General features: G+C 38.3%; 4 protein-coding genes across 6 annotated transcripts; 1 reads left to right on the top strand and 3 right to left on the bottom strand.

Annotated features, from left to right (window-relative positions):
• Nucleotides 1-2,113: 2,113 nt before the first annotated feature.
• On the bottom strand, nucleotides 2,114-3,954 carry LOC6030976 (xyloside xylosyltransferase 1). The gene is made up of 2 exons (XM_001841778.2): nucleotides 3,043-3,954; nucleotides 2,114-2,981 (listed from the first exon to the last, which is right to left on the bottom strand). The coding sequence occupies exons 1-2, from the start codon at nucleotides 3,614-3,616 to the stop codon at nucleotides 2,317-2,319; spliced, it is 1,239 nt and encodes a 412-aa protein (XP_001841830.1). The 5' UTR covers nucleotides 3,617-3,954; the 3' UTR covers nucleotides 2,114-2,316.
• A 3,461-nt stretch (nucleotides 3,955-7,415) lies between these two features.
• LOC6030977 lies at nucleotides 7,416-8,371 on the top strand. 2 transcript variants are annotated; one of them, XM_001841779.2, is made up of 2 exons: nucleotides 7,416-7,777; nucleotides 7,832-8,371. In XM_001841779.2, the coding sequence occupies exons 1-2, from the start codon at nucleotides 7,514-7,516 to the stop codon at nucleotides 8,267-8,269; spliced, it is 702 nt and encodes a 233-aa protein (XP_001841831.2). In that variant the 5' UTR covers nucleotides 7,416-7,513; the 3' UTR covers nucleotides 8,270-8,371. The 2 variants fall into 2 exon arrangements, with proteins under 2 accessions (XP_001841831.2, XP_038120616.1); XM_038264688.1 differs by having other exon boundaries at nucleotides 7,461-7,739.
• On the bottom strand, nucleotides 8,359-10,197 carry LOC6030978 (innexin inx4). The gene is made up of 3 exons (XM_001841780.2): nucleotides 9,806-10,197; nucleotides 9,381-9,572; nucleotides 8,359-9,328 (listed from the first exon to the last, which is right to left on the bottom strand). Exons 1-3 carry the CDS (start codon nucleotides 10,056-10,058, stop codon nucleotides 8,556-8,558), a joined length of 1,218 nt encoding a protein of 405 aa, XP_001841832.1. The 5' UTR covers nucleotides 10,059-10,197; the 3' UTR covers nucleotides 8,359-8,555.
• Nucleotides 10,198-13,097: 2,900 nt separating this feature from the next.
• Nucleotides 13,098-119,038, bottom strand: LOC6030979 (breast cancer anti-estrogen resistance protein 1). 2 transcript variants are annotated; one of them, XM_038261442.1, is made up of 6 exons: nucleotides 118,805-119,038; nucleotides 60,112-60,255; nucleotides 37,030-37,290; nucleotides 15,556-16,289; nucleotides 15,332-15,492; nucleotides 13,098-15,271 (listed from the first exon to the last, which is right to left on the bottom strand). In XM_038261442.1, the coding sequence occupies exons 1-6, from the start codon at nucleotides 119,036-119,038 to the stop codon at nucleotides 14,364-14,366; spliced, it is 2,442 nt and encodes an 813-aa protein (XP_038117370.1). In that variant the 3' UTR covers nucleotides 13,098-14,363. The 2 variants fall into 2 exon arrangements, with proteins under 2 accessions (XP_038117370.1, XP_038117372.1); XM_038261444.1 differs by lacking the exon at nucleotides 118,805-119,038 and adding an exon at nucleotides 78,016-79,227.
• Nucleotides 119,039-121,896: the final 2,858 nt, after the last annotated feature.

Here is a 121,896-nt window from a genome sequence, read left to right as displayed (position 1 = left end):
TAGAGATATCAGAGAATGTTTGCGATGTTATGGTTCGGGCAGTTTTGGCGATGGCGACGATTTTTAAAATTTGTTGTTGTTCTTAGGAGCCAATTAAAACTGGTAAATGATCACCTAATTTTCTTACAGTGCAACTTGTTCCAAAGGCAATTAATAGTTTCAAGTTGAAATTCAGAAGTTTCAAATAATATTTTCGAACATTCTGATTATTGCAAACTTCATATTTCAACCGTTTTTATTAAATATTTTGATCGATTGTTAATCTTAATGTTTATTACACGAAAAAAACTGGTAAAGAATTTTTTAGATAAATATGCTGCATTTTTTATAGTAGCATAATTGCATAGCATTTTATAACTTTTTGATTATAAGTTTTGCAAATTATGCTTGAAATTCGGAAAAAATGTTATTCCTTATTTTAATATTTTCTTAATCAAAATGTTTGAATTTATTTTTAAATTCCAAAATTTAAATTTTCGCAGGCATTTTAGAAAACCATCATCGCTTTTTTTAAGAGTTATTACTATTGCTTTAAAATTAAAAAAAAAAGAAAATAACAAAAATTAGCAAATTTAAAAAAAAAATAGAAAATTCTGCAAGTTTTTGATTTAAGAATATTTGAATAATTTAGTAACTTTTTGATTCAGAATTGATTCGAATAATGCTTGAAATTGAAAAAGAATACTATATTGGAATTTCTAGATTGTTTAAAAAAACATTAATAAAAAAAAAACCGGAGACAAAAAAATAAATTTTACAATTTGAAATTTCAAAAAAAAAAAATCAATTCCTATTCCTGTTGTTTTAAAACAAAAAATCCATAATAACAAAAAATCAGAAGCTAAAAACAACCATCATCTTCAATTAAAGGTTATATACCTATCTTCAATTTGAAAAAAAAAATTAAAAGCATGCTGTTAAAATAAGAAGGCATTTAGATAATTTTAAAAATCGAAACTACAAAATTAGGAATTCAGTCAAATGTTTGATTTTTTGAAAACTTTACTTCAATTTTCAATTACCAATTTGTCTGCAGACTTTTTTAAATCATAATTTTTAAAGTTTATATTAATTCAAAAATCTAACAAGTGAGAAATGTCAGAATTGAATGTAAACTTTTTCTTCTAAATTTAAAAATTGTAATTTTAGAAATGTAAAAAATATAATTGTTCTAAAAAATAATTTAAATTCAATACAAGCAATTTAAAAACATTTTTTTTAAGACAATTTTAATTTTAAAAATTGTGAATTATAATATTAAAACTTAATACGGTATGTCCACGCATCCTTCTTCTCCTGGAGATTCTTAAAAATGTGATCCGTTCCCAGAAAGCACTCTGCGGTAAACACAACGCTGTACGGCTGGCCAGTTTAATTTATGTTTTGTGATACATTTTGTCGGATGCAATTCAAGGCTTTAAATGCATAATTTCTTTTATAAAATCCAAAATTTTTAAAACAATCTGGAAAAAGTCCGATCTACTATTTTCGAAATTCTTAGATTTTTTCAATATGATTTTTCGAATTAATTTTTAATTATAAAAAATCAACTTTATTATAGAATTTTACTATTGAAGCTTTTTTTTTTGTTGAATTCATACTTGTTTTTTTAATCTAAATAAAAAAATAGCGGTGAATGATATTAATTTTACAAAAAAAATACCAATACTATAAACTTCAAATTTCAAAGTTTTGAAAATAAATCATATGTTTTGAATTTTTTTAAGACATTACTTTAATTTTCAATAACAAGATACTAAAATTTGAGGGTATTTTTAATATTTTAATTATTTCAATCATTTTTAAATTAACACAAAAAATTTAAAACCTATGAAATTTTATTATATTTTTTGTTTAAAATTCCAAAAAATTTAAATTAAAAAAATAGCGTGATCTTCACTTTTTACTAAAAATAAATAAAGCAATTTTAAAGTTATGAATAAAAGAACTCACGGTAATTCATGGTATGTGGTACGGTAAATCCAAGCATCCTTTAGCCCCTACACATTCTTTGAAATGTGATCTGTTCCCAGAATCCTTTTTGCGTTTATCACAACACGGTAGGGCTGACCACCTTACCTTTTTTTTAAATATTTGATTAAATCAACGATCCTAATATTTAGAGCGGTGATAATAATATTGCGATCTTTTAAAATAATCAGGGATAACATCTAATGAATTTTAAGAATTTAGCAACTTGTTATCGCCACCGCCAGGAAGTAAAGAGAGACAGCACACCTGAATCAAAGGAAATCCTTCCAACTCTAACTACGATATGGCAAGTACGGACAACTTTCCTCCCTCCCCCCCTCCCACTCACTCAGGAATCCTTGTATTACAATTCCCGTGGTACACCTTGATCGGTCCCTCGCAGTAAAAGTAACTATCGAATACGTTACCGTAGCCGTTCTCGCGCCACCACGTGCACAGCTGCCGGTTCCAGACGCAATCCAGCCGGTAGATCAACCCGGGGAACTCGAACCCCATCAGCGTGTAAAAGTCCTGATCGCCGAGGTGACCCTTGAACGAGTACTTCTCGACGATGTTCTTGACCGAGTCGGGCTTGATGATCTCCTCGTAGAGGCGCGACTGCCGGATCCGGTCCAGCTGGAGCATGACCACGCCCGAGTTGAGCCCCGGGTAGCCGTGTTTGGTTTTCTTGGCCGTCCGGCTGAAGAAGCCGCCGATCGAGTTGCCGATCGTGGTCGTGGTCGTTTTGTTCAGGTAGTAGGGCGTGCCGAACAGGGTGTGCGAATTTTGCGCCCGGTACTTGTACAGAATGTGCAGGTAGACGGGGGTTAGTTCTGGGGCTAGTCCGAACAGGTGTTCCGGTCCAAAGTGGTCGAACTGGTCGAAGAGCTCCTTGACCGAGGACCGGAACACGACGTCGCAGTCGATGAGGATCGCTCGCTTCATGTTGACGTCCACGATCCGGTGCAGGCCGAGCGAGAGGAGGAACAGGGCGTCGCTGTAGTAGCTTCCTGGAATTGACAACACGATCATCTTAGTACTGCGCACTTCTTCAGACCTCCTCCAACTTACCCGTCTTGTAATTGAACAACGGCAGCATACTCTTGACGATGTCGCTAATCTTCTCCGCGCAGTCCTTCACGTCGTACAGCGTGTAAAAGACCACCTTCCGGTAGTGGGCAATCTGCTCCCGGATCAGTTCCTCCGCCGAGCCCTCGCTCTGCTCGTCCGTAATCACGTGCAGGTGCATCGGAATGGTCGTGTACTTGAGCAGACTCTTCAGGAACAGCTCGAACTTGCTCTTCAGGATCACGTTCTGGCTTTCCTTGGTGTAGATGATGAAGATGTTGTACTCGGTGGCGTTGTTCTCCTTCGGCAGGTACTTGACCCGTTTCAGCTCGTTGAGTCGACTGCCCAAAAAGTGCACGGCCGCCGCCTTCCCCCCCACCGCACCCCCCAAATTGTGGTGATCCAGCAGGGCCTCCGAATGGGCACCACCACCGGCACCCCCTCCATGATGATGGTGCTCGTGGTCAGTCTTTTGGAAGATCGTCAGGATGTTCCTCCGGTTGAAGATGCTACTGTTGGCATAGATGATCAGCAGAAACCCGCTGGCAATGATCAGAACCAGCAAGATTTTGTTCATGCTCCGAAGTTCCAATTTTCGCTTCAAGTTTCCTATTTTGGCCACACACTCGTCCCGTTGCTCTGTCCCTCCCCCCACGCCGATAACACACCAATTTGGACACGCCCCCCAACCACACGTTTCTAGATTCTAATTGAACATCATTCTTTTCTAATTCGCTGCAGTTTGTTACCGGAAAAAGTTGCACAATTTCACCCTAGGCTTATCGATTGATTTGTTCGTTGCGTTTTCGCTTCTTTTTTTATCTTCCTTCGAAAGGCTTGTTTATAATCCTGTCGCAAGTGCTGTCATTTTGATTGAATCTTGTTGGAAAAAGCAAGATACAAACAGAAGAGAAATTCCTCCGTCAAACAGTCCGGGCAGGGGTGCCAGATTGGATAAATACCTAATCGGATAAAAACACAACGATACTAAACTTTGTTGAGTGTTTTGGTTTGTGCCGAAAAATCTGAATTTAAGAGTTAATTTGGAAAACAACCTGCATAGGTTTTCTATGCAGATAGGACCTTTAAAAAATGTATTCTATAATTTATTACGATCTCGATTACGATAGTAAAAATCACTAAAATAACCTTATCGAAAATGGTTACGTGCTTTCTTTTTTATGTATAGAAATAAAGTTCGTTTTTTTTCGAGTTTTGGCAATTATTTTGAAGTTTTTCTTCACCAGCCCCTACATTTCTCTCTGATTCGGTTTTAGCTTTAGCTGTTGCTTATGATCTGCTTAATATTCATATGTTCAACTGAAATCTATATATATATAAAATTTCGACGGTTTTGTTCGAACGCGAATCAGTTCAATACGGAGCCTCGGAAAGAGGTGATCTTTGTTGCGTTGGGTTCGTATAAGCCCAATGAAGGTTTATATGCTAAAAAAATCCCACTTTGGCCACTCTGGGACTGATTCCGGAGCATCTGCAGATTATATGGGAAAATTTACGTAAATCAAATTTTGATCGCAGGAGGCTGAATAAGCTAACAAACTGAAGACGTCAAGAAACAAAAAAGTCCAGACGAAGTTTGTCAGGTAAGGCTTGTTTTAATAAACTATAGCTGCTTATTGAATTTTTGAATTTAAAGCTTCGAATCAATTTGTTATGATCTCTCATCTTATATTTATTTTAACTTGCATTATTTTTCATGTATTTCACATTTCATTTGATTTATTACATATATATTATATCTATTATATTTATTATATTAATTATATTTATTATATTTATTATATTTATTATATTAATTGTATATATTTCAAATGCCTAACAACCCCCCCCCCCCCCCCCTTGGAACGAGCTGTCAAGTAGGAGCTTTTCTGTCAAGAAGGACCGCGAGGTTAATTTTTCAATTTTTTTTTTAAATTCATTTTAAACTCATTGCACCCAAAAAATAAGCTTTAGGGACCATCCACAAACCACGTGGACACTTTTTCGGGAATCTCAAACCCCCCTCCCCCCCCTCGTGGACAATTGTCCATACAAAAAAAAACTTTTTTATATGGAGCGTGGACAATCGCCATACCCCCCTAAAGTGTCCACGTGGTTTATGGATGGTCCCATTATCGCTGTAAACAATAATATCAGCAATCTAAGCTTCATTTTAGGACCCAATTAAACCAGTTTACTAACTGTCTTTGAAATTACCTCAAAATCCAAGCTGGAAATCCCAATTCGACCGAAAATAAATCTTTTCTTAAATAATCTGTTTAATTTATCGGGACATAAACTTCAACGACATTTGATGATTTTAAAATTTCAAGAAATGAAAAAAAATGATACAAATATTAAATAACTTGTTAATACTAAGTTACAATGAAAAAGGCATTTTCAACTTTTTTTTCAAGTGTTCAAAGAGCCGGTGAAGTTGCATTTTCAATTTTCTTTACCCCGTTGGGGCTACAAAAATAACAAAAAAAAAATCAAACACTTACATTCAAAAACAAAAAATAAAGAAATTTATAAAGGGACCATCCATAAACCACGTGGACACTTTTTTGGGAATCTGTTACCCCCCCCCCCCCCTCGTGGACAATTGTCCATACAAAAAAAATATTTTTTGTATGGATCATGGACAATCGCCATACCTCCCCCTCCCTAAAGTGTCCACGTGGTTTATGGATGGTCCCAAACCTAAAAAAACAATTCTAAAAATTACAAAATTAAAATAAAATTCATAACATCTGAAATTTAGATATTGAAAATTTTAAAAATTAAAAACATGAAATTAAAAAAAAAGATTAAAGAAACATTATTTATGTAATTTCAAAATCCTGAAGTTTTAAAAAATTAGATGTTGAAAAAAAAAAATTAAACATTAAAAAGTTCAAAAAAAATATTCAAAAAAAGCTAAGGAGTAAAAGATTTACAAATTTTAAAAATAAATAATAAAAAAAATAATTCTTGAATTTTATAATTCTGAAATTTTAAAATTCTTAAATTTAAAAAAATATGTTTGAAAATTCAAAAGAATACATATTATAGATATTGTAAATTTTAAAAACTAAAAATTAAGATCTTTAAAAGAAGTCATGGATTCGATTTTATGGAATTTCTAAAAAAAATATAAAAATATTCAAATGTGTAAAATTTTAAATTCTGAAATTAAAAATTTGTTGTATTTAAGAATTCTTATGTTTGAAAATCCAAAAATTTAAATACAATTGGGAACTTAATTTCGGTAATTCGGTAATTTCGGAAACAATTGGAAACTTTAAAAAATAAAATTAAAAGATCTAAAATAAAATCAAGAATTTAAAATTCTAAAACACAGATTTAAAAAAAATCACGCAAATAATTGTTTTGTACAGACAGAAATCAAGGAGTAGAAGATTTGTAAATTTTAAAAATAAATACAAATGTTTAAAAAATACCTTAAGCTTTCAAATTATGGAATTTAAAATTTCTTAAATTTAAAAGTTCTTATGTTTGAAAATTTGAATATTTAAAAACTACAAATTAGGAACCTAAAAATTTAAATTAAAAGACCTAAAATAAAATCAAGAATTAACATTTAAAAAATAAATCTACGGTCCACACACAAAAGATTTTTTTTTTGTACTAACAGAAATCAAAGAGTAGAAGATTTTGAAATTTCAAAATAAATACAAATAGGGGAACTACACTCAAACCCCGATGGTTTGACACCAACTGTTTAGTTTGACACGCCTTTTACACGGAGTTCACACTCACTATCAAACGTTTGTTTTGATAGTGTGCGCGAGCGCGTGTAAAAAGTGACAGTTCGTCACTTTTTAGTTTGACATTGACCAACCAACGGGGTACAAACTCAGCCTATTTCTATTATCGGCTTATCAGCACTTTGATCATGAATTACAGCTTAAAGCGGTATACGCACTTCGGAAGGAATCGATCGAGAAAAATTTAAAATGGGCAACAGCGGCAGAGTAAGCAAGCCAGAGAGGGCGAAGAAAAGCCCCAAGAAATCGTTCCCTCTTCTTTGTTCTGCTGTTCGTAAAGCTGTTTCTTGACCCCTTTCCTTCCGATCAGCATACTAGCCTTAAATAAAGTGTTTTTTTAATGTAAAAGTGAGCAAGCAATTCTTCATTGTTGATACATCTGAAAATGTTGATTTTATAGCGGAAAACGGCAAAAGTAAAATGGGTATTTTTCCCCAACATAAAAAAAACTTAAATCAAAAAAAATACTAAAAACTAAAAATTAAATTTGATTATAATTTTAAGAATTAATTAAATTTACATTAAATTTTTTACTGTTCCATCGTCCGCGAAACCTCAGTGGTAAATTTTATGTCACCTTTTCAAGGTAGAAAAACAGCTGTCAAACTCCTCAAAACGTAAACAACAACAAACGATTTCAAAAACAAAAAAGCACTTTTCTCCGTTCCGACCGCCCGTATCGGAACCTCACAACTCACAGAAGTATGAGCTTCGAGGACAAAAAGAAGGCCCTGTTCGCGAGCCTGGACAGCGCCGAAAAGAGCATCCCGTCCGATTCCGTGCTGCACCAGGACCAGAATGCCGACTACAGCCGGGTCCGCCGCCGACCCGGATCCGACTCCAGTCGTCGCCAGGAGGTGGCGTCCCGCGAACCGATCCGCAAGTTCCGCGGCAAGGAAAGCATCTTCAAGCGGCCGGCGGCCCCGATTGGGAAGTGTTTGCCGATGACGCGCGTTCCGGATTTTAAGGTAGATTCTATGAACTTCCATGTTGAAGTTGAACTGATTTTGATGCTTTTGCAGAAAAATCCCCACAAATGGACGAAATATTCGCTGGAGGACGTCGACACCAGTGACCGGAGCAACACGGCGGCCGCCTTTTCGTTTCTGCGTGAAATTGAGTCCCAGAAGCGGGATCAGCAGCAGCACGAAGATGAAGAGGGTCCGACGGAGTTTAAGAGTAAGGTTCGCTTCAACCGGTCGGTTAAACTGCAGGCACGACTTGAGGAAGTGGACAAGCCACCGCCGACGGAGGAGGACAAGCCGAAGGTGAAGGGTTGCAAGGTGGTCATGCCGGAGTACGTCGTAGGACAGAAGCCGAAAAAGAGCAGGCCAGTGAAGGTTGGTGGGGGTGCTGCGGGAGGAGGGTCGTCCAAGCGGGATCGATCTTCCGAGCTCAAGTTGGATCATTTGATGGAGGAGGAGGACGATGAGGAAGATGATAATGATGGTATGGATTGAGGTGAAGTTAGATTGTGATAAGATTTAGATTTAATTATGTTCTGTAATCGCTGTGAAAGCGATTCCGAGTCAATAAATGAACTTCAAGCTTAACACATCAAATGTACGAATTATATTTGTACTCGGTACTGTTTCTCTCATCTTCAATTAGAGTGTAAACACCTGGAATACACTTTCGGCGTAACAAAACAAAGTCGGTGGCAATTCCCCTCACCAATCCAGAACAAATAAGAAAGTGAAAAATAATCAACAATAATTCAATTGGCAGTCGTTTCTTGCGACCTGCTCAAACCGTTACCTCGTCATCCTCGGGGTCGACGTCCTGCTCGTCGTCATCGTCGTCGTTGGCCCTGTTCAGGCCATTTGCGAGGCTCAAGTGCTGCTGCTTCTGCAACTCCTCCAGTGTCAAACGGGACAGGCTCTGTCCCTCGTGTCCCAGTTTGGACAGGTCGCGGATCAAGTCCTTCATCACAGTCCGGTTCACGTTTCGTGCCATCTGGTACAGCAGGAACCAGTGGCCGAAGGTGGCCTCTCGCGAGACTCGCTTCAACCGCTGATAGCTGACCGGGGCGACCTCTTTGTGCAGCAGCTGGAAGCGAAGTCCCGACGAGCACATCTGGAAGATCCGGAACAGAACCTGCAGCCCGGAAGCGACGCCCAACGCGATGAACCACACCCACAAAAAGGCAAAGATCTTCTCGTTCAGGATGTTCTGCGGAAGCAGGCACAGCGCGTCCATGTTCTGCTTCGAACCGCTCGGCCCAATGTAGTGAAAGTCACACTTGGCCAACTTCGGAAACACCAGCGAGTTGTACTGCGTCCACGCGTTCATGTCCATCGAAAACAGGGCCTGCATGGCCGGCTGGTAGCTGTGCCAAAAGTCCCCAAAGATAAAGTTCACCAGCCCGATGTTCACGATCACGACCGCCAGGTTCAACGCCTCGCAGAACACAAACATCAACGCGTACCGCCGAATCTTCCCCGGAGACTCCTTCGCAAGAAAGGCAACCGTGTCCGCCCTGCGCTGCGCAGTCCACTCGGCCGGTGGAAGAATCGATGCTGAAAAAACAACCCTGTGATACCAACACGACGATCCCTCAGCTCTACTCACTTAGGTCCTTGCACAGCGTCTGGAGACGTTCACCCTCGAAGAACCGCCACAGGTGCTTCGGGAAGGAGAACAAAAAGGCCTGGATGGCCAGCACGAACGGGACCCATTGGTAGTACTTCTGGTAGAGGCGCTCGTCCTGCGGGATGTGCCCCATCTGGACGCCGATCTCGATCACGTCCCAGCTGGCGAAGGCTGTGGAAAATGAGTCATTCTGGTTATGCCTATGACATACATAACTGTCAAATTTGATTTTTTACCATTTAAATAAAATTTTGATTGTATAAATAGGGGTAATTTAATATTCATTCAATATTTTAGATTTCAAAAATATTTTTTAAGTAGAAATTTAATATTTTCTCCCTAATGACCCACTTTACCCCACACCACCCTACCTCCCCCGCACAAAAAAAAACCCCCCAACTTACTAAACTTGGGATCCCGGCTGATGAACGTCCCCAGCACCCAGCAAAAGTTGTTCATCGACTTGCGGTAGTCGGTCGCGATCGACGCGATACAGTCGATCGGTTCCCCGAAGTAGCTCCGCGCGGACAGCAGAATCGTGAAGAAGGCCAGCGTGAAGACGGTGGCCCGGCTGTGCAGCCGCCAGACGGCGTTCGTCGCGTCCACCTCCTTTGTCTTGAGCAGCTCCCGCAGGGGCTTGGTCAGCGTTGTGATCATTTTGGGGCCACACAGGAAGGTCGGTCGATTCCGGTCGGTCACACGGCGAAAACTACGCGGAAAACACGGCGGTGGAGGCAACGACGGAGCAGAGAAAAAACCGTTGTGTGGGGGAACTCGCGATCGGAAACAAAATGGCGGTTTTTGGGGGCGACCGTCAACATGAGGTGAGTGACCGGAGTGACCAAAGTGGGGAAGTAACTCACGAGGTACACTGAGGAAAAAGTATTTTTAAAAAGTTTCAAAATCTGTTGTTAAAAATTAAAAAAATCTGAATCTAATGTTTTTTTTATAGGTACTAAAAGCTGAAATTGACAAAAGGTCAAATAATGTTTTCTTACAAATATATCCGTATATTTCTGTGACTAGTTCTTTTAAATAAATAACGGAACTTCCAAATCATTAGTTATCCATTTTTTTTCAAACATTTTCATTTTTTCATTTTCTGCAAGTAATTTGTTCTGAAATCAGGAGGAAATCTAGTTTTTTTTTGTTTTTGCGAAAACTTAACACGTATTCTTATGTGTGGGACAAATTTCGAAAGAGTTCTTCTCAGGCACATTTATCTGAATATGGGCAGAGCAGTTTCGTAATAAAGAAAAAAAAAATCTAACCTCAAAGCTAAGTACGGAGATCGGAAGGAACGCATTCAAGAAAAGGTACGTATTATTTAGTAACCCGTTTTTAAATTCCAGGATTATAATTTTTAAAAAGTTTGACGAATATATTTTTTTATTTAATTTTTTTTTTATTTTAGAATTTTTAAATCAATTTGCTATTTTTTCTTGTAAAATTATTAACAATTATTTTTAAATTATTCCTGAATATATATGTATATATTTTTAACTTTTGATGATTTGTAGTATTAAAAATTTTGATCTATAAGAAAAAGGTATTACTACTTGTAATTTGTACTTAAGAATGTTTAATTACAGTCCAGACTCGATTATCCGAACCTTGATTATTTCGATTATCCGATTATCCGAAGGTTTTTATGGGACTTCGCGGGACTTCGAATAATTGAATCACAGACAAACAGACGGGACACTCGAGTTCGGAACCATCGTCCTTCAATAACCGAGCCAAAACGGTTATTTCAAATGCAATTTAGCTTCGGCATCCACTCACCCGGCGCTGATGGCGCTGCTGTCGTGACAGCTCGCCCGTCTTTCCTCAGTGTGTGTAATGTGTTTTTGTTGTTGTAAAGTTGAGCGTGAGCACGTGGCAGCAAATGAAAACAAAACAAAATATGATAGAATTCAGGAATTCTAATGGTGATTCATAATCCAGGCTTTGCGGGACAAGATTGGGGCAGTTTCGACCAGGGTCAGATGAGTGGCTGACTAGCGAGGACATACCCTTTACCCCACTATTAATCCGGTAGGCCTGCCGCTGCCGAGGCTGCTGATGAGGCGTCCGCTACTGCGGAGGAAGCCAGATTCTGTGGTGAAGTCATCTCCTTCGGAGCAACCTGCTTATCCTTCATGGATTGCTGCTCAGATTGCTGCTGCTGGTCGCCCTTTTGGTGATGTTGCGTCGATCGTGAGCGCCACTCAATCTTCATCCACAGTTGTTCGCCGTGAACACGTTTCCCGCGGATGTTTCGAAACGAAACGCGGATGTTTTTGGGAGCAACGGGGAGGACCAGTGGTTTGGTCTCTGTCGTTGCGATTATGGTGCGTCGTTGCTGATGCTGCCGCATGGTTTGGCCGTCATCTTCGGCCGTCGGTGTTAATTTTTATTTTTATTTCATCGAGTACAGACAATAAGCAACAACAACATTATTTAAATCAGCTGTTGATGATTACAATCGTTAAGGCTTGATTGTCTCACGCATACACTGACATGACACATGACAGTAATGGGTTTGTATTGGTATGTTTGGGCTGCGCTTCGGCATAAGCTCACCAGGCAGCGCTGGCGTCGCCGTGATTTGGTGGTTTGATGAAGGACGATGAATTTCAAAAATTATTTGTATGGAGAGTCACGTCTGTTTGTCTGTGATTGAATCATGGCCAAAACAAAAAAAAAACGTGTTTTTTTGGTTTTCTTATTTCAAACATCAAATTCGAGTTTTGCGACCCCATTTAAGTCAAATTAGAAAATTTATTGCCTTTAAACATTTGGCCACCATCTTGGATTTAAATGTTCTTAATTATTTTAGAGTTGTTTAGTTAGATCAAAAGTGAAGTGAAATTTTCCTGAGGTAGATAATCAGGTCTGAGCTGTGACTCATTTATTTTTTTTTTCAAATTTGGAATTTCAGATATTTAAAATTCTTGGATTTTCTCTTTTTCGGTTTTTTTTGAGTATGTATTAAAAAAATGGATTTTGTTTTTATATCCGTCCTTTTAATTTCATGATTCTGCGATTTTATGTTCAATCTTATGAGGCCATTCTGGACCTGTGATTTTTTTTAGCGAGATTTAAAAAATCAAATCCTGGCTCGAACCAGCACAACTTGGAATCGTTTCCCTTCTGAGTTCAATTGCTTAGGGAAAGGTAGGTAAAGTCTGACTCCGAAAATATTTTGTGATTTTTTTTTTCATTCTTTAAGAAAAACCAACCAACCAATTTGAAGCTTTAAAAACAAACAATCTTGCTTTTTGCGAGGCTTTTTGTCATATTTTAGTAACTTTTTTTTATTCTTTCAAGTAACAGCAGATAGTTAGTAAATGTTACTTCTAAAATATGTTGTGAGTTTATCCATATAAGTAAGTTAAAAAGGATTAAGAAAATCCCTAAGAAATCTCCTCTCTGTTCTGCTGTTCGTAAAGTTGTTTCTTAACACCTCACCTTTGGAGCTGCGTATTTGCCCTCAGCTAAAATGGGGTCGCGAAACAAGAAGATTTGTTTTGTTCACGGTTCGATTATCCGAAGTTCCCTAACTAGTGGCTGATAATGTTTTGAAATTCTAGATGCCAGGATTCCTTTCCAGTTAACATAAGAGAGCACTGAGGCATCGAAATGTGAATTTGTAAAAAAAAGGACTGAATCAAGAATTGTGAGATTACCACAGAAAACTTCAAACTGCAATGCTCGTTTTGAATAATTTACTTTATTATCAATATTCGTAATCTTTGACGCGGGGTGGCTTTCGGCAACGAGCTTGCGTCTTGTCGCCAAAGTGTAAAATTGTTCGTGGAGTAAAAGTCCTTCTCCCAGCACGTACCATTAAGCCAGCCCGATACGTTGTTCCGTCAAAATAATTGTTGTTACTTCCAATATTACTACAATTATTACACGACTACATTCACTTAGCGCGCTACAAATAGTACCATTTTCAATCGATTAACCGTTTTGGAACATATATTATCAAACATAATACTCGCGAAAAAGTAGGTTTGTTGAACTTTGTTGAAGAAATTAATATATTACTAAGAACCTATTGTCCATGTTCCAATTATTGCATTTGATTGACTGAATCGCGGACAAGTTAAAATATTTTATTTCGGACCGCAGCCCGAACAAAAACTGTTTGCGAAATGCATTTTGGTGTACGCTTTTTACTTCCTTTCTGCTACCGACTTAAACTAAGCCTAGTTTTTTACGCTGTAAACTAAAACACAAAAAATATAAACAAAATACTGTTTGCTATGTACAAAAGAGTGACTTGAGCTGCAATTCCAGCGTTACAAACAATTGATTGATTTTACTCGCTAGGGTTTAAGTTGATGTATGATATCGATCGTGTTACGCGTGATTCAAAATAACAGCTAGAGACAGTCAAGAGTTTTTTTTAAGTTGGTCGCATCACACGGTAGCGGTGGCGACATTTTGCTTATAAAGATTAAGTAGGATCGCTTCGTTTTGTTCCTCACAATTATGTTTCAACATCACATTGAAATTTACAACTGCTGCTGCTGATGGGTGTATAGATTTTCGTTTGGATCTGACAGACTTTATATCATTTCTCTGGAAATGTTTTGACAGAAGCAGGTTTTTACAAAAAATGTTTGGCATGTTTCTGTTGCGAATGAATGTATTTTGTTGGCCCTTCGGTTTGTAGTTTATTTGAAAATAAACATAATCTATTTCAGGGGAATCCTGGATGATATGCTGGTTTGACTATAAATTTTAGAATTTTAACGATTTCAATTTGAATGCGCGATTGCATGAAATTAGAAACGTTTATTTTTTTCAGTGTGCCTATGAGTTACACAAAATCAAATGAGTTCCTACACGGAGAGAATTTCATTGATCATTTTTTTATGTTTTCAGAAAAATAGTATAAAAAAATTGCTTATGGAAAAATGAACTCAAACCCTCATTCATCCCAGAACCCCCCATATTTGAGATCCTCACTTACTGCTGGACCGCCTCCAACATGGCGATCTTCAAATCACTAGCCAGGTGGGAAATGTCCACCACCGAATCGACCATCTCCTGCACGGCCGTTACGCTGGGAAAGTGCTGCGCGGCCTTCTTCGTTTTGGCCACGCAAGTCTTGAGCGCCTCCGACAGGGCATCCGCACACTGCAGAACCCGCGTCTTGACGTTTTCCCGCGATACGTTCCGGTGGACAATGTCACCGATGTTGACGAGGTTATGAGCGCTCAAGACGACAAACTTTCCGTAGGCTAGGAAGAATTTGGGCGGTTGGTTGTGCTCGACGGTCTGCAGGAAGGCGTCAATCGCTTGGGTTAGGTAGCCCATGTGGGTTACCGTTTGGGACGCGTAATAGACCAGAACGGACTTGTCGTTCGGATCGAGGGCCTCAGTCTTTTCGGTGGCGGCCGCATCCGCGTTCCGAACCACGTTCTCAAAGTTCTTCTTCAGATCTTGCGGCAGAGCGTCGTGAATCTCGGCGTTCGTTTTGGCCGACGCCTCTTTGGATTCGAGACTGACGTAGTCGTAGTCTTCGGGCCAATCGCCACCGTTGCTGCTGTTGTGTTTTTGCTGGTGGTTTCCGGTGGGCGTTTGCGGCGTGGTGGCAGTGGTCGGTGACGTGGCAGTTCGTTTGAACAGGAGCGTTCCGTTGCCCTGGATGAACGAGGCCGTCTGGCGGACGTCCTCGACGAGGGTTTGAGCGCACGCGATCAGCTGGTCCAAACTGTCCGGTGGAAGCTGCTGTTGAAGCTTTTGAGTTGCCTCGGGTCGCTGGAGCGTCACCAAGGTCCAGCCTTGGCTGTCCAGATTCTGCGATGCCTCGTGGACGAGCTTGTCCGCATCGCGCAGTGCCTTAACTAGAGGTTTCAACTTTTGGGCTAGACCTGGAACAAGTGGAAAAAATTGTTAGCTCAATTCAACGACTTGAGATTGTGTCGACTTACCCTTATCTTCCGCCTTGGTAGCGTTTCCCAGTGCACCCTCGCCAAATTCGGCCAGATCGTGCAGGGCAGTACGGAGCCGCACAGCGGCCAACTTGAGATCCATCATGATCGGATCGAGTTTCTCCTTGGTTCTCCAGTTTGGTGAGACGAAGCCAAGAAGTCTGAAAGAGGTGAATATAGTTTGGTAAAATTGTTTTAAGGGTTTAAAAGGGTCACAAAAATACCTTGAAACTGCTGAAGTCGCCTCGTTCTGTAACCGGGCCAGCGTCTCCAGTGCCGAGCCGAGTTCCAGTGGAAGTTCTCTGGGTGGCAGTGGAATGTGCGGCATCTGCTGCTGCTGGTGGTGTAACGGCGTTTGGGGAACGTCGTATGTGCTGGAGGTAAACGACGACATCGAAACCGAGTGGTTACTGCTGAAGATGCCACTGCTCTGGGAGTGTGGCGTGGCCGGTGCTTGGGGTAGCGGGGGAGGTGGCGTCGATCGTATCGAGACCGGATTCCGCCTTGGGACGTCATAGTCGGGCATGTTGGCCAGCGAGGACCGGTTTGAGGAGGACAGACTCAGGCTGTCGCTGGTGAGCAGGGACGAGTTGGATGAGCTGGGGGTGAGGTTCTGTTGGGCCAACAGGTTGTTGACCGGTCGCGGCACGTCGTACGATTCCTCCATCCGGTAGTTGAAGTGTAAATGACCCGGATGTTGCTGATGGAGCAGGTTCGGCGTGTGCGGGGAATGTGGACTCGGGTAGTGGTGGTGATGGCTGTAATGCGGAGGCGTCCGGGACCAGGCTCGTGGAGTGTCGTAGTTGATAGGAACGGCCGGTTTGGGCACGTCGTACGTGTCGAGGGCGTCTGGTGTGGGATAAGAGTGAGGCTGCTGCTGATACGGACTGTTTCCACGGGTCGGTGTTGGCAGCAGATCATACAGATACACGTCTCCACATTTCTGGGGCGTTAGAACCTGTTGAAGGAAAAAAACATGATTTAATATTTGCTTAAAGATTCTTTAATTTAATGAAAATTACAACACTGATTTTTTTCCGTGTGTCCTCCCCAAGCTTAAGTCACTCAATCTTCTGAATTCCTTAAAGGTTTATGAGTTACTTGAGTGGTTTTTGGCGTAGGACTACGGAAAAGGACGGAAAGAATAATAAAATGACAAATTTCAAATTCGATTCAAAGTTTTTTTAAATTAAACTAATATATTTGTTGAAAAGTTGCTAAGCAGCTTTTGCTGCAGTGTAAGTCCAGAATAATATTTGCATATTTTACGATTGCATGAGCTTTTCTACAACTCCAATAGCTTCTGACTATTGTTCAAGACTTCCTATTGTATTAGTAATATTCCAGAATTTTCCACCTCTTTTCATCCTATTATATTTATTGTTTCCAACGAGAACGCAGATTTTTAATGAGCTTTTTCTTCGCCGATTCCGCCATTCACAATTGATTGCAAACAGGTCTTTCCCGTGGGGAGAAAATAGTAAGAAGAATCTAGGAATTTAATTAGTTCTTGCCACTATTTGCACCCAGGACTCACCTCCTTCGCAGGTCTTTGTCATAAATCCCGTCTCACTGTATACGGTTGGTTTCACTTTAATTTAGTTGGAAAGCTCCTTCGGCGAGTGAAAAAAAAACGACGTAAAAAAGTTCTTCAGGCGACGAACGAAAAAAAAATCGCTGATGGAAAAATCGTCTATCCTTCCGGTTTGTAATGGATGCAATAGCTGTATTTACCACGGAAAACCCCTCGCGAGGACGACGGCTGGCGTTGAATCACACGAACAGACTGATACCGAGTCGAGGAAAAAAAGGGAAATTTTTACGTCGCGGACAGGATGTTAGTGTGAGGAGGACTTTCTCCCTGGCGCATGCGCCACGCGTATCCTTAATTTAAGGGCAGATTGGCAGTTATTGTGCTGCGTTTCGAGTTATTTTGGTTCGTTTAACGATTTCCAAATCACCCCACCGGTTCGGTTCTTTGGTGTTTGTGAGCGCGGAAATTCGTTGTTTTTGTTGTGCTTTTTTTTTCTGCCGTGTGTCTGATAAAAGAATATTCCCTTTTTCCCCATTTAGCAATGGATGTTATGGAAATGGTGCCCCGGTCTAGGTTCGGTTCCGTGCTGGCATAATGTGGCTTCATTAATGAGGAATTATGGGAAAGCGTTTTTCCGGATTCCTCTCTGTGGGACGAGACGAAAGGAAAATGGGAGAATGATATTAATCTTTTACCATTTTGCGCGACGTTTTTCTCTCCGTGTAATAGCTTTTTTGTGGTCGAGCGAAGAACTGCCATCTGTTGGTAGCTTTGTGTAGTTTTGACGGTTTCGTGATTTAAGAATCTGTACACGCTCACCTAAAATCACTCAGTTTTCGTCAAAACCAAACCTTTTCAGAATGAAAAATATCTGTCAAATTTTTGTGAGTTTCATTCAGAACTCAATCAAAATAACATATATCTGAATAATTTTCAACAAGCTTTTGTCAACACCAAAAACTACATTCATAAACCAAATGGACAATTTTTTGATTTTTTGTTTATTTTTTGTAGCAACTTAAGCTCTGTTTGAATCCTCATTCAGTTAACATAACATAATGATAAACCTCCAAAATACAGGGCCAAAAACAACAAAAAAAGCTATTCAATTTGATCCCATTCTGCTGACTTTGGCCAAAAATCGTTTTGCCCGCCAACAATGGGGGCGCGCCATATTGAACCGAGGGGTACGACAACCATTCGAGTGCATACCCTCGACGTTCTTGTCCCATACATTGTTTAGTAAGATAATAATGAAATTATAATGATATCTGGTGCTCCCCCTTTCATTATTTTACCGTACACTCGGTGTCGGCACGGAATCACCCCTTTCTCGGAGCAAAAGTATCCGTTTTGGTTCCCGCTCACCCCCCACGATCCAGCAGCAGCATCCCTCACTTAATTTGGTTCTCGTAAATGGAAAATATTCTACCCAGTGGACGCGTCGGTATTCCTTCCGGGTGGCCAGTGATGCCAGATTTTTTTTCAGTAGAAGCGTCGTACTCCTCGGTTGCCAAACTAAAAAAATGAAGTCGAGGGGATCGACAGTACTAATTTCTAGAATTTGACAGCAGTGTTGCCAAATGATAAATTTAAAGCAAATTTGGCAATCCTGCGCGACCATTACATTCCCAAAAGTACTTTTCTAACCATAAAACATGCCACGATGATGCCGGCACACGTGCGCTCCCCATCCTCCGGCCAAATCCAACCCGTTCGCAACGAGAAAGCTCTCTCGTTTTACTGCCGGATTTGATGCCCTCCTTCTGGCTGACTTGTCGCCAGAAGTCCCCTCACTCCAACCTCGTGCAGTTCACCGGCCGCATGTCGTGGATCCATTACACAATCCCCGCAGTTTCCTTCCGGAATCCAGACCAGACCGATGATAGACTGACCGACCGACTCGAGGGACAACGAAAACAATCCCTTGGCCTCACCCTGCCCGCACCATTAATGGGTGGATTTCCCCAAGCTCCGGGAGATACAGTAACGCTATCTGTGCCGCCTGATTGCGTACTATTCATGACAGATAGGTGGCCGCACGTGGGTGGGATGAGTAGGCGACGTCCGTCGCCGCGGTCATGGAAACTGGTGCGACACTAGCGACACCAGTTGAAGTGAAGTGTATTTTTTTGTTGACATATTTGTGAATATTTGGTACATTTGGCATTCAAATTTTATAATAATATAAACAATTACAAAAAGTTCAAGATGGTCGAAACTGGTGTAAACTTTTGTGTAGATTCCCTTGAAACATCTAGTTCGTAAATCTTGAGTGAAAGATATCAACGATCTAGATGGTGACGAGGGTAGCACTGCTACTTGTTTTTGAACTCCAAAGTATTTTTTCTTCTGAATTACCAAGCTTCGCGAGAAGCTTCAACTTTAGGAAGGACTGTCGAAAGAAAGAACATTTGCCTCGGCGCTTTCTCAACCACCTCCCAGGACGGTTCTTATGGTTCATTGGGTTCTTTGTTCAGTCCAACCAGCCATCTATTCAAATATTCATAGAATTTTTCGGTTCCATTTGCCGCGGTGCAGATGTTATTCAAGCTAATGGAACACACTTTCCATTGTGACAGGGAATGAAGGGAGGGGTGGGGTGGAAAAGCTTTTTTTCTGCACTTTGCAAAAATGAAACCCCTCACTCTAGTGGTGCATCTTCATTTGCTATCATTATTATTACACTACTTTTTTCGAGAAACTTTTGTTATTATGCACTTGTTGCTAGTCGTTTTTTCGAGCAAAAATATTATCTGCCTTTTTGCTACAAAATAACCATGTCGTTCTTTTAAAAAAGGACCAAACATTAAATGAGCGGGGGTGTAGTAATTACCAAATTTTAATTTAGAACTTTTCCGTTTGCTTGGCACCGGTGCCGGCTGTCAAGTGCCCGGATTTAGAACGAGCAATTTTTAACCAACGCCGTTTACCACCGGTGTGGGATTTAGTTTGGGGAAGAAAGAAAAAAAACAAAAAAAAAGAAGACTAACTCACACGCAACTGCTGCGGCTGACAGTTGACTAAAAAGTTGCCGGAATAATTTACACTAATTATCGTATAACGTGTGCGCCACGTGCGGTGTCGGGAGGTCATGAAAAACTTTTCTCGTGATGTTTTTTATGACTTTTTGCTGATGGTGAAAAGTTTCACCCTTTGGATATTGTAAAATTAAGGTGTTGTTCCCCTAGGCCAAAATCAGAGCTTGTCAAATTGATAGCTCAATGTCACTTTGAAAAGCTTTGTGGTGAACAAGGGGAGCGACACTCTATAAAAAAGAGATGGATATTTTGAATAGTGCTGTCAACCGAATTGATTTCTTATAACTTCAAGATTTCTAATTTTTTTCAAACCCTCATTAAACTGCAATCTCCCGCAGAACAATGCACTTTGCGGTCGTTCAATGCACCCCCCGGAACAAGTGAAAAATATCTTTCACGTCTCGCAAACTTTCCTCCCAGAAGGTAAATATTGGCACGAAACGGAAACAAATCCCAACTATTTTCCCTCAACTGCAGCAAAGTGCAATTCAGCGAACGAAGATTTGCGCGGTTCACAGACAATCAGACAAGTAGACAGACGGAAGGTTCTGATGAAAAATTCTCCAAACTTGTGCGCCACACTTTCGGTGTGCGCAACCGGAAATTCTTCTGATGCCAAAGTTTGCTCTGCGGAGTTTGTTCACCGCGTTGGGAAATGTTTTGTAGGGGGTTGAAGAACTTCGTGTTGTTGTTATGAAACAGCTTTTCAAACAAAAGAAATTTGATAATAGAAAAAATCATAAAACTATCATTCTTATGTTTTCATCGATTCGCTCAATTTACTTTAAGCAATCATTATTCCAAGTCATTGATTTTTCCGTTTATTTTCGCAAAAATAAACCCATCTTGTTGATTCTAACAAAGTCAACCTCAACTTTTCTTTACAAGAGGGTATTTTCCCATTCATCCATTCATTCATTTTTCCATCTTTTCCAACAGTGGGAGGCGGGGGAGTTTGGCAAACTTTGAGCGTAAAAAGATGAGATGGTGGAAGTGGCGCGTCTTCTTGGCGAAAGAATGCTCCGGCCCGAAATGTTATATTTATTAAACGGATCACGTTGGGGAAGTAATGTCGAAGACGACCCCGGAATGGGGTGCGAAAATCGCTTTTGGGGCGAAGAAGTTTCTTCTGCGGAGAGTTGAAACACAAGGAGATGACCGCAGAGTGGTGCCGATTTGTATCTTAAGTGAAATTTTGATTTTGAAATTTTGACATATATTTACTTTCTGAAGGAAAGTTTTGGTTATTCCGGTGTGCATTGAACTACCCTAAAGTGCATTGTTATGCGAAAAATTGCAATTCTATGAGGGTTTGAGTAAAAAAATCTAAATTTGGTTTGGCAACACTGTTCAAAATATCGATCTCTTAGAACAAATGTCGCGCCCCTGGAAAACCATCAAACCTCCAAATTGACAAAGAGCAGTTTGACAGATCGATACCCGTGTGCTCTATTGTACTATCAAGATAAGAAATCCAGCAATAGTTCAAGAGACCACGCGGGCGTCGAAGTCCTGATTTTGGCCAAGGGAGCAGACACTTTAATTTTCTAATTAGGTTAGAAAATAGAACTTTTAGTTTTTTATTGACTAATAAATTATAATAATATAATTGGATGAAATCAGTAATTTTTATACTTAATGAATAAATTATATACAAAATAATATTTCATTATTCACAATTCTTTTTTTATTCATCAGAAGGTTTTCTAAATTTCTATTTTCAAAACGATTTTGCCAAAATGCAGGGTTGCCAGATAACTCAGGGGTAGCCAGATTTTTATTTATAATTAAAAAAAATCATTTCAGTTTCCCTTCCCTCTACGGTACCAAAGCCCATAAAAGACGCATGTACGCAAGGATCGCCAAAATTCTTCAATTTCACTTATGTATCCTTACGGTCGGTAAGGGATTCCAGCTTCTTCTTCATTTTTTTCCCTTTTCAAGATGACACAAAAGTATCGCATGTTGCGGCTCCGAACCCCGCCGCCGGGAAGCATATTTTCCGGAGCGCAACCACCAGCCAAGAGTCATCCTATGGTAGAAACGTGATTTATTTGGTCGAAGCTCTGGTCGGAAAGAAGAGCTGTCAGTCGTGCCCAGCCGAAAGCCACATTCATTTCCGGTTTGCATATCACGTTCGCTTCCGGTGGCGGGGAAAAGTGGCGCGACGTGGAAATCTTTGTTAGTGACAGAGGGTAGAAAATTTTGTTTTTAATAAGTGAAATTATTAAATTTGTCAAGGATTTGAGAGAAGTGTGGAATATTTTCAAGTCTTTGAGATTTATTCTAATGTAAATTTGCTGCAAAATGCTTCAAAGCTTTTCTGACAAAAATGCATAATTCACTGAATCAAAGCAAATTAAATTATTCAGAGAAACTGAAATTAAATTCTTCAAAAGAACCTTTTATTAACACCTTCCCACCAAAGCCAACCACCCGGCACTTGCTTCATACATATTACAACTCTGCATACAATTCATGCTAAATTGCACTCAAGCACTCTTACTCAAAGTTCTTATTTATCTCAGCCCTGTGATGGTTGGCGCCCAGCACCCTGAATATGGAATGCAATTTGCATCTTCTCGGCTCGTTTTTTGCCTTCTTCTTTCATGTGTAAACTTACAGACTTCATTCCTTTACAGTTTAGTTTGTTGGCTTCTCATGTACACTGAACCTTCTGGGGTGCAAATAGTGAAGAGATCACTATGGAAAACGACACTCTGCAAGTGTAAAATTGTGGAAGAAATTTGCATAACTTTTCTCGGCGGACAACTTCTCAAATGCCGTTGCAATGATATGGGTAAAGTTTGTCCCTTAAGACAACTTTGGCAAAAATAAACATGCCACCTTAAACTTCTTCGGATGTTCTCCTTCAAAATTCAAGACAGAAAGATCCTTCCAAAAAGCCAAACCCTGTCTCGTCTCATTATCTCTGTCATTCACTTGCAAACTTGAGCTCTCCCACCCTCGAAAAGTGCACCCCGGTGCAAGAACATCCCGGAAAATCCGGAACAACTCAAGAGAGCTTGTTGTTCGGCGGGAAAGTTTCTTATCGTGTGCTGGTCTTGTCAGTCGGCGCGCACAGACAGTGCAGGAGGACCCTCAACTCCGCGCCACCGAAAGTGGCTTCCGGAAGTCAAGTATAATTACGGCAATGAAGTGCCACGTGGTCTGGCGCGATGACTACACGGTGTGGTTGCCCTTTTGGCACCGTTGAGAAGGACTCTCCCCGGGAAGGTCTCTGGGGTGTGAGGTTTTGCGGTTTCAAGTGAGCTTCCTGGTTGATTGTAGGGGAAATGTGAAAGGTTGAGGGAAATTTGTCATGAAGATGCTGTGTGGCGTTTTGAAGTTGAGCATTTTTTTTTAATCCTAAAGAATCAAGAAAAACGACGCAAACTTTTTTTTTTAATTTTAAAAATTTTAAGAAATTTATGAATTTTAAGAATTTTAAGAATTTTAAGAATTTTAAGAATTTTAAGAATTTTAAGAATTTTAAGAATTTTAAGAATTTTAAGAATTTTAAGAATTTTAAGAATTTTAAGAATTTTAAGAATTTTAAGAATTTTAAGAATTTTAAGAATTTTAAGAATTTTAAGAATTTTAAGAATTTTAAGAATTTTAAGAATTTTAAGAATTTTAAGAATTTTAAGAATTTTAAGAATTTTAAGAATTTTAAGAATTTTAAGAATTTTAAGAATTTTAAAAATTTTAAGAATTTTAAGAATTTTAAGAATTTTAAGAATTTTAAGAATTTTAAGAATTTTAAAAATTTTAAGAATTTTAAGAATTTTAAGAATTTTAAGAATTTTAAGAATTTTAAGAATTTTAAGAATTTTAAGAATTTTAAGAATTTTAAGAATTTTAAGAATTTTAAGAATTTTAAGAATTTTAAGAATTTTAAGAATTTTAAGAATTTTAAGAATTATAAGAATTTTAAGAATTTTAAGAATTTTAAGAATTTTAAGAATTTTAAGAATTTTAAGAATTATAAGAATTATAAGAATTTTAAGATTTTTAAGAATTTTAAGAATTTTAAGAATTTTAAGAATTTTAAGAATTTTAAGAATTTTAAGAATTTTAAGAATTTTAAGAATTTTAAGAATTTTAAGAATTTTAAGAATTTTAAGAATTTTAAGAATTTTAAGAATTTTAAGAATTTTAAGAATTTTAAGAATTTTAAGAATTTTAAGAATTTTAAGAATTTTAAGAATTTTAAGAATTTTAAGAAAATTTTAAGAATTTTAAGAATTTTAAGAATTTTAAGAATTTTAAGAATTTTAAGAATTTTAAAAATTTTAAGAATTTTAAGAATTTTAAGAATTTTAAAATTTTTAAAAATTTTAGGATTTTTTTAAGATTTTTAAAATTTTAAGAATTTTAAAATTTTTAAGAATTTTAAAAACTTGAAGAATTTTGAGAATTTTAAGAATATTAAGAATTTTGAAATGTCACAAAAAGAAATGAGGTCACAATCAAGTCCTCATTAAATCACCACACAAATCAGAAGATGAAAGATATCGCCTGGTCCACTTCCCCCCACCAAAATCCACAGTTATTAAAATATTAATAAAATTGATGGCTGCACTCGAAGAAACGGCAGCTCGGCCACAAATCATCTCAAAAGGACCAACCAAAAAAAGAAGCCAGAGGAAATAAATGGTTCATCAGGATTCAGCAAACATCGTCCAACCCCCCAAATACACACACAATGAAAATGTAATAATCATAAAAAGATTAGACGACAGCTAGACCGGAATAAATGTAGGTCGATCCCGACGGTGACAGACACCCAAGACGTCAGCCAGACAGTGACAGTCTTCCGGAAGCTGCGTCTGTGTACAAGGGTTGATGTCGAGGGAGGGGGAACTTTCACTAAATTTATTTACTCCTCGGCAAATATATATAGATCTCGTACAAGAGAGGAGAGTAGATTCCCACTTTTTTGAGGGTAATAAAATTCACCAATATTGGATGGGTTTTGCTGATGGAAGGCCGGATGTTGGCAGGGGTGGGAACAAGAGTGGGATGATTTATCTAAAACCAAATTATGGAATATTGATCAGCTGAAATGGTCGATTTTGCGGGAAAGATTGTACAGAAGTAATATGGCACGTTCGGGACGAGCTGTGGATGTGTTCTTCCGCATATTGGGAGCATATTTTGGCCATTTAGAGCTGTTGAAAGAAGGTGGAAAGGTCGGTAAAAAGGTGGGAGTGGCAGAAGTGGCAGACTCCATTTGCAATAAAACAGGAGTCGTAAATCAAAGATGATTTATTGTTCATGAATAGTTTTTTTTGCAAATTATTAAAAAACTGGAATAATGATCCACAAAAAGTTGAATCAAAACTAAAACAGCATTGTCGTACCCCTCGAGCACAAATATAAAACTGACAGCGTTGTTAGAGTTCTTTAAAAGTACAAAGTGTAAACAATTAGTCCATCCTGTTCACGTCAGTTGATGTTTGCGTTAGAAGTGAGAAGGATGCACTGTTTGTTAGCCCATTGACATTGTTTTCTTAGACATAAGCAATACTAGGGGTAGGACACTATTATTAAAATTCAACTTTTAATTTAAATAAAACTGTTGACTGTTTTAATAACCATCAGGAAGTGACAGTCGTGGCTTGGTTCTAGCTAGAGTATGTCAACTGGACAAACTCTCCACATCCGACATTATTGCTAGGGGCTGGACACCATTTAAGTGATTCCTCGTTCCACCCCACCCGGCTGACGTTTAAGCTTATGTCAGCCAAAAAAAGAACCCGGCAACTTCTCGGCTTCTGGATCACTGCACGAACAAAGCTCCATAAAAGCTTGCTCAAATGCTCGAATGTGCCCGAAATAATGGAATTTGCATTTTAATATCGCGCGGTACCCGGTCCTAATCCCTCTGCCACGGCATACTTGGACCGCCACCGTACAACACTGTTGACATGTACCGAAGTGAATTGCGACACTTGTCGCGAGCTCTCAGCATGACATTCGCGCTTATCTGCTGCGGTATCAAACACGCTGTGTTCCGACGACGACTCCCCTAATGTCATCAGTGTCATCATTCGTTTTGTAGCGCCAAGAAAATTATTGCCACCGGAGAGAAAAAGTCGCAACAAAGACGCCAACTAGCGGACGAGATGCGAACCCTCCGATATGAAGGGGGAGGGGGGGAGGAGGTCGCGTGGAATTTAATGTCATACAAGCAGATTTTGCTGTCTTCTGCCCTGCCTTTCGGCGGCACCGACAATAGTGCAAGCAAATGCATAAATTGTGCATTATGCAAATTCTCAGGACTGATGCCGGGGCCATAAAACCATGTCTCGACGAGACTTTTTTTCTTGCTTGTCTTTGGACGAACTCTCTCGGTGGTATGGGAAAGGAGTTGAAAACGGTACCGCTCGATTGGTCGCCAGGATTGGTCGCCTCGAGTCGACAGAAGCAGCTTCTGTCACACAATCTGATGCTGCTACTTGGTTGGAAATTTATTTCAATGTTGACGCGCTGTACGACATGGCACCGACCAAATCGCGATTGAGCGAATTTTAAATCCCTCACAGCAACCCCTGAGGAAGCGCGGCCGAAACGTTGCACCACAGACCTGTCAGACTGAGTGCTCGACGAATAAACTTTGAAATTTGACGTCTGACGGCTCTGTGCAGCGGTACGCACAAACAATCAAGTTTGCAAGTCAAATTTTTAACATTATTTGGCGAAAATGTAATTCACTTTGCGATTTTTTCCCCACTCGCAAAAGTCAATCAGCACATCATTAGCGAGATTCAGATAACGCAGGGCGATGTGTGCAGATTTGCTCCGAGGGGAGAGACAGTCTCCACGGCGGCGAATATGCAAATGTTTGATGCTCAACTTTTTTATCGACTGGAAAAAGTTGATTTCCCGCATTTTATGCCGAAAAAGGGAGGGAAATTTGGTTATTTTCCCTCGGTTGCGATGCCACAAGTTGAGGGTAAATATATGCCAGTATGGTAGGGGTTGAGAATTAAGTTCAGAGGCATTATGAACGCGATTTTGAGGTTGATAAGCGTTTGAAGAGTATTTAAAATTGATGAAAAAAGTTTGTTGAAATAGTTTCTCATCTGTTTACCTGTGCCATCCGATCGAAGTCATCAATACCAATACTAAACTCACTCGAAGTTGCTCAAACTCAAATATGGTCAAAACCGGCCCCGCGCGGCAATGGTATATCGGTAGCAAACACACCGGTTCAAATCCATAAGCAGAACTTGTCCACTCCTTTCGTGACACAAAGTCTGCTGTGGTCATCGGCGCGATTGTCCCGGCAACTTTTGTCCTGCACATCGCCAAGCTGTCTTGTTGGCTTTCCAAAACCGATGGTCAAACGACAATTATGGGCAAAAGATCCGGCCGGAATGATACCGGGGAAATCTTTGTGGAAAAGGGAATTTGGGCACCTTTTTCCGAGGAGCAGTATGTTGAGTTTTTCATGAACAAAAAGCTATTTTTAACACGTAAGCCAGGTACGCAGATGTTATGAAATTTTTCATGAATTTCACAAGAAAATTTGACACATGAAGTTTGTGAGATTTGCCACTAGGTAGCGATGCTGTTGTAATTTTAATTTTCTTGATTTATTTTGACTTTATTTACTGTTTTATTGCCTTAAATAACTTATATTCAAAAGACTAATTACTTTTCACCCAAAATCATACATCATTTCCCCGTTCTCGCCAGCACACATCAGATTAATTGACTTAATTTGAATTTACAAACTTACTCCGCTGCGGGAGTCATTTCGGTTGGTTTACGTTTACGATCCCCGAAACTTTGCCTTGAAGAGAACCTGTTGGTTGGTTGGTCCCCCTACCACAAAAACTCCCATAAGCCACAAGTAATTTAAAGACAAGAACTTTGAGGTGGAAGCCCACTGTGAGAGGGGGATCAAGGGGCAATTCACTGCGCGAGTTGAGAATTACTTTTCCCTGTTGGGGAGAGATTTGTTTTTTTTTCTTGCATCGCCATATTGTGGCAACGGAATGGGGCAAAGTTTTTCCAAGGTTGTTTATTTGCATAAATGTAGGAGTGATGTTTGGTGTGCGTGACGACAGCGCGGTGTCTACAATTGGGCGAGAGTTTCTTACAAATTTACTTACGTTAGATGTGGAAACTTATTGGATGACTCACCTGAAAAAAAGAGAAGAGAAATGTAAATTTCAAGCCTTTTTAGCAATTTTAAAGTATTTTTTAATCACTCCCGCCGCCAGACAGAAATTTCTATTAAAAATTCATACAAAAAGCGTCCCAAACAAAATTAGATTAAATCGAGTCCAACTTCGAAGCCCATCACCCCCTCGATGGACATTTATAAAGTTCCTTCCCTCCTGTCCATTATTTCTACAATGTTTACGGTTTAAAAAAAATGAGGCGCCCCGTAAAAAAGCGCACGATTTAATCCGATTGACATTTTTTTTAACTGTCATGTTTACCGTTCGCGAACCCATCCGAGCGAAAATGGCAAAATAATGGCCGGCCGGAAACGGCAAGCGGATCTCCGGCCACAACAGTTAACCACAGACAAGCGGGCGTGAAAGCTCGAAAAATTAGGCCACGCGCGAAAACTTTTGGCAAGCGTGTCAGTTTATTACAATTCTTGGAACCCAAAAAAAAATGTTAAGTCTGTTTGTTTGAGATTTAGCGATAAAAATAACAACAAGAATGTTTACAAAGCGTTTTGTATTTTAATTGAAAATGTTTCCAGCGCGTTGAAGCGTGCCGGGGTTTTTTTTTTTTTTCATAAAATTATTTTTATTAGGTCCTTTTCGGTACTGGGACCTGGTTAGGACCGAGTCAGCTTTTGTAATTACAAAAAACTAAGCGTGCCGGGTTGAACAGCGGTGTGGGAACATGCCCGTTACGGCGTTGCATCGATAGTTTTGACACGCGATTGCATCGCACTGATTGACAGGTGGTTTGACAGATCGTTGACAGAATAGTTACCCGAAAACAGAAAACCGCTGTGCACTGCAACAAATCAAGTTGGCCCTGGTTGTAACCGCTTTAAAAATTCACATCAAAGTTCACATCAGCCAATTATTGTGCAACTTTTGTGTAACTCTCTGTACGCGGCGAAGAAAAAAAAGTGAAAAATCGTGTCAATCCATCACTGTGGGTCGGGTCCGTAAATGCCGCCACAAAGCGCGCGCGGGTTTGACGGAGGAAAATAAATCTTAATCAAATTAGAATTTTGTGTCATGTCGCGCGCTTGCAAACCTGATGGCTTCGCGGCGGCGGCGGCCGCAATCTGATGGATTATTTGTTCCAGCGAAGCCTATTAGAACCGGTTACCGGAGGGGGTCACCAGCTATCGTAACACAGGGCTGATGGAGAGCAATTTGAAAATTGTTGCATTTAAACATTGAAAAAAGTAGATTCTATTTGACGTTTTAGCCAATGTTTGACAGATCAAAAGTGTCAAATCGTTGATGGTCTACGGTAACAACAACATAAAAGAAAACATCGTAGTACGCGGTAGCCTTCTTATTACCATGGAGACGATCGGAGTAGGCCACTCTACCTTATTGTAGCCGGACAAAAACGAGCCTACTTAGTTCCAGCATCGCAGCAGGGCTGAACTGGACCCCGGCGACAGACCAGAACCGTTTAGTTTGTTGTGATTAAGTTTTTGTCCGAGAGAGCTCACCGGTCGCGCGAAGCAAAAACAAACTTGTTTATCGTTATCCGAACGGTGACGCGAAGCTGCAAAAAGGTCTCCACAACCAGTTCCACACTGTCAGCGGAGATTGTTTTTTTCCAGTCCCGGGGATTAAGAGGGACCGCGTAACGAACCTTCTGGGTAGGTTGCGTGCCCCGGTTGTCACGCTCTTCGGTTATCAACTTCAAGAGTAGAGTTTACCGGCTAGAAGAGTGAGTGTTTTAATGAGTTGCGCGGCTTGGTAGACAGGTTGAGTGATGTCCAGCCCTAGTTTTGCGCGTCGCGTCGGTCGTCAGGGTGACAGAAGAAAGCTTGGGATTTGCCGCGTGGAGACAAGTAGGCGAGCGGTTACGCTCCTGATGGACGTGTCGGAATCTGGCGATAAGATTGATCTAGTTGATTGTTATCTTGAGTAGAGCTGGAAGACCGTGAAATCAGTTCAAGTGCTTCGGATTGATTAAAAGGTAAGGGAAAGAAGTGTTGTGACGATACAAGAAAATTAGATACATGAGGGACAAATCAAGTAAAACTCATGGCCAACTAAAATTCCAACGCAAACGTCAAACGACAATTCAAGAAAATTCAAAACGTAATCAAACAAGACAAGACAAATTCATAGCCTACTGCAGATGAAAATTCTGCAATTTAAAAAACAAAGTCCATAAAAAGAATCTAAAGTGATTTCAATTATTCTTCCGCACAAAGAGCACCAAGACCATAATGTTCTGGGCCTCATTCTCGGTCCGTTTCGTTCCGCTTCATCGGCGAGAAACCCCCCGAAGGCATCTCGGAGGTGGTGCGAAATAGATCTCATAAATTTCAATTTGCGTACGCCCCCTTCTCGGCCGGTAGTTACCACACCTCCAGGATCCAATATTCATGTTGCAAATATTATGCAAATTTATTGTGCCAATGAAAACCTGGCCCCTGGCGTGGGCGTCAGCGGCTAATGTTACTACGTCATTGTCGTCGACCCTCTGGTTATTGGCATGGCCATATTGACTTTTATGACCCGGTCCAAGAGAGGGGGACGGATTCGGGACAATTCCGGTACGCAAAGTTCGGAGGTAGCTTTATTGCTTTTGCAAATTTTTATTGTCAAACTTTTGCAGTGATTTAATTTGCTGGGTCAGTGATTTAAAATAACATTTCGTGATGAGGTTGCGGCAGCAACTTTAGTTTCAAAATCTACACTGCTTGCCGAGTGGCGCTGCAGTCAGTGATAGGTGTCAACGCAGTACATCTAGCAACCACGTGGCGGCGCTAGTGTTCCTTCATCGTTGTTATTGTTTTAGCTAAATTATTCAAATTTCTACATCATTATGACTTATTTTCGCTGTCAGTCGTTAAAATCGACATAAAAGCTGCCTGACATTTCCGTCAACCCATAACATCGCAAAATGTGAATCCCAACACGCCCACACTCCCGGCCGCACAGAAATAGATTCCGCGTGAATAACCCGCAAGATAAAAGCTCGCTGGATTAAAGTATCACTTCCAGAGCTCGCACAGATGAAGCCTTGCTGCAGCGGATGACGTGATTGCCGCAGGAGTCATCATCGCGCGTCTGCGATGACGTTGAACTCCACGAGCCAAACCATCTGTCACCGGCTGAGTGACGTAAGCGCAAGGAAACAGACAGCACCTGTGATGCCTACGGCGAATTCAAGCGAAAACTGGTTCCACCGCGGACGAATTGTGCAGTGATTGGCACTTTAACACGATGCATTTTTTTCTGTGGGCTACCACGAAGAATGCACGCGGCTCAAGGTGATCAGCTGGTGCGAAAGATCACGGGCAACCTGGCGCGGAGTGGTGATCGATTTAAGCTCTTTTGACAGGTGGGACGGTGGCGCCGTCACGTGGCGAATAGCATCCTTATGGCCTATCTACAATCACTTAGCTTAGAAAATTTCACTTAGCTTAGGAATTTGAATCAATGGAAATGAATCTGAGTTTCTACAATGGAAAAGTAATCAAATTAGAAACTGACGTTTGGTTTGGAAAATTTCAAAATCTACGGTAAGTTGACGTTTCCATATCAAAGGTAAACAAACAACTGCATAGCAACGTATATCAGCCCAGCAAGTTTTCTAAGTTGATTGTGGATGACGAACGTAAGTTGCAGACTTTCCTAAGTAACTACTTTACTTAGATGTTCTAAGCTAAGTGATTGTAGATAGGCCATTAAGCGATTGTTTCGAGTAGAACGTCTGTTATGTCTGTGTTTTTTTTGACAGCTCAAGTAGCAACTATTCACACCAGGGTGTGTTGGTGTCGCCTTTCAAATTAAATGTTGCCAAACTCTTGATCAAAACCAGATGATTCCCTTAAATGAGTCATGCTGCAGACAACAAATTAGCATATTATCTTCCCTTGAAAATCGCAAACCCACTCACATTGACCAACAACAAGCCTCGTTGTAGCGGCCAATCTCGGAACCTGTCAAATTTCGCGCCCAAACGTGCTTCAAACGCCCATCCAGAGCAAGAGTGCGGTGAACAAGTGTTTCACGCCAGCATCATGCAAAAAAGTGGCGAGAAGGCGAAAAATAAATCTGCGGTGTTAAATTTCAAATTTGCTCCCAATAAAAGTGGACTTTATTTTTTCGCAAGAGACCACATTTCATAATTGACCGCGGTGGCGCGAACCAGACACCGCACGAACCGGCAGGTTCAGCAAAACCGTTGCAACTTGCGGTTTGGCAGGGTGGCTACTTGGTTTTGGCTTTCTCACTACACGCTCATTTAAAATCACTCAGATTTAACTCTGATCAGCGTAAAAATCTCTAAAATCTGACGTTTGACTTAAAACTCACTCCAGAGTTGACGATAGTTTCCACTACTCACAACCAGAGGCGTGTTCGATTTTAAGAGAATAACCATAATTTAGTCAAGTAGCCCCCATGTCCTAGTCATTGCATGTACTTTTCAGCATAGTTATTCCAGATTGTGTGGGTTTCATTCAGAGTTTTACACCTTTGAGCTCACCTACTTTGGTCAATATTTCACTCCACATTCAAAGCCTGCTCCCAGGGAACGATTCTAACCTCAGACTTCGAACTCGATTTTTGCACGTACCCTCAATAAGTATCTTTGCAATTTCTGCTACACACCTAAGTGGATATTTTTATCTCGAATCTGCCATAAAGCAAACGAAATGGAATAATCTCACACTTTACCGAAACGAAGCCCCAACGCCCCCCTTACGCCTTACATAAATTCTTCACGTGACTGGAATTGCTTTCGATTGATCGGAGCAATATACCTTCTCCGCCATCAGGCACCCAACCAGCTAGAAGACTTCGTCGGCGACTTCCTTGGCTGCTGGCAATTGGTCTTTTTTTCTGTTGGGACGTGGTTCATTGAGTTCCCACAACCGCAACCAACCGACTTCTAAGAACTAGAAAGCAACTAGCAAGTTGGAAAAATTGCCACTGCTTTTGCTTCTTTGAGGTTTGAGTTCGATTTGGAAAAGGTGCTTCAAGTTTTGCAATGAATAATAATTTTTCTCTGGAATTTTTAGTTGCTTCCGCTTGATTAAACTTGTGATGAATTCAAATTTACTGTGATTAAGTTTGATTCTCTGTGGTAAACACAACGCAGTAGGGCTGGCCACTGTGTTAGATGAGACTAAGGATGTCTCCTTATTAAGTTTACTGCCTCCTGGTGGCGAGTAGCAAATTATTGATAAAGTAAATTTTTTGACGGATTTTATTATCTTTTGAAATGAAGCTAAACAAATTTCGAAAACTGTGAGTTTTAAATAATAAAGAAAACCAAAATAATGAGTTCTAAACAAAGAAATTAAAAAAAAAACACTGCTCTCTTTAAAATTTTGAGCACACTCTAGTGGCGGGTAGCAAAATCATTTCTAAAAATTTTCGTTTTTCATGTGCCGCACCAATTTTCAATTCCAAGTCACGAAGTCACTTATTCCGATCTTTTTCTCCTCCAAAATGGCTCCTAAATTGTCTAACAACGCCAGATGGGGAGCAAACCGATGAAAATTGAACTTTGCCGACCCCTTTCTTTTCGATTTGATTAAACTTGTCTCCTTATTACATTGAGAGCCTCCTGGCGGCGAGTAGCAACTTCTTGATTGAAACCAAATTTTGAACGTTTTTCTAGCTCTCAAAATACATTAGAGGGCTAGTTTTCGAATATTTAAACTTTTACATCATTTTGACAAACTCAAGTAATGAGTTCTACACAATGAAATATGAAAAAACACGAATCTTCAACGTTTTGATCACACTCTAGTGACGAGTAGCAAAACTATTTCATTAGATTTGTTACGTCTTCAAGGGTCACCACCCTTTTCAAAAACAAGTCATGAAGTCACTTATTCTGATCATTTTCTCCCTACAAATAGCTGCTCAATTTTTGAGAACCACCAGATCGGGAGCAAACCGATTAAAATTGAACTTTTCCACCCTCTTTTTTCGAAAAAGGAGGGCAGTTTCCGCCAAAGTTTCCCATTTTCAGCGACACTACAAGTGCCATCCCGGAGCATGATGGCGCTTCTTCTTCCCTAAATTGAAACAAGCAAACCTGCCCCAAGTGGGATGACGTTGCGGGAAGGCGTTCAATTAAGGGACGGCGACGCGCGATCGTTTAGTGTCATAAAAGTTAATAAAGGTTTATTAAACTGCGCGATATCGCGCGGGGGTGCAGTAAATTTCAATAGAAAATCGTGTACGTGCCCCCGAGTAGTTGATGGGATTTTGATTGGAAATGATACGATGGAAAATTCTTTAAAAAATCAAACAAAATCAATTTGAAATTTTTTATTCAGATTATTATTTCCAATTTTATGTTTTTTTTTTGCAATTAAAGCGTAACGTACTTTATGAATGACGCCTAAGTAAAGCAGGTATTAGACAATGACAAACAAACAAACAAACAAACTCGAACTTGTCAGTTTGGCAGTTTGCGTGCTTTGTTAACAGAAAAGTCAACCTACATAAATTTGGCGTTTTTTGCGAGTTTGGCAAACTGTCAAACACGAAAAAGTGCGAGTTTGTTTGACATAGTCTAACACCAGCTTAAGTTAAAACAAAACAAACATTTGAACTTATAGAAATTACTTATTGATTCCATTCCATAAAAGTCTAATCAAAAATCCCCGAGGAATCATCCAAACAATAACGAACTAAAAGCTTTCCATGCAAATGGGGCCAAACCTCTTTGTACACATCTGAAAAGGAAGGAAGGAAACATCTAGTGACCCATTCCCGGAGGCAACAAAAGCGAAACATGTGCCACCAAGGCCAACCAAGATTCCATTACTGTTGAGAGCTTGTTGAACAGAAGTTGCACAATTGTTGCAAATGCAAAAATGCTTGTATTTTTTCGTTTATCGAAAAATACAAAGTTTTTTTTACTGTTCGACAAAGCAACCAAAGTAACAGACTAATGGCTCTAGTCAGTTTAGCGCCTGGTTTAAGAAGTCAAGCCCCTTAAAACCAGCCTCCGAGGATTGTCACAAAAGGAGAAAAGCCAGGCAAAAAACAGCGCCCAAACAAAACAAAACCAAAAGGACCTAAGTGCATACATGTGTGCCCGCGCACGTAAGTGTCCTATATCCTGCCCTGAAGAAGAAGAAGAAAAAAGGACATCCAACGAACGAAGATTTATGGGTGCTGACTTCTTGAGAATGTCCCCGATCCTGAGGGCCTATCTTCTTCCCTTCTTTTTGTGGGTCAACAACAATTCGATGAAGCACCGTCGTAAATTTGAACTGCAATCAGGCTTTTCTAAAGGACGTATGGTCAAGCTGTCCTAACTCGTAATGGTTATCGCAAAAATGGGCCCCTTGGAAAAGTGTTTGCGCCGTCCTACATGGATTGGAATGGATGCCTTTTGATAGGGATGAGGCAGCTGAGGCAGAAGCAGAGAGAGGCTGTTTCTTTTGATAGAGGAGGGCTCAATTAGACGGCCCCTAAAAGAGCAGATGCAGAAACGGGCACTTGAGTGGTATCGCAATGAGGGGGTCGTAAAATAACTTTTACTCCGCTTTGAAACAGTTTGAATAAAAGTGATTTCAAGCAGATGATAGCAAGGCTTTCGGCTTTTGAATAGAGCCAATATGGAATTGAGATGTTTGCCGGCATCGCCAGCTTGAAGCACACCCTTCAGAAAAGGTGGTAAGCCCAGATTACATCTTTTATTAATTCTTGCCAAATATCGAGCATAGAATGGTTTGAAAGATGGCAGCACTGCTGTTAAACTATCTAATGTCAAATGTCAAGCGAGCGTCATACAACTGACGTCGCAAAACGTCAGTAAGTTTGGTGAGCTGTCGAAAAGTTTTTCAAAAAATATCATTGTGGTAACAATGATTCTAATTTGTTTGTAAACAAAAATCAACATCAACAATTCATACATAAACGACGATTTGTTTACAAATAATGGGTCAAGCAGTGTTGCGAAAAAACATCGTCAAGGGGTGATTCAAAGGAAGTAACTTCGGTGCAGGCATGCCAGATTTTGAAGATTTTCGGGCACATCACAAAAACGCAAATGAGTTTAACATGATGGCAAAATAATATTTTACAAATCTGTTTTTGACAAAAGAAGCAAAACATTGTTATCTTTTTCGTGAGCAATTCATTCAATTGAAAATCATCGAATAACATGGCAAAACAATACGTTAGAGCATTGAGCCTGTGCTCGAAAATCTTCAAATATGGCATCCCTGCTTCGGTGGTCAGACAACAGCTCTGTTGACGCACATCGTAGCGGATGTGGTCCTGTGTGTCGGGGGGAGAACTTAGTGATCCGGTGAGTGAAACGCGATCTACTTGGGGATAACTTTATTGCACAAAAGGGAACAAAATCAGGGATTGAACAACGGTTTATTGTGTCTACTTAACTGGCCCCTGAGGAGGGGTGACTGTCCCGGTCGACCATCCGGTTCAAAGGACCAAAATGTACAGAACCGGATGGGGCCGGATCACTCTGGAGAGATCCGGAAGTGGGTCAACTGTGGCAACAGCACCCGCGACGAGATCCCAATAAAGTGTCCGTTGAAGAAGATCGTTCCGTGTACGAGTAGAGCAAATAAAGTTCGTTTTGTTTCTACGCTCGCGTTTCAATTTGTCCGGAACTCTCCAGAGTGATCCGGCCTCATCCGGTTCTGTACAAGCTCAATGACGCCAAACTGTTGAACGGAGGGTGATGCAATGATTTCGGACACCGTCTATGCAAGCAATCTATGGTCAGAACTTCACTGGCTTCCAGGAAGCAAAGTAAGTACGGTAATGGCTCATTCGCAGCTCCTCCGAGGACGGAATCAGTGATGAGCTGCACCGAGAACTTCTACCAACTTCGAAAAAAGTTCATTCATAATCCCCAAATGTATAATTAAAATCTATCCCCTGGTCATCGCCGCGTCCGGGACGTGACCGTCCTGTCAACTAGCCTCTTCCTCTTACCTTGTTGGGATTAATGTGCCAGGATCTCCGCTTTCCCTGCTGCTGCGGAGTCGTCTGATGGTTCTTTGGTCCTCCTCCTCCACCGCCGCCGTACGATATCGACGAAGCGGTGGAGGTGTTTTCGTAGATTTCACTCGGGATTGGACTGTTGAGGTTCGTCCCGGGACCAATCGACGGACATGGTGAGGACGCCGGTGACAACGTGAAGCACCCGGAATCGTGCGGCTGGATGATTTTCAGTCGGTTGCCTGGACAGATGCCCTGAAATGGAGAGGAGAAATTGCGGTTTAGAAATATTAGCTTCATGAATAACCCCCCGTTCAGATGTCAAAATAGTCGCGCTAGCAACACTGTTTTCAAGACATTAGAATATATATTGAAAGTCACCCTCCAAGAACCGAGTTTGATAATGTCTGTCTAATCCAATAAAACTCCCATTTCGTAATTGGCTGTTTCTTATTCACGCTTCAAATTGTGCGTGTAATCAGGTTTCTTCCCCGGAAACTTTGGCCAAGGACACCAGTGTCGATAATCTGGCTAATTTATTTGTCTGCCCTTTAGGCATCGCAGCCGGTTTGTGTCATCTTTCCCTTTTCCGCGCACCAAAATCGTTGATGTGAAGCCAATAAAAAACTTTTCTCTGCAACGAGGGCAAGGGCCGTAAAATATCCTGTCGCTTATCGGCCCCAAATAAACCTTGAGGTGGGTTCCGGCCGGGGAATGACTTTCCCTTTTCGGCGTTGCGTTGTCCCGGTCCTGGTACAAGGTCACGAATTTAGTCAATGAGTTGGGCGAGGAAAATGCGACGCATTTGGCATTTTGTCGACGATTAGATCCGTCTATACGGCCTTCGGGGTAGAATGAGAAAGTCACGCGAAGGAATTCCTCAAAGTTAAAGTGGTATTCAACAAAATTTAATTCGGGTAGATTTTTCAGCGCCTCCGACTACGTACGTACCTTAACTCCAGGTCCGATTCCAACTCCGTAGCATTGCTTAAGAGCAACTTAAGAGCGAGTTTCTTCCAGCTGAGGGGTGATGCAAAGAATTTCCCTGTTTGCAGAACGAACTGTCAAATGCGTTGTCCAGGGTTGGCAACTCCCCGCCAACTTGTCGATCCTGCCCACGTGGTCGCGGTTCATCCATCACGCAAACCCTACTAAATGGAAAAACTTCTCACCCCTTAATGAATACAAATTACTTTACCGCGTCGTCAGATATACAAAGTGTCTGACAGATTCCCGGGTACGTGCGTGATACGAAGAACTAGGGCCAGAATCAATCTTAATTTCCAGCAACTCCCTCCCCCTCTCATTTCACACGTCAACACGGCCTGACGGTCTGGAATTTTGTCGGTGAAGAAGCGCGGGGCAGAATCAATTTGAAACAAACAACACGCACGAATAAATACGTCAAAATTAATTTACACGCTGGCACCACCCTTCGTTGCTCCCCTCTCCAAGGCTGTCAGTCATAGGAGGCGATGGGTTTCCAGAAATCGATGGCTTAAAGGGAGTTTTTCTTTTCGGATACCGAGCAATCCAAGCAATCGAACTTATTCCGTCGAAGGAGCGGTAGATTGGATTGTTGACGTGGGTTCGTACAAGTGACGGAATATAGATGGCGCGCACACCGTATCACTGGTACCAGGAAGCTGTCAGACGTGTATCGCTTTACGCTTGGTTGCGTTTTAGAGTGTGTGGGAAACAATTTGAATAACTGATAACTTAATTTTAGCATTTCGACAAATTGGTTTGACGGGAATTAGCATGCGTGTGGTGGGTCCGTCTGGTTGAAGTTTTTGATACGCTGTTGGGTGGCCTTGATATATCTTTTGGGGAAGCAGTGTATATTTGGATCGATCTTTCAATCGAAGAGATTTTTCGCTATCAAGTTTAGTTTGTTGGAATCACCCCCCGTTTTCCATCACTGCGATTGTTTTGATCGAATTGACAAAAGCAATCTATGACATTTAGTGTTGCCAATTTCTAACTTTTCAAACTTTTGAAACAGGGGGTAGTTCAAAATTATTTTTGTAAATCTCAAATCGCTTTAATTTCCGCTTGAAGGGCTTTTCACTTGTTATTGCTTAACGAAGTGCAAGTGTCAACAATATTTTTATTGATTCCACCTCAACCAACAAACCATTAAGACAAGTCTAATAACAAAGCTCAGCAAGGTGATAAAAAATCAATAATCATTAGGGGTCTCAACGGGAAAGTGACCATAAAAGCCATTATGCTGATTCGGCCGGAATGGGACCATAAAAATGTAATTTTTCTGAAAAATGCATCCACTCAAACCTGCTAGCTGCGCGAGGCGATGTCTTTATGAATTTGTCCGGTGATTTTGTTTTATTGTTTAATGTGGGACATTTTTATGCTCCGGTGGACATGGGACCGGAGAACCACAAATTATGGTCAGCGCGCGGCAGTGAAAAAGTGTTACACATTAAACCAGGGGGGCGACATCTATATCTCACTACAGGCAGCTCACCCGCAGCCAACACAAGCTGTCAACTTCGGCACCAGAACAAAAGGAAACTGTCGATTACGGCGCCAGCACAAAAGAACAGCTGTTCGTTACGGAACCAAAACAAAGCAACTGCGCACTGTAAAAAAAGTACAAAAACTGCAGGCATAAAATGAAAATAAAGTAATTAGTGTTTTATGTAAAATTTTACCGCAATGTACGTTTAAAAGTTAGTTAATGTTTTTGAGGTGATTTTTATCCATTTATTTGCAAAATAAACTACTAAAGTTATTAAGATATTAAGCACACATCGGGCCGATGACCTTATTAAAAGTTTTACTTTTATCACATGAAACGTTTAACTTAACTACTGTGTAATTTGACTTTTACTACAGTAATTCTTATAACAAAAATTGAATTATTATTAAACAAAATATTTTTGTTTTTACTGTGCACAGTTTACGCACGTTATCAATCTCAATCACCCAAGATGGCGGCCTTTAGCATCCCCCTGCATTAAACCAACACCGATGATGATCTGGACGGACGGTGAAAGTGACCCAGAGGCTGGCTTGAGGTGGCGTTTGATATCTTAATAATTTGCGGTTACCAAATTAATGGGGGACCCCGGTCGAGGTCTATTCGTGGCCCAAGGGGGCGTTCATCAGGTCGATTGATACCTTATAGTGCGGGCTTGGCCCAGTGTTGGATTGTGCAATTTTGTTGTGGATGTTATGTAAATGATAATTGCCGGTGGGTATGAAAATTAAGATGTTATGTTGGCTGGAGAGCCGGTCTATGATTATGAAATTTGCAGGTTTTACCAGTCAGAAGAGCGATGTGTTATTAGACAATCTAAAATATGATTCTTTTTTAGAAACAAGGGGTGATACGTGAAATTTTAAAGTTGTGCCAGCTTAAAGCGAATACATAACCTACAAATTTTCTTGCGGTTAACTCAGAGAAATCTTATCGTCGCAACATCTTCCGCCAAGCCCTTTGCATTATTTCACAGATCAATGGTTTCATCTTGAGCACGGGATGTCTTCCGCAAGGACATTTGCAGTCTCCAAGACCATCGGACCCACTCATGGATGAAATTGTTGGGGCAAATAGTCCCAAAATCTGACTGCAACTGACAAAGCTTGTTCATTTGTGGGATAAAGGGGGCTGCCAGAGACAATCGAAAAGGGTTTTGCGGAAACTTTGCCGTTCGATACTGTCCAGCAATAATTCTGGGATGTCTACTTTTGCTGACAGCGGCGCTCGGGAAGGAAAAGTTTTCCGGGCTATCGGCAACAAGACATAAATTGGCCCCGGTCAACAACACGCACGCATCGATGAAATTGGGCAACTAGAAACGGATTCTGGTGAAAGTGGGACAGAACGTTTCCGTTTGTCAGCAGAATTGTTTCCGAGTTTCGAGAGTAGATTGTGCCATAAAAGTATGAATATGGAATTGAAACAGTGGAGCTTGGGAGATATTGCTGGGAAATCGATTTAGAAACACTCTGGTAACATTTGATTTGAAGTTGCATGCTTTTCAAAACAAAATTTTAAAATGATCACCGCGGTTTCACTGTTGTGAGGGGTGATTCACAAGAATTTGTTAGGATGATGCCAGCATTGATTTGAAAAATTTAGATGATTTATTTGAAAGAGGTTTTATTTTTTGTTTTTTTCTAATGAATAATAATTGTATTTTCTATTTTTTTTTATTTTCTCAGTGTTGCCAATTTGATTCATAGATTTTTAAATAAATCATTTGGATCAGTTTCAACTCTGTATTTTTTCTAGTGCTAAATAGTCGAACTGCAGTCGAGGGGTGATTTACAACAATGTGTTGTTTTCCGTGTTGCCAATTTTGCCGAATGAATTTTAAGATGATTCACTTGATTTAAGTCGGGTTGATTGCATTGCTACCAGTTTTGATGAAACAATTTTTGAAGAATTATTTGGAGTTTTTTCTAGAGCATAAAAGTTGTTTGCTGGCGAGGGGTGAATATTTGACTAGTTGCAGTGTAGCCAACTTTCACAGAAAAAATGATGGTAATATTCATCAGGAAATGGTGACAGATTTTGTAGCAAAAAAAAAAGATAAATTTTACCCAAAAAAATGATGAATTTTCATCAGAATATTCACCAGGTTCACATTTTTACACATTTTTTATGTAATATTTCTTAAAAAAAGAGGTAAACTCAACCTACCAAATTTTCAACATTCCAAAATTATACTTTTTTTTCTGTGTTTATTCATAGATTTGTAGATAATTTTTAGAACAGTTTTAACTCTGTATTGCTTCTTGTGCATAATAGTCGAATTCCGTGAGAGGGGTGATTCATAAAAAAATGTTAGGTAGATTGCCGTGTTGCCAATTTTGCTAAAAGAATTTTGAGATGATTGATTTGGAACCAGTTTCATTTAGCATTTTTTCTAGTGTACTTTTCAATATAAAAAAGGCACAAATTCTCCAGGGTACCATCATGTTGCGTTCATTTGTCCCAAAAGGACAACGTCAGCAAGAACCGTTCCACGCGCCATAATAAAATATATTTATTTCCATTCTCTCGCACTGAAAAACAAAACCCACAATCGGCACATAAAAATTGCTCACAACTATTCTGCAGGACGAGCAACCCCCCCCCCCCCCCCTGGACGACATCCTCTTCAGTTACCTCAGGGGTGGAAAAAAGGTCGTAAACAAGGGCCCAAAACAATCGGCTCTTTTGGCTGGTTAGGTTTCGGCCGCCTTTTCCGCAGTGGCTGAACAGGAAGCGATGGCTTTTCAATTTTATACGAGAGACTCTCGAGTTGATCAAGATTGGAAGCTGTCGAGGGAATAGAAGTTTAAATCAAACAAAAGTTTGAGGAATTTCCACCTTTTAGTTTGATGGGATCAATCATAGGGTAAAGTAGGAGGTTATTGACCACGGTCGGAATTTTTATAGCAATTTTTTTAAAAATCTTCACGATACGTCACTCTACCCTAGCTTCACAAGGACCTAAAAAAACAGCTGCATCACTTTTTTTTCTGCGCTGCAGAACTAACCTCGAAATCGTATCGAATTACAACACACAGAGAGGCCGCCACCGTCGTAGCTCGTCGCGGTCTTTATTTTATGGACCTCAAACAAATAAAAATTAACACAAAACAGGCTCGGGCTAGGCTAAATCATTGCCCGGAGAAGCCGGTCGAAGGACGGTGGCAGTAAAATAACAAAAAAAAAAAAAAAGATCAGGCAGAATTGAGTTCACCTGAAAGAACCATTGAGAGGAGGGAAAAAGAAACAGCAAAAAATTTGTTCAATTTGGTTCGATTTGTGGCAGATTTTTTTTGCTCTCTGTTATTTATGTAATTGTTTTGCTGTGACGAAAGGATGGGGTATGAAAAAAAAGTTGGGCTCAAGGCTTGAACACAGAAACATCTGTGGCAATGACTACAGCCAGACAGTAAGTGAAGAGGCTGAAAAATTACACCGATAAATTGATTTATTGAGCGGTAATAATAGGAGTCCACTTCACAGCGAGTCGCAGCGTGTATGTTTTGCTGATTTGGTTGGTTGTCGTCGGTTGAATGTGAGGTAATTAATGAAATTGAAGGAAAAACGAGCAAAAACGAACAAAAACGATAACATTCAAAAGAACCATCCAAACGAATGCTATTGAATTGTCGTCCAAGTGAGCGGAATGATGGCACAAAGAGAACATGAAAAAATGAGCTCATGCAGAAGGTGGTTTTGACTCACACGGTAAAGTCGCATAACTTGCCTTCGCAATCGAGCGTGACGCTGGTTCAGATCTCGTTGGTGGTACTTTTTTACGAGCTTCGTCTGTTTTAGTATTGATGGGTTCAAATGAAAAAGTTGATTAAGATATGCTTTCAAGACGCACCAAGATCGGAAATAAAAAAGCATAATCAATCCCAAACGACACACAGCGTGGAGTTCGTTTTCTCTACAGCTCGAAAGGAAAAACCTTTCCGAAACCGCCAGCTATAAATTTTCCCACCCATCAGCCGACATTTCCAATCACCTTCCGCGATCGAATTGCCATAAAAAATCGGAAAACATCTCCGCAACCTTTCTCTCACTCCGCGGCGAAGAAGAAAACTGGATAAAGCAACTTTTCGCACGACTCCAGCTCCACCACCAGCAAATATCTAAATGTATCGCGCACTTTTACGATTCGTTTTTGAACGGAAAAAAGGGAAAAATTTACAGCTGTTTGGTGAGGTTGGGAGCCACAGAAAACAACAACCCCCCCCCCCCCCCACTTGCCCACAAAGTGAAGATTGGAAAACGTGACATCGACGCGACGACGCCCCACGCCACATGGACGCTTACGTAACACCCAACCCCGACCTGCGTCACGTCTGGGCGACGACGACGACCGCCAAGAAACCGGAAAATCGAAATTAAGCATTTTGTCAAGTGCAGTGACTTCTTACGGGTTTGACTTGGCCACGACACGGTGCAAAATTTTAATGAAGTTTTCCGAGATTGTAGCGAAACGGCAAGAAGAAGCACTGTTTTTGCCCTCAAACGCAGGAAGAGACCATAATGGATGCTGTAATGCAGTCCGGTCGTGGCTTTTATAAGCCGTGATTTTCATTGGAGTGAATCACGGGACCGTGGAGTGGAGCGGAATTGGAAAACGCAGCAAAAGTGCGAAATGCTCTCAATTGCGATCAAAGTAGCCTAGTGGTAGCGTTAGCACTAACGCTAAAGTGACAGTTTCGAGCGTCCTATCCCGCTAACGTCAAATTTTAGTTTTTGTAATCACAAGGTCACGCCCATTTCACGGTTCCCGCGAGCCGGCAAGTGTCACTGTCCGCCCGTGACAGGTTCTTTCTGGATACGGAACCGCGTCCCTTTAAAGATGATGGTTGTTGAACTTTTTGACGGGTTGGTTGCGCGCAGAAAGATTGGCGCGGGTTCCTTGACTGAAAATTCCTGCGAGGAAGAAAGGCGAGCACGATTCGCATAATTAACATATCAAATAGTTGGTGCCCGGTGACGTTCTTCCGCACTCTTTCGGGGGCTTTGGCCATGGCAAAAACCGGAGCGCTCCGACATCGGTTTGACTTTTTTTCTTGTTGACGTCCTAGTACTGTGAAACTCTGATTATTTGACTTTTTTTACTCGAACTTTTTCAAAGAAACTTGTGATGATAAAACTGTCAAACCAGCGGGGATTTACTGCAGTTGTTCGACTCCATAAATCCGATTTACTTCATCTTGCTCGGAAGTTCTTGCTGTTTTTTTCCTGCTTGTTTTGGGGCACGCTTGATTGCGCTCTCATATCATTTGCATGGATTTGCGGCTTATTTTTGCTGTTGCTTTTGTCGGAACTTCATAGAATAGTAGTGTATAAACCCCGCCTTTTGTTGATCCTGCTGACTTTGTGCAAAGTTGGCTAGATAGACTAAAGGATTTAAGCTGAGATTTTTAAAGGAGCCATTAGACTACGACAAACAAACAAACAAATTCAAACAAACCAACTTTTTGACAGTTTACCTGAATTTGTTTCCAGAAACGTCAGCCTGCATACATTTGGTTTTGTTTGCAATTTTTCCGCAAACAAGTTTGTGAGTTTTGCAAACCGTCAAAAACAAAATAAGTGCGAGCTTGTTTTTTTGTTTGTTTCCATAATTTAATAGCTCCTTGATGAACAAAAAAGTGTGTTATTTCAACAAATTCAAGTTAAGTCTTAGTAGGGAAGGGTGGGGAGACTTGATTTATCACAAAACTATGAACTTTTTTATTATTTGAAAGCTTAAACATTCAACATTTTTTAGCTTACAAGGATTATTGATCCAAAGAGTTTTTTGAGTAGCGTTTTTTAAGATACTGACATTTTTAAAATATTACGAGAAATTCTTCTTCATCCGAATCGTAAATTTTCTGTAAGTTAGGCCGTTGCAAATGTTTTTGAAGTTTATGTCCCTCGACTCCGATCGGGATCGAGGGAGGGGGGGGGAATAACAAGCCATGGTCTCATCAATTGAATAAAAAAGTGTTTTAAAGTGCATTTTACACCTGCTTAGTTGTTTTGCAATCATAAGTTTTCAAAATATCCAAGTATTGAAGAAATTTGTTTTCGCCGAAAAAAACCTTTTGCGGTGCTGTACATTGAAATTCCACAAAAATTGAAAATATTTGTATCGATCCCAGAAATGCTAAATATGATTTTAAACGCAGGAAAATGCATTTCTAATTGATTTCAGTTGGTTAGACTTCCATTTCCTTTGAAATTTTGATGTTTTTGAAAAAATATATTTTGCCTTCTGATTTTTCGAACCAACTTTGAAGGGAGGGGGGGGGGGGGGGGGGCGACATAAACTTTAAAAAATATTTGCACCGGCCTACAGCTATTTGGCATAAAACCTGTAAGATTGTGTTTAAAATATAAGAAGCTTTAAATTCAAACTACTTTAAAAACTTGAAATATTCATGATATTTAGATCAAATTAGACCAGGTTTGCAAAAACATATATTTTTTTTTGTTTTCAAAACCCTTAAAAATAGATACGATAAGCTTATCATATTTTTTTTATTTTTTTTAAGAAAAAATATTTTTTGGAGAGTTTTTGCAGCATTTTTATAAAAAAATCAGCGTAAACAGTATTTTTTTTAAGAAAAATGAACTAAATCAAAATATTAAAAATAAAAATTCCTTGTTTACTACATTGAATTTAAGTAAATTCCTCACAACTTTCTAAAACAAAGCATATTGATTTACGTCCTGTTTTTGTGTATTTTTTTAATATGGTTGAAAGCTACAGGAAATTGTTTAAATGATTTTTAAAATAACTTGTTGTCACTAAAAATTGATTTCCAATAAACATTGAACATTGCAACATTGAAAAAGTATGATTTTTCATGTTTTTTAATGTATATTGCAGGGCAAAGTAAAAAAAATCAGATTGTACAGAATTTTCTTTTTTTATTATTTTTTCCAAAACGGGCGGTTGAAAAAATACCAAAAACTGCGGTGTTTTTCCAACAAAATTATTTAAAAATGGTGTATTTTAACAAAACTTCACTAAATATTTTTTATTTCAAATTAGATTTCACATTTAAAATGCTAAAAAGTTTTCTTCAAAGTAAAAATTATAATAGTGATTTTTGAAGATCATTTTCAGTGACAAAAAGTGATTTTGAAAAAAAAACAACAAAAAGCTTTCCTTGTATATTTTTTTTTCTAAACGTTAAGTTTGTTAAAATTTTAGGGAGATTTGAAATTTTATAAACAAAAAAACTATTTTTTTCCAATTCCGAATTTATCGAACACTTGCCAAAAAAAAACTTTCTTAGTGTTCACGTTTGGAAGGAATTTAAAAAACTTTGTTTTTTTTATGTTTTGTTGCAAATCTGGTTGAAAATATCGTCCGGAATCAACATGATGAATACATTTAAAGATCACCCAAGACTGAAATGTGTTCTAAAGCATGTTGTAGAAATTATTCATTTCTCAATTTTCAATTTCTGAGCTGATTGATTCAGTTATGTTTACGTTCCTTTCCAGATTGAAGAAGGCAACATATCTGGAGTATTTTTTGAAAAGGTTCACTAATCCAAAATTCCAGTTTTTGCTTTTTGGTTGTTTCTGAAACCGCCTTGAGTCAGGGCTAGGTATTAAAAAACACTCAAAAAGCAAAAATTAAAAATTTGGTTTATTGGACCTCTTCAACAAAAAAAAAAACTCCAGATATCTTAGTACTGATTTAAAAAGATTTGTTTGTGTTTTAGTAAAGACAGTTTGTTCACAATCAAAGGAAATTATATATTTTTACAAAGCATTTCAGCAATATCGCGTTCAAAGGTGAAGCATAACCTCAAAGTAATCCAGAACTAAATATCTGATAAGCTAAAGGAAACCAGAACTCCTGAACCAAACGCCACACCTCCGCTCAAAACGGCGTGTAAACAAAACCACCATAAAAGTCTAAATCTACATAATCCTAGTCTTCCTTCAGAATTAGAGGGGGCGAGAGGTGCTCCCTCAAAATCCGTCTCGAAGGCACTGAACCAGCGCTAAACGAAACTTACAAATTCAACCGCTCCCTTTAATCAGTTGGTAAATATTTACACTTTCTTACAAGGAAGGTTTCCTCCTGGTTTTAGTCCGGGAAGACGCACCACCACAAAACAAAAGCACCAGTAAAACCGGAAACGAAAAAGGGGCGACTTTAAGTTGACGTGGCTTCCTTCAGATTAATCACGACGACGATGGATTTTAGGGTGCCGGGATGGGATTTATGGTTCGTCGGAATTTGGTTCGTGCTTGGGTTCGGTGGAGACGGGAAGAAATCTTCTAATTTCATTCCGGGATTATCCTTGGCTTCTTCAGCTTGGTTGCGTTTTTGGGGTCTGCTCTGAAGTTGAGGAAATTTATCACCAGCACGCAGAGTTTCAATAAAGAATCCTTTATTTTTTGGGGTAATTAAGTTACTCACTGTTGCTTGGCGTGAGCGCCATAACTTTGGTGCTTGAAGAGTCATTAGATAGGTCCGTTGGATGTATAATTTAATTGAATTACAACGCGACATGACTTCCGGCTACTTGAGTCTGTAATGGCCGAATAAAAAAATCGTTAAACCTAATTGTGAGGCATAAAAGTTGCTTCAAATTTACTTCAAGAGATCCTCTTTAAGTTTCAATTTCAAGCCAAGCAAAAGTAATCTTAATTTTCTTCTCAATTTCCTGAATTGCTACCGTATTCACTCTATTACCTAATCCAAATGAAAAAACTCAAGACAAAAATCAATGAACAAAGTATCGAACCTTTCTTCTCCGTTTGAAACAAAGCCAGGACGAACTCCCTTCCAAGGTATACAAAATCGACCCAATCATGAGGAAAGAAGAAACAAAATGTAATCTTCAGCAGCATCGGCAACCTTCCTTCTTTCTTACCCTCAAGATCTGCCGCAGCAGCAGCAGATAAAGATGTAGATTAAGAAGCTGAGAGAGATATTATTCATTAGAAATTCTTGGCCTTACTTCGCAACGTTGGAGCAAGAAGTGAAGGAGGTTGCTTCCGCGCGAAAGCCTTTGGGAAGTGCAGCGGTAGCAGCAGCTCAATAACGCCGGTAGTTTACGATTTTCCGTGGCTTATCTGGAGGATCTCGGGCTCAACCGTGGAGGATCTCTCGAAGAGGAGTGTTTTTTTATGTTTTACCCTTGGTCCCTGAAGGTAGTTTTTAATGAATGTGGGATCTTCCTGGAATGGTACCTTTGAGTTGTAGTTTATGTAATATGAATTAATTAATTTTTATTTGCCTTGTAGATGCTACTGAATTAGAAAACAGGAGCTCTCGGCATGAGTATGTGGAATTTTTAGATATTTAACGTTGATATAAAGAATAACATTAATGATTATTAATTAAGTAAAGATTTTAAAGTAACAAGAATTATAACACCTCTACGTTGTTTTTGAACATTTAATTAATAACTTAAAAAAGGCTGATGATTTTTCTTATTTTTAGTTTCAGCTGTTTTTTTTTTAAATATTTGGTTTCAAAAATATCTCAATTTTAAATACTTGGATTTTTTAAATAAAAAAGTCTTTTTGAACTTAAATGTTTTAGATAATTGTTTTTGATTTTTTTTTCTGATTTTGAAACTATGGTCGCCTTATACCCCAAAACTTTTTTTTTATTCGCTAACTTATTTTTTTAGTCATTTTTGGTGCAGAGACTAGGTAAGGATAGGGGATTTTCAAAAATGTTTTGATGATGTTTTGCTTGAATAAAAAGCAACCCAACGTTAATCAGTTAAAAAAATTATGAATTCACTCAATTTCACTTCACTCAATCATATTTTTCACGTAATCAAACATATTTTTTGGGTGTAAAATTAAATTTGCAATCGAAAAATATTTTGTGAAATTTTGATAAAATTCATCGTTTAACCATTTTCAAGATTTTTTTGATTTTCTATAATTCGATTGTTCGTTTTCGACTGGTATGCAGAATTTGAAAAAAAAAATATTTTTTTGAATAATTAAAAAAATAGTGTTTATTTTATTAATTTCTAAACATCAAATTTTCAAATAGCTGAGAAAATCCTATGCTTTTTTTTCTGCTTCTGCTTGTCAAAAATTAAAATTAAGAAAATACATATCTCTTATTTTTCTTTTTAAACGAAAAAAAAAGGAATGTTTAAAAAATATGAATATTTTAAAATTGAGGTTCATTTAAAAAACTGAAAATTAGAACAGTCGATATAATAAGTAAAATATTATTCTTTCTTTATTTTCATTTTTTAAAAGACCATATCTAAGCAGCCAATATTGTTAAAATTGTAATTGAAAACAATTTGCTCAGTAATTTATATTTTTTTAGAGATGGGAAAGGTAGAAATTTTTAACCTTTAAAAAAGTTGTTTTACAATGGAAAATGGTTATAACCTGAGAGCTGTGCACTCTATCAATATTTTAAAAATTCAAATTTTACATCCAAAAATTACTTTTGGAATTTTTTTCGAGTGGTTTTTTGGTGACATCTTGGAAACTATCGATTCGATTTTTAATGCCAAAAATCAAAACCCTTGTTAAATGTTTCTTTGATTTTTCAATAAAATATTCACAAAATTTCAAACCACGACAAATATTTCAAAGGGGCTTAACACTTTATATTTCACCCTCTTAAATTGCTTGTCGTTATTTTGCTAAAGTTCTGAAAATAAAATGTTTAGAAAAATGAGAATATTTCACAAAAAGTTCTTCTTTAACCCTCTACTGCCCAAATATATTTTTCGAATATTTGTATTTTTCCCGTGTTCAGGAGGTCTTTTGTTCTACGAAAAACTTAACTTCTCTTGTTTTATGTTTTTATTGTTTTCTTTTTAGTATTTTAATTTGCATTTATCTTGTTTAGTTTATGTTTGTTTTTGGTAGTATTTGGCCTATTCTACCACCTAATGTAATTACATTTTGCCTATCTAATTTTTCCACGTTTTTACAGTCACGTTTTAAATTTTTTGCTTGTTTTTCACATTTTCTGATATAGAATGGCACCATCATCATTTAAATTGTAATAAAATGCGTAGAGGCATAGTCTGGGACACCAGAAAAATTACTGAATACTTCTTTTTGCTTAAATTATAAAAAATGTTGGTTAAAAAATTGACCCCTAGAAAAATGACATTTTTAAAAACATTGGCAAAGTCACATAAAACAAGTAAAACTTCCAGCCCATAAATTTTCTAAAATTTTAAAAGTTCTTCTTTCCAATGCTTTTTGAAGATCAAAAATTGGTTGAAAAATTGATTTTTTTTTGGGATTTTTTAGATCGAAGCCCGTCTAAAGGCGGGGTTAGGTTGTAGAGGGCTTAAAATTGAAAATAGGATCAATATTTTCCAAGATATCGTCAATTAAAAAAGGAAATTTTTTTTTATTTAATTTAATTCTTTGATGATCATAGTCTAGCAGCCACTTTTAAAATTTGAAAAATTACTTTTTCCAAAACAAATAACTTGAACGAAATATCAACGTAAGTAAAGTAAATTAAAAAAATTTAAGCTTTTCAAAATTGAGTTTTAGGTGAAAAAAAAGGTTTTATTTCCGATAATTATTTTTTGGTCAAAAGCTTTTATCATAACCGTCAACTTTGCCGAAGACAGAAAATTGATCAAGATACAAATTTTCAAATATTTTCATAATACTTTATGAACAGCTCCCAAATTCGGACATAAGGAGTCGAAGGAAGCTTCATCCAAATGAAAAAAAAAAACAAGACTGAAAATGGCGAAAATTTCACAATAGATAGAACATTGTTTTCTGCATCTTTGAAAAATGCATTTCGATCAAAATTTTAGTTTTAAAGATACAATTTTTGATATTTCAATACCAATTTTCAATGGACAGTTGACAGTAGTATGGCAGCTTGTAGAAAATAATTAATGATGGAAATTGAGTCTTTGGTGACTGCTTAGGTATAAGATAATTTAGAGAAATTAGAGAAATTTAGAGAAATTATATTTTTATTTAAAAATAAAAAAATATAGTCAATCACTTATAATATTTAAATTGCTCTGAAGTCACTTAAATCAAAACTATCTGTTAAATGTATTTCATTTGGGTCAAACTTACGTTTTCGAAGCGCAATTAAAATTTAAAAGGCTCAACTTTAATCGTCCAAATAATTTCCCCTCACCAGGTCAGCAGTGCCAGCCTTTTCGTCAGTACAAATTGCGTTTAATTGTTCGCATAATGAATAAAACTCCAAAAATTATCCACGGAGCCCCCCTCAAAAACTTGCATAATGGCCTGTGCATCTCATCATCGGCAGCCAGCAGCTGTCGGAATAATAGATTTCCAATTACAGTGCCGCTGGCAAAGCCTACCCTTAACCTCTTCACCCCCAGCAAACCTCTCCCCCCGCAAAATTGTAATGAAATTATTTTCTATTAAAATCAACACTTACAACCGGTAATAATTCGACACCGCGGCAGCATCGCCAGAAGAAGTGGCCAGCAGCGCGTGCAGTTTGAAAATGAGTTTCCAAATGAATTGGGCTCCCGCAGGGGGGGAAGCTCCGGCGTAATTACGGGGCTTGCAGAGATTCAATCTCTCGCGGGGCACCTCGGCCAAATGCCAGGTGCAGCCTCCCCTCGAGAAGCGAGGGGGATCGGTCGTCTTCGATCTGTAGTGAGATTATACCCGTGAGAGTGAGGGGGTAGATCAATGGGTCTAGGAAAGTGTCTATGAGTATCTTTGGCATGGTGGCTACTCAAGTCCGCAAAAAAAAAATTGAAAAATCATTTTAATTTGTGAATAAGATTTGTTACAAAATTGGATTGGCATAAAAAATAACTTTATGGAGAAGATGGCCTTATCAAGCTAACACCATGTCTTCAATTGAACACCTCTACGATCTACGAGGCATGACCACCACTAAAACCGGGACCCGACGAGGGGCGCGCTGATAATGCCCCTAATGGTGAAATCCGATACACCACTCCAGTTGCTACCGACGGGGCTTTTCTCCAAGCAACCCCGGTTTAACCACTTACTTCGAGCCCACTTGCATCCACAAATCAGCTGGCAGGTCGGTACATTTCAATTAGATACGCCGGGGTTGAATCCGAAGAGCTGCCACCACTGCTCTAACCGTTACGCTGGCAACCAGACCGACGTAATGAGCAACGCGCGGGGTTTGATCCCTTGAGGGCAGTAGTTTCACGTAACCAGCGAATTGAATCCACTTGGCATTAAGCTTGGCTTGCAACTGTTGTTTTTCGCAAGTCCTGAGAAGAGGCTTAGCCTCGAAATGGTTCAACCCTTGCCTAAATTTGATCAACTAACGGGGAGAAGTTGCCAAACAACCAGCTTTTGAACGCCGGAGTGCGAAACCGGTCAACTTCTCACAGTGATAAGCGGAGGCCAATCAACTAGAGAGTAGCGCGAACAAACAAACAAAAAAAACCTGTCCTGTCACATGTCGTCAATCTAGGCGAGTAATTGACAGCCGAACATGACACCCGAAAGGAATGGTTCCGTTGGTGGCAACCACCTTAGAAGAGTGATTTCCCACCACCTTTGAAACTGTCGGATTAAGGAAATTGCGAAATACCCAAACGAGAGTAAAAAGCGCTCAAACTGGTTGAGAAAAAAATTGGGAGTATTTTACTCCCAGATTTTGTCTCTTTTACTCTCGACTGACTGTTGCGAGTTTGACTGAGAATCAGTCAACCAAGTGTGTAGAGCTCACAAACAAGTGGTGAAACGATTGAGAGCATTTTACTCTGATATGTGTACACAACCCTCTCAAACAAAACAAATATTTTACCCAAAAATGCGCAACATCAAACCTAAAGTAAGAAGCTCTCAAACTGGTAGTAAAACGATTGAGAGCATTTTACTCTCATATTTTATCATAAACCTCAACTAAATGTGCCACTTTTACTCTTAATTATCTGTTGTAAGTGAGAGTAGAAACAACCCAACTGAGAGTGAATAGCTCTCAATCAGGTGGTAAAACGATAAAGACCATTTTACTCACGGGTTTTTACACAACACTCTCAACGCAAATGAAACATTTCAATATAAATAAACTGAAAACTGCGAATGTGAAGAGCTCTCAAACTAGTAGTAAAAAGATTGAGAGCATTTTACTCTCATTTTTTAACACAAAAATCCAAGATTTTGATGCAAACACATCCAAGAATGCCAAACAGCATCCAAGAGTAAAACGCTTTCAAACTGGAAGTAAAACGATCGAGAGTATTTTACTCTCAAGTTTTTGACGTTTACTCGAAAAAAAAATTAACATCATCCAACCGAGATTGAAGATACCTCAAACTTATAGCAAATGGGGTCTGAACTAATGGACGTATTAGACTACGGCAAACAAACAAACAAACTTTTTGACAGTTTGGCTGCTCTGTTTGTTTGCTCAGTATGATGGTAATATTACATCTGGGAAGGGGTACATCTTTTATGTCAGAAAAAATGTGGAATTTTACTTTTGAAAATATGTGATTTTACCACTTTTTTGGTGTAATGTAACTTTTTTAGTCTAATCAGTCTTAAATTAAATCATAAAAGATTTATTTTTTACTGTGTGCAGAAACGTCAGCCCGCATACATTTGCCGCAGGCAAGTTTGGTAAACTGTCAAGTTTGTCTGTTTGTTTGCCATAGTCTGATAGCTTCTTTAGAGGTTACGTCGTAAATCTCTCAAACAAAATTGAGGCTTCAATTTATGACAAATCAAAACCAAGAATTGTTTAATCCACTCGGTGAAGGTCTATTACACTAAACTAAGCCTCTAATCACCTCGCTAATTTTCGCAAAACCCACTTTAGCTCTGCAAACCTGTCCACCCAGCTAAAAACGTCAACCTCAGAAGCCTTTTCGATATTTTCGGTGGGCGTTTCGCACCGCAGTCTCAAATGCACTCACGCGCTCGAGTGGGGATAATTTGTAATAAAATCGAGATTAACTGCACCGGGAACGGGTGAGTAATGGGCGGGCCGAGTGGGTGGCTTTAGTCAATACCTGGCCGGTGTAAGCCTTCTGAATGGAACCCAACAGCTGTTAATTTATTGGCCGCATAAACTAGGATATTTATTGGCCTCCTCTCACTCGGTGATCTCGGCGAGAGCCAATTCGAGCTCTGTGGCTTTTGAATTCATTGATCCGGACAGTGGGATGCGTGGGCAGATTCCAACTCTCGCGGCGGAAGCCGTTTGAGCGTGGGTTCATTCATAAAATGTAGGATATAGAGGGAGGCTAGACCGAGTGGAACTGGCGATATTTCAATTTGATGTCGTTTCGCAAGTCTATGTGCGACGGCAAGTGTGTACTTGTTTTTGCGAAATGATTTCGTAATACAGCTATTAACGACGTGCCGAGATGAGGAAACTTCTTTGTGCTAGAGATAACAAAGGTTTCCGCCCTAGATCCCACAAAACACCTTGATCCATATTATACGCTAACTAACGTTGCCACGCGTCTTTGCAGGTATTACACGTGTGCCGCGTCTCGATTACACGTGAGCCAGATTCATCCTTTCACAAAGTTATCTTGATTTGCATAGACAGCACGGGGTTTACCTGTCCTCTTTTGTGTCAAAAGTTCCCGCTGAAATCCTTGCTCGCAAAGAAACAAATTTCCCCGTTTTAATGATAGGGTACCAAACCCCCTTCCTTTCACCACATCTGTCAGGAACGCCCCCGAAAAGGTTTTTGTTTCGCAATAGGAAGTCTACACCCAAAAAAAAGATTTGCGGTACAGAATTTATCGAGCAGCTTTTGTGCGCCAATTGCGGGTTTAGCGCGATAGCGCACGATTGCGCTCGCTGTGCGAGCGTGAGCGACGAAATGAGTGTCATTTTCACTCAATCTGGGTGCTCGCGTCACCATGGTAACGTTATAATTCGGGATGATATTTCACTCGAACAAAACATCTTCGCTGACAATCCACGAATGACGTCACGCTTGCCGGTTGCGATTGGACCAGGTGCATTGAAAGACGACGATTTTCCTCACTCAAAAAAAAAAAAAAAAACGAGGGAGAGATCGTAAAATTAAGATTGAGGTAAATATTTACACACTTCGCTTCGTCTGCTCATTTTAAAGCTTGCATGTTTTGCGAGGGTGGCAAACAGTCCTGACGGGCCATCATCATCAGCAGGGATGATTATTAAATTTTGTGTTGCTCGCAAAAACCGAGGGGAAAGATTAAAAGCGATACTGTTTGAATTATGCGCGTTTTGTTGGCATGTGCAGGGTGTGGAACGGGAGGGAGGAAGGTTTCTCTCTCTCTAGGGTCGTAATTAGGGGATTTTGGGTACTTCAAGCATGGAAGGGTGCCCCTTTTTCGACTGATTGAAGTTGAAAGGTACGAGGTTGCGATCAAAAACAATTTGTCGAGACGCTACAAGTTGCTAATGTTTGAATTTGTCATGGAATTTGTTTGCTTTGGGAATGGTAAATTTATTTGAGTTAGTTTTAAGGAGATGATTGCTGAATAACTTTAGAATGTTTACGGAAAATTCACCCAAGTTCAACAGAGAGGAAACTACTCTCAAATTGATAGAAAATAAACTGAGTGGTACAAGCTGTCAATTTTTTTATGGTTTCTGTCAAGGTACCAGAAAACCAGGTATCCTATATTTTTTATTATTTGATAAAATTAATATTATTACAATTATTTTGTAAAGTTGGAAAAATCGATAAAATAATCAAAATTTATATCGGCATGGTTTTTTCCGTAATCAAAAATAGTGAATAAAAGTTTAATTTTTTCCCGCAAAATTTGGCATACCATGCGATTTTATAGCCTTTTGACCTTAGTCTTAGTTTGACATTGCGAGAAAATGAACCTCTTGCTCGCACACCAACACACCATTGTGTTCATTAGTTCGTTTATACAAGTTCACTTTTTGAGTGACTTATATCGGCAAATAACCATCTAATATTCATCGAACCGTTGTTGCCGATACTGTGAAAGCACAGATTCGATATGTCAAAGGTCTGGGGTTCGATTTTTGATATCATAATTTTTTAAGAGGCGATTTTTTTAATAAACTTTGAGAGCTGTGTTTGGTTCTGACTTCTCTCAATCAAGATTGAGATCCATTTACTCTTGATCGTCTGCTTACTATGAGTTTTTAACGTGAAAATAAATCTTATGCAAATGCTTTTTTTCTTTCAAGAAATTTGACAAGAATTTCAATCTCGTCCACTTCTGGTTTTAATTTTGGCCAAAAACGGGCTTCTTAATTAATTCGCTCCCCCACTCATTTTTATTTTGGACAACCAACAAATCAATCGCATGCTGGCAGCTGTTGCAGTTTTCCCCCTCTGTTCCACCCTGATGCATGTTACCGTCAGTTATGCTGCATTCGTTTTAAATGAAGCACGAGCCAAAACCTCGAAACTCGTTTGACTCCGCAAGTGCGACATGCGGGTCCCACAAGGGGGTAATTATGGTCCGCCCACATCGGTTTCCGTGAATATTTTTTTTCTCGTTCTGTTCTGTTGGAATTCCCGAATGTAATTTAATAAATTTTAATAAATATAACGCATGGCTGACGGTTCCGACTGCGTGCATACAGCAGTCGAAATTAAGCAACTCTCGACTCAATGCAAAAAAGGAAGGGGTTAATCAATATGAAATGAGGCTGGTTGATTACTTGAAAATAAATTTAATTTGCAGAAACAAACAACAAACGATTGGCATCCTTTTGCGCTGCAATTTCCGCCCCCTTTCCAGGGAAATCAACGTTGAGAGCTGGCAGGTCGTCCATAGGAAGAAAGCAACAATCATGTCCTCCCTTTGCGCGTTAATTCAATTGCACTCCTTCCATCAAGAATCACTTTCGGAGATGCTGGTCCTAGTTCAGTCAAGTACAGAGGGACAAAATGTTTACTTTGGAACTGGTGGTCAAACATTGGAACGATTCCAGGTGAAGTTGCGAATCAATCAATGTGAGATTCCTCTCAAAAACTGGTTGGGAGTAAAATGGGCTCAAATTTTGTTGAGAGAAAAAAGCTTGTGAGAGGATTATTATTTCCACTGCGTGTACTAAATCGAATTTCGATGTCCCTAAATAAATCGAGTCGTGGTGGACAATATTCTAAATCATCCATTTGTTGATGCAAAGATCTCCGGATCGATTCCCGTTATCGACACTTTTTTCTCCTAGTCTAAGCGCTTGTTCCTCTCAGCTGAAACTGCGTTGCTTCAGTCCTGAAAAAAGTTCGCAACTTCATCTGGAACCACCGAGAAATCGAGATCAAAGCCGTCTGCCGTTTACTTCTGGAAGTAATTGGATTCAGCTACTTATTAGATTCTCAAGATTCGTCTCGTGCTCGACTGACATGAAATCGCACACAGAAAAGAAGAACCAGACAATTCAGTATGAGAAAGAAAACGACAACCGTAACCTCATTATGTCGCCCACTTACAGCTGTTCAAGAAAGGGCTTGCGTAAGCTACACTCTCATCGTGCCTAATTGGAAAACATAATATTATCTCACCCAGACTCGCAGAGCTATGTATGAGGATGCTGGTTGGTCCTCCAGAAAGAGTCTATTTGCTTAATTTTCTCGTCCTGGCAGCAGCTGCTGCTGCCTCAGCTGTGCAGTAGATTAACATCGACGCACTACGCACTTTCACTCTTCACCAGGCGAGGTTCAAAAGGTGCACAACAAAACAAGGTTTAACCTATTCAAAGCAGCGAACCTTTGAACCTCCCCACGTGCTCCGTATGGCACATCCCGAACGCTCGATGCCTTTGTTTGCCTTTCTCCGGTTCTGAGCGTGAGCAGTAGAACGTACTCCTGAACCTTGAAATTGAATTGAAACGAAATTACACTTCCCGTGGCCGCAGGGCACGAGCAATCCTTCATGCGTTTTCCGGGTTTAGACAGGATGACGAGCCCAGGTTAGGGGTGGTCAATATTTCAAAGAGGTTGGCTGCAGCAATTTGGCGAAATGGATTCCGGCACACAGCATCCGTTCGTAACTGGGAATCGCCCACAACCGAACTCGTTTGGAAGGATTCCGAAAGCTAAATGGTACAAATTAATCATGCTGAATAATAAATACCGAAAAATGTACCGTTTTAGCACAGGGCCAAGAGGGCAGAGGATACCTTTCTCGTTTGCCAGGACACGAGATGAATTAGTGGATCGTTTGAATGTTAGGATGATTAATTAAAATTCTTAAAATTCTTAAAATTCTTACAATTCTTAAAATTCTTAAAATTCTTAAAATTCTTAAAAATCTTAAAATTCTTAAAATTCTTAAAATTCTTAAAATTCTTAAAATTCTTAAAATTCTTAAAATTCTTAAAATTCTTAAAATTCTTAAAATTCTTAAAATTCTTAAAATTCTTAAAATTCTTAAAATTCTTAAAATTCTTAAAATTCTTAAAATTCTTAAAATTCTTAAAATTCTTAAAATTCTTAAAATTCTTAAAATGCTTAAAATTCTTAAAATTCTTAAAATTCTTAAAATTCTTAAAATTCTTAAAATTCTTAAAATTCTTAAAATTCTTAAAATTCTTAAAATTTTTAAAATTCTTAAAATTCTTAAAATTCTTAAAATTCTTAAAATTCTAAAAAATCTAAAAATTCTAAAAATTCTTAAAATTCTTAAAGTTCTTAAAATTCTTAAAATTCTTAAAATTCTTAAAGTTCTTAAAATTCTTAAAATTCTTAAAATTCTTAAAATTTTTAAAATTCTTAAAATTCTTAAAATTCTTAAAATTCTTAAAATTCTTATAATTCTTAAAATTCTTAAAATTCTTAAAATTCTTAAAATTTTTAAAATTCTTAAAATTCTTAAAATTCTTAAAATTCTTAAAATTCTTAAAATTCTTCAAATTCTTAAAATTCTTAAAATTCTTGAAATTCTTAAAATTCTTAAAATTCTTAAAATTCTTAAAATTCTTAAAAATTTTAAAAATTTTAAAATTCTTAAAATTCTTAAAATTCTTAAGATTCTTAAAATTCTTAAAAATTCTTAAAATTCTTAAAATTCTAAAATTCTTAAAATTCTCAAAATTCTCAAAATTCTTAAAATTTTCAAAATTTTAAAAAATTCTTAAAAATTTTAAGTTTTATTTTTTTAAAGAATTTTTAGATTTTTAAGAATTATCAGAATTTAAAATTATTGCCCTAATTTACTCAGAAAAACTAAAACCAACACCGCCCTACTCAAATTATACATGCAAGCTCGGTAACCGTATGAAATATTCACGAAGATCAGTCCAGACTGGCTGATTGGTTGGTTTGGTCTGGACTAACGTTTGAACCAGGTACCTACCACCACCACCAACAGTAGCAAAGAGCCCTGGCAATCACAAAGCTAAACAGTCGTAAATTATTCACTCCGCCAGGGCAAAACAGTTCTCCCTTTTCCCTAACCACCACACACCGTAATGAAAACCCTGGAAAAACACGCGCCAGCCATTAACGAAATCGTGTACCCTGCTTTTACAGGATGGTATGCACTAAAAACACAAATGTAAGCAATTCTAGAAATTATCCTTCTGTCACAACAAACAAATTACACCCCGTTGTCGTGCCTCCCCCCCCCCCCCTCCCCCAGAGATAACGAAGAGATATGATCCCGGAAATTCCCGGAAAGCCTTACCTGTCGTCCCCGCAGCTGGCACAGCCACCAGCCCTTGAGGTCGCTGGTGTCCGTTTCGATCACGGTCAGGATGTCCCCCTTCCGGAAGGCCAGCTCGTCCGTGCTTTCGGCGATGTTATCGTAGATGGCCTTGGCCAGCAATTTCTGGAAGAAAAGGGAAGGCGAAAACGGAAACAGTGAAAATTTGGTTTGGTTAAGACGAGTAGGCTGTGGAGAAAAAATGGGCAGGGTGGCTACTTAGATGGTAAATTTAGTCTGATTATTTTTGTTTTCGTCATTACATTCTGTTTATTCTAAAATTTTTAATGAATAAAACAAAATTCATAATTTCTTGGTAAAAATTCCCGTTAATTTCAAGGTGTTTCAATTGACCACCACGGTCACGATTGCTTATCAGCTTAGTCGGCGACTTAGACGCGCTCTGTCCAGGGCAAAACGGCCCCGCGAAAAGGTCGTAAATAAAAATGGTGTGAACCCCTGTGTCATAAATTAGTATCATTGCATGTACCTTTGTCGAGATACGACGGCAGTGGGAAAACAAACCACGCGCTAATTATGCTAATGAGACGTTTTTGCATTGTTTGTTTGTTTACGGTGTGGCGTGTAGGACAAGGTGTTCTTTTTAAGGTTTTTGCGACGAATTGTCGCGTCGTTTGTTAAGTACGTTGTTTGACAGTAACAGTTTTACAACAACATTCAATTGAAATTCGTCGAATCTCTTTTGAGATGACAGCGCCCCTAGTGGTGACTAGGTGAATTCAAATGGATTCTGAAGTTTCCGGATTCGCGATTAAAAGCTCAAAATTCCGACAGATGGCGCAAAGCATCGCTGTTCGGTTACATAGGAATGCAAACTTAACATTGAATTTACAGCCGTTAGAACAATTTTTGAGAAAAAATTCAAATAGTAAGAGTGTAAACTTTCTGCCCTCTATAAATTAATGCAATAAAAAAAAAAACCGAAATTTTTTTTTTTTTGAAAAATCAGTTATAAAAGTCCCATTATGCAAGGGTGGTTTTCTCTAAATTAATTACTCCAAAGTGTTGAGTTTGACTGTCCAAAACGTTCTGATTTTATTGTGATCGAAAAGTCCCCCAGAGCCTCACACACGAGGTACTGAGGTTTTGCTTGCAAAGCATTAATCGAGCTACTTGCTTTAATCGCGGCGAGGTAAACGAAGTTTAGCTTTGTTCGCAGTTTGGGTTACTGTTGTCGGCTGTGCTGACGATGTTGATGGCGTCGATCAATAGGCCCCCAAAACCAAAGCTAAAAACACGGTTCGCCATCTACATTTGAGTAGGAGAACTTTGGTGGAAGGTTACGTTTGCGTTTTTGCGCGATAAGTGCAAGGGGGAGTGAAAACTATTTTACGATTTTTTTATGAAAACTGATCTTTTGGATTAAAATAAAGTAAACAGGAGGTAAGAAATAAAAAGTATTATCGATTGACTTTTTGAATTTTTTGCTAAGTTACCATTTTCATTGAAAATTCTGAGATCCGGATTGAAAACCCGAGAGTGAGGTTAGATTGATAATTTTGAAAATCAATCCAATTTAAATTTTTGAGACAGAGTTTTGCTTTTATGGTAAAAGTGACTTAAAAAATCATTAGTTCACTTGAATAACTTACTTTCTCAACGTATTACTTAAGTTTTGGTGGATTGTAAAATTTTCTAATTTTGAATCAAATAATGTACAGGTAAAATCAGCCATCACAAAAATATTTTTGTTTGTATCAATTAAGCTCTTTATTTCTTACCTTAAAATGGTATAATGTTTAACAAATTTCGTTTTGACGATAAAATACATCAATTTCAAATTTCAAACCGATTTGCTCTCTTTAGGATATAATGTAAACATCACCCCAAGTTTCAGCGCCCTCTAGTGGTGGGTAATTTTGACGTTTGATCGTCTATTATGCGGAAAGCAATTTCCGTAACTGCTCCCTCACCAAGAAAGGATCGTCCCGATCCGTATCGACTGCACAAAAATTTTCCATCGGAAAGAACTACCAAACAGGTCACTCAGCTAGTTTGAAATATCTCAAGCTTCTTTGGTGATGTTTGAAACATTATAGTTGTTGCTGTTTTGTAATTAAGTGTTACAAATATTTGTAATCAAAGATTACGTAATCCTTGATTACATCTTCGTTTGTTACATTTCTGTAACTCTTAATTACAAATTGAGACTTGTAATTAGCTATTACAAACAAACTATTATTTCGTTGTAAGGTTTCCTTTTAACAATTTCAAACACACTCGATTAACTTAAATTTTTTTGTTACATAATTTTGAAATGGTTTTCTTTGTTTTTTTTATCACTCACACACCTTCTAAAAAAATAAATTTTGAATCGTGTTTTTTCCTTTTGTCAAATTAGTTAATCTGATATGCTGAATTATTTAAATGATTTTCGAATTGCTAATTTTGTTTTTACACACACACACACTCACTTAACTTATCAAATTTGGAAAAATATTTTTGAATTTAGATTTTTTTCACTCTAAATTTTGTTGCTTGTTGAAAATCCGGGTAACGCTGTTCCTTTGTCCTCCTCGTCGAAGGTGTTGAAATCCACGTCGTGCTGCGCTCCTGAACTCGGTTCTGAGTTTTTCGCGATGTGCACTCGATGGTTCACGCCTCTTGCCGAAGTATCCAGCGGATAACGTTGGTTCATCTTCTTCGGTCGGTGGCTGCTTCACCAGGTAATTTCCTTGGCTGCTTCACTCCTGATCTCCAGAGCCGTTGGTGACGAATTTCTGCTGAATGAACAACTGCCGTGTTTTTCGCATTAACTTGCACTTTTGGTCTCACTACCGAGATTTTCGCGAACGACCACATCAATCACTGGGCACAGCCACCTTCCGGCGAAGACTCGACTGCGCCAGTTATAAAAGTCCCATTATGCAAGGGTGGTTTTCTCTAAATTAATTACTCCAAAGTGTTGAGTTTGACTGTCCAAAACGTTCTGATTTTATTGTGATCGAAAAGTCCCCCAGAGCCTCACACACGAGGTACTGAGGTTTTGCTTGCAAAGCATTAATCGAGCTACTTGCTTTAATCGCGGCGAGGTAAACGAAGTTTAGCTTTGTTCGCAGTTTGGGTTACTGTTGTCGGCTGTGCTGACGATGTTGATGGCGTCGATCAATTATGCGGAAAGCAATTTCCGTAACTAATCATATTGTTTAAAATGATAGAGCATCAAAAGTTAACAAAGTATCAGCTAGAATTTTTGCTAAAAAGTTGTTTTGAACGCTGGAATTTAACAAAACAGAATTCGCATACATAACCTCAAAGGGTGGAAATTTCAGTCGACATTCTTCGCTCTGTTCTGCTACTCAACACTAGGTGTCGCATGTCGTTTAGCTTATGAATGCCAATTAATGTTGACTTTTGAACAAAAAAATAATTTAACTTTTGAAGCAAGCAGATGATAACACCTTCAAGGTTGCTTGGATGCCACAAAGAATCAGAATAATCCGTGGGATTAGAACAAATTGCTCCCACCGACTACTAGATGGCGGAATCTACCTTAAAGATGCGATCAGATTTCAATTAGTTTAACGAGTACAAAGGTAAACCCGTGTAATGTCCCTTTTTAAACTTCATTTGCGGGTGTTTTTCCCCCTCACCATTGCTGGTCCAACTCAAATAATAAGTGCTCACTCTTCTGGAGTTTCTCCATTCCAATACAACAGACAGTGTATCATTTCTCTGACGGCCAAGCAAATTGATTACTCCGGGTCACCAGCGCTGCGTTGTTCAAGACGTTGTTGTACGGCGGGGGTGTTACAAGATTCACCATTAAGATACACACGGGCAGCGTGGTGGCGGCGGCCATATAAAGACACTTACGAAGAAGTTGCAAGAGGTCATCGCTGGCTCTTCATCGGCTGACCGGTTTCGTCGAATTTTGGACGCATTATGTCACATACGGTGCTTAAGTGATTCAACAGAGAGATGTTTTAACTGTTGATTGGGGCAACTTTGGCTCAAATCTAAAGAAATCTTTACAATTTAGGAGTTACATGTACAAATATTTTAAATTCTTTTCAAAGACGACAGCGCCTCTAGTGGAGACTAGAAAAAAGAATTCTCAAAAAATATTTTAACAAATTCACTCCATCATACCAGTTTCAAGCACTTTTCCGCCAACTAGCAATCGCGCTTACGCCACTCTTTCTCATCGTAAACTGCCATGCTAACAAGTGGAGATACACGCGTTTAAGCAAAACCACTTAATTCGTGGAAAGGGGTTGCGGGCCAGCAACAAAAAAAAAAGCGTACTCGGCTTACAACGCGAGATTCCAACGGAACAACACTACTAGCAGCAGCATGACAAATTTATGCAAAACGATTGTGTTGGGAATCATCATCATCATCGCGAACGAGCGCGCGCTCGAACAAAGAAGCATAATTTAATGCATTTTAATGCGAATTGTTGCCGGTTCCCACGTGGTTTTTTGGAGTGGAGAATTTTGAACAAGTGGGTGCCAACATTAATTGGGCGACTGGTAAATTTGGCACGGGTAATCAAATTGTCAATTTAAATTCGGTAGCAGCTGGGGGTGCTGAATTAAACATGAACACAATTAAATCCGGTTAGATCGCTCGAATTTTCGCAGCGCCACTGGCGGAGACTAGTTGAAGCTTGGCTGGTCAATCGCCGACTAACTTGATGAATTTTAAATTAAAACATTTGTTCAAGTGCTGATCAAATCGAACACGTGTCCAATTTCCGAAAATCAACCGAAATTGGCGCTCAATCAACCGTCAAGTGGCCACGACAGCCGGTGTCAGAACCAAATGAAGTAATTAACCATCTGGACGCTGGTCGTCGTCGATGATGGTCGCGAGGAGCGATTCACTTCCATAAACTAATTTTCCCCTAATAAGCATCCTTTTGTCCGCAAAATTTGTTCACATATCACCCAAATAGCGAAAGATAGTCATCGCAAACTTCGAAACCGGTCATCAGCGCGTAGGGGAGAGCGGCCGATAATAGGGAATGACAGCCAGTTAAAGTCCAATTATGCCAAACCCCTCCCAAATCTCCCCTATCCGAGCGAGCGCGTCCGATCAACCGTCGAGAGCCAACTGACCGTGCTAATTTTCTAATTGACCAAACCGGTCGTTCTCTTCCGGCGAAAATCGATTTCGCTGACCGGCTTGCGTCCCCAATTACACTTCCCCTTAACTGGTTCGGGAGTTAAGTTCTTGTAATAAAAGGGGTCTGACGGCGCGCCGCTGGAGAAATCGAACGGACTCATTTCTGCGAGCTTTCCTCCCGGGATTGTGTGACCATAAAATTGTTTAAGAGCTTAAACTTTACAATGGTGTAAAAAATGTACCGTTAACTGGGATGTGTTCGGAGGTTGTGAATATTACAGCAATTATTTTACAGTAAAAACTAGCAATTAAATTGTCTTTGCTTCAGAAATTACTTAAAAATAAAAACCTACATCTGATTGTGAGACGCAAAAATAGTCCAGTCGGTAAAGTGATAGATAATTCATGCATAAGGTACGCCTTCGAATCTCGCAAGCGTCACTATTTTTGACAGTGCCCGAAAAAAATCATTTCCGCTAGGGACCTCTCAAAAAACCCAATCCAATTGCCAGTGGCCATCGCAAAACCTATTGATGGTTACCCTTCGAGTCACAACAACAATAACAACACCATCGGAGCCAAATTGATTGTTTTCAATCTCGCCGAACTTTGTTTTGACGGTGGATAACGCGCAGAGGACCACCCGTCGCGTCATCACACGTGAAGCTGCCGGCGGCTGGCATTATGATTTTTATTTTGGAAAAAAAAGATTATGCTTTATGAAGTGACCACCAATCAGTTGGGATTTAGGGTAGGGGTTCGTAAATTTGGTCTAAGTTTACGCCATAAAAATTATATAAAAATTTAAAACTCTGGAGTTTTTCAGTTTTAGCTTTTTTGTGTTTTTAATACCCCTTACTCAAGGCGGTTTAAAAAACCTAAAAAGCAAAAACTGAAAATTGAATTTATTGAACTTTAAAAAAAAAAAAAACAAAACTCCAGAACTCAACTTGAAGTAAGATTGTGACCAGAAATTCCAACCCTGCGTTTGACAGGAGGAAGCTGTCACCAGCAGGGTTGACCCTAACCACTCAGTCAACAACACCACCAACTACCCTCAAATCCGACAGCTGTTTTGGTTTCATTTCGTTCAAACAATGCCTTCTCCACTCACTTTAAACTCAATCCGGCTGTTTGGATAACGCGTACATACACACACGAGGGGTTAAAATGCAAATCGAAACGTAACAATGGCGTGGCGTCGCGACGCTGATTGTTTTGACGGCTTCCAGTCAGAGTGAACTCGACTGGGCACTGCTTGCTTGATTGACTGGTCGGCGCACGTGCCTACTTTGCTCAGCTGGAGATGACTTTGTTTTGGCACATTGTTAAACTACCTTTTTAAGTTGATTTTTGACCAAACACTTTGCCCAATGTCCTAACTTTGATGTCAATCCTAATTTCGATCCTCTTTGGACGTGCAATTCTAATGTTAAGAAATTAGACAATTTTTCTGCTTTCTCCTTTATCCTTAAAACTCTTACACAATTAAAAAAAATACAATTCTGCAATTTATTAAAATTTTTAAAATTCCTAAACTATTTGAATTCCTTAAAATTCACAAAATTCTCATAAGTCTTAAAATTCAAAACAAAATTCTTGAAATTCTACTCTTAAAATTCAAAAAAATCTTAAAGTTCTAAAAGGTTTTGATATTCTTAATTTTTTTAAAATTCATAAATTTTGTATGATTTTTAAAATAATGTTAAGATTATTGAAATTCTTGAAATTTTTTAAATTCTTTAAATTTATAAAATTCTTGAAATTCTTGAAATTCTTCAATTCTTGAAATTCTTTACATTCTTAAAATTCTTGATATTCTTGAAATTCTTGAAATTTTTAAAATTCTTAAAATTCTTAAAATTCTAAAAATTCTTAAAATTCTTAAAATTCTTAAAATTCTTAAAATTCTTAAAATACTTAAAATTCTTAAAATTCTTAAAATTCTTAAAATTCTTGGAATAATTAAAATTCTTAAAATTCTTGAAATTCTTGTAATTCTTGAAATTCTTGTAATTCTTGTGATTCTTGAAATTCTTAAAATTCTTAAAATTCTTGAAATTCTTGTAATTCTTATGATTCTTAAAATTCTTAAAATTCTTAAAATTCTTAAAATTCTTAAAATTCTTAAAATTCTTAAAATTCTTAAAATTCTTAAAATTCTTAAAATTCTTAAAATTCTTAAAATTCTTAAAATTCTTAAAATTCTTAAAATTCTTAAAATTCTTAAAATTCTTAAAATTCTTAAAATTCTTAAAATTCTTAAAATTCTTAAAAATTCTTAAAATTCTTAAAATTCTTAAAATTCTTAAAATTCTTAAAATTCTTAAAATTCTTAAAATTCTTAAAATTCTTAAAATTCTTAAAATTTTTAAAATTCTTAAAATTCTTAAAATTTTTAAAATTCTTAAAATTCTTAAAATTCTTAAAATTCTTAAAATTCTTAAAATTCTTAAAATTCTTAAAATTCTTAAAATTCTTAAAATTCTTAAAATTCTTAAAATTCTTAAAATTCTTAAAATTCTTAAAATTCTTAAAATTCTTAAAATTCTTAAAATTCTTAAAATTCTTAAAATTCTTAAAATTCTTAAAATTCTTAAAATTCTTAAAATTCTTAAAATTCTTAAAATTCTTAAAATTCTTAAAATTCTTAAAATTCTTAAAATTCTTAAAATTCTTAAAATTCTTAAAATTCTTAAAATTCTTAAAATTCTTAAAATTCTTAAAATTCTTAAAATTCTTAAAATTCTTAAAATTCTTAAAATTCTTAAAATTCTTAAAATTCTTAAAATTCTTAAAATTCTTAAAATTTTTAAAATTCTTAAAATTCTAAAATTCTTGAAATTCTTGAAATTCTTGAAATTCTTGGAATTCTTGAAATTCTTGAAATTCGTGAAATTCTTAAAATTCTTGAAATTCTTGAAATTCTTGAAATTTCTGAAATTCTTAAAATTTTTAAAATTCTTGAAATGCTTGAAATTCTTGAAATTGCTGAATTTAAAAAATTCTTAGAATTTTTAAAACTGAAATCATTAAATTTTTGAAATTTAAAAATTCTTAAAATTTTAACTATTTTGATGTAGGACTACGTATTATTCAGGTGGGTACAGGTAACAATACATTGATTTTGTTTTTTCTTATTTTGTTTAATTTTTTTCTTAATTAGGTAGTGGTATAACACTGTAGAAGTTGATTACGTCAAAAGTACTATCACAATTCATAAAATTTCATTTGTATGACGTAGCAGTCCTCTTACTACGCACACAAATTCCAGCCAGCAATTCATCGCAGCGCTAATACCTCGTGAATAAGTGAAGTTCAACTCGTTGCGAATTCCCAAAAGGCAAACAGTTCCGGCTGTAGTCATTATCGTCTACTCCGTTGATTCGTTCTACATCACCGCCGCGAATATTTGGCCAACATAAATATTCCGCGTTGCCTGAGTTCATCGTCGAGGTCTGCTTGCGAAACCCAAACTCATGCACACACACGCACACATCCGTGTACCCTACAATTCTTGGCAAAACATAATGATTCACCATCAACGCAGTAAGTCCAACTCAACCGTGTATACAACCGGAGGAGGCTCCAGCAACGAAGTTCGAACGGAGTTATCCAACAACAAAGCCAGCAACGACACACAACCAATGAACCACAGACGAGCAGACACACACAGCACTAAGCGTGTAATAACCGACTCGAATGATGCTGGAGAGTTGCAAACTCCATCTTTACCTCTACGCTGACTTAACCCTTAACAGCAGTTTTTCCAACTACCCATTTCATTTATAAACATGAACAAAACTCATAATCACATGAAAAGTTTTCACGAGTTCATGAATTTCGTTCATCACAGCATGAACAATTTACACGAAATCATGAAAAAGTCGCGATGTCATGAACAAAACTCAATTTCAAAATGCAATAAAACTAAAAAATAGACTCATTTGAGTAATTTCAAAACAACCCCAGTGGAACTCCAGGGTTAACGGAGGTTTGTTACCTGCTCAAAAACACGGTACCGTGTGGAGCCCCGTGTCTCCACATCCGGAAGCTGCCTAGATCATGGGGTTTTTTAAACACAGGCTGCGAGATCAAACCACCGTACACAAATGGCACAAATCGTCGGGGTGAACTCGAAAGACTTCAAAGTGGCTGCCAGGTCTGGCCTGGCGGTGCCCATAAATGGAAGAAATTTTGCTGCCCCATTGCCAGCGAGTTTTTTCGAGAGTGGAGTCTGTTTATAATTCGCACGATTGTGCGGCTCTAAGTCGAGGAACCTGCGTGAAACGCGTCGTTTCAACTTTTTGAGATATTAAGATGTTCAGAGCCGAAAAAATGCAGATCAGCTGACAAGGTTGGCGCATGCAAGGTGTGAAAAGCTTTTTTTCTTTAAGCTTCTTGGTCGGGTTGACATCAAACGGTACCAGTCATTAGCATAAATATTGAGTCACATTCGCGAAAAAAAGTAAGCAAATTTGCGAACACGATGATGCAAGCGACTTATGGCGAAACGAAGGTGTATTTGCGTTAAAATGAGGTTTGCTAAAGGTGGCTTACTTTTCAAAGAACAAACACACACACACTTATACTATTCTAAAGGCAAACATCAAAAACTGCGTCGCGAATGGGGTTGCTGATAGCGGCCTGAGTTAAGTTGTTGCCAGCGATTAGATATGAGCATGAGGGAGTCCTACGATTCTAGGTTGGAAAAAGAAACGATTATGTTCACCAATTTGCGGCTTTTGATTGCGTATTGATTTTTTTGTTCAGTTTTTTTAATTGTGTTGTAAATTTAATCAATTTTTTAAAAATATTTTTCATGCCTCAAAAGATACCTCAACATATAACATATGTTTTTGCATTTTTCGTGTTGCAAAAAATCAAACAGTTAATTTTCAAATTAAAACTATTAAGACAACATTTAATAGGAAATTTACGTAACCAAATTAAAAGATTTATAATAAATCATAAAAATGTAGTCCTACGTCAAAATAAAAAAAAAATCGGCTTGCCTTAATTGAGTCATATCCAGATTTTTAAGTGAATATGGCGTTACGCAAAAAATGTCAAAATCGCACAGTGATACCAACATTAGAAAAACAAGTGTATCATGGAATGGTGTTTTATAATGTTGGTATCACTGCAAGATTTTGACATTTCGGGCTTGCATCATTCGTAACACCGTTTTCGCCGTATTTGCTTTAAAATCTGGATACTTTGGTGATGCGCTGGAATATGGCAGCGTAAGCTACACGCTCAATCCAAAATAAAGGCAGTGCCATTTAGAGGTCATATTGAAAATCAACCTTTTATGCATGGTTTTTTCGTAACTTTTTATCACCATTATCAAACTTTATGATTTTAAACACCAAGTTTTAGGACCCGAAACTGGACCGATTGGAAAAAAAATCCGTCCAAAAATCGTTCAGTCGTAGCTGAGAAAACCATGTATATATTTTGATCAACTCCGAACTCCGACAAGTTTGGCTGATTGATTTCTCAAATTTCTCAAAATACCATCGATTCACCAGCCAAATCAACAAACCAAACTAGTTACGTTTCGGCGAGCATTCCAAGCCCAAGTAACGCAACTTTGCTGATAAGAACCCCGTCATGAAAACAAGGTTCACTCTCAGGTAGAAGTGGGGTGGAAAAGCCCCGATATTTGTCGGTTCGGTGGCGGAGATAACGATTTCCTTTCCTCGATTTGCTGCGATTTGCACCTGTGTGAGCAACAGCAGCAGCAACTCCCCACCGATTGTAGTCAGGTATCATGCGATATTGTAGATACTGCAGTTCGTATAGAGTGTGTTGGGAGATAACGGGTCTGGACTGCACAATTTCACAAACATGTTTACTGACGCTTTTGTGTTGGGTGAAGCTTGATGGTCTGGAAAACGGTTGAGTAATCGACTTATTCTAGTATTCTTTTTTTTTACAATCTAAAACACGTTACTATAAAAAAAGTGATTGATTGCATCGCGTTGGCGCAAAATCAATAAAAGTTGCGACATTGTTGTTTAGAGCAAACAGTTTTTGCACGCGACATCCCTCGTCACGTAGCTCCCACTTCATGCTATTTGATGAGCACTTTTTTCCTCCAGCTGACATATGTTGTACTTCCCAGAATCGATACCCTTGGTTGAGGGCTCAACCCACTGTTATCACTTTGTTTCCAAAAGCAACGCGCAACGCGCAACGACATCGGTTTTCATAACTTGGACGATAAGATAACTCTCCCACCAGTTTTTTGTTGCTTGATGCTTTTTTTTACCTCTCTGTGAGTTACATGATTTATGGCTCAAGTCTGCAGAGGACATCAGCACCGGAGATGCGATCTCGGGGTTGATAACGATGCAATATCGATGACTGACACGAGAGACACGTCCCAGAAGATGTTTATTTTTGGAAGGAAAACAGTGCCACGTGGGTTGAGTCACGTGCTTTCAAGGAGAATATTAAATTGAATTACATTAAATTTTACAGCCATTAAAGCTGTAATCGCAAAAAAAGTTTGTAAGCAAATACAGTGTGAGTTTGATCTGCTCTTGAATCCGCCTGTCGGATTGAGGACTGGATTTCGTCATGTTGAAACTCCACTTTTTAATGGGATAAGGGAATTTCTCCAAGCTGTCCTCAAATATGATTCGCTTGGAGTTTGGCGGTTACCTGAGAGGTAAAAGGTCTAGGATACGCCCTAGGCAAGCGTTACGACCATTGGCAAGCAATATCGTTCCAAAATCGAAATCCTCTGATTGCCATTGGCATCCAAAAACAGTACCCATCAAAATTTGCAGCCGAAGTTCCGTCGCCAATCAAATGACGAGTGCCGCACACTCATTTGCATCCGCCGCCCGAGAAATTGCCCCGCAGGTTGACAAAACAATGACATGCAAATGTTTAATTAAAATCGATAGCCGGCAACCATTCGGGGTGCTGCTCGTGTTTCCTTCCCCGATTTCAGAGGCCAGTAAAACCAATAATACAACTCCCTCTGGTGGTGGGGAGTCCCCAAACAGGGGGGTTGGAGCAGCAACATGACACGCAACATTTTGCCACTGCAGTTTTCTGCCAATTATGAAAGCAAACAAAGAACCAATAGATGATTGCTTAAGGGTAGGGTGATGTATGCAATCCGTTCACATTTTCCAAAAGCCATCAAAACTAGCGCAAATTGGATTAAACCGACAGAGTCGTGAGAGGGCCTGTCCACGGGGTGTAAAATTAACGATTTGTACAACTCGTCAACGGATTGATCTGAAGTAGTTTTTGACGATTTCCAGAGGGCGACAGATGGTCCCCTCAAATTTGGATCTGGTTAGTTTATTTATGCGGAGCTCCAGAAGTGTCACTCTGTTTGACTTTGACCTTTTCGGAACCATAGAGGGGACACACTTTAGACCCGGTAAATTATTCAAATTACCTCTTTTTTCCACATTCTGAGCCCCAGACAAAGTCAAAACGGCCAAAACAAACTGTCACGACAGAGTGTGAGTGTGTGTGAAAGGGTTTTCCACCAGCGGAATGAATAAAATATTGAAATTTAGCCCGATTTGGAAGCGTCGCCGCTAGACAGAGTGGTCACGACCCACGTGACCGTCGCCACGTGTGTGCCCCACAGGATGGATGAGTCCGGAGCCCAAAAGTGGCGTAAATAATTATAATTTATTTAATCGCTTAATAAATATGTAATTCAATCCCGGCGCATAATCCCCGTATTCCGATATTAATAACGAAATTTATTGCAGTTGTGTTCGACAATGGGCATATTTTTCAATAGTTGTGGCAAGTTGTCAACAATGTCTCTCCACATATTTTTGGACGGATTATGAGGGGTTGATCTCGGTCGGTTTGATTTATGCTGCGGGGATGAGAGTGAAAATTTAGTGTTGCATTTTGGCACGATGCCAATGGAGTAGTTTTGTCTGGCTCTCCTGATGATGATGCCAATGCAGCAAAACTCTCTCTCTATTTGTTGGAGGGGGCAGATAATATTTTTAAATTGAGCCCTGTTGACAACAGTTTATGGGCTTGATTTTTTCTGGATCATCGTATTTCAGACATAAATCAACAAACTAAAAAAAAAATATAATTTCAAGTCCATATACGGTGCTAATTTCCCAACCACTTCAAATCTGCAGAAACATGTCTCGCGAAAACGCCTCAATCTTCAGCCCAATTGAGGTTTATTTGCACTTGACTAATAACAAACGCTCTCTAACAACAAACTCAAACCTCGACTCAAGTTCACCAGAACCACCAAGGCAGTATTTATTTTTGCAATTTGCATACACTCTCACGTATTGCACCACACTCATTCGCTGGACAAAACAAGTAGAAGAGGTAGAATCAGCAAACGAAGACGGCAGGCACACATTCTTCAGTGTTTGTTGTGCCAGGCTAATGACCATGATGACGACCACGGTGACCATTCCGGGCATTCCGCACGGCAGTTTCGTGGGTATACCTCAAGTCGCCAGTCATCGCTATTTACGGTGCAACTGAGAAGATTCATTCCGTGGATTACGAATTTGTCGCAGATTAACGACATTTTTGGGGTAATTTCGCGAAAAATTGTACAAAAAATCCATGCTACCTTAAAAAAAAGTCAAACACCTTGGGGAACAATTCTGCCACGGTTTGCGCATAAGTTTTTTTAAACGAATTTCAGCGAGGTCTCTGAGGCCGTGGTCGTTGCCGCGGCTCCAATTTCGTGAGCTTAACCGCGACGTCATCACTTTTCAGGGCCAAACCACTCAGAACATTAACCGTGGCTGTGGTTGAACTTTTTGCAACACTAAAGCTCGTTGTGGTTGGGTATTCTTTTTGCGATGAAATCTGCCATAAAAGGATTTCACTTAAATGTGGATTCAAATTGAAAAAAAATAGTATGAATGTTTCAGTCAACAATATTTATGATATTTATGAAAAATATAAAATCCGCCTAAAAGATGGTTTTGAATCACTGCTGAAAGTTTCATGAAGATATTCCATGATTAACAGTGTGTAAAAAGCGATTTAAGCTAGGAATTTTGCAAAGCGCAAAGCGAACTGTCAAGCTTTGCGAGCGTTTTTTTTTTCTGAACACCAAGTTGATTTACGGGTGCCACGATATCTCGAGATGGGATGGATCAAATTGGTTGAAATTTGGGGTGATGACTCGCAAGACATATTCTATGAGCATGACGAAACCCGATTTTTATATGCTTCATTTAAAAAAGTACAAAAATGGCGATTTTTTATATGAAAAACATGAAAATATGTTTATCTTTTTTTTAAATAAACTTTTTGAAAATCGGCAAGCTTCACCAAAATTTTGAGCCGATTTGGTCAAAACAGTGTGGAGATATCGTGGCACCCGTTTTTTCTGAAACTGCTTAATTAAAATCTGGATAATGATGCAATCAAATGTCTTCAAATTTATTTTGTTGATAGTTGAAACTGTATATTTTAATGCACTGAAAAAATAAAAATAAAAAAAAAGTTGAAGTGCGTGCTCAACTTCTGACCAACTTCTGACATTTTTGCCGGTTTACAAGTATGTAAGCCCTTAATCAAATTAAAAAAAAAATGCAACTTAGTTTTGAACGATTTGATTTAAAACAGAGTTTCACTGTATTCTAGGACTTGGCACTAAATTATTGCTATCGATTGGCTTGAAAAAAAATGAAATTTTGTTAAAAATGATTCAAGTCATCCGGGGTTGCTTCTTGATCTTTAGCTGTAAATCGCAATTATAAATTTGTGAAATTCTAGTTTGGTAGAAAATGCGACTGGATATCTAGAATTTTTTTTAAAAAGATCATATCTAGACTTTTTTTAAAGGAACCTATAAGCTATTGTCTTTCGTATGTTTATAGGACATTTAAAAAAATCAAGATAAAAACAAAATTTCCAAATTTTAGTCAGAGTTTTTCAAAAACACCCAAACAGCAAAAAAAAAAAAAAATGCTTATAGGATCTTTTCAGCAAAAAACTCCGGAATAGTAAATAAACAACGACTGGTTGCCTAGTTTAACAAATTCTTGTTGTCAAAAGTGTGAGAGTAAAGTGCGGGCCAATTCATGTTACAGTGCAAGGAATAATACCGTATTAATCTAAATAAGTTAATTTGAAGAAATAAGCAATTTTTGTATCAAATGACGTAATACTTGAAATAGATTTTTTACTTTAATATCATTTTTACGTACTCAAATTTCTGCAAAATATCTAACATTTCTGAATTGCGATTTTCTGTAAAGTTTTTCCCTATTTTACATTTTTCATCAAAAATATTTTTTTCCTAAAATATGTTTTTTCTCAAAATACTAAAATTCCCATCATTTACAATATGAGTATCAAATGACGCAAAATTTTATATGGATTTTAATTTTAGTATCATTTTAAATGCAGAATATATAAATTTTCATAGCATTCCGTACACGGATAGAAATCCTGTAAGCAAAGCCGGTAACTCTTTGTTGACGAATTTGGAAACATTGCAATGTTGTCAAATTCGGCAACAGGAAGCTACTTGGATTTGATTACAAATGTTCTATCCGTGTACTTTTTTTTTAATTTTTCAAATTACAGTCTAGCTTCAATCGACATTTTCTTCTTAAAATTTTTACTAAAAAAATCAAATAAAGGTTTCAAAATTTCAAAGCCAAAAGTGCCACAAAGTGCACAGTATTACGAAAATATGCAAAATATAAATGAATTTTAAAAATATGGTTTTTCCTTATGTTATATGTCATTTTCCGATGTGTGGTCAGAAAGTTCAAAATTTAAAAAAATAAAATGGTCCAATTTGATTGAAATACAAAAACAAACGTTTTAAAACACATTTTAAATAGTTTAAATCAATTGTACATGTTTTTCAATATTTTTATTTTTATTTTCAGCAATTATCAATATTTACCCTCTGATTTTGAGGGAAATTTTCGAAGGAACGGCCGAATTTTCCTGAAATTTCCACAAAATAAAAGTCGAATTTTTGCGAGAACTTCGGATTATTGAATCAACGCGAGATAAAATCACGTTTCTCCTTCGCTGTGAGTGACGGGAGATTTTTGCTGCCTAACTACCGCGGTGTAAAAATCAGCAAGTTGAACTGAATCTCCAACGTCATCCTTTAATACACTTTCAAAGCATTTAATTTTTAAGTTTTGAGTTCTGATCTAAAAAAGATGTGAAACAGGAGTTTTTTAATGAATTAAATATTTGACTTGAAATTTGAAAAAAATGCGACAAAATAAGAAAACATAATAGGTAAAATTTAAGTTGAACAAAAATTGCTAAAAATTACTCTAACATAATAATAAAATATCGAACAATTGATAACTGGAGGTTTATAACATCATTTTTTTGTAATTCTGTCGTGAAACTACTTACTTGTCCTGTCATTTTCGAATAGTATGCTGTTCAGCACTTGTTTCAACATTTTTTTATTCAAACGGTTAATTGACAAAATACATAAACATTTGACTTATAATTCCACTCAAACGGTGTTTTTCGGAATTGAAAAAAATGTTTTATGGAACTCGTTGTAAAACTTGATTTTTTCAACACTCGTCGTATTTATAAATGTACGACTCGTGCTGAAAAAAATCTTGTTTTTACAACTTGTTGCATAAACTACTATTAACACCTTTAATCCCAACATGAAATTACCGAGATTTAAAAATCAACTTTTCAACACCCTATAAAACATTGATTTTACGTTGCACCAGGGATTCTAGAAGTGCAAAACCGAAAAGTGCCCATAAAACGTGCCGGCGTCTGTCGTCTCGTCGCCCCGGCAAACCTTCGATGTCGTGAACCCGAGGGGGCGGGTTGGTTACGGCACTGGCCAAAGAAGGGAACTCTAGACTATGCAGCACGGGAGTCCTACAGAGCATGACGGTGATTTTATCACGTGGTGCCCACTTGTTTTGCGCAAAAACATCAGCTTAAATGGTGGGACACACCGAGAAAAAAGGCACCGTGAAATTGGAGCAAAAAGTCGAAAGTTCTTCAACGACTTTCTCTTTGTCCGCTGAAGAGCGAGCTGCCCACTTGTGTTTATGTTAATTTCGATAATGACAGCGCGCCTCGAAGAACAGCTCTATAATTTTGAACAACTGCACTGTAAATAACCACGGTGCATCCTCGAACCGTGCAAGATAAAGTGTATTACAATTTGCAGTCATCCGCGGAGTTGGCAGCGCAGCATCACCACCAGGTTGGAACTTCAAACGAAGCCACTGACTTCAACCGGAGGGAATGATATCGATTTTAGCGGAGTTGATGTTGTTGTTCTCTTGTTTATTGCCTTCAGCAGTGGAGAGCTCTTCTAAAAGGGTGTTTAAAGCGCACCGAAATGTACACTGCAGCTGCTGGTGCTGCCACTTTTGGTTTAGGTTGGTAAGGCACACTTGCATTACAACTGACTGCTGGCTGGTGGACGACGAACACTCCACTTGTGGCCGGCCAGACTACAAAGAATCTCACGAAAGTCATGTTTCACTTTTGGGAGGTAAATTCCAGTTGGGAAAAGTGACACTGTAGGTAAAGAACGTTAAAACTTCAAATTTGAAGGTTTTAGAAATCTAGAAAAAAAAAATACTTTTTTTATTAAAAAATAATGCCAAAATCAACCGATCCGAGTGAGAGAAAAAGTAGAAAAGAGAATGTTCAGTAGCGATTGGTGTGGTAGTGACAAACAGACAGAGCAGATTTGCGTCGCGTCCGATTTGTGCTCGCGAGTGAAGGGGAGGATTCTGAGCAATCAGGACTCATTGATTTAAAATTGATTGTTTCTCTGATGCTAACCTTTGCCGGCTTCGGCTCGTCGTAGTCGTACTCCACCAGGTGGAAACTGCTTCCACGGCTGCTGCTGAGCAACGTCGGCGTCGGAGACTGCGGTGACATCGGATGTGGCATGATTCTGTAGCTTTCTTCTGCTTCTTTTCCTTGCGTGACACAAAACTTTTCACAAGTCACTCAGCGAACCGGTTCAGCAGCTGCTGCTATTGATTTCCGGCCTCGAGCAAATCTCGACCTTGCGTGATCTGCGTCGATTTAGAACTGCTTTATTTTCCTCCTGCTTCTCCTCGCCTCGTTACACTCTTCCAATTAGCTAATTAATCGCACTCGCAACTCGCGCCACTACTTTTTCCGTTGAGGTAGAGCTTCTGGTTGATGGACGGTTTGAACTTGCCGTGACTTGGCGGATTTATCTTTTCGCGCCACGCCACGGAATTTACTCGATTAATTTGTGTTTCACACTGTTAAATCAGAAGCTGAGATTTTTTCCCCTCTACCACTCGTTTCTAGCTACTTTTTTCATACTTTGCGAACCACACAAAAAAAACTCAGCATCGAAACTTGCAAGTAATTTTCACATTATTTTTGAACCATCGATTTCCTCCACTTTCTCAATCGGCCACAAAAAAAAACATCACTTCAGATTCGTCGTACTTGACCACTGCTCGCCGATGGCAATTACTTTGCATTCACCAAATCTGCTCCAGCCAACCCGCACAGCAGAGCTAATGAGTGTACGCTCCGACAACGATAAATAAAAAACCTCACTCGTGATTCGAGCAAAAATTCAATCAATCATTTATCATTACATTTTGGTACTCTCACTCTTTCGCCTTCAAACTACCCCTTCTTCTTCTTCGATGATTGTGCATGTGCTTACACTTTCGTATCACTGACTTTATTCAACAACAATATAAAATTTCGCCGTTGAAATTTCCTCCAAGAATCCCAAAGATGATCCTTTCACTCACGATTGCATCGCGAGCGACCCTCGCTTTTTTTTTCTTCGTTGTTTTGTATCACGAACCCATCCTAATCACCGGTACGGCGGATAAAGTCACGCGCGAGCGTCATCGCATTCACACAACAACACTTGTTCAAACAACGGCGGCGGTGTTCACGCAAAAGACGAAAATTACGATACGTCCTTTTTGGATCGAACGAACGCACGAACGAACGTCGCTCCGCGACGATGGCTCACTGGCGAATGAATCGGAAATCGTGTTTTGATATCCGAGTAGGCTGAGAATCAAGAATGAACTTGGAATCGTGCGCCAAAGACAGTGCGCGCAACGTTGCGGTGAACGTGAGTGAATCGACCGGTTTCGGGGGTGAGTGAATTGCGAGCAACAGTTGAATGCAGGGTGAGAGAAATGGAGGTGTTCTCTCTGTGCTCTCAGGAAAATGCTCAATGGTTCATTCTTAGTGTTGAGAAGGTGGTGTGTGGAATGGAGAGAAAAAAATACCGGAACATTTTGTTTGTTTGTTTTGATTTAGGAATGCATGTTGCAGCGTGAAGAGTGAAAAAATCGGTGAGAAGGGAGTGACGGGTGAGTTATGTTGGAAGTGAGAAGAAGCATAAAATGAGAGTTTTGAATGGTGAGAGAATGGAGAATGGTGAGAAAGATATTGATGGTATTATTTCACGGTAAAAATGCATTACATGACATTTTTTGTATGCTAAGAATACGAAATTATTATTTTTTTAAATAAAAAAAAAACACAATATAAGAAAACAAAAATTTGAAATTGAAAAAATAATCTTGCTCAATAAATAAGTCCGTTGCAATTATTCCTCCCCCCTCCTACTTCAAAATTTCAGGCCAAGATCAGGGGCCAAAGCATTTTTTTTTCAAAATGCTTTAAAAATTTTGATAAAAAATTCTTATATTAGTTTAATCAACTGAAACAACAATACAACATATACAAAACAATAAGTATTTTATGGAACATTCACCAAGCGTGAGAAATAATTTCAGGATTCTTTCTCAAATTTGCAATTCAATCAAACTTGTAAAAAAAAGTAATTATTTTTCAGATTGATTTCCAAACTGTAGTCGTTTATAAATATTCAAGCATAATTTTCAAAAGAAAAATAAAGAAAATTATCACTAATTACTAAAGACATCGTTGCAGTTGTGCTACTGGTAAAGTGTACACAATATTTGTGAAATTTGTCAATCACATTTGAACTGTGAGAAAACAATAAATTTCGTTTTTTTTCATTTTTTTGCAGTTTTTAATTTATGTTTTTATTACAAAAAGTTCAATTCGTAAATTACGTATTTTTTTATTTTCGACATTTTTTAATATGGTGCCAAAAAAGGCATCTGAGTAATTCTCTACAGAATCTGCCGATTCCGACCATTTTTATTTTTTGTATTTTTTTATTTGGCTCCAACTTTGTGGGAACCTTCCCTATGACCAAAGAAGCTATTTTGTGTCATTGGTTTACCCAATCTGAACATATCAAAAAATCTCGAAAATCAAAAAATACTTATTTTGGGAAATTGAGTTTTTGTGAAAAAACGTTGATAAAAACCGGAAATTTGCTTTTTTTAAGTGTACCTATTTTTTTCTCAAAAGGCCTCAACAATACTTACAACTTTGCCGAAGACACCAAATTGATCAGAAAATTCACTCAAAAGTCACAGCTGTTTGAATATTTACGTACCAGCAGCAGCCAAAATTGTATGGAGACTTGTATGGGTGAACCAATGACACAAAATAGCTTCTTTGGTCATAGGGAAGGTCCCCACAAAGTTTGAGCCAAATAAAAAAATACAAATAAAATCCATTTCCGGTTTTGGTAGAGAATTGCTTTTTTTTGCGTAATATTGAAAGTTTGTCCCGTTTAAAATGCTAGTCTTGATTTAAAATTTTTGAAAATATTTTTTTCGAAAAGATCGAAAAATTTCACGAATGTTTCATATTTTAACATTGTAAATCGGACCATTAATTGCTGAGATATTGACATTAGAAAATGATGAGTTGTTTGGGTGAAACTTAGAAAACATCAATTTTCCTGTTTTTTAACCTTTGCATGGCAATATCTCAGCAACTTTGGGTCGTATCAACAAAGTTCAATTAAGCAAAATATAGATAATTTTCTCAGCTATTCAAAAATAGTTTTTTCAAAGGTACATGCAAACATGGGCACTAATTTAAAAAAATGAAAATCTACGACTATTTTCAAAAAAGTTACCTAAAAATGGTTATAACTTGAAAACGGTGCACTTTATCAAAAATTCACTAAAGTACTTTTTGATTGCAAATTCGACTTTACATCGAAAAATGAAGTTAAAACATTTTTGCGACCAATATTTCGATTTTTTGAAAAAATCAGTATTGATTCAAAAAATCATTACTTGGTCAAAGATTTTTTGCCCATTCTGAAAATTTCAGAAAAGTTTGCATTTTATGTCCTCTTAAACATATGAAAAAATAATAAAAAAATAAAAACAGTGTTTTTTTGCAAATCAAGTTTTAGTGACAAAAAGTGAAATTAAAAATCACCAAATTTTTTTTTTACCGTGTATCATTTTTTTTCAGTGTAGTCCTTATCCATACCTATTTTTGACCTTGTTTATTAAACTGCCGTTTTTTACCGGATGGTTTTTGCCTTATACGATATTATATTCTATTGATCAAATGATATATTTACCCTTTCTCCAAACCCAACATCCTTCCCCCTCTCTCTCTCTCTCACCTCATCAAATTATTATTATTTGCCAAATTTACATTAACACACCCAACCACAATTGATCCAGAGCGTTTGGTACGGTATGTCCACGCATCCTTCCTTCCCTGTTGATTTTGTGCTCCGTTCACAGAATCTGTCTCTACAGAATCAACTCGTGCTACTTGCATATGGATTTTATTTAATCTAAAACCATTTCTAAAATGATTATTTTCATTTTATAAAAAAGTAGCTTGAAAATTCCCAGTATCACGAGTCATCCCCCTTCCTTGCAAATAACGCATGATTGCTGTTTGTAAAACATTTTAATGACCGCACCAAGCTGACCATTCAATCTGGTCAAAGTGTCTGCCATCTCCAGGGCCGCCGTCATCGTTGTCGTCGCGTGATGCCGACACTTTAATTGAATGCATATGATAGCCACAGACAAGCAGACGTAGAAATTGTTTCGATTGTTTTGTTTTTAGGTTATACTGAGAAAAGAATTTTTAAATTTGCTAGATTTTTTTTGCAAGGAGTGACGTTTGTGACGTTTCGGCTTACTTTAGATTAGTCATCTCTAAGGTAAATATATACGAATTATGTCTTCTTTCAAAATTTTAGTGAGATAAATTTCGAAAAAAAAACAATAGGATACGTTTACTAACCACTGTCTTTAGGGTAACGACCACATCGCCTACTAAGAAACCAGATTCTTAAGATGGCACAGAAGCAGGGTGCACCCTCGAGAGAAAATGTAAACTAATCAAACCAGCCGCTGACGGATGGGGTGGCCACTGAGTGGATGGATGTGTGGTGTGTGGGTCGTCACAACAATCCGTCTCGTCTCGCGTCTCTTCCACGTGTTGGCTACTGGACTTAACCACTTTATTGTGTAGGGTAAAAGTACCTGTTATTGGTATTGGTTGTCAAAGTTCCCGGAATTTCAAAAATGTTCATCTCTTTTGACAGTGAAATTGCTTTTAAAAATTAATTTATAAATAGGTTCAAATTATTCCAAACCAATCCGGGTAAATGACTCCCGCCAAGTTTATGCATTCCGTTGACACCGATGTCGCCCGCCGGTTTAAGACAATCGAGTGCACACCAAGAGAAATAATTGATCAATTAGGTGCAGCGAGCAGCACAAGACACGTCAAGTGTCGGTGCAAACACAAAAGCAGCAGCAGTGAAATGAATGCTAAAAGTGCCCTCCATTCAGGCTATCTCGGCGAAATCTGGCTGTCGTCGATTCGACCAAAGTGCATTTACGCAAAGACAAGAAGGATTGTGGGTGGGTGACAAATGCGTTGGCGTCTGGTTGAAAACCTCAAAAGTGCACTGAGAGAAGACACTTTGGTAGCAGCAACAGTTCAGCGATGTCGCGCGATGTCTGACACAGATTAAACCGATATGGTGGTTGCGTTTTCGAGATCGGAATCGCGAAGGGTGGTTTCAATTAACGGAGAGGAATTCACGTGAGATGGAATAGGAAATTGGCAATATTTTGTCAGCCTTGAAAAAAAAAAATGATGGAAAAAGACGCTTATCCAAGATAAACCAGAGCTCTTTGATCGACAGGCTATTTCTTTAACAATGAATGGAGCACCCGCAGTCGAGCAGTTTTTGACAGTTCGCTCCATAAGAAATACATTGTAGAAAAAAGCTAAAACTGCTAGAATGGAAATGCTCCATTGCGAGAGCCTGTCAAACTGCAAGAAGATCTTGACAGAAAAGCAGGCAACGGATGACGATACCCTGATAGACTGCAGTCCCGCGGTCGTGCGATTCGAAGCGTTATCTGCTCGATATCGATTGAGTCCTGCCATTTTCGAGCGTTTGTCGTGCGTTTTGATCGAATGTCAAAAAGGCGACATCTAGTGCGTGTAAAAATCTTGGCAGGCGTTGATAAAAATTATTGACAGATAAATTTTCGTTGGTTTCCAACGTGATAAGTTTTTTTTCGTAGTGAAATTATATTTTGTGAAAAAAGCAGATTCTGGGCAGGATGGAACCTAGACCTACCAATAAACTAATGAGGTAATGAATATTTAAATTATGGTTTGTTCAGACTTTTTGTTAAACCAGATTTTTATTTTAGATGGAGTTGAAAAAAACAAACGGCCACCGAGGATAAGACCAAGGATGTACCAAACCCGAGTTCCCAGCTTGGCATCTGTGCACTACGAGACAAAAAAGGCCACCCCTGCACAATTATATTGGAATTTGTTCAATCAAATCTTTAGGTGGAAAAATTAAATGTGACATATTACCCTTACATTCATTTGACAACTATAATAAAAAAGAATAGTTTGCAAATAAAAGTTCTTTATTTTTCATCAAATCAACCCAGAAAATTCGAAACGAGAGCACCCGACAATGGCAGGACAATCTAAATAACAAAGTCGCCCGAAATCGGCCCGACAACGGCCCGTCAACGTCGATTTTCCCAAACGTCGATTTCGACGATCGTCGGACAAAGTGTTGCATATACGCACGAAAAGGGCCCGAATTCCGTCGGACAAACCGACGGAATTCGGGCCGTTTTGTCGAGCCGTCCGGCGGTTTTCGGGCCGTTGTCGGCCCGGTCCGTCTGTCAGGGTAGCTTGGCTATCACCGAATATCAGCTGAGTTCAGTTCGGGTGTACTAAATTGTTAATATTTTTTGCTGAAGCTTTACGCATAGTTTGAAAAGTTGTTAATTTATTTCCTCTTGAAGTCAATAAATCTTCACTCTCATTCAAACCCATTAATTAATGCGTACGCCCTTTCCCAAGAATCTCTCAATTTCTTAGAACGTAAATCCTTCACCAAAAAAAAGTATGTTATTACAAGCAACTAGATTGCACTTGAACATGAGAGTCGGCTTGTTTATTGTTTGTGTACCCCTTTTTCCCCGCGTTTTTTTTATTACACACTTCGCGGTCATCTAAACAAATTCAATTTTCGGGTTTCCTTTGGACTTTTCCGTTCGACTTTTGCCGCCCTTGCAACCGAAAAGATTTGTACACATACACATTTTTCGCCAGAAAATAAAAAGAGGAAACCCAAAGGGCATTGCCAACTTTGGGTTTAAAGACATAAAAAATCATACACATGAAAACACTTGTACCAAGTGGTTCCTTAAAGGTCTTTTTTTGTCGAGGTTGTGTAATTTTCGGGGGTCCCAAATGAAGAAAGGAAATGGGAAGAGAGAGAAAAAATGGCACATTCGAAGATGTGTGGAATGAAATTTCTTGGAAGTTGGGAAATAATTACGCCATGGGTAATAATTTTTATGGTCACTTCCAGCAAAAAAGGAAAACAAGCAGTTTCAATGCGAGAGAATTTAGGTATTTTTGTTGGTGATGTTTTCAAACGTTCAACGATCTGTTGAACTTGGCAATGATACGATTGTATGTTTCAATGAATGTTTGGCTTGAAGGGGAACGCGTGTTCAGTTAGTCTTTACATGTTAATTTACCCTTATTTTGTACTGGCCAAATATTGTACTTTTCATTGATTTTTGGAAAGTTTTTTTGAAGTTTTTTTCTCATGGTCGTTAGCATCATGCAACCACGTGTTCCGTTTGTTTGTCAACAAATGGTACGTTCGTTTGACGAGACGGTGCGGCACTGAGTGCCGCACTCGTTGGTGTCAGTTTTAGTTCAATCGAACATCATTTGTCAGTGTGCGTGGAACTCGCATGAAACTGAAAAAAATCGAGTGCAGCACTAGAGTTTCAGTTCCAAGATGGCGGAAAAACTCGCGAGAAATTCGTCAAAAAAATACTTTGACAGCTCTGAGTATCACACCGGAATTAGCCCTCAATTGAACGTATCAAAAGCTGGATGAGACGAATGGTACGTTCGTTTGAAGAGCCGGTGCGGCATCGTTTGTTCATTTGTCAGTTTTGACATTTTTAAGCCCGCCTTCAACTCGCCGACTGTTTCGATGGTCTTTTCCAACGACCGGGTCTAATAAGAAACTGATCGTACAATAGTTTTATTTGGCGTTTATTAAAAGGGACTTCTAATAACATGTTTCTTCCTAGAACATAAAATGTTTTAAAGACAATTTTATAACACCACAAAAAAAAAATCAAGACTGAATTAAAAGTAATTTTGAATGTATGTATCAAAAACTCATAACTCAAGTCTCCACGACACCTTCCCCACTTGCAAAAGGTCTCCACATAACCTTAAAACATATTGATATCCACCTTTCGAGCACCTCCTCTCAGATTTCATCTCCCTTCTCAATCTCAGCTCAGCGGCAGCCAATTTCGTGAAGTGATTGGTTTAATTAAACGCTGAGCCGCAATCTCGGCAGGAGGAGCGCTCCTTTTTCTTCTTCTTCTTCTACCATTCGATTATTAAGCTCAGGTGTTCACCAGGCTTAGCTTAAAAACTCCAACTCTATTTGAGATTCGTGGTTGGTGACTATAATTACCGGCCATGATGGAATCGGTTCTCTGACCGTCATCCGGCCAAAAAAATGGAATGGGGCACAAAAATAACAAATTTGGTCCAAATTAAAAATCGACGACGATTTAAGCGTGTTTGGTCGTTATTTTGGGCAATTTTATGATTAAAAGGGGTGCCGATTTGATTCGAGGTTTGTTTGGGAATGATAAGTGGCAAATCGAAAGCAGAACTAATTTGAGAAAAGAGCGCTAAATGGATTGATCCTAAAACTCTTAGGATGGCGCCTCCATAGCTCAGGAATGCACCCAAGGAAATTCCGTCCATGAACCGGTCTAGATCCCGCCCAGTAGATATCGTGTTAATTAGTTGCTCCCGCGAGTCGGTCAGTGGCGACCAAAAGATGAAGATATCAGCTTCCAAAAAGCGTCATCTTCGCCGTCTGAAGCGAGATCGTAAAATGGGATGAAGCTAGAGCAGAGCAATTTGTTTTCAACGTGCACACGGTTTGAAATGTCGCCATGAGTCTTTTCGTTGGGGATGAAGAGAGAGAGTACATTCCGGGAATGTATCCAACCGGGTGGTCACGTGTCGGTCAACTTCCGACCGCAGTGAGGGGGCGGTCAAAGTTTTGGTGAAACTTTGTACCCCTCAGAGTAAAGTTAACACTTTTGGTATTGTGGCAGATTGTTCACGTGGAAGTGGGAAAACTCTTTCGCAAATTGGCACGTGACGGAGAAGACAAAGTTTTTGGGCAGTGTTTGTCTTTGTGGATGAAGGTTAGGATGGAAAATATATCATAAAATAGATTGCAATATTTCAAAATTGTAAAAAGTCCTCGACAACTGATGGATACATTTAAACTGAAAGATTAATACATTTTGCCAAAGCATAAGTTATTGTTACCACATTGACTTAAAACCGTTACGTAACTTCTTTTAACTTGTAGAGCACTTCAGATAAAACGCTTCATTTAAGGGGCAAATTAACGCCCTAAAACGATTAACGGACGCACAAAAAAAAAAAAAAAAAAAGAAAACCCGTTTCGCCTTATTGCCACTTTTACTCGTACGAAGAGTTTCCAATTTCACCCTTTAGCCATAGGTCGAACGAGTCGATTTACAGGACGGGGTCACAAGAGTCACATTTCAACGAGGAGTGTCCTGCCCCTCGGGCTCGGAAGACGCAAACGTTATCTCATCTGTCTTAAGTATGTTTATGTTGTTGCTTTTTTGTTTCAACCTTTTCTTTTCTTATGTTTTTCTCAACAATTCCTTACTTCATTTCGTAGTAATTTCGCACTGGCTGAAATCAACCATGAATGATGGCGGGAAGGTCGTTTAGTACAATTTTCAGCTTTTTGCTATGCATTTTTTCGTCTCACTCTTTTTTCGGGTCCCTCGGCGAGAAGCCGAACAAAAATATGGTAATTTGGCACAAACTGATGAAGCCGCTCGATACAGTTGAGCGCAGCAGCTGGGCGGTCCAGGCGGAAAAATTGCCGCCATTTCTTGTCTTGTCGCTTGATGTTTTGCCGACCAGCAGGCAAACAGTTTTTGCGGCATTTTAGCACTACCATAAAACCCGAAAAGGACGCGAAAGTGAGCGGTCGATTAGTGCCGTTAATAAATCAGGCTGCCTAATTTGGGCTTTGCGCGAAATCAGTGTGAAGTTAATAAACTATGCTCTAATAATGTGGCTGATTGAATCGGCCGGGAATTGTCTGTTTTAGGACGTTGACGACCTTCCGGTTAAGGTTGAAAATTAAAAGTCACAAAATGGTTTGGGAGTGTCGAATCCCTCGACTTACCGTTTCTGAGAACCACTCAAAATGTACTCAATCCCTCCAAAATTCAATCCAACATGCTACTGCAAGTAATCCCCCCAGTCCTTTGATACCTTTCCGATTGATTTATCGACATGCTGGCTATAAATACTTGTTGACTGAGATGCATCATCGCATCGTAAGATCGCTCAAATTTTGTTATGGCCCTGTTTATTCGACTAACGAGTTATTTTTATCCACACCGCTACCAGCATTCGTATTTGTACCGGGAATCGATTCCTCAAAGGTAATCGGTTCGCTTTTGTGGCGTTGTGATTCTCACGGGACAACAAGAAAACAATAACTTATTCCTCACGTCAGCACGTGAAAGGGTAATGTATGTTATCCTGAGTTTATTTGGATTTATTATGTATTCAAATCTGGAAGTTTCTCTAAGCTAATTTAAATTAGGAAAATATTTTATTCATTGAAAACATAATTTATTTGATTTTTTAAGAGTTTATATATTTTTTCTTAGTTTAGTTGGCTAAATTATATTTTATTTTGCTCTTTAAGTCGAAAGTTGCTGAGAAATGGCCATCTTCCTAATTATTGCGCGTATTCCCGAGAAAGACACGCGGCAAACCAACCTCGAAACAACGCGCCGCACTTTCGGCAAATGCGTGCTGTCAAATCCCATACTGTGCGTTTTGTTTTTGTTTTGTTTTTGTTGATCTTCTTCTTCGAATCGCCTGGCATTGTTGCCAGGTATGTTTTATATTGCACCAAAAGTGCGATTTTCTGCGGGCAACAATGTCTATGGCATATTCTGAAATGCCGCGCGACGTGTACCTTTGAAAGAAACGGATAGTATTAGCCATATCGCATCATCTCATCATATATTTTTTGAAAAGGTCCTATAAGTTATGAGATTTCCTATTTCGTTTAATTTTTGTTTCAGGATTAACACATATTTTCAAAATTTGAAAAGAAATTTTTTTTAATGCTTCAGCTTAAACTGGTTATTAGGCTGGCAGAAATTATATTTAAAGTTATTGTCTTTCTGCTACAGTCGAGGTCAAGAGGTTTTAAAATGCTAATTTTCAACAAAAAAAAAGCCAAAAGTACCACAAAATGCTACATAAATAATTACATTTGTGTTTCTGTCACATGCATGAATGAACGTTATGCAATGTGTTATAAATAGTTTCTAATTGATTTTATATGTTTTTGTTTTTCAACAAAATTTATTTTTTTAGCGATAGTTTTCATTAACCAGAAAAAAAAACTATAGCTCAAAGAGGGGACAAAAAGGAGGAATAAAATTTAAATTAGCAGAAAAAAACACCAAAAGGATATTTACATGCAAAAATAATGATTGTATTGAGTATTTTTTCTAAACTTTAAAAAGTTACATTTTTTTCAAAAATTCGAAATTGAAGGGGAAAAGTGTATCACAACCATTTTTTGAAATAAAAAGTAAAATACAAAATCATTATTTATTTTCGTTTACTCATTTTTTTCTGGAAAATCCTAATCGTAACCTAAAACTTCACCACATATTCTTAACGATACATAATGGCTTATTTGTAAGTTTGTAATTATTGTAAATCGAGAAACAAAATGCTTGAGATGCTAAAAAATGCATATATTTACCATGTTTGAAATAAACCAGAGCTTCCCAGAGATTTATTGAAAAAAATACAATTTTGACAGCTGTCCATACAAAATATTAAATAATAGATATTCGAAAATCTGTATAATTAGAATTTTCTGATCGGTTTGGTGTCTTCAGAAATTTGAAGGACTATTCAGATAAAATGGTACACGGAAAATTATTAATTATTATTTATTACCAACTTTTTTTTACGAATTAGGCTGGAACAAATTTTATTTAAAGTTTTTGTCCCCCCCCCTTCAATGTTAGACTGAAAAATCAGGGGGCAAAAAAATTTTTTTATATATAAATTCCCCTGCGTTTATAATAATTTTTAGCATGTTTGGGTTGATTTAAAAATCTTTTGAATTTTTGAAAAAAATTCGATGTCTACTATCGCTAAAGTTTTTTTTTTCGCTAAAATTTTTGTTTTCGTCAAATTTTACATTTTTTTAAAACTTTTATTGCAAAACAACTAAACAAGTGTAAAATACATTTTAAAACACTTTTTCCATGCAAATGTTGAAACTATGGCATGTTATTTTAAGATTTAATTTTTTTTTGCCCTCCCCTCGACCCCGGCCAGAGCCGAGGGACAAAAACTTTTAAAAATATTTGCATCGGCCTTATGGAATCAACATTTCGAACAAAAAATTTTCCATGCCGTTGTCCCGTAAAACATATAATTATTTTCAAAAATAGAAATTATGGATTTTGCGAAATTGAATTCTAAATAAATAAATAAATTGGCAGTTTTTTTTTTCAAATGATTCAGATTTTCAAATATTTATGTACCATTTTTGCATGGACAGTAGGGTGACAATAAAAAAAATCGACATCAGAGATACCCTCTGACTCGATTCCTAATGCAAAAATAAGTATCTGTGCCAATTTTGAGCCAAATCGGTTAAGGCTAAGGGGTCGCTTTTCATCGTCTAAGTTTATATGGGTAAAAACACGAAAATGTATGGGGAAAAACATCGTTTCAGTAATTTTCTGCTAGGTGGCGCAGGTCTCGCTCAAAATTGTTCAAGTGTGAGATTCTTGTAGGAAATTTAATTCCCTACAACTTTGTTGAAGGGTGCAAAACGATCCGAGTTGATCCTGATTTTTGGTGATTTTTCTAGAAAAAAATATTTTCTTATATACTCCCTATATACCCCTTGTATACTTTCAAGTATATAAACCGATTTCTTTTCATCGCATTGCTAATAACTCATCAGGATCAACTCGGATCGTCTTGCACCCTTCTACAAAATTGTAGGTAATTAAATTTCCTACAAGAATCTCACACTTGGACAATTTTGGGCGAGACCTGCGCCACCTAGCAGAAAATTACTGAAACGATGTTTTTCCCCATACATTTTTGTGATTTTCCCCATATAAACTTCAACGATGAAAACCGATTTGGCTCAAAATTGGCACAGATAATTGTTTTTGCCTAAAGAATCAATCCAGGGGGTGTCTCTTGCGATTTTCCGAAATTTTCAATTTTTCTTGTCACCCTAATGAACAGCTATCAAAATTGTATAAGCCTTGTATAAGTGAACCAATGACACAAAATGGCTTCATTGCTCATAAGAAAAGTTTGAGCCAACTTACAAAAAAAAAAAAAAAACAAAAATCCATTTCCGATGCTGTTAAAGAATTTTTCAAAACTTGATTTAAAATGCATAAATAAGCGTTATACAATGTATTCCGCGAATTTTTAATCCATTGAAAAAAATTATGAAGATTACAAAAAAATGTTTTGATTTCTTTTCAAATTGACAATGTTTTTTTTTTAATTTGTTGTCCTTTGTGGTACATAAAAAAAAGTACACCAGATTTTAAAATTAAGTCATGGGTATTTATTCATATCTCTCAAAATGTTTTGAATCCCGTTAAATTCTATAATAATCAGAAAATTCTTTAAGTCAGATTAACAATCTCCTACCTTACCGTTAACTGAGTCAACTGAGCCACGCTGGCCCACAAAAGTTCATTCCCATGCTGCCACTCGTCCTGGCCATAAAAGGGCTTCTGGAGGGCCCGAGCCCTACCCCGTGTCCAACCCCAACAAAACTCCACCACTCCCCCTTCTCCCCTTTCAACCGGAGAGTCCATCAAACCAAGAAACGATAAATCACTTTCCGCGTGTGCGGTGTATGATTTTCTTTTTCTGCACTCTTTGTACCAACGCTAAAAGAATACACACGATTTATGACCCATATTTCAACTGAATTCAGTCCGCGACGTCGGATCTAAACATAACCTCTATCGCTGCTGACTGATTCTCCGCGCGCAGACAGACTTTTGGATGAATCACGCTGATGGTTTGAGCAGGCATAAATAAATCCGACTTGGCGCGCTTAGGCGGCTTTTCACGCGCGATGATGAATTGTTTAATAGCTGTCGGAAAAGCGTCGGATAATTCGCGCCCCCCTGCGGGGGAAATCGATTGTTCGTGCCAGATTTCTGCACGTAACGCAATTTTGCATAAATCGGTCAGATTATGATAGCTTAAGCAGCTGTTTAGGATGTATTTATGGTAGATTTATTAAGTATGGCTAATCCGGGTGGTTGAAGAAATAAATTGAAACTTAAAAAGCTCATTGGATGCAATGACCGCTTGAGCCGAGGTCAAGTGTTCAAGTGGTGTCATTCGCCTCCCCTTCTGCAAGCTTGTTGATATCCGACGACAGCGAAGAAAGAGATGTGTCTGAGTCAGGCGTTGTTTGTCCCGCTTCTTGGCCATATTTGCCGTTGGTATCGGTGGAATGTGAACCGGACAGCTTGTGGACAGGACAGTTTACCCAAAGCTGGATCAACCCCCCACAGAAGCCGATGACTGCTGGCGGAGCTTTCAATGGCTTAACTTTGCCGCTACAAAATCGAACATGGCACCAGCAGCATCCCAGCATTCAGTTCCTTACCCTTGCTTGACCGTTAGAATCTTGTCACGTTCGAGCTCCGCTGAGCTAGGCAAAGCTTGGGATATAAAACGAGACCACCGAGCAAAACGATACCGGTCAACTGATAGCCAAATCCGAAAGAGTTTGCTGCACAATTACAGGCAGTTGACCCTTGAACAATTCTTTTTAAATGTGAACAAAAAATTTTTTTTATTAATTAATTTCTTAAGAAAGCATTTTTTACACTTTTTGAATCATATTATGATGATGACCCCCAACCGTACTTTCCGTAACCAACCTGTAAATTCTACATTATCCAAGCTACAGTCCAGCAACCTTCCCCGGAGCGAAGAGAGGGCATGCATGCATGGTCAGCGGAAAGTGGTGTGGCATTCACTCGGGGAGGTCAGGGAAAATAAATTCTATTCCATTTCTGCTCTTGTCACGGCCCATTTATAGACAAACAGAATCGAGACGAGACGAGACAAGCCACGACGCAGAGACCCACATACCGATCCATCTGGTACTGACCGGCGGCGTGTTCACAATAACCGACAACGTACGCCGGTCAAGCCGTTCCAACACGGTCGTTTTGTTGGTTTTCCATTATCAACGCGGCTAGAAATAGTCACAGAGCACTTTGGATTGCAGTCCGGAGCTTAGAACCGTGTGGAGAACTTTTCAAAGCTTCCGAAAATGAGGTTGATTTGCTGTCAGCACGTGTCGGTTGAAGGTTTAGGGAGGTCCCGCCGACCGTTATTCACTGGAATTAATGACTACTGGGTTGGGGTACCACCCTATCGCAGTGCAACTCGTGGGGCTCATCGACAAGGTGTTAAATAATGAACAGGGCACACCTCAATGCTGCGAGCGAGAACCCTTCAAATTCTTGCCCGCGTAACACCTCGCACTCCACGGGGTACTTTGCTGGGGGGTCTGGCGATAGGCAGCACAGCACAGGTCAGTGTTAATTAAGAAGCCTTCCGCCTACCGTTTGGAATGGGAATTTTGTGAACTAAAAGGTACATAATGTTGTGCAATTCAAAAGGAATTTAATTATGGCTCAATGCAACAAATCAGTGTGCCTTTTTAGTAGTTTGTGACATGAACATTATATCACATCAACTGCCACAAAATTAATGGATGGTTGATCGTCCCTCAGCTAATTGAACAGTTTTTAATACAAATTCAACATTATTATACCGCAATTCCCGACAAAAACAGCACAACTCAAAAAGAATCTCCGATTTGGCTCATTTTTTTTCTGTTGGTTTCTACGCGTTGCTGGGCTTCGAGTTGCGGAAATTTTGGAACCCAAAAAAGTATAGGTAATCGCTCAAATTTTAAAGTTATCGCAGTTTTTGTAAAACAAAAAGTTGATTTTTTATCATTTTACGCGTTGAAAATTCAATTTTTATTTTCAAAAAATCGCATTTCGGAATACTAAAATTATAATTTCACCATATTTTGTATAAAAATTCGAGGGATCCGATTGAAACATTTTCAGACATAGGCTCTTTGGTCGCGAGACCTTCAAAACATCATTTTTAATTTTCATACGACCTTTTCAAATGTTAGGCTACATTTTTATATACTATGTTTCGTGAAAAGCCAATCTGATACCATTTCGTTTGCGTCCAAGACAGATAAAATCGATTGAAATGGCGCAAAGTTATGATTTTTTTTTGAAAAATGTGGTTTTTGAGGAAATCGACGAAAATTGACATTTTTCGGACCACCCTAATACGGTGTAGGTCACCCTTATTGTCAAACAAAAAAAAACGGGTCTAGTGTTTGGCCAAGGAACTCACAGAATTATAAATTATAAATTTGAATCACTTTTATTGGTTCAATTGGCATGAATAAGATAAGTATTGGATTATTACTTTTTTGGGGTTATTTGTTTTTAATGATTTCTAAATGAGTAATAAAAAAATTAAGCGGGTGATAAAATTTCAGTAGAGTTAGGCCGTTGCATAAATTTCATAAAAAATTTAATATTGGCAAACAAAATTAAAAAAAAAACAAACAATTTTAATGAAAATTGATCTGAAACCAACTGAAAACAATCTTTTTAAAGTTTGGAAAAGCATCCACACGGAGAAAAAAGAGTTCCCAAAATCGTGAACAAGCGTTCATGAAAATGGGAACCACGAACAAAGTGTTCAAATGCCATGGCACGATTTTCAAAATCGTACCATGGGATTTGAACACTTTTTTCGTGGTTCCCATTTTCATGAACGCTTGTTCACGATTTTGGGAACTCTTTTTTCTCCGTGCAATCGACTTAATATCAATTTAAAAAAAATCGTTAAGTTTTGAGCCAAGCGTTCCCGTTGAAATATGAACTTTAAACAACCAAATACAAACATTTCAACCTCCCACCGAGACAGAGAGTCCCAAATGCTTCCCGAACTCGGCTTGCCTCATTAATCTTCAAGTGATTCTCCCATAAAGCAACTATTAATCTGCGTATTTATTAATGTACACCAAATTTATCGCTTATTTAAATTATCTTCTTAACGACCCGTTTTCCTCCCCAAAAAAAGTGGACTCTGAATTAATCTAAATTATTTATTTGACAGCTCGTATATCTCTCTCTCCTGAACGACGATATGGTCAACGGTGCGGCCTGCACTTTTGACCAAAAATTCTCATTTGTGGTGTGCGGCCATCATTGTCGAGTGTCACCAGCTGTGGCCACAATCAAACCCGCGGGAACGATGACCTACCGCCGGGTAAATTATCCACGCTCCGACAGAAATCTCCACTTTCAAAAGGTTCTTGCCGCCAGGGCGACCTTTTTGTCCTGATCTATCTCAACGGATCTACAAAAAACGGAGAGATAGAAAGAGATGTTGTTCAAACAGTATGGCATTTTCGCCTGGAAGGAAGCCAACATCAATCAAATCAACGTTTGACTTGGACACTTGGCATGACACTTTTTTTTCTTGTGTCTTGTTGTTTCACTTTTGGTTTCGACGGCACGAACGAAAGTGATAAATGACACAATCAACCGCCAAAAATCTAGACATTTTATCGTTCCGGTTTCAAGTTTGGAAGGCAGTCCACGACCTCGATAAAAAGTGGCCTCGATTTTTTTTTCAGGAACGGAACACACAATGTGACAACAAAATGCAGTGCCACCCTATTCTGGATGGACGCCGGGGGTTGAACAAGTGGACAACAACACGGTTGACAAAGATGGTGTAATTAAACAATGTTGTAAGCAGACGGAACACAGCCAGAGGATTTTAGTGCGTCTCAGACGAGAGTGTTCAACATAAATGAGCATCATAAAACACACACGACGAAACGCTTTTATAATCCGTTTAGCTGTGTGGCTTTTCCCTTTGTTTATGGATGTTGACAATTTGTCAAGTGGTTTTGAGGGTTTGGTTTACAACCCGATACTAATAGTTGGATTCAAGATTGAAGCTTTGATTTTTATCGATTTTTGGGATGCCTCATGTTTTCTTCTCTGAGGATTATATGCTATCAAATTAGTCAATCAGAGATAAAATAGTACGTTTTGTGTTTGCTTTATAAAGTCATATTTTAAGAAACTATAGTATTTATAGAAATATTTCAGGGATGCCATCAGATTCAAGTTTCATATATTTCTACATTAAATTAAAATGAAATCGGACCTGATTATCAAAGAAAGGTTAGAATGGATTTGGTATAAGTGTTAAGATTATTATTTTATTTAAAAATTGAAACCTAGCAGAAATGAAATCGGTAATAAAATGAATTTTAAACAAAGCCATTTTTGAACAGTTTTTCGATACAAAACCCGAATTTTCAAAAAGCTTGAGCCACGTCCTTCAATGGAGTACCCGATGCGGTTGGAGGTAGACAATGTATTTCTTATGGAGCGAACCTGTCAAACCACCACTCAAAACGGGTACTCCATTGTTCCAAACGCAAAATCAATGAACTATATCTATTTTGGAGCGTTATAGACCAACGCAAATTTTATTTCATATTTTTCTCTTCCCTCCTCCACAATTCTTTTTTTAAATTAACTTAGGGTTAAAACTATATTTAAAAAATAATAAATTTTCTTTGAAAAAACTTGTATTGCATGAAAGGTTTTGAAATCTATGGAATTGCAAATATTTTTTTTTCTTCTTCTTTATTTATTTTTATTAGGTCCTTTTAGGTGCTGTGACCAGGTTGGGACCGAGGATCAGTAAAACAATATATAATAACAAAAAAAAAAACTTCTTAAATTCCATACTTGGAGATCATGTAACTGACGAGGGTCTTGCAGGTCTTGAACGGAATTGCAAATACTTTTTGAGGTTAATGTCTTTCGACTCTGACTAAAGAAAAAATTGAAATAAATAAAAATGGTTTTAAAATTTTAAGGAAAAACACCTGTCCAAATGTTTCGCAGTTTCATAAATATTTCATAAAAATATTTGTTTAATTTTGACTTTTTTTTCCAATTGAGACACTTTAAAACTATTAAACAACTTCTAATTGTGGGACCACAGATCAAGAAAAAAAATAAAATGAAAAGTCAGATCGAAAAAAATCAGATCGATTTTTTAAAAAAGTTGTTTTTTGACAACCAAATTTTTAGTTTTTTTTGTAAGAAAAATAATAAAAGGATGTCGACTAAACAACCTTTTTTTTACAGCTGGCATAAAGGAAGCAAAAATCTCCAAAAAAGAAAATTTGTAGAATCATCAGTAAATTGTTTAAAATTCATTTTTATTTTGTTTTGTTTTTTTTTTTTTCATTAGCACACTTTTAAGCTTTTATTTTAATAAAATATGTTGAAAAACGTAACAAAATCCACCCTAGGGTGGTTGGTGCCTTCCTCACATTTAAAGGGTGCTATCCAAAATAGACACAAAAGGGCGATGTTTTTCAGTGTTTTATCAATTTGACTCATTATTCATACCACTAGATTGGATAGTCTTCATATTGCAGGGCACTTACACTTACACCTTATGATAGGGTAGCCAGATCCTCAATCCAACTCGTGCTTGTTGAAAAGGTATTTTGATTACCTATCCAACGATAGGTCGCATGAGAAATCCGGACAACGTTTTCATCAACATATCTGAGATACGGCCTCCAAAAAGTGCATGAATAACACTTAAGTGCTTATAACTTTTGATAGGGTTGTCAGATCTTCAATGTTTTGGACTCTCTCTTTAATTACCTATCCAACGATATGTCGCATGAGAGATCCGGACAACGTTTTCATCAACATATCTGAGATCCGGCCTCCAAAAAGTGCATGAATATCACTTAAGTGCTTATAACTTTTGATAGGGTTGTCAGATCTTCAATGTTTTGGACGCGTTGGAAAGGTCTTTTAATTACCTATCCAACGATATGTCGCATGAGAGATCCGGACAACGTTTTCATCAACATATCTGAGATCCGGCCTCCAAAAAGTGCATGAATATCACTTAAGTGCTTATAACTTTTGATAGGGTTGTCAGATCTTCAATGTTTTAGGCTCATTTGAAAGATCTTTCAATTATCTAACTAACGAGATGAGAGATCGCATGAGAGATCCGGACAACGTTTTCATCAACACATCTGAGATCCGGCCTCCAAAAAGTGCATAAATAACACTTAAGTGCTTATAACTTTTGATAGGGTTGTCAGATCTTCAATGTCTTGGAAAGGTCTTTCAAATACCTTTCTAAAAATGTATAACATGACAGGTTTTCTTACAAAAACCACCCTTTTTACAATCTTCCGAACTATAGTCAAAATTGTTTTTTTAGCATAACTTTTGAAGTACTTAACTAAACTGCATAATTTTTAATAGCGACTTATGGGACCCCAAGACGGATCGAATGAGGCCAAAACGGACAAAATCGGTTCAGCCAGTCTCGAGATAATCGAGTGACAATTTTTTGATCAACATCCCACCACACACACAGACATTTGCTCAGAATTTGATTCTGAGTCGATAGGTATACATGAAGGTGGGTCTAGGAGGTCTAATTGAGAAGTTCATTTTTCGAGTGATTTTATAGCCTTTCCTCAGTAACGTGAGGAAGGCAAAAATAGGCTCTTTAATTTGAGGTTATTTTATAAAATGATCATGTAATTTGAAAAAAAAAAAATCAAGTGCAGTCGACCATTTGTTCTATGGATTCCGAAATAAAATTTGAGATAACCAAACCAAATCGACCCATATGGCAAAAAATATGACAAGGTTGTTCCATTGCAATACAATTTTTATATATTGCGACGGATGGGACAAGTATGCGTTTATGGAAAATCATGGTTGAAAACCGGTTTCTCATTTGTTCTAAAATGCACATGGGACAAATATCCGTTTTTGTACAGATTATGTTTCCAGAAAACTGCATAAAAATTAGATTACTTAAATCATTCAGAAATTCGTAGTTTGTACCTAATGAAATGATAAGAATTCAAAAAATATGTTGCTATAAAAAGCGAGAGAAAATGTTCGTACATATTGTACAGTTACTTTTCACCTTTTCAATTATACATTTTCCTTTCAAGACCCAACCTTCAACAGGTAGTTCAATTTTCAGGGTCGTCCATCAAAACCACACAAAGCGCTCAATCAGACAGCGACATGACACTGACATCCGTACTGAAAGCCTCGCCGCCGCCATCCCCAGGTGAAAGCGTGAAGAATTTTTCAATTAATATTCACCACGAAGCCCAATAATGAGCTCACGTGGTCGCTCGATAGAACGCGTTGAAAACAGAACCACTCGGCGATCACGCGGGTTCAAAGGAAATTCTAACAATAACGTGCGGCGGCCGAGTCCAGGTCCACAAATAAATAGCCATTCAATCTCGTCACAGTAGGCTACCGTCCTGGCGTCGTCGATCGATTTCCTCGAATTCGGGGATCGCGCCAGCCTACCTCGATGACATGCCTCCGCGTTTGGTTATTATTGTCGGCTTATCGGCGAAAATGTCAGAAATTAGAATTGAATAGCGCGCGCGCGGTTCACCACCGCTGAATGGCTTCTTAATTGAAATCAATTCAACCTTTCATCGCCGCTGCGCGGCTTGCTGCGATGTCCACGAAATTGAAATTTGCGGAATAAGTTGCGCTATCGGGCAGGTTTGATAAATCGGTTATTGAATCAGCCTGCTAGGGCTTGAATTCCTGAGCCATGAGAACGTTCTAAAAATAGTCGATCCGTTCTCAGCGCTGAACCCTTCTCAGGACTCGACCTTGATGTCCACGACTGGTCCCTCTCCTTTGGTATCGATCTTCGCGGCGGGGAATCCCGGAATGTACGGCGAGAGGACCAACCCCGTGGGCTCGCCTCCTCCTCCCGAGATCGGATCGTAGATTGAGCTAATAATTGCCGCACTGAAGGAGACTGAAAGTGAGAAGCGGACGTCGCTTGATCAGATTCAGAACAGGTTCTGGGAAGGGATGGTGATTTTTATTATGGGAATAGGGTGTGTGTGTGCATATTTGTAATGTTCTTGGTCATGTTTTCTTCTAAAAGCTTTTAGACCAGGAGTCTGTAGAACGGATGCTGGACGTGTCCAAAGAAGAATTAATGAAGAATTAATCACGGTAGACGCGCGATGATCAGCCCAAAGATGGTTAGATAGGAGGCAAATTGATACTTCTGGGCTGGCAACACTGCTTTGGTAAACATGTATGAACGAGTCATGTTCCGACGCGAGGCTGTACGATCTGAAGGAACGTGTAAACTTTATAACAAATGGGCCGTTGGCATGCCAACCTTATATGGTCCACCATAACAGCAAAATGCAAATCAGCAAATCTGAGGTTCTACAACGGATTTAATCGTGGTGCAGATGAGTCGGAGTGTAGAGCAGCGTGGTTGAACGGACTGCTAGAGAGGAGCTAGTTGTCAGGATTGAATAGGATTTTTAATGTTTTATTTCACTTCCAAAATTTTGTCTTAATTTTTCGATTTTTTCTAATTTTCAATAATTTAAGCTATTTTGAATCTTTTGATCATTTTTGGGGACATAACCTAAAAAAACGTCACACTCCCCTATACGGGAACGCGTCCAGCGATGCACCCGACCTGGGCACGGGTTTTGCGTGCCGTGGCAACCTTTCCAGGGTGGACGTCCGCCGCCAATGATGTTGTTGTTTGTGTTTTGACTCACTTCAGTGGGGCGCGAAATCCGGCGTCTGTCCCAGGACGGCGTCAATAAGAGTTATGGCGCAAAAATGGCCCCTCTATGGCGCGTTCGTTTGATGCGCACGCTAAGAAAAAGAGGGCAGTAATTATCGTGACTTTGAACGGAATGAAGGGAGGGAAATTGAATGGTTCTCTAGAACAAAGTGGAGTTCGATCGATCAACGTCTATACTTGGTGTTGCTTAGAATCACCAAGAATAATTTAATATCTCATTCATTTAAAGTTTGAGTCGTGCGTAATTTATCGCGTTGAGTGGAACAATCGAATTAAACTTTCGCCATGAATTATGTAAGTCAACTTCAATGGCACCAATTTGGTATGAAGAATGGCCCCCCCTGCAAGTAAATGAAAAACTCGTAAAATTTAATAAACTATACACCCATAAACACACTCCCGTCAGCACTGTTCTGCTTACAGAAGAGAAAGTTTCTTCGTCCAACCCTGGGGCGAAATGCTCTCCTTAAGTTGAACACTCTTCGAGACGACGCCGGTACTAAATAAAGGATTAAACTGAGCTACGGCTTGCTGCTGCACAATAAGCACAGCTGCAGTATACCTCCCCCGGAGGCCATAGACAAAGTTCATCTTCCGCTCCAGAACGTCCCGCTTCGGATTTGGACATCCCGAACTCTCCTCGAATGTTGTGTAAAATTGCAAAAGTTGCTACCGTGTTTATCTTCGAGGTGTCAGCCATAGTTTGTCGCTCAATTAAGAGCCCGGCCATCGTGTTGTCGGCGAAGATTTACTTTCTTTTAAAAGTTTCTCATCGTATTTAATCTAGAGAGTTACACTCGGGGTGGCAATTTCAGCCAACCGAGCAGCCTATGTAATTTTACACGCGTTGCAATCATAAATCGCGCAATTGCAACACTTTTTGCGCAACCTTAACCTCAATCTTCATCAGCGCCATTTTTCTCGCACTTTAAGGGCAAATTGAAGACGCGTGTAGTAGGCTGTGCTGGCAAAAAGAAGAACTCATCAACTCGGCACTTTCTTCGCAGCGCGAGTCGTACGCCTCCTTCGATTCCTTTTTTCAACTTGAATCTTATGAAGAAACCTTACATGTATTATACGCGAAGGAAGATAATAGTAATTTACTCTGTTTAATATGGGATAATTATTTCCAATTACGGCCGTTTCCTCAATTTACTTTTTCACTCAGATCCTTTGGAGGGCCCCTACATGAAAGAAGGCCCGATAATGGAAGCCATATATTTTCACCTCTTTCCATGTGATGGGTCCAAGGGGGTCAAACTCTGTTGGGACTCTGAAGCAGTTTTAGTGGCAATTACTGCGATGGACGAAGAAATGGTTACCTCAAATCGGGACTTAATTTTGTCTCAATTTTATTTTTATGTGACTATTGTTAATAAAGTGTTTTGTTATATTGTTCTTAAAGAATTTTATTAATTTTATCATAAAGTTCTTTTATAAAAGCAATGATTATTTTATTATTAACATGAAAAGTTACACAATTGCCTTCTTCATTGAGGAAATCCAGCTCTAGAAATGAACATTTCATGATAAAGTCTTAGATCAACCATCATGTATTTGTGTGGCCTAAATTTGATCTCATTCTTCGCCTAATTTGTTATTTTCGATATTCTCTGTTTTGATCACATTTATTTCGAGGTAGGGTCTCAAATAATATTCATAATTTTTCTCAGCATTTTCTTTAGTTTTGATTCCCAAATATCTATTTGTTATTGTTTTAGTTTTTGGAGTTATGACCATTTTACTGATAAATGTTACTTTTTCGCAATTATTTTCAAAAAGCAGGATTTCATAATTCTGTTAATGAACCTCTCCCATTTTTAAGTAAATTATGCATTTTTTCCTAGAATTTAAAAAAGTGCTTTCAAACTTAGGCTTGTTGGTCCATCCACGGACAAAACGGGATTTTAAAGTTTCATACGAAATTTTCAAAGGTTAGGCAGCCTCAGTTTTCATTTTTTTCCATAAAATTCCAACAAAAACCATTTGCCATAATCGGCTAAAATTATTAAAATTACAAAGAGTAATATGACTTCAAAAAAATATTTTTTTTTTCGAAAATCATATTTTTTTAGATCATCTTAATTTGTATAGGACAACTCTTATCTAAAAAAAATGTCTAAATATTCCGGCCAATGATTTTTTGGCAACTAAGGAAAAGAGAAGTTGAACAAATTAAAAACACAAAAAAATATGGGATAAAACATCAATTTTGTAGTTGTATTTGTAATTTATTGTTTTATGGGTTACGATAGCCTGTTGGTATAAACTGTGCACCAGGTCAAGGATTCCGTTCAAATATGTTATGTTCGATTTTAAAATTTGAATAAGATTTGCTTCTCAAAAACTTATCACAAGTCGTATTTTTTTGTTTGGCCACATTTGAGCCACAGAAAAGTAAGGACAAAATGAATTTTTTAAAATGTTGACAATCGGCGTTAATTTTTGCCCTTTTTAAATGTTATGTTTATTTTTTTGGGTGACAACTTTTGAGCCACTGGGAAAAATGACAGAAATGCTAGCAATAAAGCTAGCATTGTAAAATTTTTTGTGTCATTTAAAATTTAGAAAATATTTGTAGCTCAAAATTTTAAAGTTTTCTAACTATTTTTATGTCAAATACTGTATCAAAGTATTAAAATTAAATGGTACTTTTGAGCCATAGAGATATGGGCAAAAAACTAGTTTTACAAAGCCTAAAAATGAAAATTTTAAAGAACATTCTCAGCTATTGAAAAAATAAATAAATAATAAAATATCTGAACATTATACATATTTTAAAATACTCGATTTTTTTTAATTTAAAAATGGTAAATCTTTAATGAATTTTCATAATACTTAAAAATAATGTGTTATTTTTTTGAGATTTTCACGATATTTTGTGAAAATCTTAAAAAGATTACTTAATTTTTTAAGTATTTTTGGAAATAAACAAATTTTAAAACCTTAGCAATTGTTTTGAACACACAAGTAAAACTTTTATTAAAATTTGCAACTGGATCTCTGTAGAAAAATTGGATTAGAAATTAGGTTTGGGTCTTTCATGTGATCTTTCAAAGACTTTTTACAACTTGTTATACCCCGTAAAAAAATCCAACAATTCGCATAACTTAGTCGGGTCTAGTCGAGTGGTTTCGGCCGATTCGTTGGCCAACGAGTCGGCCGACCGGGCAACAGACTTCTGTGTAATCTTTACATTAGCGTCTGGTGGAAAATCGGTTGTCGAAATCGGCCGCGGAATCGGTTACCGATTTTTTTCCGATTTAGTCTGTGAAAAAAAGAAAATCTGACTCAACCCAATTTAGTCGGTCTATTCGTAGGGCAACTAAAAATCTTACTCCTGACGCATCCCAACCAAATCGGCAACTGGTTGGTTGTTTTTGATTACCCGATTTCGTAGGGTGTTTCGTCAGGTCGAGAACTGTCAAATTTTTTACGGGGTAGGTACTAACATATGTCATAAGGCAGGCCCTCGGGCAGGCCTGCTTAACCTTTTTGGCTCAATTTTCACATTTTTGATCATTAAAACAACAATTGCCCTTTTTTTCATGGTTTATTTCATGGAATCGTCACTCAGATGACCAGTGAACATAACTTTGACAAAAGTTTGGAAGTTTTAAGTGAAAAACTGGTCGGACCCGCGAGCCGGATTGATTTTTGACGTAATTTTTTTTTAGAATTGTTTAATGTAGACAAAACAGACCTGTTTAAAAAATTATATTCAATATTATGCCCACTACAAATTTGAAAAACGATTCCATCAAATTCACCATGAAAAAAGGGCAATTGTTAAATTTTGACGATCAAAAATGTGAAAATTGAGCCAAAAAGGTTAGGCTGTAATAAGGCTTAACAAATTTGTTTTGTTATAATGCTGGATCTTTAATAGTTTTATATTTTTTAAATTCTTTTGTACACGATAAGATCTGGAAAAACTTACGCACACTTTCCTCTTCAAAAAATTGCCACAACTCTTTCACAAGTCTGTCGTCAATGGTTCGATAAAAATGAAGTGGCCTAGTGTGGTGTTGTTCACTCATCCGACAAAAGTACCTTCTTCACTTTGCTAAGAGGATCCTTCGTTTGGCCTTCGTCATTGTCAACCTGGGCAAAAGCAGCATAAACCTCCTGGTCTGGTCTGGTGTTTGCTTGCGATGTCTGGCGAACCATAAAGTTTAAGTGCCTGGAAAAGGCCTCACTGTGTTTATAAGGTGTCAAATGATAAATTTACTGCCTGGAAGATGATGTGCTCGAGAGACACCTCTTGGCAGATAAGTTTTGAGGGAAAAATGCAATAAATTTGAATTTTTTACTTAAAATTTCCTAACCTTCCAAAAACTTTAACATTTTCTCGATAAGGCACGACACGAACCCTTCGAAAAAAAAGGGCGCGTAAAAAGGTCACCGAATCGAACTCGACAACATAAAACACTGCTAAACAACGTTTTTCGATTCGATTCGGTAGCAGCAGCAACCGAAATGGAAGACAATTGAAATGAATGTTTTGCCGGGCCATTTGGAGCAGTCCGTTTGGAACGTGCGCTATCTGTCGCAATCATTATTGTCCCTTTCATCGGGGTTTTAATGTGAGTTGTTACTCAATGGGTTTTATTTTGCTTTCTGCTTTTTTTGTTATTGAATCAATTTCAAGCGTCTCTAATCATATCAAACGTCGAATCAAATCTTGTCAAAAGCACGTTACCTCTCCATTTATTGGCCAATATTCGATTGTCAACCGTACCAAACCCAGAAATTCCTTCTTGGAATACCTCATTCTTTGGTTCCTTTCCCTTCAGCATAACAATGATCCATCATATCTTCTAGGGGTTTCTCCTGGCGTGATTGTTGTTGTTTCATACCGCGAACGACAATTTGTATGACGGCGGCGCGACTTGGATGCGCGCAAAATCTCACATTTCTGCACGATCTCCCGCGTTCAATTTGTGACTCCGGGAAGAAAGGAGATAAATCATCTCCCTGGATGCTGCTCTCGGAGGTGCATTGTTTCCGTGAAAACATGAATTTGCTCTTTGGCTTCTTTTGTGTTGAAATGTAAAAATGTATGCCATGTGAGCTGAGAGTTGAATCTTTGATGAATTCAATAATGTTTGATTTGGTTTTTAAGCGACTTATTTGGAAGACAATCAGAATAATGGCAGCGTAAGCTACACGAAATTTTGAGGTTATGTTGTTGTTGGTCGCAACACTTGCTAAGGGCATATAGTATATATAAAACTTTCCTAAAACCGTTCGACTCTAAGCGAAACTAACTTGAGGATAACGTGGAGATTTTCCCTTATCCTCTTAAAAAAAGGTCAACATCCACACTTCCCGTCTTCCTGACTGTCATGGTGGTGAAATTCTGGTTCAGGTGGAATTGCTTATATTCCCAATTATCCATTCCTGTACAACTTGGCCTCAGACAATCATAACATCACATGGCGAAGTCCAGTCCGCAATCCGCTTAATTCGTATTTTTATCGTAACGCTTAAACAACTTTATCAAACTTTTTGATTTTCAATACTAAGCTATAGGACCCGAAACTGGAGCGAGTTGTGGCGCTATAACCACGGCAAATTGTGTCCAGGGCATTCGTGGAAATACAATGTCCCATCCCAGAGGGTCCCGGAGTACCAAACCTTCTTAGCATGGTGCTCCCAACGAATACAACCAAATCTCGAAGCGTATGGTGGTGTGTCCCCACGCTTCTTCCTCCCCTGTCGATTCAGAATTGTGTTGTTGTTCGAACACTCCGTGCTCAAACTCAACCCAATTACGAGTCATCTCTGCGATACGGCTTTACGCAGTAGGCCTGGCCGCTTTAACGCTTGTGTTGTTTCAATGCATTCCGATGCAATGGCGCACTACAAATGTTAATGAATGACAAGAAGAGTGCTAGGCGTCATCTAACCTAAGGCACTCTCCAGGATCCCTTCGAAAGATTGGCTGCGCTAGGGTCTGATTAGATTAGATTAGATTAGATTAGACTAAGCTATAGGACCCGAAACTGGACCAAATGGAACAAAAACGGAAAAAATAATGTTGAATTAGTATTGAAATAAGGCAAGCTCAAAACTTTTTAGTCAAATTGACTGAATTCTCTTCAAATGAAAACAAAAATCATTTGTTTATCTCTTCTGGTAAAATCAATTAAAACCCAATTCCTGAGAGTCATTCAATCGTAACGTGCCCTAATAACTAACCTCAACAAAAAGGCATCAAACTCCTAACCCACTGCATTGTTGGCATCCCAATCTCAAGTGTCCCTTCTGCTTGGCTTGGTCTTATCTCTTCCAGACACCATCCAGTCAGCAGCAGCTCAAAGTACCCCATCTGAGACAAAACACAAACAAAAAATAATAAAAACTCTTCCAGCAGAGTCTGAAGAGCCATCGGTGGTGAAGTATTTCCCTGAATCCGACCCCCCAACGAAGACTCTTACGCTGGCATGGGAAACAAAAACACAACCTTAGCCGCCTCCGGCCGGCCTAACGTTACAGAGTTATCGGATGTCATCGATACCGAGCCTTCCATGAAGCGATACGACCCCGCATAGTCATGAACTATATAACTACTTTATGACAAATAGTTACTCAACTATTTATCAAATGGTCTCTACTATTCATTAAATTGTAACCCAACTATATATGTACGATATATCAAACCATTAATTCCATTCCCAAAATAGTTTTGGTCGATTTTACTATATGAGAAATTAGTTGTTAGGCAGAAAACTATATGAGGTTTTCATACATATGTAAATATTTTTATAAACTTGGATTTTACGTCAAATAGTCATTGCCCAAAAATTGACTATTCCCTATATAGTTTCTGAAAAACTACTTTACCGACACTACTTTGCCGACACTTTAAAAAAGACCGCAAAAATGAACCCTACAATTGTTGTGATAACTACTTCGGATATAATCAAATTTGATTTTTAAGTTCTATCGATACTTGGTGAATGTTTACCGCCATTATATGTGATGTTATTTACGTTGCTGCCGAACTGCTGCCGCCTTATCCGATTGATCTATATCTGTTGGTGGTTTTTCAGTGGTTTTGGTGACATGTTGTGTTAGAAGGAGCAAGCTCGGGGCAAGTATTTTCGATAAGTCCAAGTAGTCCAAACAATTGACTCATTTTATAGTGAACAGTAATAGTCCACCATGTAGTACACATATTTTTGGTGTATGGTAAGAACAGCATGCCTACTTTTTCTGGAATAGTGAAAGTCAATTTCATGAGCCCTCGTAACATTTTTCTTCTTTTGGGGAGTTTTCTGATAATCTGAGGAGAAGTGGGGGTGTTGAAGGTTCTCTATTATCCAGAGGAATCGACTGTGATCAATTTACTTGATAAAAGTTGAAATTTTTGTACCAATCGTTTAACATATAGTTGGATTATATAACAAACTGTAATTGTACTCCATACTGTTGAAATATTGTTTGAACTATTTGGACTTTTAGAAATTTTTAATTCAAAATAGTATGGTGTATAGTAATTTTACTTCATGTAAGTTGACAAATTATTTGGATTATACAAACTTATCGAAAAAAATGTGGCCGCCATCAATTGTGTTCTACTATAGCATTTATAGTAGGTTTTTAGTTCTTACAGATTCTGACTATAATAATCTAAAATCTGTGGAATTTTGCTATATTGTTCTCAATAAAGTTGATAAATTGTTTGAACTATTTGGACTTGTACATTTTTTCGTTGAGTCACGTTGTCTAAACAATCCGAACTGTTTAGTGTAAGGTTATTGTACCCCAAATAGTTCAAAAATAGTTAGAATCATTAGATTTACTTCAATAAAAACGTCATCATTTGACGATCAGTTTCGTTATGGTTTTGTATAGTGCCGTAACTATATGATAATGGTTAAGTATGTGGTAACTACATCTCTTTTAGTAGTAATATAGTTTGGACTATTCCCCCGATGGTTTTTGATTATGCGGGACACCACCACCGTGCGTACCGGGAGTTTGCGGGACCGTTTTTGTTCTAAAGTTGATGGCAATTTCAGCGAATTTGACACGGCTCGTGATTGATGTTTCTTTTCGGTGGATTATCACACTTGAAGTGAGTGCCGCTGTCTAAACAGACTTTAATTTTGAGATAAATTTGACTTAAAGCAAGGAAATTGTGGGAATTTTTTGATTGATCGCAGCTGGCTATGACTTGAATTCTCAGGTTCAACAGAACATCTTGATAACTCCTTAGAATTTTTCCTTTGTACCGGAAAGTGCTCCAATAAACTTGAAACTTAAAATTTCTCGTTCCCGGCATCCCAGTCATAAATCTAATTTACGCCACCGCTCCAGAACGCGCTCGTTCGTTACATCATCCAATTATCCTCCGTTTGGGTATACCTTTTCTCCTCTTTTTTTCGAGCCAGCAATCGATCAAAGTAGGCACCGGGTCCTCTAACCTTTTCTTTGCCATCCGCGGCGTGTCCGCCGGTAGCCCCCGAGACCTTTTCTTCTTCCCAAAACGACCTTCAATAGTAGGCCAAGAACGGCCTTTTGTAGTCGGCGGCGCTTGCTGCCACGAAGAATGCTGGAAGAATTGGAGCACGACTGCCGGTCGAATCTTCAGGTTGTAATTTATTACGGTTTCGCTTTCTACCGCGGCGACGAAAGAATTTGAAAGGTCCAAATAGCCATTTTTAACCCGGGTCGAACTCTGTCCTTTGCGTACCACTAGATCAGCGCCCAAGGTTAGGTCGTTAATTGGTACTGTCACGACGACAAATCTCCTTAAAAGGTCATTACGTCGAATAGTCGTCACCCGCCGCGACTGATGGCTTTTTGCATGCTGCAAAGCTAATTATCTACAACAAACAGACTTTGGCCACCACCAACTGACCGCGGCGTTCGTCCCATCATGACGAGACAACGGCATTTGAGACGCCAAGTTCACGTGTTGAGTAATACGGCGATTTTTCATCACCCGGTGGACCGCCCCGACGATTTGACAGCCTCGCCGGAGTGACATTGACGGTTGAACTACGAGCCTGTTGAGCGGAGTAGGCTGCGCGAATCCGGCTACCGAGATTGAGACCAGTTTGTCACGGATTTTCATGGCATGCTACACGGAAAATTTCGTGACAACTGTTGCTATTTTGGTTTGGAAATCACGTTGTATTCACGTTGTCATGAATTTTTATTCACGAATTCGTGAATATCTCCAGCATGAATGATTTTTCCGTGTAAAATGGTAGGTCCGGCAATATTTCAAGTCAATTTTAACCAACTAGCTACTAATTTTTTGAAGACACGAAGCAGATGACAAGTGCCCACTGCTTTGAAGTTTCCAAAGAAGAAGTGATAATGTATTGCTCCGGAGATAGAGCAAGTGCTGCGACAAGTACCCGTGGACCATAACTTTCTCACTACACTCATGGGACACAACAAGTGTGATGTATTTGAAGAGAGTTTCACTTTTACCGCGCCGTTCAGTTTGCTCAAGTGCAAGTACATTGACGGAGTTATTGACTTGACCGTTGGGAAACGACGTTGATGTCAACTAAAAGTGAAATTTTTACGTAATATTTCAAACTGACTCTCGTAAAATATATGTTTGTCAATTTGATGAATTCTCTATTCCCACGGCTCAACTCCAACCAAACATCAATCCTAATCGATTACCAGCATAACATTTCAAGATCACTTGAGAGTGCACCCCTCGCTGAACCCATTAAGGTTCAAGTTATTAACGATTAGCCAGTTTTGGGCCAACCTCATCTGGGTCAATCTCAGCCTTCTCTTTTCGCTAATGACTTCCAATCCGGTCGCAGTTGGCGCAGCACTTTGCGTAAGCCGTAAGTCGATCCGATCAAGGACAGCCACGCCAACGGTATACCTGGCGCGACCTTAACGGTCAAAATTGGCCTACTGCGACGCCAGCTGTCAAGATTTCGACACCAGTTTTTGAAAATTTCCAATGTAACTCCCACTTCTGTCAGAAATTTTCCTCTCAATTTCAATTAAATCACCCGCATCCCGACGGGTTTCTTTGTTCAAAAAGTGAAAATTAAGCTGGTACTTTTACGACCTTTTCTTGAGAGCAGAGAATAAAATTAACACCGTTCAAAGGCACTCCCACCGACGTGGGTTCTCATCCGTTGATGAAACCTCATAATTACAGTAGAATAAAAAAGTTGGGAAATTTTCCACCCCACACAAGAAGACCGGACCAGGACGTTTGAAATTAACACATTTTTTACGATTAAGCCATAGACCAGTGCATCTGCGCAGTGGGTTTTTTTATGGCTTTCCTTTCTGGTCGAAACTCATAGTCCACCCTAGCAACCTACCCCACCCTAACAGCGCACATCCGAGTCAGATCAAAGTTTGCGGCGGAGAAACACAACTAACCCAACTTCAACGGGGACGTCTCTTGGTGACGACACGTGACACGTGACCGCGCGAGATCTGGAACGCGTGACACGTGGCTGGGGTGGTTAATTGAGAAAATGTTAGGTTCTCGGTGTGACACTTCAAAGAGGGTGTCGAAATTGAAATTTTTAAGTGGCACGAATGACAATTGCAGAACAGTGCGTTTTTTTTTCACTTTTGATTAATGTCATGATCCAACGATTCAAATTCAAATCTCCAAAAAATCAGCAGCATTTGAAACAAATACACAAACGAATCCCCACTAATCCATTTCCACTCAACTAAACCATCTTCAAATCCCAAATCCCATCTCGCGACTTTTCCTCTCCAACTCCACGATTTGCAGCATTACAATCCCACCAGCAGCAAAGATGTTTCCATCGATTTTCGTCCTCCCGCCCAACCCAACTGCACCCAAAGCCCCACACCCATCTGTTCCATGACCGACCGTAACTTCGACCCACTTGTTCCGCGCACTAAGAAAGTGGCAACAGTTTCTGAGGAGAGGTGCCCGCACATTAGGAGTACGTACACAGAGGCGATATAGCATCGTCTTATTGTGGCACTTAAAGAAAAGGAAAGAAAGTTTCCGTAATGCTGCTTGCTGTGTGATATGACTGTTCTTGGGAGATAGGAGAGGGTGATCTACTTTGAGTATTTATCAAACATTGGCATTACTATTAGAAGGACACCAAATACTTTACATAAATTTAACCATAAGTTATATTTTTTTCAGAAGAAATTATTTTTATTATCAAATCAAAAATCAAATTATTCGCTCTACAGCATTGTCTTGGCGTTCTCGATTACGAGATTCCTACTCGAAACTAGGTGTCCGAAGGCTTGATTGTTGAGGCAATTGCAAACCTCTTTTTACACCTAAGCTTCCATCCACCCCGGGATTCGAGCTGACGACCTTTGAATTGTGAGTCCAACTGCCTACCAGCGACTCCACCGAGGCAGGACCCAGGGAGACGACTCCTACACCTGGACTGAGCAAACAATAAAAAAAGTTTAAAAATTTAAATGACGCCATAGTTTCAACATTTCTAAAAAACAAACACCTGCCCGAGCATTGACGAAAATTTTATTTTTTGCAAAAAATACAATTTTTGCGGTGTTGTACATGGGAATTTCATAAAAATTCAAAATATTTTTAAACAAGCCCAAGCATGCTAAATATGATTATCAATGCAGAAAAATGCATTTCAGATTGTTTTCAATTGATTAGATTTCCTTTTTCATGGAAATTTTGAAGTTTTTTGGAAAAAAATATTTTTTTTCTCCCCTGATTTTTAGACCAATTTTTAACACTGGAAAGCCCAACGCATGTCCAACTTACAAAAAGGTGGAACGGTAACTTCAACTCGCTGGTTCTCGGGCATAACTCAACCAATCGGGACGATTCTTGTTTCCAGTGATTTGTAAGAATGTCTAGATGATTCTAAAATTTTTCAGAACTTGATTTGAACAAATCTGTAATTTCTGCGACCGAAAACATCGTTCCACCTTTTTTTTTAAAGACTGCCTCCGCGGAATTTTCGGCGAATTTTTTTTTTACACGCGAAAAAAAAAGTGGGAACGATGTTTTTGATCGCAAAAATTACAGATTTGATCAAATTAAGTTCTGCAAAGTTCTAGAATCATCTAGACATCCTAACAAATCACTGGAAAGAAGAATCATCTTGATTGGTTGAGTTAGGCCTGAGAACCAGCGAGTTGAAGTTACCGTTCCAACTTTTTTGAAGCCTTGGGCGTTGGAATGTTAAGGTAGGGCGACAAAAACTTTGAAAAACGGCCTAATTCATAATTAAAAATAATTTCAAACTCAAATAGAATAAAATTTCTAATAACATTAGATAAAATAAACTTTATATAGAGATTATCGAAACATCGAAATTTCATTAAAAGTGTATACAATTATGCTACTTGTTGAATAACTAAAACTTGTGAAAATATTCAGAGTTTTTTTTAAAGGTTCTATAAACCAAATATTCAATTTTTGCTTTTTGGGTGTTTTGAATACCCTTGTCACAAGGCGTTTATAAAAACATTCAAAAAGCAAAAATTGAAAATTTGGTTTATAGGACCTTTTCCAAAGAAAACTCTAGATATAGACTTTAAATCAAATTTTCAATATCAAACGTTTTTTTCCTGACGAGATCAGTGTACTAATTTGTATTATTTTTTTCATTATTTTATCATATCATTTTGAGAAAAAGTCTAACTTCCAACATTCTTAAAGAATTTAAAATTCAAAAAAATCTTTTTTGAGAGTTATTCAATTCATTCAAACATTATCAGTTCATCAAATATTTTTTGGACAAGTTATACTTTGAACTTCGAAGATATCTGTTGATCTTTTTTTATAATTTCCAACAAAAGCATTTTTTCATATTTCACGACTTATTTTTAATCTTTCAACCCCCTTCCCTTCCTTTTCATTAAGCCATTGCAAAAAAAAAATATATTTCTGAAAATTAAAATGTTCCTCTAAAAACTTCCGAATGCAGAGTATGTAAGGCCGTTGCAAATATTCGATCCGGAAAATCAGGGGGCAAAACATTTTTTTCGAAAACTTCAAAATTTGTTAAAATTTTGAGTATATTCAGCTGAAAATATTTTAAAATGCATTCCCCTGTGTTTGTAAATATATTTGCATGTTTAATAATATTTTTTTTGCAATTCATTTAAAAATATTTTCAATTTTTGTGAAATTCCATTGTTTTTCCATCCATTTTTTGTCATTGTTTGCCCCTTTCCCACCTTCAAAAATATTTGAAACGGCCTAAAGTACATTGTTTAATGTTTATTTTGTATTTGTAATCAAATTGAACATATTTTTACTTTTTGCAAATTTTGAATGTTGGGACCACAGATCGGAAAAAGACATAACACTTTGGGAAAAGAAATATTGTTTTAAATTCATTTATATATTTTGCATTTTTTTTTTGTAAAAGTATACTTGTAATTAAAAAGCATTATAGATTTTGAGATATGATAAAATAATCAATTCTGAACCATAATTTAGGTTAATTTAAGATCCACGCATGTGGCAAATTTTGTCACATCAATTAAATTTTTCAAATTAAATAATAAAAGCCCTAAAAACAATGATCAATCTGAAAACTCTAGCTATAATTTTTATTATAAGGGTTTCCTGATTGACTTGATTGAAATAATTATTAGTAAAATAGTCAAGTTACTAATATTTTTTTATTCAGTCCATAAGGCTCCCCCCCCCCCCTCCTTCAAAATCGACCTGAAAAATCAGGGGGCAAAAAGAAAAATTCATTCATAAAACTTCAAAATTTTAATGGAAATTCATGTGCAATCAGCTGACATCAATTTGAAATGTATTCTCCTGCGCTCAGAATCATTTTTAGCATGTTTCAGTTTATTCATAAATCTTTTGCATTTTCGTCAAATCTTACATTTTTGCCTTCCTCCACTTCACTCGAAAAACGAACTTTTTAGTTAAACCTCCTAGACCTACCTTCATTTGTACATATCGACTCAGAATCACCAGCTGAGCAAATGTCTGTGTGTTTGACATGTGTACCAAATCAATGTCACTGGAATACCTCGTCACATGCTTAACCGATTTTGGCCGGAAAGGTTTTAATCGATCCGTCTAAACGTCCCCTAAGTTGCTTTTTAAATTCATGCAGTTTTATCATGTATTTAAAAAGTTATGTTAAAAAAACTGTTTCATATTAAATTAAAATTATGGTAAAAAGGGTGGTTTTTCATGAAACCCTCACATGTTATATAATTTTAGTAAGCATATGAGAAGACCTTTTAGGTGGAGTAAGAATTTTCAAGATCTGACTTACCTATCTTAAATTACAAGTAGTTTAAAAATGGTCTGAATTCAAATAACCTCAACTGGTCTGGTCTGATCGCCACGAAAAAGCCGTGTAGAGGGATGCCATTTTCCTCAAAGGCCATGTCTGTGTAATCTTGACAAAAAGTCTGTAGGTAGTCTGTTTTTTTACTCATCACTTATTTTTATTAGGACTTCTTAGGTGCTGCAAATATTAGGGGAGATCCATAAACATGTGGACACTTTAGGGGGATTTAAATCACTATAAATGAGAGGAAGGCACCAACCACCTAAAGGTGGATTTTTTGAAAATGAATTATTGCAAAACAACTGGGCAGGGAGTTCCGTTCGGGCAGCCTAAGCGATCGGATCGTTCTGCAAGCTGCTCCCGCGTCGTGTCTTTTTTCATCAATATTCGGCGTACTTTTTCGAGTGGAATAGTGCGAAATTGTTAAAATTTTGTGTGGTGTACATCCAGTGAAGGGGTGGTTCAATATTGGCATAGTTTTTAGCAACTTAAATCTGAAAAAATTTCATTTTTCTTTTGGTTTCTGTCTGAAGCCATTTTTTTCTTGTTTCATCGGCGTGGGGTTAAGTGTGTGTTTGTGTCATGAAGTCGGGAGAGTCAACGGCCGACTCTGCGTGCACATGTGCGAGTGAGAAGCGAACACCAAAGCTGCTCCGAAAAAATGTGATAGCCGAGAATGTATTAGTGTGAGAAGCAAGTTTTTCAAGTGGCTTGCCGTCATCCTGTTTGTGTTGGCCGACTACAGTGGCATTTATGCTGCAGCGAAGGGGTGGAAAAAGAATTTGTTGTGCATGCATGTGCTGAGTGTGTGCGGTGGATTCTGTGGCTACTGCCAGCAGGACCAGATGATTTGCATTTCAACCTGACTGTGTGTCAACCCACGATCAGAATGCACCAATACAGTCGAAGACGACGAGAAGCGTGCTGTAAAATTTGGTGAGTCTGTTCCAAGCCTTCGGCTTATCTGTTGGGGTGTATGAGAGTGATCATTGTTTGGGTGAGTGAGAGTGAAAAAGGGATGAAAAAGTGGGGGAGGGGGGTTGAAACAGATAGGTTATGAGAGAGAGAGCGATGACGGTTTATGTTGCTTTCTAGTGTGTGAGTGTGGGAGTGTGTTGCATTTATTAATGTATTTATGTATGAATGTGGATGACGGAAGCATTACTGCTATGCGAATGCTATTTAGGAGAGAACTGTCAGAGCTGGTGAATTGCTGCTGATACGTTTGATTGGAATTAATCATTTCTATAGATTTCGGTGAATGACCTCAAAATTGGGTAGCAATTTATATTGAGTGTTAGTTTTCGCAGATTTGAATTTGTCTTGTCTTTTGTACAAATGGAAGCGACAGTGAATGTAGCGGATCGTCAAAATTGGGTGGGCTGGTCTGGGGGAGGAAAAAAAAGCAGCGATTTGTATGGAGGAAGGGGGTTGTGGACGAGCGACGTTCGCTGCAGCGTTTGCTAGTGTTTGTGCTGGTGGCTTGGCACACGGCAGGCTGTTGCTTGGATGCCGGTGACCATGAGTGGCCGGGAGGTGCAGACGCGTCGTCAGTGGCAGCCGTCGAGATCATTGAAGCTGGTGAGTTCGTTCTTTGTTGGATGTATGTGTGATTTTGAATGTCAGAGAGTATGCGTGAGTAAAACTGGTAGCTATAGAGCTATCTACGTGCGCATGTATTGCGTGTACGTACACGATGGATTTTTAGGTTAAAATTTGTGGTCGCCAGCAAAAACAAATGGTAAGCTAGTGTGCGTGAGATCGGGCTTAGATAACTCTATGTTTTGGAATATGAGTTGGTGTGAGTTGCATCATCAGAACATACAGTGTTGCCAAAATTGTAAAAAGCTTCAAGTTAAAATGACATTGTGACATTTCGTAAAACCTCTGAGCATTCCTGGTACGGCTATGTGACATAAGCGACATTTTTTTACAACTAAGCGCTTTGACATTTTCCTCACTGAGTGTGATTGGTCATGAATGAAAGGAAGCATGAATGAGTACTATTTTTAACTTAAATTAAATAATCGCGTCGCGTTAATAGTACAAAATCGGACGTTGAACACAAACGCGTTGGCTATTTACTATTTACTCAATACTTTAGAAATTCATTAAATCATAATATTAATTATGTGTAACATCCGGGTTGATATATTTTATACGGTTTTGGTCGTCGCGGCATACTTTTTGTGCGTTTTCAAAGCATTCTTTTCGATAAATCATTTGCATTAAATGCGCGTGCTTTTAAATTGAAAACAGTAAAATAATTGCAACAACAACAAATGCTTAACATATCATTTCAGCTCGATAAACATGGCAACTCGTCGTTCGCTTGGATAATCAATACCTCACTAAACATCAATCATTTAAAACTCCTTAAATCATCTCAAGTTAAAAGTTACATTGTTTAATCTTTGATTCTATAATTAAAAATTATTTTGGTTCTATCTTTCCACAGACGGCTGTCTAAGATTGGACCATTTCATTATAATTAAACAAACGATAAACGGGAAATTTCTCATCCGCAGCATCCGATTGCTTGCCTTGAGATTAATATATAATACCTTTTAACAAACACTACGATTTTGGGTCGCATCATCATCTTATATGATGAATCCTGACCAAACACCCTATCCTACTAACAAGTTTTCAGGTTCCTGGCGCTCGTGGGGTGTAAGCACAGAGTAAATCAGCTGCCCTAGTAGCAACCTGCGCTAACTAACATTCCCGTCCCTTAAAATCGAGGTCTACAAACTGACATGGCGGGCGCCGTTGGTGGCCAATGACTGTTACCTATTCGCAACTGATCTAGCTTTAGCAATCATGGTGTTTTATCTTTTCAGCGCATTCATACATGCTGTTGATAAGGGAAACACCACTAGATCGTCGAAGCCTATAATCAGTAGTGCTGAAAGGATATTACGGTTCTGTTCAGCAACGGAGGGGCAACCATGGGTGATCTCTCATGCTCATGCTATTGCAAAACAACTGGGCAGGTTTAAAATGCATTTTAAAACACTTTTTTCATTCAAATTCAAGTGCTGGGACTACGGCTTGCGTTAAGATTATTGAGCTAAAAAAAGGTATAAATAAAATTGGTCGTGACTTCAGATTCCAAGAAGACCCTTACTCTAAATCAACAGCTCTGCATTCTCTCAACTTAAGTAAGAATAAGCAAATTTTTGATATTTATTTTGTGCATTGTTTTATTTGGATGAAACATTGCGTGTACTTGTTTTGACCAAAGATGAAATTTTGTATCATTACAAGTCTGCACACAATTTTGGCAGCTGTCCATATGTATCTTGAGAACAGATTTTTTGGTCGATTTTGGTATCTTCGACAAAGTTGTAGGTATTGCTAAGGACTTCTCACCTTTTCACATAAAAAAATAACTGGGGAAAATACATTTTTATGCTCTTTTTCTGATATATTTTAAATTACGAAAAAAAAAACATCTTTTGAGCAATGAAACAAGTTGAACGAAAATCATTTGGCAGTGCTGCCAATTTTCGGAATATGCATGCTTTCATAAACTGTGGAAAAAATCTTTATTTTAAAATGTTAAATTGAACTTTGAAATTTCGAAGAAAATTATCATATCATTTCTAAACACAATGGAGTGAAAAAAAACTATACGATTCTATAAATGATGCTAACTCTAGGTGATTCTCCCCTACTCCGTATCATAATACCCGCGGGCTACGTGTTATATCCGGAAGTTCTCAGTTCCGCGCCCAGAATACACAATTTGCTCCCATTTCATCGCAGAAACGACTCGAAAAAAATCATAATCAACAACTGAGCGGCAGCTTTTTGCCATTTACTTTCCCCATCACGAGAAAAAAAAAAGAAAAACAAAGAATTACAGTTTTCATCCCGCGCAGCCGAAACCTATCGCAACACGGTCCACCCCGGATCAGGTCCAGGTTCAAAGAAGGTTCCCCGCGCTCGAGATCAGAAGCTATTTTGCGAAAATTCTCACGTACCTTCTTGGACGGCTGAGCTGCCGTCGTCGTTGTCGTTGATGATGCCACCGACTGTTGCTCCTCTCCGGCCAGGGTCGGTTCCTCGTCCACCGTCGTCAGATCATCGTCCTCGTCCTCGTCCTCTGGACCACCAGCATCGCCGCCGTCGATGCCGATGCCGGCCGGCGAACCGGAACGTGACTCCGGCTCAGTCATCTCCAGCAAAAAGTCCAACGAAGGACGTGACGATCCCATGATGGTGCGGTTCTTTTTGTTCGCTTCTTTTGAAGTGTTGCTGAAGAAATTATTTTCACTCAATTAATTTGGTTTCGTAACTTCTTTGGACTTTTGTGGCAGCACCAGCTGATTACATAATTGGATTAGGAAATTGGAACACCTTAGATGCCACCACCTTGGCCTATCCCAAACAGGAGTTGGGCTCACACGCGCGTATCACGACGATCCGAATCGTCCGGAACCTGTAACACCTTCGCACGACTACGAGAACCGAACCGTGGAAAAACGCAGCACCACGGGAAAATTCGATACTACCAATTCTGGCTCTCACTCTCAGCTCGCAGCATCCCACACAGGATTTTCATTCACAAACCAGGGAAAACTTTAAAACAGCACAACCGAATGAATTTCTGGGAGGGGACACCAATTTCCATTATCATTGTCTTCTTCTCACGTACACAATTGTGTGACCTAGCCGGAAAATTTCCCAAATTTGCACTCACAAAGAAAACGCACCATCTTCCTCACATCTTCACTGTAAAAGTCCACCGCAGCCGGAAAAAGGATCCGTCTGTCCCGTCTATTGTTATCCTTTCGCCGAACGAAACTGCCGGGACCGGGACCGCCTGCCGGCTCCGAAATCCGTACACTCACACACACCTTGCTTGGCTTTTGTGTGACGTCGGTCCCCACCGAGCATGATAATGAGAAGAGGTGGACATTTGATCCTTTTTCGCTTCCGCGCTCGCTCTCTCCGCGAGAGAGAGTTCCGACTATGAGACGGGAGAGGATTTTCCACGGTGAACACGAACGGTACAGAAAGATTGCGATTTTCTGGACGGAAAGTGTGGAAAATCAGGTCGGCATGCGCTCACAGCAGGGGAGCCTTTCCGAATAAAGGAAGGATTTTTTGGGACGCAGAGAAGGGTGATGATGAGTGGAAAAATTTCATTAAGGGTGCGCTTTATGTTGGAAGAGAATCCGTAGTATGACAGTGCAGTTTGCTAATGGTGGAAAATCATCAAAGAGGTAACAAAAGCGATAAAGAGATTAAAATCTGGAATAATTCTATCTTTATTATGATGAAAATAATATGCAATGCAGATATTTATTTTAATGTTGTATTGTTATTTGTAAATAGCGCCTTTTCAATAACAACAAATGCTAGTTAATTTATTTTGCTGTAATAAAATCTATTAAAAAACATTTTCATACAATTGGAAATACGGAATGCTTTTTAACAGTATTACAATGGACTCTCTTATTGTCGATATTGAAGGGACCGTCGAAAGAGGGAGTTATCAAATTATAGAACAAAATATCAAAGCAATCTTCTTGAAGGGACTGAAAATTTTATTGACAGTTGGAGCAATATTGATATCGAGAAGATCGAGAGCCAGAGATTCCATTGTATAAATTTTAAAATACTTCTTACATATTAAAAGATCGTAGTAATATTTAATATTATGTAGAATATATTATATCACACGTGGACAGATTCTGTATTAAAAAATATGCTTTAACATATTTTTGAGAGTATTTATTAAAGTGTGCCTATGTGGATAAATGTTAAATGTAAAACACGTTACTTGAATCTATTAAAACTAAAATGTATATCTGTAAGTCGAACTTTTTTTTTATTTCTGATATTTCGGACATTTTTGTCATTTTATTGTTTAATCACGATAAAGAAAAATCCAGTTTTGTTCAAAAAAGCTTCCACGCAATTGGATGAAATATGTTAAAACAACTAAATAAAAAATCAAAGAATTTATTGTAATTTTCATGGCTCAACAAACTTTGAAATCAGTTTGCTCAAAATTTTTGATATAAGTAATTTGTGAATGTTCAAAATCTGTAAAATGAGAAGAAATTTTTTGATCGATTTTATGCCTTGGGCAAACTTTTAGAAACAGCTAAATTATCAGAAAAAATAAGTACCGTTAATCGAAGTGACATTGATACGATTTAAATTTGTTTTTCAAATATTATTCAACTGGTAGGACTTTTCTCAATGTTTCTATTTTTAAAACATGTAATGTCAAAGTTTTATTCAATAGTGCTTTAAAAAAAGTTTCGTTAAAAATTGTTATTTTAAGAACTGGGGTGACTTTGATAGTCTATGTGTTCCATACAAAATTCAGCCTGAAATTGTGCAAATTGAAATGATTAATTTAAGTTGGCCATTGGTAAGGTTACTTAGAATGTTTCATTTGAAATCATCATTAAATGATTGCTGAACGAAGCTGATTAATTATTTAAAAAATATATATAATTTATTAGAAATTGTTGTTTTCATAAAAATATCAAAATTTGTTGCTACCTAAACCAATGTTGCTGTTTGGATTAACTTTTTAAAATTTACTATAAAAATTGTTCTAATGCCTATAAATAAGAAGATATTTTCGAATTTTTTATCCAAAACACCTAAAACATGCAATGAAAAAAACTAATATAAACTGCTCTTCGTGTAAAATTGTCTAAAGAATCCGATCATGCACTCCATTTTCCGTTTCGAACTAATTATCATTAAACTAATGTTCATAACTTTGCTCTAACTATCCTTAATTTAATTTTCCTTAGTCACAGAATCGTGGTCGATTTTTTTAACTTTTTTTTGTTAAAGTTTGTTCAAATTTGTAAGCGAAATGTACCTTACCTAAATTTAAATAAAAATTGCATAGTTTTCGAGTCCAAGTCAACTTTTTAACTTTTTTCGACAGTCATAGCTTCTCCTTTTATGAAATTTTTTTAAAGAAAATTTCTTGCTATTTTACTTCAGAAAAATTTCTTCATATTTTACTTTACAACGATTCCACGTCAAATCAGCAGAATCAATATCAAAATTGCACCGATTTGGCTCAAATTTGGCATGG

The sequence above is a fragment of the Culex quinquefasciatus genome, chromosome 3, assembly GCF_015732765.1.
Source record: "Culex quinquefasciatus strain JHB chromosome 3, VPISU_Cqui_1.0_pri_paternal, whole genome shotgun sequence".
NCBI classification, from domain to species: domain Eukaryota; kingdom Metazoa; phylum Arthropoda; class Insecta; order Diptera; family Culicidae; genus Culex; species Culex quinquefasciatus.
This window is presented reverse-complemented; position numbering and strand designations above follow the sequence as displayed.

Bases quoted from the DNA above. Each gene is read 5' to 3' on its own strand.
- LOC6030976 (XM_001841778.2), bottom strand. From the start codon at position 3,616: ATGAACAAAATCTTGCTGGTTCTGATCATTGCCAGCGGGTTTCTGCTG. The intron at 2,982-3,042 runs GTAAGTTGGAGG...TGTCAATTCCAG, and splicing joins GTTGTTCAATTACAAGACGG to GAAGCTACTACAGCGACGCC.
- LOC6030977 (XM_001841779.2), top strand. From the start codon at position 7,514: ATGAGCTTCGAGGACAAAAAGAAGGCCCTGTTCGCGAGCCTGGACAGC. The intron at 7,778-7,831 runs GTAGATTCTATG...ATGCTTTTGCAG, and splicing joins CGCGCGTTCCGGATTTTAAG to AAAAATCCCCACAAATGGAC.
- LOC6030978 (XM_001841780.2), bottom strand. From the start codon at position 10,058: ATGATCACAACGCTGACCAAGCCCCTGCGGGAGCTGCTCAAGACAAAG. The intron at 9,573-9,805 runs GTAAGTTGGGGG...CATTTTCCACAG, and splicing joins CAGCCGGGATCCCAAGTTTA to CCTTCGCCAGCTGGGACGTG. The intron at 9,329-9,380 runs GTGAGTAGAGCT...TTGTTTTTTCAG, and splicing joins GACGCTGTGCAAGGACCTAA to CATCGATTCTTCCACCGGCC.
- LOC6030979 (XM_038261442.1), bottom strand. From the start codon at position 119,038: ATGGGATCGTCACGTCCTTCGTTGGACTTTTTGCTGGAGATGACTGAG. The intron at 60,256-118,804 runs GTACGTGAGAAT...CTTTTCTTCCAG, and splicing joins CAGCTCAGCCGTCCAAGAAG to AAATTGCTGGCCAAGGCCAT. The intron at 15,493-15,555 runs GTATTTTTGTGA...CACCTCTTTCAG, and splicing joins GCGACTTCAGCAGTTTCAAG to ACTTCTTGGCTTCGTCTCAC.